Raw genomic sequence first — 143,350 nt, 5'->3', positions numbered from 1 at the left:
GGTGACAAAACATTTTAGCAAATTCTGTGTGTCAGAGCCATCTCCCATTCTCCCACTCAATGCCTAAGCCACTGTCGAACAAGATGCTGGTGTAGTTTTCATTTTATTATTATTATTATTATTATTATTACTCGTAGTTGTAGTAAATATTCAGTTATTTTGTCATTTTTGAGGAGTGTTACCAATGCAAGGAATCATTAATGTGCCCATTTACACATTTCAGCTAACTGGACTGAAATGGAGAATTTTTAGTTTTTCTTCTCTTCAACCAGCATGGAATCTCTCACGTCCTAGTCTTCAATGTGTAAATAAACCTTGAGTGTGAGAGTGTGAGTGAGATAACTAGCTAGCTAGCCAAACATGTAAAATCACATCAAAACACATTTACCCAAAGGGCTGTGTTGGAAATAAACAGATACAATGGTATATGTTTGTTGTGTATACAAATAATAATGATGTGGCCACTGGGATTGAGGAAGTGTAGGATTTGCACAAGTGCACATAAACAACTGTAGGGAATACCAAAGTTGAGGAATTGCTGGTGTGAGTTATATCTAAAATTTGAAGTATTTTGTACATTTTAAAGATTTTTCCCTTGAAAGAAATCCACAAAGGGTAACCATGAAATAAATTCTTGGATATTTAGTTATGACGCATCTCCCAGTGGATAAAGAACAGTGTATGGGTGGGAGAGAGGGGTGTCTTTGGGCTGTGGACTAGACTGACCTGTTCTGAACAGACTCAAGGGAACTGGCTGTTGTATCTACATGTATGTTGTTCTGTGATTTCCATAACAAAAAATACAGGCCTTTGGCAAACTGTTCCAGTCAGGTTCATATTTTTACATAGAAATAACTATTTGTAGTTGTATAAGACAAAATTCCCCTACAATAATATGTCTTCCTGTACCCTGATAGTTAAATTTTTGACAGTTCAGTTGACACACACTGTGGTGAGATGGAAATGGCAATATACTGAGTGTTACTACTTTCAGTGTATTCTGTGTTGTTGGCATGAAACAATATACTCAGCTCATAATGTGATGTATTTCACGAAATTGAGTTCACAATACAAAATCTTCACTAAACGATCTCCCATTCACCATTCTGCTGTCTCTCTCAGCTAACAGTGACATCATGTGGTTGGACTACTATTAAGAAATTCAATCACTACAACATGCAAATGGATTCAAGAGGAGTAATGGGCAGAATGAGTAAAGCAAGCGAAAATTATATAATTTTTGGGACAATTAGAGGATATTTTAGACAGTTTTAATTTAATTTGATCATTTGATTTCACAGCATGTTCTCAGAGCCACTAAATAGTCATTTTCTGATTTTGTGAAGTTAGTGATTGAAAAAAGCATCATAGAAACAGTTATTTCTCTAGAGGTGCATGCTGATTGCCAGTTTTGGCCATACACTCAAGCTAGTTTACATGGTAAGCATAGAGCTACAGAAAAGTTATTTCCTTCAACCCCCCACAAGGTAAACTTTCTTTGCCAACTGGAATTTCCACTTAGCATTGTGCTGGATTCACTGCCAAACCTCTGGCATCTGTGCAGAAGCAAGGTGCATAGGAGTTGTTTTTTTCTATTTAGTTTAATCCTTCAGACATGGAACAAAACATATTTGAATGTAGAAAGCCTTTATTATATGACAGACACATCAGATACAATGCTACAGTACAGTAAATTGGCTGAATGCATGGCATCCAAATTCTTAACATTTGATCTAAATACTTTTAACCGTAACCAGCGATGGACGTTAATACCAGATAGGAGGTTCACAGTCAAATTTTCACCCATTGAGATTCATTTCCATAATCATATATAAAAAAGAAAACCACATAATTTTATATTTAGAATATTTGACACAAAGACCATACTTGCCCCACATTTTAATGTTAAACATCACATAAATAGATTTAGGGTTACTTCTGTTGGTAGTGACTGATTTGAAACAGTAACTGAAACAGAAGGAAATTGTCAGTATCCTTTAACAGAGGCTTAGTTTAACTTTTTGCTGACAATGAATCAGCTGTGACACATCATCAGTGTCTCACCAGTGCAGTGGCATTCTAAGGCATGTTTGAAATGTTGAGCATAATTCATTGTTTGCATGTTTGGAAGTCAGTCCCTGTAAAAAAATGAATGAAGCATTAACTGGCAGTCTTTACCCTGCAATATACAGCTTATTGCAAAAAATAAATTAATATTCCAATAACTAGCTTATTTGATTATAGCACAGCTGTGTATCTTGCTAGATACAGGTCCCTAGATGGATAGCTATAAAAGCTATGATGACTTGCAATAAGAAGACATAAATATTGGAAAAAATGGCTGATATATTGAATGATGTACTATGCACTTCTGAATATGCATTATCAAGTATGACAATAAACTGATGAGCCAAAACATTATGACCACTCACAAGTGCACCAAATAACGTCGATCATCTCCAAACAAGGGCACATGTCAAGGTGTGGGTAGATTAGATGGTAAGAGAACAATCAGTTGGATCAACGTGTTGGATGCAGGAGAAATGGGCTGGAGTAAAGACCTGAGTGTCTATGACAAGGGCCAAATTGTTATGGCCAGATGACTGGGTCAGAGCATCTCTGAAATGGCAAGGCTTGTGGGGTGCTCCCGGTCAGCAGTGGTGAGTACCTACCGACAATGGTCCAAGGAGGGACAAACCACAAAACGGCAACAGGGTGTTGGGCGCCCAAGGCTCATCAATGCGCAAGGGCAACAAAGACGTAGCCGCAGACCGGTCAGAGTGCTAATGATGATCCCTGTTCACCATCAAAAGCGCCTACAATGGGCACGCAAGCGTCGGAACTGGACCTTGGAGCAGTGGAAGAAGGTCGCCTGGTCCGATGAATCCCGTTTTCTTTTAGATCACGTGGATGGCCGTGTACGTATGCGTCATTTACCTGGGGAACTGATGGCACCAGGATGCACTGTGGGAAGACGACAAGCCAGTGGAGGAAGCGCAATGCTCTGGGCAATGTTCTGCTGGAAAACCCTGGGTCTGGCCATTCATGTGGATGTCAATTTGACACGTGCCACCTACCTAAACATTGTTGCAGACCAGGTACACCCCTTCATGGCAATGGTATTCCCTGATGGCAGTGGCCTCTTCCAGCAGGATAATGCGCCCTGCCACACTGCACACAATGTTTGGGAATGGTTTGAGGATCTCAATTTGATTGACCATCTGTGGGATGTGCTTGACCAACAAATCCGATCCATGGCGGCTCCACCTCGCAACTTACAGGACTTGAAGGATCTGCTGCTAATGTTTTAGTGCCAGATACCACAGGGCACCTTTAGGGGTCTTGTAGAGTCCATGCCTCGGTGGGTTGGCGCTGTTTTGGCAGCACACAGAGGACCAACAGTATAGTAGGCAGGTGGTCATAATGTTTTTGATCAGTGTATTTGCCAGTGTGATAAATTGTGTTACTTGTATTTAATGGCACAGATACTTCCATTGCATTTACTTGTATGTTGTACTGGATAAACACATCTGGTGACTGGGCAATGTATGAACAAAAAGCAGTTACAAACTGAAAAAGTAAAGGCATCCTTAATTTTAGACACAATTGGCTCACTGTAGACTATCTTTGAAGCAAACAAAGGTATGAAGATTTACATTCTGCACACACATCTTTCAAACAATGATGATGGATTTCATCACTATAATGAAGTACAACTGCCACTACCCATTGAATCACTTTCATAAAATACATCCATAGTTGGCTCATTAAGGTTAGCTTCTTAGTGACTTAGTGACAAAGCAAGAACAAACCTAACTTAACAGGTTTCAATGACTGCATCATTCACATCATGCCTAAGAACACCTCCAACCCGTGCCTTATAACATAACTACACTAGCCAGTGAATACAAACCAGGGAAATAATGTCAGTAAGTGGGCAGAAGAGAGGAGAGACAGAAAGAATGGAGCAACATCTTGTCTGACCAAAATGAAATGAATGCAACATCTAGTGCGCCTATAACATAAAAACAGAGATGCACTTCCAGGACATGAACTCTTTTCTCAGTAACTAATTATGCTGTTCATAGAAATGTACAAATTAATATTTACAACAGAGCAGTACACAGGGCCATCAATTGACGCCGTAATGTTAACATGAAAAAGACAGTGGCATCTCAAATTCCAGCTTGTGAGCTAGGAAATTTATTGCATCAACAGTATCAATATTGTATAGCTAGGCAATTGCTTTTATTGCTGGAATGATATTACATGTAATTAATAAATTTGACACCTCTTACATATGTATCTGCATAGCTAAACTTAAGTTCAGCCAACTGTGGATCTATTTATAAAAGTAATATGGCAATCAAACTCATGGTCACATCATGTCTAACACCCCCTAGCTATGCCAATATTCATGACATGCCATGGCTCATCCCACATCACTTTGCTTTCCCCAGGAACTGATGAGTGAGGGATGCAAGAAAACTACTGTTGAGAAGCTGGTTCCAAAAAAGGGTTCAACCTCCATAATTTGGAACTGGTTCAGATTCAAGTGATCTGACATAAGCCACAACAAGCAGGTGTAGGAGCATGGCCCTCTAATGATCGTTGTCTTCGTATGGTTTTCACACCTCCAATTGTAGATCCTCGACCCATCTCCTGAAAGGTTCTCTGCATTCATTTATTTGTGACTGGGTACTACATTACTAGGTGGTCAGTGTCTTACACGTCTGGTCTGCAAGCTGGGCAGGATGGTGACTCACGCAGCTCCCATTAGTACAAATTTAGGCTTGTTCTAGCCTGTTTGCACGTGAGTCTGTTTTGCTAGCATCCATTGTCTGCAACTTGCATTATTGAGTCCCTGTAGTGGCTGAGTTAGGTCTGACACTATTCCTCCCCCCGCTGGTAAGTGTTCCCTCCACTACTCTCTCCATGCTGTTTTTATTTTGAAGCTATCTTCCTGGGCTTTATAAAAGGGTTTTCGAGATTTCAATCTGCAAGTATCTGGCACCCCCATTGTGATGCGTTTTAAGGGGATGTTATCATCCAAGTTTCTAATGTTTTGGTGCATTTTTGTGTCCCTTTTCTTCTGAGGAAGTGTAGAGGAATTGCACTCATAGTTGGGAGCCATGAAATTGGTGTAGATTTCAGTGTACCCAAAATTATCCTCATAGTGTTATTTAACTGGATGTCAACTTTTGAGGTGTGTGCACTTCATTCCTGTGTTGGGGCACAGTAGTCTGCTGTGCTGTAGCGCAGAGCTGATGTCCTTAGTACAGACTACTGTGCACCCCAAGTTGTTCCCACCAGTTTCCTCAAGATTGACACATTGTGGCTTTCAGTTTTTGGGCAGTATTTTCTAAATGTTTTCTGTAAGTCAATGTTCTGTCTAGTGTCACTCCAAGGTATTTTGGATGAGGTTCTGTTGCTATGGTGTCTTCATTTATTTTGATAGTCTTTTTAAGATTTGCCTGTTTATTATCCTAGTGGAAAAGGGTCGTAACTGTTTTGGTTGTATTCATTTTATGTCTATAGTTAAGGTATTTTTAGTTGTCTGATTCTGTTGGACTGATCGTCGGACACTTTTGCTATTGTGTCCTTGGCATGTCTCCTATGTATACATTAAAAGTGTTGGTGCCATGACAGATCACTGAGGTACTCATTTTTTTATCTTCATTATTTTGCTTTTTTCCTCCCCTGTAGTTGCTCAGTAATATCGTGGTCCTGTCATCATTGATTGAAGGCGCTGGAATTTTTTACAATGAATTATTTGAGCCAATTTGAACATCAAGCAGTTTTGGCATACTGTGTCATAGGTGGCCGAGAGATCAACAAATATAGCCCGTTTTCATTTTGATTTCGTATCCCACTTCAATGTGAGATGCAGGAATGAAGACTTGTTTGCTCTTTGCTTCTGTGTTCTCTGAAGCCTGCTTGTTCAGGTTGTAGGTGTCATGTTATGATAGGGAAAATATGTGTCAGCACTACTCTCTCGAAGAGTTTATAGAAACAGCTTAAGAGGGTAATGGGTCTGTAGTTTTCTGCATTGTCTGGACTTTTCCCTGGCTTTAAGATGGCTATGACTATTGCAAGTTTCCACTGGTAGTGATATTTGGTTGTCTGGATTATTTCTGTAAAGGTGTGGGCTAACCACTCCACGCCTCTGTCCTCCAGGTGTCTGATCATTTCTGGGTATATTCTATCCAGTCCTGCAAATTTTCCTGTTAGGTTTTCACTATTACTGCTCTGATTTCTGTTGGAGTAACTGGCTGTGTAAGAACTTCACTATACCTTTCCATGAGTTCTTCGCTTCTGGCTGACCAGCATGGTATGTATTGTTTGCAGTATCCTCTAGGGATGTGTTTCTTCACGCTTTTCAATATCAGTTTGCTGAAACTACTGAAATTTTTGTGTTCTCGTTTTATGCATATGCATGTAGAGTCAATTTCAGAAGCAAGATTTGACCAATTTGCTTTCCTAAAGTTCCATCTTGGTGTAGGGATGGTTTTGGTCATGGCAATATTATTTCGAGTGGTAAGGAGTATTAGTCAGTGTTGGCTGTTAGGGAAGTCCTTGAGTACCTCCTGGGTACCATCTGAGCGTTTGAGGACACAAAAGTCAGGTCAGGATTATATTCTCCTTGCCATCTCCGTGACCTGAAAGATCCATGGTCTTTTGCACTATGTAGGAGGTGGTAGCTGTTGTCAGTTGTCCATTTGCTGATTTCCTCTCCTGCGCTATCATTACTATCATATCCCCAATTGTTATGGACTGTCTCCTATGATGAACACTGGATGTTGGTATTGTGGTAGTGCAGGCACTGGCCAGTTTTTATTGGGCGGTTTGTATATGTTGACTGTTGAGACGTTTCCCTTCTTCACGCCTAATGTACACTATATGGACAAAAGTATTTGGCCACACCTGTTTTTCAGGGTTTGGGCTAGACCCTTATCTCCAGTGAAGGGCAATCTTAATGCTTCAGCATACCAAGACATTTTGGACAATGCTATGCTTCCAACTTTGTGGCAACAGTTTGGGGAAGGCCCTTTTCTATTCCAACATGACTGTGCCCCAGTGCACAAAGCAAGGGCTATAAAGACATGGTTTGATGAGTTCGGTGTGGAAGAACTTGACTGGCCCGCACAGAGCCCTGACCTCAACCCTATCAAGCACCTTTGGGATGAACTGGAACAGAGATTGCGAGCCAGGCCTTCTCGTCCAACATCAGTGCCTGACCTCATAAATGCTCTACAGAATGAATGGGCATAAATTCCCACAGAAACACTCCAAAATCTTGTGGAAAGCCTTCCAAGAAGAGTGGAAGCTGTTATAGCTGCAAAAGGGGGACCAACTCCATATTAAAGTATATGTATTTGAATACAATGTCATTACAGTCTCTGGTGGTGTAATGGTCAGGCATCTGAATACTTTTGTCCATATAGTGTATGTATATCCTCCACGCCAATCCTGGTACTCTCCTCCATCATCTTAGAGGGGTTTCTTTTGAATGTCATTATACCATATCTTTCATGGTTGACTCTAGATATGATTGTGTAGCCAGAGATTTTATGTTTTGAGGGAAGTGAATTTTCTCCCACATGGGTCTCCTGTAGGGTTACTACATCCACATCATGTTTTGTTAGTAATTGACTCAAGTATTCGCATTTTAGCATAAATAAGCCCTCTACCCCCCTTTATCTAAGGATAAAATGTTCATTACTTCTCCAAACTTGACTTTATCTGAGCCTTGCTTATTTTTCGAGTCTGCTGGGCTTCTATCAGCAGAATCATAGTCCTTTTTATCCTGTGCTATGACTGAGCCATTATGGTTAACTTTGGTGAAATCTCATGTGTTGGAGATGTGTATGGGACCGTTCAGGCACCGGGTTTGACCACTCTTTGTCTGACTCCTCCTCTTTGGCCAATTCAGTGTGGTTGGACCTGTCTGTCTTTGCCCTCAGAGTCATTGGGGTACTCAAGCCCTCGCATGTCATCAACGTGGTGGTCCAGGTCACGAGGGCCCTCTCATGGTATTCCATTAAGAGGAGAGGAAAGGAACCGAGCTATGGACAGAACATCAAGAACATCCATAACAAAGCACAATCTTTGAGCTAAAGATCACAACAGTATCCAACAACTACTCTTCATGCAGATGGATTTAATTTATTTTGAACAACTTTCAAATTAATAAATTAAATGCAAAAGATGAAAATAAGGTGGAATTTAAAATCACAAAAACACTGTCCTTTGTATGGCTGCTAATAAGTCAATCAGCTAATTCGTCAGCTTCATCATAACCCTGATGAAGTTTGTTATGGACTAGTTTTTCTGCATCTCTAATCAAAAGAAAAGGTTTTATTCTGTCAATATTTCATAGCTGAGAAAATCTTGAAATATTTTGTATGGGAGAGAGGTCTGTGTCAACTATAACCCCAATTTCTTTAGTATGTAAGTTTGGGATGAGTGAGTGACTGTCAAATTTGAGCACAAAATTCAATTCAACAAAATTCAACAGGACTGTCATTTCAGTTTTGGCAACATAGAAATTCCGCAAAAGGTTTATTCCGCGTTCACAGATGACATCTCCAAGTGGCAACATATAACGCAAAAAAAGCAAAGGCCCAAAGACAGAGCCTCATGGGATACCGTATATGTGAACAAAGTTTTTATTTTTTAGCATAGGCTGAAAAAGCACAGCCAGGGGAGCTTCCATTAGTTGATCGTTATTGGATGAAGCGAACAGGCTAATGATGTTACTGGCATGGCGTATAACAATCTGCCCAATTACCCTTGAATTTTAGCAGCGTTATAACAGCCAATAATTTGCAGGGGTTTTGTTGCTTTGTCCATACAGTATCAAAAAGTGTATCCACATAAACCTTAGTTAACACATACATCTAAATAATCCCAAGATGTATTTCATCAAATGTGTATTTCTATATAAATAACAAAAAACATTCACATTTGGCTTCCCATGAATGGTCAATGTCCAAAACAAAGAGCAATTTCCCAAATATTGCAAAGAAAAAGTCACAGTCCACCATGTCCCCAAAAATCCCAGAAAACAGGGTTTTTGGAAGCATGTGTGTTCTTGTATTGTTAGAATGAAAATAGTTTGAAAGACAGCTTCAAAGGTAGAAAATGTGGACCCAGTTTGCAGCAGTAAACCAATATCCAAGTGAAAATGTGTAGCAACACAGCTCGCACGGCCTAATACACAGGGTTGCTGGCTACTGGTGTACCCATCAGGGATGGCCTTGTTGAGAGGAATACTTTTCTATAAATTTCTATAAATTAAGGATATCCATCTTGTCAGTGATTATTTTGTTCACAAGATCAAACTTTGATGATTCAGATTTACTGGTAATAATAAGAATTAGAATATCATAGGGAATGCCCCTGTGGCATAAATGTGCATTGATAATGCAAGGAAAGGACACAATCGGGCAGGTTCTGAGAAGCTAGCAGAAATCAGTGTAGGAATGTATGCCTGACTCCTGGGCAGTCCTACAATTTGTCAACCCCAAATTGGGGAACTGTATACAACACCTTGGGTAATTTTAAATGGTTCATTTGTCATGGATTAAAATACAATGTCAGACTGTTTAATCTGAGGGTATCTGACGTAGAGAATAAAAAATATGTCTGAATAGTGCTTACTGAAAATATAGGCTTTGCATTTTCTCACACAGGTTTCTCACACAGGTTCACATATTATAGTGCATTTTGTGATGAATTATACAACAAAAAATATAAATGTAACTGTCTCCAGTCTTGTATGTCACCATAGCACTGTATCCTAAAGTGTCATAATAACTCAAAATTGCAACTAATTGCAAAAATTGACTTTATCAAGCTAGCTGTCAATTTAGCAAAACCTGAAAAACCTGTGCATTCTTTGCTGAAATTGATAACTTTGTCAACAATGAAAGACAACAATGATGAGGAAGACAGAGGAGAACAGGCAGCAGATGGGATCTTCAGCTGTAAGTGCCTTTCCTTTCTAGAATTACTCAACTGGACTGTCAGCATTATCTCTAATGTCTTCAGATATTTTGTTTATTCATTGACAAATTCCGTAATTTGTCAATGTGGGGGACCATCAGAGATAGCAACACTGAAACATATTTTGTCAGGATGTAAGGTTAGACTCTCACAAAAGCTGTATACTTGGAGGCATAACCAGGTTTTGAATTAAAAAGACCAAGGGCTAAGTCAAGTTTGCCTTATCTTTTTTTTTTTAAGGGAGATTGCATTGGTAGGTTGGGGAGGTTATATCCAGAGTGTGAATTATGCAATGACAATTGGGGAGGTCAACTTCTCCAGGGCATAAAAGGAACCCAGTACAGCGCAGGCGTGTGCTTCAGTGAACTGAAGTCTTACAATCCTTACAGTATCTTGCTTGCTTAACGTAATGTCTGCAGTCTGTAGATGATGATAAATCAAATCCATTACACCAGCTCATGGGGCACGTACCACACAACAACTTTTGTAGTCAGGGGTCACCAACAAAGTATTCTAGAGCAAAACTGGCAGCAAGTCAGACCCACACACATACAACAACAGCAGACCATCATTTCCGCTCAAACACAGACCCACACAATGCTGTCATGGGTGTCTTATCCTCAGGACACAAATGAGGATAAGACAGTCGTGATGGTGTAATGCTTTCTTTACTATCAGTAGCCAACACTTTATTAAAAGTCCTAGCATATTAGTTGAGAACAGTAGGGTGTGATTGTTGTGAATCCCATCAGTTTCTGAATGTACTATTTGCCTAAATATCTGGTATGATGGCATACATCTTTAAGTGCAGTCTCCTTTGTAACTCACCTCTTTGCTACTAGGTCCTGCCTGCTCACTGTCCCCCTAACCTCCTCCTGCCTGCTGACTGTCATTCTGACCTCCCTGTGCTTCCTTAGTACAACAGCACATAAATGTAAAACTCACCATCACCGATTAGGGTTGTGCGATATGACCAAAATCTCATATCCAGATATAGGTCATTTCATATCTCGATAATGATACATATCACAATATAGCACCTTTTCTATAAATTCAATGAATAAATAGTTTATATAAAACTTTCCCAACCCACTGATTTGACAGTATACGGTCATGGCTAACCTCCATCAAGTGTTAACCACTACATAAAAAGGAAAGCAGAAGCTAAGATGTAACAGGTATATCACAACAAGAAGTGCAATGCAAAAATCATAAGCGGTCTATATATAGCGCATGCGTAGGCATGCAAATACGGTACAGCTGACAGTACCAAATGCCCGCACATAATTTTTTGCTTCCTCTGAAGGTAGAGACGGTCTTCATAAATGTAGGCCTAGTTAAGTTTTTGGAAATGTAGCCCACTCACTCACTTGCTATTTTTAAACAATAGTTTGTTACATAGCTAGTTACTACTTTACTATCTATCTAGCTATCTAATGTTTCTCCGTCATATGTCTACACATTTGACATATTATGCGATATTTACATTTATGTGACCGTGTGGTCTAAAATTTAGTTAGCTAGCTTAGCGTTAATGACGCACAGGCTACCTTGTCAGATACGTTAGCTGATGTACCTGTGCGTATCTCATGACATGTTGCTAGCTAGCTAACGTTTTTGCACTTTGTCTTCCGTTACTGCAATGCTAGATCAAAGCGAATGAGATACCTAATGTTTTTAGCGCTATATGTCACAGTTCATTATAGCTAAAACACTGGTTGCATTTTCTGATGAGTAGGCCTATCTACACTATCGAAATATGCTACCAGTCCTTTTATGGTGGTATACTGTTCTTCTAAGGTCATTTTAGACTATTTTTGTCATTTTAGATATTTTAAATATGATAAGTATAATATCATGTTGGTAGCATTTTCCATTTGTTGCCTACTAAAAATGGTATGCAACCTGCGGTAGTATAGTTAGGATAGCAAAGATCGATGGCTGTACATAGGACATTTCAACAAGGTAGGACAAAACAATAGAACACCCAAAATTATTTATGAAAATCAAATCAAAGTTATGAAATGGTCCTACCGATCGTTACCAAGCCTTCTCTTTTTTGGGGAGGGGGGGATTTGCAAATAGGCAAATACAGTTATTTTGACAATTTACACAATTTAGTTATCTTACACTGACTTTACTAACGTTTGACTTATGAAAATGTGCTATCGCTAACATTACTGTTTCTACTACATGTCAAAATCATGTGAAAGTTGCTGCCTTCTGGTGGCATTTTTGACAAGGTAGCAATAGTTTATAGACTACGCTATAAATTCCTGCGACCGGTAGCAAAATCTGATATAAAGACGCAAAAAATGGCAGAACACTGGTCCATTTCTTTCTCTCAGAGGAACAGTATGGAAACACTCAATTGTGCATCTAGATTACTGAACAATTAAAAAAAGGATAGATTTAAATTTTTAAAACTTAATACATTCAGACAGAAAAATCATTTCGACCCCTCCCATTTTTTTGGTAACCCCCCAGTTTAAGAACCGCTGCCTTAAGTTACAGTTTCACTAACGTTAGCTAGCTAAAGCTAACGTTCATCCGTAGACACTTGACACAATCTAATTCAGAAACTCTGAAGGTAAGAAAGTAAAGTGTACTAAACAAGCTAGATAGCTAACATTAACCTACAGTGTCTTCATTGGCTTGAGCGACGCACAGGAGCATAGACTTTTTATGATGACGCAAGCCACTGCAATAATGGGAGTGAGGCAGACAGACTAGGCATTCAACTAACGTCACGTTTAAGAAATGGTAGCCTATTGTCCACTTTAGGGGTGTCTGAGATCATATTACAAGATTCTTACAGCCAGGAATATGGGAAATATATTGTAATATTTACAATTACAGGAAGAAGGATATATAAATATATATAAAGGATATATAAATGTTTCGACCCTAATTAGGCCTGTGTAATATGACGGTATATATCGTGTGACGATTGAAAAACGTCTATCATTTCATATTATGCTCTATCGTTTATTTCGTGTCAACGCTTTGCGTTCTTCCACAGGGCATGGCAGCAGGCAGGAAATTTGCATGAAAGCAGCACAAAGAAAGATGGAGGAGAATGATCGTGGCACAGAATTATAGTTGAAAAGTGTTTTCTATTTACCTTTTTATATTTTATATTTTGTTACATGCTTAACCCTTTCGCACTTAACTTATTTTTAGGCCTATGCTATATAGTGCGCGTGTTATGTTACATTGTTCATTATGTTTAAGCTTCTCATAGTTTTCAGTTAGCATTTGCTACATATATATATATATATATTTTTTTTTTTTTTTTTTACGTTAAATCGCTGTTTCCTCAAACGTAAAGTTAGCTAGAATTTTTCCAATCTAGTTTTTTAATCGCACCAGTTTTAGCATACACGCTAAACAAATCACACCAGTGTGACGGTATGTGCGACAGGGTTAATTGAAAATTTGCACAAAGATTCTAAATAAAAGGAGAAAAATAATCAAATATGAGTAAGCACCTTTTATTTGTCAAGTATATAATTCAAAATGTAATAAGAAATATGCCTTTCCGTGTGGTCATTTAAAATAAACTATTCATTTATTGAATTTACAGAAAATGTGCTATATCGTGACATGTATCGTTAACGAGATACGAAATGACATGAAATCGGGATATGAGATTTTGGTCATTTCGCACAGCTATATCACATATTCGGACGCTGCAAGTCAAGTTCCACTCTGTTACACAGTCTGTTTTTTTTGCTATAAACACCTCCTTTTTCAGGGCGAAAATATTCGGGGCTAGGCTTAAAATATTTGGGCCTATAGCTATAGGGGCTATAGAATCATCGGACCTAACGAGGCCACTGGCAGTAGTACATTTTATACAAACTGATCGTGCTGTGGGAGGGCTCAGCGGATGATGCTTACAAAAGGAAAATGCTTAGGTACGTAGATTTAGCAGCAGAGGTAGAGCAGTGTTGTTAGCGGTGTGTATTTCAGTGCAGTTGATCAAAGATGAGTATGCGGGGAGCCACTTAGGTAATTAATTGTTTTTATTGCATGGTTAGCTGTTAGCTGTGAGAGCGGGTATGGAGGGGGGTGGTTCTGGGACGCCATTAACTAACTGTTGAGCTGAGGTGTTTGTGGGCCTAACTCAACGAAACACCAATGAAGGAAGATGCCCACTTGACAACCCCAATGATATACCGGCAAATACACATCTAATTGTTTTCTCGTAGCATAATTGTACGTTACTTTGGCAGTGGGCTCAATTGTCTTTGCTGAGTGTTTATCCTGTTTTGATGGCACTTTGTGTTGTAATAACTCAGGGTAGAGTTACCAACTTCCTGAAATCGAAATAAGGAAGGGGGGGGGGGGGGCTGTTGGACTGAGGAGCTCCAACTACTGTAGACCTATAACAAATATAACGGGTCTTACACCTGCATTACCCTTCAGTAGTAGACTTACTGTATCTAAAGATATAACATAAAAATGCCCACATACTAGGTTATGAGAAGTCCTATCTATACCATACATAATCACATCAAGGAAACTGCAATGTTTCGGCTGCCGGCGAGGCTCTGCAAGGAAAGACCAGAGACTTCTTCCGAGCTCGTTCAAGTGTAGGCTGTACTGGCTAACCACAGTGGAGTGTTGCTACCGAGGCTGTTACTGTGCAGCTGCCAGGGGAAAACAACGAGGAGGAGCTGAGGACTGTGTGGCCAACAAGTCTGTACAGCTCTCTCAACTCCAGCTGAAGGAACGGTGATCCCCTTCATTCTTGTGTGGATGTTTGTCATGGCTGTGCACTGTAGCCCACTCACCTGAGTTTGTTACCAACAGCCGCAGAGTTGAAGTGGTCCGTCCTACTTCCTGGTAGTTGACATCAGGGGAGCGACCTCATCACACGATACCGGCAGCAGCGCCATTACATGTTGTTATGGCCCAGCTATGGGCCCAACATAAGGAGCCGTCTTTTCATAAAAAAAAAAAGAGCAAATGAGTCCTTTAGCCAGTAGAAAACAAACAGGGAAATTTATTAAAATGATAAATAAGGTTACAGACTTACGGGCTAGGCTGGGCTGGTCTAAATGTCTTGTGAACTCTTAGCTCTCTCCCGTTCACAAAACAGTGTCTTTTGGACCGCTTCCTGGCCTATGCTTTCTATCTACACTATGCTAGACAGAAGGATCTCTCACATCTTGCAGAGAAGCCCAAAACATAAAAAATGAAAGACAATAAACTGGGGAGAAAAACCAACAAACCGAAAACATGGACCACTTGCTGGGGAGCAACCATCTCTGTGTCTCTCCGTTGCAGGCAAAAGTTGCTCCTTTTTAAACAGAATGACACAGGTGCAACCAATTGGCTTGTTAGCGCTGATCAACAGCACATTGACTCCACCTACACTCAGGCCATCTCAAAGAGAAACAGAAAGGGGAGGGGCGTGTAACAATGTCAAAATAAAAGTATGGACAGACTTGTGTTTTCTCGAGTTGGAAAGTCACTCAGCGGCCCTGGTGGGATTGAAATTCTTTTTTTTTTTCGGTCAGGAGGGAGCCCAACTGAACAGACATTTTTTTCTTCTCTCATTACCTTTTAGTAGTTATTTGTCTATCATCCTTCCCTTGTATTGTCCTGGCCATATGCATGGCCATCCTTAGACTGGTGATTGCATATGGAGAGGCGAGATGATTGAAGTGGCTCTTGGTTGGTATAGGTTGTGGTAGTTGTGTGCTGTGTAAGGGGAATACGTGGTTTTTGTGAATAACTGCATGATTTGACCTTGGAGTGCTCTTGGAGCAATTTTGGAGTACTCCCTTTGATCTGGAGTGGTGTAGTTTGGGGTTATATTGTTTTATAGACCCTGGTCAGACCAGAGCTACTAAACTGCAGCTGCTCCCCTCCTGCTACCCTTGTCTGAGTGGTGTAAATGAATTTGTAAAAAAGATCCATTTTAACAAAATCTGTCTCTGCAGTGTGGTGTGTGCCCTGAAATTCCTGGATCGAAGGTGGATTTTGTGCTGGGGGGGTTAGCCAAAGAGGGAGATCCAGCTGCTGGATACCAGGAAGCAGACCACCCTGGATTCGCTCTTTGGAAAATTAAAATTTTCCTGGCTCAATTCAATTCAATTTTATTTGTATAGCGCTTTTTACAACACAAGTTGTCACAAAGCAGCTTAACATATTTCCCAGGCCTGAGACCCCCAGAAAGCAAGCCTAAGACAACAGTGGCAATGAAAAATTCCTAATTTACAGGAAGAGACCTTGAACAGAACCTGGCTCAGAGGGGGAGCCCATCTGCTTCTGGCCGGCACTGGGCAGATAGAAATACAAAGAATAGTTAAAGTTGTACAATGTACTTTAAGACATTTGAGTTTGATAGAGAGTAGTAATTAACAACAGTAATTATAAAATGTATCCTAGAATGTCCGGTTCTTTGCACACAGTTGGCTTGATAGGCAGGGCAGCGAGGTAGCTGGACTGGAAATCGGGATGTGACCCTTGAGCTACATCTCCAGGCAGGAGGCCGGAGCAGGGACAGGAAACAAATAGAAACAGTGATTAGTGGATGTTAATTGCAGGTATGGAAACATAAAGGCATGAAGGCAAGGGGGGAGCAGAGGGGGGAAGAGAGATGCATGTGTGACGAGAGACAAGGGGCGACCCTAAGGCAGTCAACACCTTGGTGTGAAAAACAGTTTGTCTAATGCTGTCAGAGTGAGTCTGAGAATTTAACCAACTATTTGCTGCCCATGCAGGAGTTTTTCCAGATGGATGAAGCAGGAGCCAGAAGGTTCAGAAGCAGAAAAGATGGTGTTGCGTGACCAGTTTCTGCTCAGTCTATATGCTGGGCTGCTGAAGCAGGAATTGCAGCAACAGGTGCGCTGTCAACCAGAACTGAACTTCAAAGAGGTGAGTGTTGAGGCCAGGGAGCAGGAAGCTGAATTGAGGTGTGGGGCCAGGGAGGCTGGCCATGTGTCTCTTGTTTCCTCAGTGGAAGAGGCCTGCTTAGCTCCAGTAGGAGACGAAATAGAGCAGTGGAAGGAGGAGATGCGTGAGCCGAGCTGCAGCGGGAGGTCCAGACCCAACTGGTAGCTTTGGGGAAGAGCCTAGTGGACAAACTGAGACAGCAGATGCTGCCAGGCCCTGAACCTATGCCCCCTGGGGGTGCTTTGCCACAGGGGTGAGTACAGGACTCCCTTTATGTGCGATTGGGTGGGAGGACTGTCTTACTTCAGTGGGATTCCCAGGGGCATCTCATCTGTCTGGACTGCAGGAAGGTGGAAAACGTGCAACGTAATTGTCCTCCTGCTAAAGGATAAAGCCCATCTGCAACAGGCCACATGGCCAGGATGAAAGATGATCTCCATTGTGAGGTGGCAGGGGGGTGGTGTTGCTGAAAGTCTCATGCATCCTGGATAGATGCTCATAAGTCACCATATTTAGATTATTTTTCCAGAAATGGTTCAGTGACTGGTATATGCAGGACACAGCTGTCCTTACATGACTCTCTCTCAGAGCTGATAATGGACTACAAATCACTTTCATCAGTTATGCAGTGATAGACTTCATGGTAGGGGGTCTGGGTCTACATCCTGGGATGAATATCATTACTCAGTGTTGGGTTGTTGCTTTCAAACTTGAGGCACCTTTCGTTGTGTTTGCTGTGTTTGCCACTTTTCATAGATTCTGGATTCCAAGAATGAATCAACCAAATAAGTAAATTGACACAAAAATATTTGTTTTTCACAACATCCTGAGGATAGTTCCTCACAATTAGACAACTGCAGTCACCTGAATATCACTTATCAAGAAACGAGAGTACATAGTATATCCAGCTGTATAAATGGATAACATGCAAAATGTAGAATTGCTCTGCATAAGAGCATCTGCTAAATGACAATAATGTAATCGTATTTCGGTGTGTAAGGCTGCTAAAAGGTTGAGTCAGTCTATTTTTCTCTAGTCCCACTCCAACTTTCAGTGGTGACAAGACCTACAGCAGGTTTGTATCTCTAAATCTCTGGCTGGCTGACTGGTGTGCATCAAACAATGTGGGCCTTGTAGACAATTGGAAGTCACTCTGGGGGAAGCTGGGCCTGGTGAAGAGAGATGGACTCCACCCAAGCTGGAGGGGTGTTCTTATCTAGAAATATAACAAATAGTCTTATTGGCCACAATCAACAGATCAGAGCATAAGGTCCTCCAGTCCTCCACTGATGTCTGTTAGCTTCTCAAAAACCATAAGTAATGTCCCTGTTGAGATGGTATCCTTTGTCAATACACATTTACTCCACAGGGACATCTGCTGTGATAATCAAACTCTAAATCATCAAAAGAAAAATCACATCAGTGAAAATACAGCATTTGAATGTTGGATCACTATCCTCCTAGTCTGATTTTATTGATGTTATCAATCACTGACAACAAGATATATAACCTGTATGGTTATATATAACAAGTAACAAGATACATAATCTGTAAGACCACATGAAAATACAGCTCCTTATGACACCACCATGATGTGTATACTAATAGCCAGGGGTACCAGATTGTTTTTAGAAGTGGAGGGCCAAAATGTGATGTTAGGAAAAGACCTTGAATGTGAATGGAAAGTACACGTACAGTTCAATTCAATTCAATTCAATTCATTTTTATTTGTATAGCGCTTTTTACAACACAAGTTGTCACAAAGCAGCTTTACATTGTTCCTAGGCCTGAGACCCCCTGAGAGCAAGCCAACAAGGCAACAGTGGCAAGGAAAAACTCCCTATCAGGAAGAAACCTTGAGCAGAACCGGGCTCATGGGGGGGGCCCATCTGCTTCTGGCCGGCACTGGGCAGATAGAGTTAGACACAAAATTATGCAATGTACATTTGTTATTGACAAACAATAGCAGTTAACAGTAGAGTGATTATAAGAATGTCTCCTAGGATGTCCGGGTCTTGGAATGCAGTTGGCTTTGATGGGCAGGGCAGCGAGGTAGCAGGACTGGAAAACGAGATGAGACGCTTGGGCTACAGCTCCGGACAGGAGCCCGGAGCAGGGAATAGGAAGCAAACAGAAAACAGTGGTTAGTGGATGATAAGAATGGCAGGGATGTAGAACAGAGAGGCAGGAGAGGAGGGGCAGAGAAAAAGGTGTGCAACAAGGAAAGACCCCGGCAGGCTAACATTATGGCAGCATACCTAGGGGACGGGAGGCAAGGGACCGGCATAGTCATGAGGGCGACCCTAAGACAGTCAACACCAGATCACGGCACAGGGTCCATGAAAGCAATGACCACTTAGTCCACCAGAGACTCTATGATCCAAAGGCATGGATTAGTTTTTCAGCGTCGTTAATTGATACGATTTTCCTGATTTTAGCAATATTTCTCAGATGGAAGAAGGCAGTCCTAGAGGTGTTAGTTATGTGAGTTTCAAAGGAGAGCTCGGGATCAATAACAACACCAAGGTCTTTGATGGCTGCACTCGGAGCAAGGGAGACACCATCAAGGTCCAATGTAAAATGAGTGAGTTTGCTCCTGATTGAATTTTGGCCTATGACCAATATTTCGGTTTTGTCCGGGTTGAGGAGGAGAAAGTTTCGGGCCATCCAAGTCTTTACATCTGTTAGGCAGGCCTCCATGTTTGAAATATTCAGAGGGACATCGGGTTTGACTGATATGTATAACTGAGTGTCATCTGCGTAACAGTGGAAATTAATGTCATGTTTACGGATGATATCGCAGAGAGGCAACATGTATAACGAGAAGAGCAGAGGTCCAAGCACAGATCCTTGAGGTATACCATATTTTACTCTGGAACGAGCGGAGGATTCGTTGTTGATGGAGACAAACTGATATCGTTCTGATAGATAAGATCTAAACCAAGATAGGGCATGTCCACTTATGCCAACCAGGTTTTCGAGGCGGTCAAGGAGGATACAATGATCGATGGTATCAAAGGCTGCACTTAGGTCTAGTAGCACAAGAAGAGAGATACAGCCATTGTCACAGGAGAGTAGAAGGTCGTTGAGCACTTTCAGGAGAGCGGTTTCCGTACTGTGGTGAGGTCTAAATCCGGACTGGAAAACTTCCAAAATGTTGTTAGAGTGTAAAAAGGCACAGAGTTGCTTTGATACCGCTTTTTCCAGAATTTTTGAGAGGAATGGAAGGTTCGAGATGGGCCTATAGTTTGACGTACAGTTGTTCAGTAAAAGACTTTGCAGGACATTGAATTACATAATACCTTCTCCTAACAATTCTACAGTTATATATAAATCTAATAAATAAATACTGTACGTAATGATAAAAAATAAAGGCTATTTGACATGTCTCATTTTCTTTGGGTATGTTTATTTTCATCATGTGTTTTAAACTGGATAGAATTTGATCTTTATAATCTATGAAATGGTACCAAAAGTTGGTACCATTGGTATTTTTGTTGTCATATGTGTGTATGCATTTTGCAGATAATGAGCCACTCTCTCTGCTGATACCACTGAGAGTTAAAATACCGATCTCTGGCTCCTCCACATAGAGGGCTGTACACTTACATTTATGGGTGGTAACACTGGTGCTAGAAAGCACAATCATTTAGTAAAACATGGGAAAAATAAGTGAGTCATGTTACACCAACATAGAAATGACAGATAGATAGATAGAGTACTTTATTTATCCCCAAGGGGAAATTCCAGTGTTACAGTAACAATTCACAAAATGACAAAGACACATAACTTACAGAAACACACACAATGAGGTAGATAAATAGACAGAATACAGAATTCCTATATATATACACAAAAACTATTAAACTAAATAAAAATAAGTAGAATAAAAATAGAAAGTGCAAATTAAAATATTTTGGCTAAGCAATTTCTTTGTCAAGAAGATGAACACTCTTGGTTCGTTGTTGAATAGAATACCGCACATTGTCCTTGGGAAGTTCAGATGTTAAGCAAATCAGGTAAGACGCATGGTGTGAATGAATGCCTCTACTTCTGCCGGGTGCTCAAAAAGTTTAAACTGTGCAATTGTCTGTTTGCCTTGGCTTTTCTGGAAAGATTAGCCAAAATGGAAGGTTCTGGGCCTTTAGCTGCCTTTTCACTCCATTGTAGCGTTATCTGTATTTATACACCTCCAAGATCTAGGAAGAATATCACTTGCAGGTTGTCATACATCATTCTGCCTTTGCCTATGGCCATTTAGATTTCCATCTCTTTATCTTAGAAATTCAGAAAATTCATTAGAAAGATTCTTGGAGAGATATTTTTATTCTGGCATCATCTTCTGAGCAGGCAATGGGCACACCCAATAACTACCAGAGTAGGAAAAGTTGTAAGCCCCAAAATTCTCTAGGAATGTGATACTATTGCCATTTTCCAAATTTTCTGGGAGATTGATCATCAGCAGATTAGAGCTGCAATGCTGGTTCGTGGTTATCAACGTGTGAAGTGAGCATCACTACTTGTATTTCAATGGGTGAAAGCTTACTTTGCATGCTAGTTTGTGGTCTTCAGTGCCCCTAATTGTTTGCTCAGCTTGGGAGACATTGCCTGAAAATGCATAATTGTTGTGTTTAATTCCTGGTATTGCAGAAAAAAAAAATCTCGTTGCCCATGGCTGTCATGGTTCCACTTTTCTTGTGTATATGGATGTAGTTTCAAAATCCTCAGCTAGTCTTGTGTTGTTAAAAGAGTCATTGTTATGACTGTCTGGCTTAGTCTGTCTTGTTGGTTTTAGCATATTTAATGAATACGTATCCTAAGATTTACTGTAGAAGTACTTTTTGTTCATTTTCACAAGTATTCAAGGATAAATATTAAAGAGCACATGGTTCTACATCTTCTCAGGTTACTGTTATTAACACCACATACAAGCCATATGAATTACAATATTTGATATTCTGTATGTAAATAGTAAGTTAAAAGTGAGCATGGAGCTGTGAAATCATCTGTATGTCATACTGTAGCATCCCACACAGGAACTGGTTGAAGTACCCTGATGATGGAAAGGAGGTTGTCTGTCTTCTTAGTTTGTTATTGGTTCAGACCATGAGCTAGATAGCTTGCAATGCAGCCCTAAATACTTCCCAAATGCTCTGGGTATTACATCAGAACATCAGCCATCTATGCATGCTGGCATGGCACTCCTGATCTCTGATAAACATTATGAGGAATAAGAGGGAACGACCTTTTGTTCTCCCGTGATAACGAAATAACTCCATGTGAAATGAGATTACAAATTTCGAACATCATTTGGATGTAGCCAGGGATGTTTCTAGCCATTGAAAAGATCCGGGGCTAAGTCAAGTTTGCCTGGGGCTTGTCTGTTTTTTTTTTGTTTAAGGGAGATCTGCATTGGTAGGTTGGGGAGGTTATATCTACCTTTATAATAAATAAATATTATCACATGTTCAGACGCTGCAAGTCAAGTTCCACTCTGTTACACTGTCTGTTGTTTTGCTATAAACACCTTTTTCAGGGCGAAAATATTCGGGGCTAGGTTTAAAATATTCGGGGCTATAGCCCCAAATGATTGGACCTAACAACACCACTGGATGTAGCCTTGACTGTGATGGAGCTGCCCTGAGCGGTACCATCCCCCTATATAGGTGGTCGTGGCCACAAGAAACAAGGACAGAGTGAGGGTACAAAATGGCAGGGTTTTATTAAAGCTTGTGCAAGTGATAACAAAAATTGGAAACCCAAATCAACCCAAGTAGACCAAACGATGAAAAAGGGCAAAAAATAAAGAAAAAGTTAAAAGAAGTAAAGATAACAAAAAGAAGTCAAAGTCCTTGCCAGTCAAAGCCTCCACAAAAAAGTATTATTACAGAGGCCTGAAATCATCAGTAAAGAACTCAATCAAAAGGGGGAAAAAGTCCCTTTTAACCAAATCTGTTCCTGCATCTAAAAAGACTGCACAGAGGTCTATATCACAACTCAGGACAATACACACACACCTGACTCTGAACAACACTGATCTCTATTAGACAAACACGCACTATATCAAGGTGTCCAGCACCATAAAACACACAAATATAAATATAACAAATAACACAAACACCCACAAGTCATGTCCTGGAATAACCATATACTTTGACTAATATTACCAACATGCAGAACCCATTAGTCACTACTAAACATATTCATAAAAGAAGAGAGCACATTTTAAAGAACACAGCTTGGCCGTAGTCGCTTCCATGGTCCCCGTGGTCAAAAACAGTTGGTTTGTAAATAAATTTGTCTTGTTTCCTGTCAGCACTCCTTTGACTCTGGACTCACCTGCAACAATATCACTCAATACAGGTAACAAACATTTCCTTTTACCAGTAAAATTGGAACAATTCCTATTTAGCCATTCACGTTTACTAGGCCTGTGCACTGACCCAGCAACAATGATCAAATAAATGTTCCTGAACAAACAATGGTGGAAGTATGTTCCTTGTACTAACTTATATATTGAAAGGTTTATATATATTTATGTGGGGTGAAACAGTGAGGTGAGCCTCCATGTGCTGTTGCTTTGGTGTTCTCCCTGTCTGTCAATGTGGTCCGTATGCTTTTGTTTACTGTTCCCATGTGTTCCAGCCCTGCCCTTCTCTCTGCCCTGTCCCCGCCCACCTGATTTCCTGATCACCTCCACCTGCCTGCCTGCCCACCTGCATCCCATCTCCTCGTCAGCCCAGCCCTATATTTACCCTGCTTGTCTCTGTCTTGTTGCCAGTTTGTCTCAGTGTTTTCCCTGTTGCGACTCTGCCTATTTACTTGTGTTGCTGACCTTGTTTTGACTTCTGCTTGACTGCCTACCTTGTCCCTGCCTGCCGTCCTGCCTTGGTTGCCTGATCTGCCTGCCTACCCGATTTCACCCAGCCTGTTTCTGCGTTTGATCCCTGCTTCTGTTTTGCTCTGCCTTGGACTGCCTTCCCGGTTTTTTGACCCTGCCTGTACTGCCACTACGAACTTGCCCTTCGATTCAAATAAAACCCCTTGGAATAAAACCTTGGAACCTGTACCCGCCTGGTCTGTGTTTGAGTCCGTGCCTGTGCCCTGACAACAAATTAAGATTGAACAATTGATGAAACAGCGAATGAGATTGGCTTATTTGCATATTAATGAGCAAATACCATAATTTATGTTGCAATATTTCCTTCACAAATTAGACAGAAAGTGCAGGGATTATGCATACCTACTTTTGTGCCTATCGGCCCAGCGGCTCATGAGAAGTTGACTTTTAAGCATTAAAAAGCTGATTTTGCCACCTTTGCAAATTGATTGGCATGTGGCTCTAGTGTTGTTTTATGTAGCAATATTTTCTTTGCAATTTAGATAGAAGATACCCAAAAGGGTACACATATGAAATTCCACAACAAGTGTATCAAATTTGCTGCAAATCAGTCCAATCCAGGGCTGGTGCTACGGGGGTGCTTAGGGGTGCGAATATATTCCCAGAGAGACCTCAGTGCACCCTCAGTTGTCTCCTTATATCCCAATGTCTACATAGTATTTATTACGTTTTAAGATATGTTTTGTGCCTCCCCGTGGATTGCAATTGCACCCCTCTGTATTTTCTGCAGGTGCCGAGCCTGGTCCAACCACTCATGAGAAGTCATTTTTCCTGATATTGGTATTATGCAGGTTACCTCAAAATCCAATATGGCTGACTTCATAAGTACTTGAGGCAAAGTTGTTCCTTGTGAGGAAAGGAATCTGTGTAACAAGTTAAATGGGTCTAGTGAGCTGTGCTTTTGAAAATGTTGAATTCAATACAAGATTGCCACCAGGTCAAGTGATCTATGAACACATAGTATACGAAATTTAAGATTTTATGGCCTTCTAATATCCTCCCAAATTTGATAACTTTTTCATGCAATGTTGAGGTTTCATACACAATTGAAAAAGTGTCAGAAAAAATAAATAATAATCTGAGTAAAAACAATAGGGATCCAGCACCTTTGGTGCTTGGACCCCTAATGATTACAGCTTCCCTAGTCTCAATGAGATGGGTGGGTCTACTGGCCTGAAAAAAGCTCAATGTAGTTGGGAGTAACTGTAGATATTTTTACTCTTGAAGAGTAGCATTAGTTTTTCTCTGTAGCTCTTACAATTTTATTACAATTGGCTTGTCTTTCAAGTTTTTGCATTTATTTTGTAGATGGAGGTGTAAGAAAGAGGGCTTGAGACAGCTGTTTGCTGAAATCTCACTACACAGCACATACTGTAGAGTTGGCCTTTCCGCACCACCAATCTATGCAAATCCCAGTTCGATATAACTGTTGTTACACTTGGGGCTTTTTTAACTTGACATCTTCTTAGTGCCCACTCTATCTCTTTGCCTATGGGTCTCCACGACGTTGATATAGTTGTAACTTGTTCTCTTGTCCCTGTCCCTCCAATTTACTCTGCTCCTCCATTCATACTTCTCGGTTCCTCCATTCTCTCTATTTGTCTTTGATGCTAACATCGATGCTGATGCTAGCCTTATGTGCAACAGTCACAGATTATGCTGATGCTGGTCATTCTTATTCTTATTTTAGTGTTCTTCTTTTCAGCCAGGTGTGCATTTAGCCTAGCCTATGTATCCTTCAATGCCTTGGTCAGCAAATATGCTCACCGTTGCAGCAGGAATAACACTGCGGCAACAGCACTGTAAAATATGCCAGTCACAGAGTAGGCTACTTTAACCTAATTGTGAAATATTACAAAATGGAGGGATCATTTGGAGATAGTTAATATTGACTATTTTACATTAAAATATTGCACATTAGAAATGTATATATGCACTGAGTTTTACTTTTTGAAAGGAAAAAACAGTTTCCACCATTACGAATTTATTCCCCTAAAGATCACCTTGCGCACACCTCCGTGAAGCTGGCCCCCCATGTCATCAGAAAATTAATGAAAGTATTGTGGTGAGCTGGGGTTCCATTTTGTGAAAGAAGGAGGCACACTTGAACGTTTGCTTTTTTTAGGCACTCTGTTCTGTCATTAACAAGACAGAACACAGGCAAGCATTTATTGTACAACTAACAAAGGGGAAAGGGGAAGGGAAGTCAACAAACAGCAACACAACCACTTAACGGTGGCAGTAGCGGCATTCCATGGCCTCACAGGAGCGGCGGGAGAGGGCGTCAGCGTTATTGTGGAGTCTGCCGGCTCTGTGCTGCACGTCAAAGTCATAGTCCTGGAGTGCTTCAATCCATCGAGCCACTTGACCCTTGGGCTCCTTGAAACTGAGGAGCCATGTGAAGGAGGCATGGTTCGTCCACAAGAGGAAACGCCTGCCATACAGATACAGGCGGAAGTGGCGTAGCACCTGGACCACGGCCAGGAATTTGCGCTGGGTGACGCAGTAGTTGCGCTCTGGATGACTCAGAGTACAGCTGAAGTATGCCACCACCCGCTCTCCCGTCCCTTCTTCTTGGGACAGCACCGCCCCCACCCCTACATTGCTGGCATCAGTGTCCACAATAAATGGCTGCTGAGCGTTGGGGTAGGCCAGCACAGGAGCCTTGGTGAGCACACCCCGAAGATGGTCAAAGGCGGCAGTGCAGGCATCATCCCATTTGAACGGCTGCCCCTTGTCTCTCAGTCAGTGTGTAGCCTGGTGATGGTGGTGAAGTCCTTGACGAACTGCCGATAATATGAGGCTAACCCCAGGAAGATGTGAAACTCAGTGATGTCACGGGGGGTGGGCCAGTCCTGGACAGAGGCCACTTTGGCTGGGTCAGTGGCCATTCCATTGGCACTCACCACATGGCCCAGGAACGCAGTCTCAAGCCACACTAGGCTGCACTTCTTAGGGTTGAGGGGGAGACCAGCGTGGCGGATGGCAGCGAAGACCTCCCCCAGATTGTGCAGAGCTCCTTCAAAGTCCCTGGCATGCACCAGCAGATCGTCCAGGTACACCACGCAGCGCTCCGGGGAACCACAGCCAGCACCCTCTCCTTGAGGCGTTCGAAGGTGGCGGGGGCATTGCAGAGTCCGAATGGCATCACCTGGAACTGCCAGAGTCCCTTCTAATAGTTAATGTGGTCTTGGGTTTTGCATCCGGGGCCAGTTCCACCTGCCAGTACCCGTTGTGATTGTCAAGGGAGCTGAACCAGCTGGAACCGACGATGTGGGTGGGTAGGAGTAGGAGTCCTTCCTCGTGACGGCATTGAGTCTATAGTTTACGCAGAACCAGATGGAGTCCTTTTTGCCAACAAGGACTGCTGGGGCCACCCACAGGCTGCTGGAGGGCTCGATGATGCCTGCCTCTGCCAGTTCCCTGACTTTCTGCTCAGCCGCCTGGTGCCTGGCTTTTTGCCAGTGCCAACCGGTGGGGGTGCAGGCGGATGGGCTGAGCATCGCCAATGTAGATGGTGTGCTGCACGAGTCCCGTCTGCTTGCAGTCTTCATCCTGGGCTGCGAAGATGTCGACGTACTGGTTGAGTAGTTCTCTCAACCCCTGGTGCTGATGGGGGTGGAGACTGTCGCTGCTCCGCTGCCACAGCGCTTCAATGGCCTGTGCTATATCAGTGGAAGGAGGTGGCGGTGGCGGCTTTGGGGTCTGGTTGCGTGCAGTGGTCTATGGCGAGGAAGCTGGCGTGGCCCCTGTCCTTGACATGGCAGAGATGACGGCCTCAAATTCACACTTGGTGTGTTGCACCTTCGTCCTCCCACTGCCTCGTTGAAGAGCCACAGCCGTCGTGCTGAGGTAAAGGGTGTTCCCTGACACATCAACTCACGTTCCCCAGCGGTCCAGCAGGTCTAGGCCCATGATGCATGGGTCGTCGATATCCGCCAGCCAGAACTCATGCAGCATCTCCTGGTTGCCTGTGGCCACCCGCACATCCCTCTTCCCTTTTATCCCAGCCCATTCTCCTGTCACTGTCCTTATGTTTACCGAAGTAGGCGTCCAGTCGGGTGGAAGCGGACCATTGGTGCCAGGGAATAAGCCAGGTCGAACCAGGGAATGGTTCGACCTGTGTTTACTAGTGCTTGGCAGGGGTGACCATTGAGGGTGCAGCTTATGTACGGTCCTTGCAACTGGCCTACACGGCCCACCAAACACCTGTCTTGGAGGGGAGAGTGCTCTTTGGGCGGAAGTCCCCCTACTCGGCCACAAGGAGTTCATTTCCCGGCAACTGGGGCAGGCCATGTCTTGGTGCTGGTGCTGGACAGTTGTGGGCCACTTGTCCCATCTCTCCACAGCGATAGCAGGGCTCATTTGTTCGACGTAGCCGTGGTCTAGGTGGGGGCTGTGGTCTGGTCAGCAGGGGCAGCATTGGCTGGACCTGGGAGACAGCCCCTTCATCATTTTTCTCCCCATCGTTTGCGTTGCCACCAACACCTGTCGTATGTGTGGACGTGGGGTGCGGTGTGGTGTCAGCACAGCCTCGGCCCTCTCTGCTTCAGCCAGGCCCTCATCGAGGATCCGTGGGGTGACGATGTGGACATGTTCTTGCAGCCTGTCCGGCGTGAGCACCTTCACGAAAGCATGGAGTATTAGCTCCTCCTGGACAGCTGATTCCTCATGCTGTCGGTTGAGGCCCACCACCCAAAGCGCCGCTCCAACACCGAGGTAAGGGCCAGGTATTCGTGCCACTGTTCAGGTGCAAGGTCGAGGAGAACCTGTAGTGCTTTTCCTTCCAGCGCTAGTGGTAGGTGAACTGCTGTTTCTTCAGCGCTCCATCCATTTTGCCATGCGGTCAGCAGGACCTGAGTGAGGCATGGTTCGGGTGGCTCCATTCCACCATATCTTGGCAGCTTGAGTGTGGTTCTTGGCAGTGAAGTCGCTTTGTTCTGTGCCGTGACACTTGTCTCCTCCTCTGGCAGTGATGTCATCAGAGGGGTTGCTGGATCTTCTGCTCCCCTGTAGTGGGTTTGCCCTGGCTGGCCTATACCACCTGCTTCCTCTGAGTGCCGTGAATGGCATGTGCTGCTGCCCCTTGCCCGCTCTGAGTCCTCTGGGTGGCGAGGAGGGCAGGCATTGTTCCCTGTGGCACACCCCAGGCTGGGGAGTCTTGGAGCACTAGCTCCATCAGGGAAAGCTGGGAAGGCACAATGCTCGGTTCCCAGACTTCTACCCCAGGTCTTCTGGTGCCGATCCTCCTGCAGGTTTCTCAGCAGCTCCTCCAGGTGTTCCATCATCTGTTCTGATTCTGACACCAATGTGGTGAGCTGGGGATCCATTTTGTGAAAGAAGGAGGCACACTTGAACGTTTGGTTTTTTTTAGGCACTCTGTCCTGTCTTCAACATGACAGAACACAGGCAAGCATTTATTGTACAACTAACAAAGGGGAAAGGGGAAGGGAAGTCAACAAATAGCAACACGAACCACTTAACGGTGGCACCCTACCGAAGCCAAACAAACATGGACAATGATAGCAAAGGACTTAACTAAGATAACCAACATAAACGATAATTAAACAAACATGTAATAGTTATTCAATAACAAAACTGCAAATGGTGCATTGGCCGGGAATTATGGGTAACGCTTTGAGGGTAACTCCCGCAGTATTGCTGTTCGTTTGTGCTGTGTTTGTGCTGGTTTGTGCCGTAAAAATCATCATTTGTGCTGTCAAGGGTTTTAAGTAATTTAACTTTACATTTTCTGGCCAGTGATGTCACTCAGCCCCCCATCATTGTCCAAATCGCTCCAAAGTGTGCTCAATCGTTTGTGCTGATTTGTGCTGTCAAAAGAAACATTTGTTCTACTACATTTCCTAAGTTATTAAGCTTTATTTGTTACACACGTGATGTCACTCAGCCCCCCATCATTGTCCAAATCGCTGCAAAATGGTCTCAATCGTTTGTGCTACGTTTGTGCTGATTTGTGCCATTCAAACAAACATTTGTGCTACTACGTTTCTTAAGTTATTAAGCTTTATTTGTTACATGTGTGATGTCACTCAGCCCCCCATCATTGTCTACATTGCTCCAAAATGGGTTCAATCATTTGTGCTACATTTGTGCTGGTTTGTGTCGTTAAAACAAACATTTCTGCTACTACGCTTCTGCCTATATAAAGATGTAGATAGTTTGCAGATGTGTTGATACCAGTTTGTAGATAACATGTTACCTGTAACATGTCACCTATGTCCCTATATGGCAATACGTTCATGTTGAATTGCAGATGGATAAGATAAGATCAGGCGTGAAAAGTCTTTGGGAAGAAAAAGAAATTTTACTGACAGTTTTACTAACATACACCATGTAACAACAGTACTGAGTAGATGAACTATATTTCAAGAAAAGAATTTTTCACTGGCAGTTTTACTAATGTATAACGTGTTACAACAGTATTGAGTCGATGAACCATATTGTAGAGTCTAACTGTTTACTCCTTTGAATAAAAAAAAAAAATTTTTTTTTGTTTGAAAACACAGGTTGTTTTCTTTATGGCCACAAATGAACCGTAATACAGTACAGATTGCTGAATTAAGTTTGTTTCTCTCATCTGTGGGTATGTATCACTTCATATCTGGTCCCCACAGAAACAACGACTCTCATAAAGATTCCGTTCATCCAGTCACATAAGTGCAATCATTTAATTTTATCCTGGGGTTAGATATAGCCCTAATATTGTACCCTACACCTACATATCCCTAAAAGAGTCCCCAATTATTGTTTTAATGATAATAATCATCAAAAGTATATTGTAATTATGTACATTAATTATGAATAAGTATTCATGTGGTTAAAGCCTCATATGACATCTGAACTCAGCTGGTCACATATAACAGACTCTACAAGTGACAATATTAACAGCATGTAACATAAAATACATGCTTAACTGTACAGTGAAGTAAATACAAATCAGACTGGTGAAATATGAAGTTATTTATTGTCATTTCAGTAATATGTAGAAATTGGAATGGAAAGGCAAGACACGATATGGACAAGTTGACATAAGCCATAAGAATCTTTCTTTATGTTGATGAGATGGTGAGCGCACCGGCTGTTAGGGTAATAGTTGATCAAGTTCCAATAATTAATTTGTCTTCCAACAGAGCTAACATAACTAGTTCAGTTCTGATTCAGTCTCGGCAACACAAATAAGAATTTCCTTGACTGGTGAATGAAATGCGTCCAGAAATCAAGAGCAAGCAGTCTTCACTGTAACAGGTGTTTCTAGTTAGTCCTCACCTAATCCTCTGTCCTGCCTGCCAATCTTCTACTGGGTGAAATGGTATTCGAATGAGTTAGTAATTGGAGTGGGTCACAAGAAAGGTGATAAGATAGATAGCAGCCACTTCACATAATTAATAAAAAACAGTGAGGCAGGTAAAAATGTAACTAAGTAGGCAGCAGCACAGAATATTGCTCTTGGCACAACAGACTGGTAAAAAATTTGCAACATGTTTCTGAACACATTACATGACCTAAGCATCCTCAAGAACTAGAGTATGCTCTGTCTTCCCTGTAGACAGCCTCTGTGTTGTATTTCCAGTCCAGTCTGTTGTTGAGGTGGAATCCAAGGCATATGTATCCCTCCACCATGTCCACCTCCTCTCTAAGAGATAAAAATGGTTTTAAAGTCCTGCACCTCCTAAAGTCCACAGCGGTGTTGGCCAAAGTGATACGCCAACTGCCGCAGACCTAAGCTTTGAGATGGTCCACCATCAGTCAGTCCAGGACTTTTATGTGATATGTCAGAGCAACTGGTCTATAGTTGTTGAAGATAGATGGAGATGACAACTTTGGCATTGGAAGCAACAACCGCATCATCAAGTTCGCTGATGATACTACAGTTGTGGTTTTCATCAGCAAAGGTGATGAGTCAGCATACAGGATGGAGGTAAAGCAGCTGACAGTGTGATGCAACAGACACAATCTCTCCCTGAATGTTGACAAGACCAAGGAAATGGTCATCAACTTCAGGAAGGCCTGCACAGTGCACCATCCCCTGTTGACCATAGATGGCGCGGCCATGGAGAGGGTCAGTAGCATCAAATTCCTGGGAGTGCACCTGGCGGACGATCTGTCCTCGACCGCTAACACCATGGCCATCGTCAAGAAGGCCCAGCAGCGGCTCCACCCCCTCCGGAGGCTCAGGCAGGCCAGCCTACCCATTCCGGCCCTCACCACCTTCTACAGGGGCACCCTTGAAAGTGTTCTGACCTACTGTATCACTGCCTGGTTCGGAAACTGCACAACTTCCGAATAGAAACAGCTGAACAGGATAGTGAGAACAGCTGGGAAGATCATTGGTGCCCCTCTCCCATCCCTGCTGGAGATCTTCAACCAGCGCTGTGCCCGCGGAGCCTCCGGCATCATCATGGACCCCGACCACCCCTCCCACAGCCTGTTTTCCCTCCTGCCATCGGGGAAAAGGTACAGAAGTCTCCATACCAGGACCACCAGGCTTCTAAACAGCTTTATATCCCAGGCTGTAAGGATCATGAACACTCTTGCTTCCCCCCCTCACTGAACCATTAACCCCCCCCCCCCCCCCCCCCCCCCCCATAGGACCACACAGTCACTTCTCTCCACTAGTGCAATCCTTTTCATGCTGCACCTGGCACTTTTTGTACAGATAAAAAAATTATTGACAGTACATGTTGCTCTTCCCCTCCAAATATACCATAAAGACATGCTGCTGTAAAGTCATGCTACTATTCCCCTCCAAATATTTACAAAACTGAGTGTATTGTATATAGATATATGTTGTTTTAATTCTCTTTCTAATTTATGTACACTGTTGGTATAACAGAAACGGCATTTCATTCTTGATTGTAAGCAAGTGCATGATAAAATGACAATAAAGGACATCTGAATCTGAAATCTGAAATTTCTGAGTTACATCACGCATGTAACAAATAGAGCTTGATAACTTAAGAAGCGTAGTAGCACAAATGTTTCTTTGAACGGCACAAATCAGCACAAACGATTCAGACAATTTTGTAGCGATTTGGACAATGATGGGGGGGGGGGGGGGGGTGAGAGTGACGTCACACATGTAAAAAAATTAAAACTTAAGAAACGTACTTAGCACAATTGTTTCTTTTATCCGATTTGCACAATGATGGGGGGCTGAGTGACGTCAATGGTCAGAAAATGTAAAGTTTAATTACTTAAAACCCTTAACAACATAAACGATGATTTTTACGGCATAAACGAACAGCAATACTTTAATTAATTTTCTGATGAAATGGGGGGCCAGCTTCACGGAGATCTTGCGCACCACTATTTGGGAGCCACTGATCTAAATGCTTTTCATTGGGACACAGAAAAGACTTACATCGTCTGCTTAAAAGACTGCATTTACCATCATGCCTAAATTACTTGTACCAAACGTACAGTGGTGGCTGTACGGACAACTTCTCGCGAGGATTTAGTTTGCCTGCAGTTTGTTAGCAGAAGCTTCCTCCACCATTTCGCTCCCTCTGATGTCTCCTCCCCACAGCTGTTAGAAACAGCAAATCGGCCCGCGCTGTCGTGTTTCGTACTTTCCCTGTTCCCACCGTCCCACGGGCACCTCGCTGGGTACCGAGAGGCAGTTTGGAGTATCCCCGTCACGGATTGAGTGCGATTTCAGTCGGATGGCGGCTCCTTCATCGACTTTTTAGTGAAAGAAAACGGCACGGAATTTTCAGGTAGGGGGGAAGTTAAGATGGCGGCCGCGGCAGGGGTGAGCGGGTGGGGGCAGGGGGGGTTAGAGGGGGGCCGCCGAAGAGTGGTCGGCTGGTCGCGGGGGTTTGTATTAACATTACCGAAATGTGTATTTTAGCGGACGGATTGATTATTTTCGAGTGGTTATATATCTTTGGTACATTGGGCTCAATGAGACTCGGCGGAATGCTCCAGTGATCGGTATTCACTCGTCTTTGTCTTTGTCGCTTCAATGGGAGTGAATGTTGGCGGGTCGCTCAAACCCCCTTACTGTCCCCTACTTTAAATAATTTCTAAATACTTTAAACGACTGTTTCCCCGAGTTATTTAAGATTAATGTGCGAACACGCGAATAGCTTGACTGAAGCTGGAAAATCTTGAAAACTGGTGAAGTGTATTTTAAGTTATTTGACCCTGTGTAATGACGTCACGAGGACTTGTATCGTTTTATTCAGTCAGAATATGGAAGCGGGTTTCAGAGGATATCGGCATGTTAAAGAGAAATGTGTTTTTTTTTATTATTTGTCATACAACCAACGCGCTGCATCGAAACAACAAAACAGGCCACACGAGAACATTACATAACGTAAGCATTGTGTGTAACGGCAAAGGCAATTGGCTAGCTAGCCAGCGTTAATTGTTCAGCTAGAGTAAAGAAACGACACAAGGTTTGGATAGCTATCTTATTAACGATAACTGACCGGCTGGCCATCGTAATCTGTTTGCCTCAGCAGTGAAAGCAACCATGCGAATGCATATCTAAGACTTGGCTGGCAGAATGATCACCGTAATATCCATAACTGCGTGTCTGACTTGAGGGACTGGGCTAGATCAACATGCCTCTTCAGCGTGTACTCTTAAGAAAACTGTTTAGCTGGAAAACTGTTAAATAAAAAGTTATGGCGTTGCGAGTAGCTGTACTTTTCACGATTCGGATTCTCAGCTAAGTATGTAAAATATCAGTACTGTGTTTCTGTTCAAACGCATTTTTGCGACGAAGCGCAGCGCGCTTGAACGAACAGGGAGCCAGGCCTCTCGTTTGCTTCGACAGTGTGATACACGATTATAACCAGTCTAGCTAACAAGCAAATTATGCCGTTTCATATTCACCCCTTTCAAGTAGGTTATAGTTGAGGGTTCAGGATTGGTTTGGTTATTGTCACGGTCTGTTTATCTGGCGAGCCGACTAAATTTTCACATTACGTCTGGTTGGTTAATGGTGGGTTATTTATCTCGTTGGCTGTTAGCTAGTAATCTAGCAACAGTATGCCTTGGCATACTATTTCTCAGGATCCTTTACCTATGTATACACATGGCTATTGCATGTATTCTGAATGGAATTGAACGGCTGGATGTAAATTTAAGGTTTCAGTTTAGGTTAGGAGTTTAGAATCCATTTGGGATATGTAGTTCATGTATGTTGTATCTACCTCGTGCAGTTAGCCTGGAGACTAGACTAGAAGTTTTGTACTTTGCTATAGTTGGCTGTGAATGCAACCTGGAATGCAGTGAGTTGGGTTCTTTGGTTTTAAGAGCACAGTTAAAGTTATAGCTTGTTTTTCAAGAGACATTAATATGTACATGACAAGATGAAACCCATTACCTCTGACATTGAGTTCAATTAATATCTGACCAGTGTATGGCATGATGCTTGTTTCATATGTTTTTCTCTCTTTGAGCACAGATTGAACTACATGAAAAAGGTGACAGAGAGAATCAAAAAGCAGAACTGTCCTGTGGGGTTTGTGAAGTAGGATATTTGTAACTGGAAATGAAAGTGGGGAAAGAAAGCTGAGTGTAGGGAATTCAGTATCTGAATTAACAGGTGAATTTGTAAGTGCCAAAATAGCAATAAAACAAAATTGCTGCAGAATGTGTTTACAGAATTTTATGGGGAATTTTGTTGTGGTCCAGAACATAAAATGACACATTCCTGCATGAAATTAATCTCACAATTATGATTAAGGAGCATATTTTGATGTACTGGCCCTATATTGGACATTTTCCCCCTAGAATGCGTGGTATCATTAAAAGCTAGGTTGAGAGGCAACAAAAAGAATGTAAAAGAATTTTATACAAGAATATGAAAATATAGAAATATGTAGAATTTAAATTTTGGATATTATAATATTAAAATTGATATTTTATGGCCAGTACTCAAAGCAGGGAAATGGTTTACATAATTTTTTCTTTGATCACACTTGTTCCCTTATATTTCTTAGATGTATGAAAGGTTAATGATACAATATACAGAGAATCCAAGGACCTACAGGAATCTAGCTGTAGTCAGTTACTGAATAGCCATAGGATAAGATTTTGTTTGGGGCACATGATGTCACATCCATAACCTTTTTAAGGGAGGTTTCTGTAAAAGATGTGTTTTACTTTGACTCTTAACAGAACTTCATCTACAAATTTAACATTAAACAAGGTCAGGTATGGTCTGAGTTTGGTCATTTTCTGCTCAGTATCCATGGTTTGAAATGGTCACTTTCTCTTTAGTGTGTATGTCCAGCAGGGTTTTTACAAGGTCCTTTTAAGTGCTTAAAATCTGGAACGTTCAAACAGTATCTGAATGAAGTCATTGAAGTACTGAAATTAAGACTCTTCCCTCTATTGATGAATTCTGTATGATTTTCTCCTGTGTTTAAAGACACTTTGTGTTTGTTTGAACCTTGTCCTTTAATCATTGTTAAGGACATTACTGTGACAGACGCTTCTAAACACAACCTGTTCTACCTAGTACTACCTATAATGGTTCTATGATAAAAATGTCCACGGTAATATTACCCAGTGTCTGCAATTGACACCTGGGAGCCTGCCAGTGTGGGCAGATTTTCTGTTTGCCAGGTCACAAAGTTGCAGGGTCACAGCCACATTGGTGGGCGCATTTTGTGTGAATAAAAACACATTATCATATGATATGTTCATGATATACAATGATAGAAATTTAAGAATTGTTTCATGGCATCAAGGTATTGATGAAGGCATTCATCTCCTTTGCACAGCCTGAAATGCAGCTAACATACAGTGGCAGGAGAGATTATTTGTTGGAGAGTTCTCAGTTCTTGAAGAGATCTCTTGATTTTTTTCTCATGTGTTTCACATATCTGAGGCTAGTCACTTTTGTGTGATTAGAGGAAACCCCCAAAGGCTCACCTGGTTATATACTACGTGGTCAATTACTCATGTCCTATTTTGTGTCAGATAACCCTGTTACTTGCTTGTAAACATTACAAGCTGTGCATACAAATTTAATGTTATTAGGACAGGGTGCTTAAAACTTTGACAGCGCAAGGGAAACAGCTACAGACAAACTACTCTTTCGGTTTTGGCCTTATTTATCGATTTTTTTAAGTTATTTATTTTTTACATTTGAATTGTATTTGCCAGGTAAAATTGATGCAGGCATATTGGATTCCTTTGTATTGGCTCCTGATGCAAATAAAATAATCTTTAAACCCTTACTACGAGAGCAGTCATCAGAGTTCAGTTAACAGCCACAGGTAGATTGAATCTTGTTTCTCCTGGTGTGCATGTGATGAAAGCATGATTTGTATGTTGTTGATCAAAATGTCAGAACTCAGGGCATGTTTGTTCATAGAACCTTATGAGTTAAAGCAATCTATGATCCAGCAATTATGGAATTGTTTGAAGATTGGAAATCGCCTTTTAATTTTTTTGGTAGGTATGATCCAAATTGATTAAGTGTGCTTGTGTGTCTGGGACAGAAAAAGATGAATTCCCAAATTTGTTGAGACAAATTTCCTATGCAGAATTTCCATGGATTATTTCAAAATTTAGTCAAGCCTCCAAATTTTAGTTGAGCAACAATGCAGTGTCAGTGATATTGCAGCTTTGGTCAATGTCACCCAACCCTAGTGTACAGCTTCAGCTGGTACAGTTGCTACATGTAATATATATTGCATATTTTTGTTACAGACTGACTGTGGACTGGCAGACAAATTGTCAGTTCCATGTGTCCATTGTCACTTAAACCTGTCCTTACTTGTCTGTGATGTTGCCAACGCGGAAAGCTTTTACATCCTCTAACAACCCTATCCAAGGGTGTGGTTCATCAAACATCATGCAAGTTGGAATTAAGACATTGGAAATATAAACAGTTTTGTGATATATCATGGATTATACCATGCTGTTCAGTCATGTTCAAAATTCAGTTTCAATTGAATATTCTATTTGTAACTGAAAATTACAGTGAAAGGTGCAGGTTTACAGCAGCAGTACTGAATTATTTTTATTGCATGGTGGGAGCAGAATAAAGCAACGAATATACTGTACTGTGCTCTTTTAAACGTAAACCCATTCCGGTACATTAGGTAAACAGTAACATAAGTGTTTGTACAAATAGCAACTCAGACTAGAATTTAAGATCATAGTCTAAATGTAGTAGTCAGTATACAGAGGGGAAGAGACACAAAACAATAACAATTTGAACAGATAAGTTCAAATAGTTATTGTTATCCCTGCAAAAAAGCATTTTTGCAGGCATTATCAAGCTTGCTACCTATTCTGTATTTTAGCAGACACCATTTTACGTTTATGTTTAACATTGTTATCACTGAAAATGAAAGCATATCTGGAGCAAAACGCTGGGGACCACAATTTCCCATTGTTGTGCTTGATAGGCCTACAATGCTCTCCTGAAGTTATTCAATACATGAAATAGAATACAACATATTGGATGACTACCATAGTAGGGCTGGGCGATATGGACCAATAATCATATCTCGTATTTTTAGGCTGAATGGCGATACACAATATATATCTTCGTATTTTCTACGAAGTGGGCTAGATGTTCAGTTGTAAGTCAAAGCCACATGTGAGATGTCGCAAGCACTTTTATTAAAACAGACTGATCAAAGTAAAATGTAAAGACAGGGTTTCCTTACCTGTTTGAAAATATGCAGCTGCAAAACATTTAAATGAAAAATTATATAAAATAAATAGCCTATATTAAATAAAAATAGGCGTATCTCTGAGAATCCTCCTTCAGTTGTTTTCAACAACAATAACAGACTGATTAAAATAGAGTACAATTACAGGTTTTCCACTCCTGCTTATTTGCACAGCTGTGTGTTGTAACAATAAAAATGTAAACAGAACAAAAAGAACAGGCCTACCCTGTTTGAAAATATACAGCTGCACAATATATCAACGTGTAAATGAAAAAAAATATTAAAATAAAATTTTTATTTAATATAGGCTGTGTTGGTAGCACTTTCTGATAAGGTAAGTCAGACTATCAGAACATTTTACAGTTATATCCTGGTAGTCTTTTCTGATAAGGTTTAGAGTATCAAAATATGCTACTTAAAGTTTTACATTGGTATTGATTAGAGTGTGTTGATGGACAAACTAGACTACAAATTTACATGTCAGCATGCAAACTAGACTGTCAAAGTACAATTTATCCATCACATAAACCGTATGTAAGTTATGCCTATTATTAAAATTTACGTAACAGCATTTTTGAAATTGCTGTTGGATGAATTAATGAAAACAAAAATGTAATTAGCTTAACCATTTTCTGATAAGGTTAAAAAAAAAAGAATTACCAACCTTTTTTGGCTTCTAAGGTAGCACAACCTACTTGCTGTAGTATTTTCTGTTAGGGTAACAAAGATCGATAGATATGACTATCAATCTACGCTATGGCAGGACATTTCAATAAGGTAGGGCAAATCTATAGAACACTGGTGTTCTGCCATTTTTTGCGTCCTTATCAGATTTTGCTACCAGTCACAGGAATTTATAGCGTAGTCTATAAACTATTGCTGCCTTGTCAAAAATGCTACTGGAAGGCAGCAACTTGCAAATGATTTTGACGTGTTATAGAAACGGTAACGTTAGCGATAGGAAGCACATTTTTATAAGTCAAACGTTAGTAAAGTCAATGTTAGATAGCTACTTTGACACAATTTACTCAATTTAGTTATTTGCCTGTTTGCAAATCTGCAGCCATCGATCCAACTTGAAATACTACCACAGGTAGCCTACCCTAGGTTGCGTACCATTTTTTGTAGGCAACAACTGGATCTTGTCAGAAAATTACCAACTTGATATTATACTTGTATTTAAAATATCTAAAATGACAAAAATAGTCTAAAATGACCTTAGAAGAAAATTATACCATCATAAAAGGACTGGTGGCATATTTCGATAGTGTAGACACTCATCAGAAAATGCAGCCAGTGTTTTAGCTATAACGAACTGTGACATATGGTGCTGAAAACATTAGGCATAACTTAATGACCTCATTCGCTTTGATCTAGTATTGCAGTAAATAAATTGCAGACGTATGACTGAGAAACATTAGAAAGATAATTTGTTACTACTTTACTATCTACCTATCTAACAAACTTGTTTAAAAATAGAAAGTGACTTTCTGTCAGCTGTACCGTATTTGCATGCCTGCGCATGTGCATTACCTGCTGGTTGCACGTTCTGATGGGTCGCAAAAAATTATAGGACACTGGGTTTGCGCGCAGATGCAGAGGGAGAGTGGGGGCAGGGTTGAGAGTGTGAGAGAGGAGAGATGCAATCACTGGCACAGCTTTACGGAAGAAACAGGTTATGTAACGCAACATCAAACTGTATCAATACAACCGGTGTTGTCTCATCCTATATCGCGTTTGAAAATATATTGATATACCTTAAAAAGTTGATATACCACCCAGCCCTATACCATAGTTAAGAATGCATTTAACTGCTAAATGTAATGTAACCACGTGGGAGAAAATATAAGTGAAGAACCACCTCCTTGGCATTATGTAATACAAACCCTGCCCTTTTTAGAATAATTCGTATTTACAATGGAGATGGTTAGCTAACCTGTCTGACTAAACACAACTGCCCAGTCTAGCTAGCTAGCTACTACTTTCATTGGTGGTTTGTTTAAATTGGCAGGGTCTGAAATTATCACCTGCCATGCTTCAAATGCAAGTACATTATCTGTTTGCTATTAAAGTTACAGGGTCACGAGCTGCTCTGGAAGGTGCTTTTTGTGTACCTTCTAGAAGATAAGGTAAAAAAATCACAGCCTGTTATGTTAGTCAGCCTGCCCAAATGCACTCCCCTTTTAGTCCCATTCCTATTGGTTTTATCCTGCAAGTCAATGTCAGATGTCAATTCATTCTTGAAATCTCATTGATTTCTATCTGTATAATCTCTGGTTGTCCAATCACAAGCTATGTATGACAGTACAGTGCAGATTCTCATGTGGGAAAGTTCAGCTAACTGGCTAAGAGGTGGTTACCCTCTACCATGTCAGTAACCTCAAATGTAGATGTGTGCTCTTTTGTGCAGGAAGTTGGATTGGAGTGTCTGCTGAATAAATACGTCTGAAGCAGGGGTCTCCAACACGTTGCTCGCCAAAAGGTTCAAAGATTATGTACAAAAAAAATCCAACAACAAATAAATGCACCCTGGAAACCTCTTCCCATTTCAATCAAATCAAATACGCAATGTCCTACCCCCTCCAACACAAAATGATATCAGCTGTCAATGAAATAAGTTACGCTACTGTCAAGTTTTTCAACACGTCATCACGTCAGTTACCCTGTAGGCTAGCTACTGAGGTAGCTACTGAGCTAAAGCAAGGAGTTTGGTGGTGTTAGCAAGCCAGTTTAGCTTATATAAAAGCCAGATTTATGATGAACAAAGGAAGTGGCCAGGCCAAAAAAAGCAGAAAACATACTATTTCCATGAGGAATGGGAGCGAATTTTTTTCCCCCACAAATGTAAAGGACAAGTGTGTGTGCCTCATCTGTGGTACCAGTGTTTCGGTCGGTAAAAGATGCAGTGTTCAGCGCCACTTCAGGGACAGTCTAAAGCTCTTAACACGAAAAGGCTTAGCGTGTTCCAAAACGGCGATCACTGATCACCAAATTCTATTGGACATGTTGTGTCCTAAACACCTTCACCCATCAGAAAATCAAAACCGAAATGCTATCAGTATGGACGTTATCTTACATTAACCATTTTCATCTCCATTGACGCCCATTATATGGAAAAGGCTTAACGGGGCTTAATGTTCCAAAATAGCGTCCAATGATCACCAAATTTGTCTGACATTCCACATCATAAATACATAGTAATGTTTTCTATGTTTTCTATGACTTTGATGTGCATTTAAGATGTTTTGATATATTATGTGAGCTTGAGACATTGAAACTTGAAACATATGGGTACAGAACATAGCCTACATTTGACATGCTATTGATGTGAATTTAAGATGTTTTTGATCCAAAATGTGAGCTTTGGATATTGACATGTGATACATACTTTTTGTATATGTATAAATGTATATGTATGTATGTATATACAAAATATCTTAATTTAGCTGGTTAATGTAAGTGTTTTGATGCGTTATGTGTGAATAAGTGTGAGTAATATAAGACATGAGTAGCTCTTGGCCACTTTCATTTTTTCAAAGTAGCTCTCACTGGTCAAAAAATCAAAACCGAAATCCTATCAGTATGGATGTAATCTTACATTAAGTGTTTTCCTCTCTATTGACGCCCATTATAAGGAAAAGGCTTAATGTGGCTGTGTTCAAAAATAACGACCAGTGATCACCAAATTTGTCTGACATCTCACGTCATAAACACGTAGTAATGTTTTCTGTGTTTTCTATTACTTTGATGTGAATTTAAGATGCTTTGATATATTATGTGAGCGTGACAGAGTGTTATCACTGCGGTTGAGTATGCGCTCTGACTGCCATACCAAAAAGCCTGGCTCTTTGGCGTCACAGTCAAAGCTGCAGTTTGGTATCCCGTAGACCCGGGTTCGAGGCTGGGTGGGGTAACTGCTCTCACCCTTCGCTACAGTGAAATATGAAACATGGATACAGAACATACGTCTGACATGCTATTGATGTGAATTTAAGATGCTTTTGATCCAAAATGTGAGGTTTGGATATTGACATTTGATACATGTATGTACAAAAAATAGTTTAATTCAGCTGGTTAGTGTGCGTGTTTTGATACGTTGTGTGAGTAATATAAGACATGAGTAGCTCTCCGCCACTTTCATTTTTTCAAAGTAGCTCTCAGATGAAAAAAAGTTGGAGACCCCTGTCTTACACAAACAAAACTAATTATACAAAAACAACAAAATTCAAAATAATTTAAATAGGCCTGGTTAAATTAGTTACGACCTTGTAATGGCCACCAGTTACGACTAGAGATGAAATGGTATGAAAATTTAATATCACGATTATAGTGACCAAAATCGCGGTTATCAGTATTATCGCGGTATTGTTAAAATGTGCTGAAAATGTTCAGAAAGTACTGATACACAAACTGAAATCATTTCATCAATTTTTATATTGAAAATCACAAATAAAATTAGCAGCACAATGCACTTTTTGTTTGCATAAACATTAAAATAAAAACATAGCCAATACAAACATATTTGAACATATGAAAATCATATCAAATGTGCATTAACATTAAAGGTGGCACCATGTGGCCATGAGAGATAACTGCACTTTGCAGATAAGAAAAAAGTATTTAACGCAAGTTTTTCAAAGGGCGGTAATGTTTTAATGATAATTAAAATTTGAAACGGTCATACTAACCGTTGCGGTTTACCGTGAAACTGGTAACCGTTTCATCCTGTCACAGTATTTAACGTGAGTTTTTCAAAGTGCAGTAATCAACTGCGGTTTTAGTGATAATTAAATTTTGAAATGGTAATACTAACCGCCAGGAATTTTACCGCGGTTTACCGTGAAACCGGTAACAGTTTCATCCCTAGTTACAACCTTATGACTTTGGCTGTATGATCACTTTTCATATTCAAGAGTATTTTAAAAACGTGCTTGATTATAAAGCATTCTTAGGTGTTGTACTGAATGATTTGATTTTGATTCTAAGGTAAAAGGTGAAACTATTAAAGATATTTACTATTTACTAACCTTGGCAGGGGGTCGTTTTTGTGAGGTCACATGATGTCACATGAATACTATGCAGTGTTATCAGTACTGTGTCTGTTGTTTTTGTGTATATTCTTGCAAAACCTTATAGCATATGTTGGGGTTAATTTATAGTTTTTTAAGCGTTCAAATTTTTTAAATAAATTTGCCATGGACAATTATACTGAATGCCTTCTTACATTTTAGAAATATTTAATTCCAAAAATTTATTTGCCACAAATAAATGTTAGTCAGAGAACAGTAAATTAATGTAATTTTTACTTTGTATTTATGGTTTTATGTGAATTGGATTTCATTGGGACACACTTGGCAAGTTAATGTATATGACATTTTGTCTTTATAGAAGCAGAGGAGACCTTTAACTCAGCATCCTGGAAGTGGATAGCGCAGAGGAAATTGGTCCTACACCACAGACAGGTGAGAAGTCTCATCCTGACAAGATAATGCTGTAGGTGTATATTTTATATGAATGTTGATTAACTTAAAATATTTTCATGTCAAGAATGATCTTGCGACTGGAGGGAATTGAAAAATTCACTGCTTTTCTGTCTATATGTTTAAGTGACAATATTATTATGGTGATCCTGCAATGCAGACAGTGTAACTAACCAGGTAACTGACATTGAGTGGCACATCAATGTCAGTGTTGAGAAAGGAACCAGTCTGAAATGGTCCTTGGCCCTGAATTGGTCTCTTAAGCCTCTGCTCTCACAATGTACTGTGATTGTCTTGTAAGCAAAGTAGAGCCTTTCTAGTAGTTTTGAACTTCTTGATTATGGATTCTACACTGGAAACTGACAGGATAGACTTCTTGCATGTTTGACACATACGTGTGCTCACGTGTACACACGTGAACTCAGAGTGAGTTTTTCCTCTTGCCAGCTGCGCAAACATCTTGACAGATTTGTAAAGATCTGGACACCTATTTGCTTCCTAAGACCTTTTCCTCGCAACAGTTGTAGGCTACTTGACCGTACATATTTTATCATCACCCCCCCCCCCCCCACCAATTTAAGATCCTGGAATGGATGTTTAACTGTTTGTCCCTGCTGTTCACTGTGCAGACTCCCTTTGCCTCCCTCATTTTCATATCTAACTCTTTTCCATTGTGTCCTTCTCTTAGGAGCAGTGTGTTGTGGCGGCAGGACCAAAGGAGGAAGTTTTGGGGAGGCGGCAGTGCAGCAGCCTCCCCCCACGGCTGTGGCTGTGCTGGGTGGTGACCCCCCGGTTGCCCAGAATGTGGCCGGGTCATCCCAGCATGCCCTGCAGCCGGCCACAGCTGCCCTCCCCTCACCATTGTCCGCCACCTCCTTTTCACAGCGAGAGAACTCCACAGACACACACACCAAGGGACAAACACCTACAGAGATTCACGGAAACGGCAAAACTAAGGACAACAGCACAGAAGAGCCCCTTTTGGATACTGGCACTGACAATTTTCAGAGAAGATTGGCTACCTCTTGGTTCAAGGACTCCGCTAGTCCTGCATATTCACAGTCAGGACAGTGTTTTCTGGGCAGATTTGTGGACACACAGACGTATATTGCACAGTCAACAATCGTTTTGCATAGGTCAGACACAGGTAGCTATTCTGACAGAGAAACAAGTTGGCCAGAGGAAATATCTGCTCATTCAGACAAAGATAAGAACTGGCAGGAGAGAGCTACTGGGCCAGGGGGTGATAAACAAGAAGGAAAAGGGCAGAAGCTCCCAGAAGGGGCAATACCAGGGCACAGAGGCGAGAGTGCAGATTCAGAGGCATTGGGAAGAGAGGGCACAATCAGAAAAGGTCCATCTCTTAATTTTAACCAATCTGTTTCAGTTGACTTCCCTTTGGAGATCAGCTATTGTACAGGTACAGGTATTGACTACAAGGAAGCTAAATACATGGATCATTCCCAAACTGCCCCGCTGGCTCAAACAAATGAGGCAAGCCATCACCCTCAGTCCGACTGCAAGGAAGGAGAGGTCTTTAGTCCAAATTTTGAGGGGCCACCCTCTCCATTGGCTGACACTGACATCTCACAGATTGAACGACCAGAACCCCCTGCAGAGCCCAAAATTCATACAAAGACTGTGGATGATAGTGAAAGAGAGAAAGGGCGAGTATGTAGAGAAATGGAAGAAGTGGGACCACAGTCAACAGAATCAAGAGAGGGGCAGTGTGAGCAATCCACAAATACAGCCGATGGTCAACATGTTAGCTTTGGGGAACATTCCCGTTGCCTTACGCAACCACATCAGCCCGGAGGCTCATTCACAGAAGGGTCTTCTCCAGTTTCTGAGAAAGATATGCATGAAATTCCAAAAACAAGAGACCTTCCATTCAAACCACACCACATCGTGGGGAATGGAGCATCCCTCCTCCATGATACAGCAGGCGAGGATGAATTGGAGGCTGTCCCTCAAAAAGGTTCTTTTTACTCCACTGGGCACATGGATGAGGGCAGTATTAACAAAGAAAATAATACAAATACGTCCTCCTTTTCCATTCCAAGAGGTGCTACTATGCTGCAGAGTCTCACCCCAGAGAGCAGAATTTCCCCTCAAGGTACCATCCATCAAAACCCCATGGACTTTTCAGTCCAGCTTGATGTACCACATGTGGAACCAGACCCAGAACTGCAAGACCATCTTGCTGCAGTTGAGAAATCTGATTTGAATTCTTCAAAACAGACACACTGTGATCACAACATTGTAATTTCTGAGCATGTGGAAGTAAGTGGAACCCAAGAGAATACTTTGGCAGAACGTGCTAGGAAATGTGGAGTTTGTACTCAAGTGGAGATGAATCCGAGTCTCCCTGGTGAGCAAGAATGGCGAAGTGATTTCACAAGGCAGTCACTATCATTACACCCTGCTGTAAGTGACCGATGTTTGGAGAAGGGAGAGAGCCAGAGAACAAGGTTCATAAACTCGACAGATCAGGCGCATGTTTCAGAGTTTCAGTGCCAGGAGAAGAGGGGAAAAGAGAACCTTGGCAATATGGTGCAATCATTTCTTTCCCCTCACTACAAGCAAAAGATTAGCAAGCCTCCTAAACCTTTAGAAAGTGGGCAAACCAGAGAGGGGCAACACTCTCAGCATCAGTCCCTCCCTCAAACCAGCAGCGACAGTGACTCATTGGCTCAGCCAGAGCAAAGCCCCCCTCCACCATATTGCAACTTCTTAATAATAGATGACAATCTAATGCTGACTGAAAATGACTTGCCCCATCACCTTTCTAGCCTTCATGTTTTGAAGGTTGAGGCTCAAAGCTTGCGGTCACAGGATTCAATAAATCAAAATAAAATGGAGTTGAAAGGGCACTTGAATGAGTCAAGTGTGAATACAGTTGCCCCAGAACCTGACACAATGAACCAAACAACATGTTCTTCGGAGCGGCTGACAAGAGGAGATGCCTGGGTAGCTGAAAATGAGATCAAAGAACATGTAAAAGAAACTGTCCTGGTTAACATGGAGGGAAAAGACAGCAGCCTTCAAGCATTAGTAGGGACAGCAGAACAGAAAGACCCCAGAGTACTGGACAACACAGGCACAGCATCCTGCATAGAAACTCAGGTTCCCAAAATCACTGTACAATGTAACATTACAGAGAAAAACTCCCCCTCTCTCACTGAGCAGCCCTTCAACCCTCGACCACTGTCGCCAGAAGGAGAGGTAGAAATGGCTATGGTACCCTTTCCTGCTTCAGCAGTGGGAGAGACAGCAGTTGAGGGGGATGTATGCTCATCTGACAAAATGGGGAGGAAAGACACTTATTTCCTAGATGCTTCCAGCATCTCAAAGGACAGGAAGCAGTCCTCCACCTGTCTGTCTGGGGAGTTGTCCAGAGAGCAGACACAGTTAACCATAAAAAGTGTTGAACGTGATCCCATATCTGAGCTCCCTGTTGCCTTCCAAGGAAAGAATAGAGATGTAGAGTGTTATGCTTCCCCAGTTCTCACAGACTGCTCCTTGCTCAAGCCTAAGGTTGCAGCCATGGAGAAAGAAAAGCGTCATGAACCCTTAGTCATTGAGAGAACAGTGGCTGAAAATGAGGTTATAAAATCTGATCCTTCCCTTTCATCTAGTGTTGTTGATCCCAAGCTCCTCATCTTAAATTTGGCAGATGCCCCCTTCCTCAAACAGTCGGCAACCCTTGAAGGTGGGATGTCAAGTAACCCATTGCCCCACCCAGTACCCCAGGTAACCCATTCCCCAACCACAACAAGAAGTCACTCTAGTTGTGGGTCTGGCACAGATTCTGTAGAGTGCCCTTCCAAATCTGGTGTGTTGAAAGACTCTGGGCCTGAACCCAAAGTCACCTGCAGTGATAACGTGCACGTTGGCCCTGCTAACCACAGTGAACCTGCATCTGGCTGCTTGCCCTCTGTTCAAAACGTGCTTGTCCAGGCATACTCGGCCCCTTCTCCTCTAAAACACCATAATCCCGAGGCTGTACCTGAAGTCAAAACATCCCCAGGGAGTATTTGCCGGGTATCCCAAAATCTAGACATCTCCACCATGGCCACATCGGTCTTCCCGTTGTCAATCCCTGCCTCGTCTGCATTGGTGAGGAATGTGCTGAGCAATGTCAACACTGAGCTTAGCCAGCATACCTTGCCCGAGGAAGACTTCCACTGTGGTCAGCCTTTCACAGACATTTTAAAATCAGAGAAACTGCAACAGTCGGCTCTTTCCCAATTGTCTGTGATAGATACCCACTCTCCTGCCGAAGAGAGGCACAGTACATCTAGTGGTAAAAATGCTGACAGTGAAGATGAAATTTTGGGAAACACCCAGGCCTCTAGCTCTAGCTTTGTGACTCCCAGCCCAGCACAAAACAAGGTGAGTCCAAATGCAGTCTTTGAGTACATATATAGGTACATTTTGGAAATTGTGGCAAAACTGGCATGTATCTATGTTGTGTCAGATGCCACAGGAAGCTGTATTGTTAATAGGGAAAACATGGGCCAATGTGTCAAAGGCAGGTGTTGATCAGGATTAGCTTTTTATTGTTAACTTACTGTTTTTCTTCTCTAACATATTAACTGGTGTTAGTTCATCTACAGATTTGACAGGTCCAGGGTTGTACTGGGCTCTACTATAGGCAGTTAAGAAATGAGTGGTCTAGCTAAATAAGAGAACATGACCTATGTTCTGGGGTACATTTAGATCCTCTTCAGGGTCTTTAACTACAAACTGATATTTTGAGTCGAAAATTTGCTTTCTCTCTTCTGACTGTTATACTCTCCTCATCAGTGGTACCACTCAGCAGCCTTTAGGTTTACCGTCTGTGTCAACATGTGATATATGGCGGGTAGAAATATTGTAGCATCTCTGAATTCTGGGAGCTATGGTAGCTCAGGGAAGCATTAATTATGGTGTGTTTTTTGCTATCAAAATTTTTTATGGGAAAGTATTCTTGTTTAATTTTGATTTGTGATTTTTATGAAACCTGATACAATGGGCAGCGTGACAGGTGCTTGTTTTTGATTTTTCAATCTCACACTTGGTCAGTCATGCTTATGTTTTTAACCTTTTTATAACCAACATTGAAAATGCATGTTTTTACATTGCTCTTGATAATTTGAAGATTTAGCGGGTCTGAGGTACGTGTGGTAGTGGTATATGACCAGTAAAATGTCTTTCTGGTTAATTCCTGGATCCTTAGAGCAAAGTTTAAATTCACTGCTGTTCATCTCAACACATAATGCTGTTGACATTTCTGATTGCAGGAGTCAGATTTACACCATTTACAGTTTCCTTTTCTCAGTCTTAGATGAATTGGATATGTATACAGTAGTTGCATAATATCATGTTCCTAAGCTGTAATTTGTGCTTTTCCTGTAAGTGTGTTTCTGCTCAGTATGACCACATCATCAAATATGTCCAGTCTGGCAGAACATCTTCATTGATATTGCATTTTGTTTGTTTTTCTTCAGGTGTGTCAGTGGAGAGCAGACAGGATTTTAGTAAACTCCTCACCTCCTCCTGCACCCTCTACCTCTGCTGCTCTCTCTCTACTCCCTCTGCCTTCTTCCTCACTCTGTGGTTGGTCCAGCCAGGTGGAAAGGGCTGTATTCCCCCAGCGGGGCCCTCATGGCAAATTTATCTCTCTGTCTGCCCGGGGCCAGGGAGGGACTCAGCAATCAGACTTGGCCAACGCTTACCGTCCTCGCGCAGAGAGGCACACGGACATGGCAGAGCTGGCCAAGCATGTGAGCCTTTGCATGCCCTCATTATGTGAGGTCCCATGTATTTACATGACTGCACATTAGTCTGTTTATGTGTGCATGTGCATGCGGGCATAGAAGTGTGTTTGTGTTAGTGTGACTTTCTCTCTGAATTTATCTGGTGTCAGTAAGGGAACTTTATAATGGACCTGTGACCTACTGTCTGTCTGGTGTTGTACAAGTTTCCCAAAGTTTATGAAAAGTTAGCCCAGCTGTGCAGGTTTCTGACGTAAGTATTCCAGACTGCTCAGTATCTCTGTAACTGCATTAATGTCTTCATGGTTGATTTTGTCTGCATCTGCACACACGTGCTGTCACTCTGTTTGTACATATCCTAGTTGGTACAATGTGGAGTGAGCACTTCCTGCCTTGTACAAATATTCAGTCCTCTCTCCCCATCATTAGGAAGCTGAGATCGAGCACCGCACCCTTGCACTGAAGCGAGAGGGCTTCTGGTCCCTGAAGCGCCTGTCCCGTGTGGCAGAGCCAGGACGTCCCAAAGTGCACTGGGACTACCTGTGTGAGGAGATGCAGTGGCTGTCTGCTGACTTTGCACAAGAGAGGAGATGGAAGAGAGGGGTAGCCCGGAAGGTAAGACTCCAAATGTGTGTACAGACATGCTAAAAAATAATTAAAATTCTCATTACAAGTCATGGGAACCCCGGTACTAAGCAGCCTATTATAGCCTAGACTGCGTAGTCTACTATTAGTCTTAGTCTACTATTTCAGATAATGCGTACTGAGATTGATGTGCACATATGGATCTGAGTAGTATTTTTTAAACTGCTTTCCATCTCTGCAGCCCTGTTTTAGACTCACAATCCTCCAGTACTAGCCAGCAGCTAATGGCAATTTTTTTGCACTTTGTCACTGCACCATAGTGGAGTGGCTACTAATTGGGGGATAGGTGTTACTCCTCTGAAGTCAGCCAGCTACTTCATAGGTCCCAGATAAATTGCAATGTGCTCAGGAGTGGTGAGCTGAGCAAACACTAGCCAGCCAACCTGCCCGCACCTATCCACAGCAGGACAAAGCCAATTGGTCCTACCACTGTAGGATCTCAGTCATTGTTACCAAATGACATGGCCAGATGTGAACTTGGATGGTAGGGCTGAGCCTATGCTTACAGAAAATGTTTTGCCAACTGAGCTGTTTGAGGGATGTTTGCAAGTACTATTTAAAAAAAAAAACAAAAAAAAACAAAAACAAAGAAGAATCCATTGTCAATGCAATTGTCAATTTGGCAGTCTTGAATCAGACTGGGGAAAAATCCCTAGAAATCATGTGATTCTAAACAGTTTTTTTGTAAATTGATGTTTTTTCATCTTTTTTTTCATGATCATCATCTAGCACATGTTTCTTGAAAATCGTAAAGGAAAGGAAAATATACCAGATATGGTTAGTTAGCAAGAAACATGGTTAACTGGAAAGAGCACTGTTTAAAAAAAGCAGTTGTTTGCATGATTAAAAGATCCATATATTTTCTGGGGGAAATGTGTGCAGGCAGTCTCTCACTTTAAAATAAGTATGGAAAAAAACAGAGTATGAAAGTGTTCAAATGATACAGAACCAGGTGGTGTAATGTCAAAACGAAAGGTATAATGACACCATTCAGATGCCCCCATAAATACCTGTCACCATACTCCATCTCTCATCCTTGCAAGATCGCTCTCCCTAATGAGTGAGTTATTTATGAGTTGTTTGCTACAACATTGGTTATGTTGAGATTTATACTGAGAGTTCTACACAACCTTAACATTCATGTTAATGTCGGTGTTTGTGGCTCTTACATGTATGTTTCATAGGTGTGGGTGAATACAGGGTTTTCCATTTGGACATAGAGTAATTGGCTAAATGGGAAAAGTAGCCAGCTAGGGGGTCTGGGGTGTGGTACACTGGATAAAAATTATGCCAATTTCGATGACTGTATTCTCAGATAAATTGAAGCTATAATTGTAAGGTTTGTTGAAGGTAGTTGCTCACCCATTTCCTAATGTGTGCATACTGAAGTCAGACCGATACAGGATTTCTAAGACCAATGCCGATTTCGATATTTGGCTTTGTTTGGCTACCAAGCCATGTTAGATGCATGTTCAGCTCATGTTTATTTACGTGTCCCCTCTGGTTTAACCCTTTTGCACGTAGCTTATTTTTATGCTGTGTAGTGTTACGTTTTATGTTTTCATTGGCATTATTAAGCTTTTCATAGTTTTCAGTTATCATTTGCTTTAGCTGTGAGGAAACAGCACTTTACCTCTAAAAAATAAAATTAGCTAGAATTTCTCCAATCTAGTGTTCTAATCGCACCAGTTTTAGTATACTGTAAAACGGCTAGTCACACTGTATGTACGTATGACGTACGTGTGAAAGGGAATAATTTCCAATGCACCGACTGTAACTACAGACAGGCGAGTAGCAGATATATTTACCATTGCTTCATTTAGGCAGAATAAGTTAACGTTTAACCGCTGTAAGCAATGTTGCAAGTGACGAGGAGAAATGATAGGACCATTGTTTACTCGCTAAAACTGCCACACTGTTTCAGAAATAAACCTGCAATCAAGTCTGTCAACGGCTTAGCCTGCACCACTCAACTACCATGACATCAAATGTAATTTTGATGTTTGACTGATGGTACCGGCTTTCACGTTACTTCAGAAAAACCAGTCATGGCTGACATGAACATTGTCAGGCTTATTTAGGCTAAGAGGAGAAGTGATGGGGGGTATTTATTATTATTTACGTAACGTATTTCACATAAAAATGATCAATTTACCATCAACACAGATGATCTCCGTCGTGGGCTACTCTGCTTGACTCTGCTTGGGTCAGCTGATTGTTGTGATTTGTGGCGTTTCAAACACGTGTGTTGCCAACAGTGGAGTTGGACAAACTACGCAATGACAACACTCATAACATGGTTGAAGGATCCATCTTTTGTCTCTCCGTTTTTTTTTTAATTGTCATTTATCGGCCTTTATAAATACCAGTACTGATTTATCTGCAGTTAGCTCATATTGGCATGCCGATTTATCGGTCGGGCTCTAGTGCACACCATCACACTGCTTTCTGTAAGTGAAGAGTAATGTTATTTGTAGGATTAGAATAGACTGGTGTGTGTGTTACATGATACAGATGAGTACTTTTGAACTAACACACTATCAACCCAAAATGATCTTTGGAATTTTAAATCCAAATTTGATGGGGCATTGAAGCAAAAAGGCAGGCTAAGTACAACAACAGTAATTACTTCAAATTACATTGTATACAGACTACTGTCCGTAATTCTAACTGCTAATCAATAATAACATCAAGTAAGAATGTAAAACAGTTGAGTTAATTTAAAAATGTTTTTAAAATAATCAATTCACAGTGTGTTTCTATTAGAAACACAGTTTTAACAATTTATAATATAATAATATAATTTATAAGGTGTTTATAAAACAGTGTTTAGTTTCAGTGCCACATCAAGTGGCTAAATGTGTGCTGCTATTAAAAATGTTGAGTTTCAGAAAGTTACCAGTGGTCTAGCCTATAGATTAATGGAAGGAAAACATGACCACATAAACCTTTATGTAAACAAATGCAAACTTACTGTATTGCAAAGATTGGAGAAATGGAGGGCAGTGAGAGAGAGATGGGAGCTCCCAATCCACATCCACACAACCCAGCGAGGAGGAACAGTTAGTTCCTCCATCATGTGGACAAGGTGGTGAATAACATCCTGCTGAATAACCATTTGAATTGTATCTGGTAGGGAAGGTAATAGATTGCATTGCACGCTTATTCATGCAAATTTCAAGAACTTTCATTCAGATCTTCACAAATTGTAGGCTCCATATATCATTGTTTACAAATTAGATATAAAGAGTTACAGATATAACTCATTGTTGTACAGGTATGGGGCTGCAACTGAGTATCACTGCCTATTTCTATAAAGTCATGCATATTTGGTTTTCTTTCATGTAAAGGATTCCTTAATATCAAGAATATGAGACCTATATTTTAAATGTTGGTGTTGCTGTTGTGTCAAAGGAAACTTGTGTGTGACAGTGGTAAGGAAGGGTTTATAACCTAGATGAGAGCATCTGAGGGAAATGTAAATATATATATATATATATATATATATACATACATATATACATGTATGTGTACGTATATGTATATGTGTATATATATATAATATGTATGTATGTGTGGGTAATGTGAAATGGAAGAAGGGGCCAGAGGCTTGACCCATCAACACAATTGCTGCAATTCACTGACCTAGTTGCCTTGGGTGTGTCATTAGCATTGTGGAAATTGGAGAGGCATGTGACTGCGTGTGCATCCTTCCACTGGAAAACAAGGATATTACTTTCTGTCCTACACCACCTCATGTCCCCACGGCATAGCTTGTACTCCCGTTTCCGAATTTTTTTAAATTCTGCTGGGAAATGCGTTCTGTTAATCTCTGTGGGACATGTAGAATTAAACCCAAATTGCTGTAGTGTAGTCATGAGCGCAGTTGATGTCGAAGTTGTCAAACCAAAGATTGTGCCCCTAATCTGTATTAAGGCCTCGAACTTTTGTGACTAAATTTGTGAAGTGACCATCATGGCTAACTGCGTAAAGTCTAAGGTGTACCCAGAATCCATTGTTTTAGATGATCCATTACATAATGTATCTTTCTCAGGTGATCCTGGTTATCCTCTGTGGCAGGATCTACAACATACAGAGCTGCCAGTAGAGTCTTAAAATGGTCATGCACAGCCTAGCTCATGAACCCTGGTGTGACTTGGTTCCCCAGCAGCGGTGGATGTGAGGAAGATTGAATTCCATGTAAAATGAGTAATTCCAGAATTCTGGGCTACCTCATTCCATGGTCCATCAGTGTTCGCATACAACAGGAAGTTAATCGAGCTCTCACCCTTGATGGTTTGTAAAGCTGCGAATTTCTACTACAACCTAGTTAAAGATCCAAAAGTCTATTTTGTGGCTGCCTAATAGCACTGCCTAATAGCTAACCTAACAGCTAGGTGTGAACGGGAGAGGTTTTGGTGGCTGTGTATCTAACTTAACATAAGAAGGGTAGGAGACAGAGTCAGAGAAGTATTTATGCCTTTTTTCATGAACTGAAACCTTTGCAAGAATGGCTAACCATACCCTAAATAATCACAAAAGGAACTGTTAGTATTAATGTGGATATTAGTTATATAAGTTATATATATATATATGACATTGTTACAGGAAACCCATTCCAATTTCCTTGTGTCAAGATAAAAGGCTGTCCATAACATGAATTTGTGGTGGATGATGGATAAACCATCATTGATGGTAACAAAGGCCCAAACACTAAATATGGCGTCCTACCCAGGGTTTTCCCTAGGCTTTTAGAGGGCTTAGGTGCTGTCTGGGTTCCGGGGGGGGTTGAGGGGTTTGAAATTATTCGAATTATTTTCCCTATTTTCTTCAACCATTATCCTTACCATGTTTGTGAAGGAAAGCTGGCAACACTTATTTTACTTATAGTCAAAAATCTATTAATTTCACCAAATAACGTGTTTGAGATTTAATGAAAATATATGTGGATTTCCTTAACTTGTACACATAGGAAGAAAAACATGCTGAAATACATATGTAATTATTTTGAAAATGCAACCCAAGGACACAAAGGAGACAGAGAATTTCTTGATTTATTTCAACATTTATTTCAACTGCAAATATCGCAGCCCTCTTTTGAATACTTCACTTTCCTAGCTTTGTTGGCCCTGTACAATCTTCTAATGTTCTAATTCACGTTAGGTACTAAAGTTAGTTCAGCAAGGTATCTTTATGCAACATCAACTAACTAGCTTCGCTGGCTAACATAACTTAATTCAGTACATGAATATCTATGCAAGTTAGCTAGGTTAGCAATTCCTTTAGTTGTAAAATAGGCTACATTAGTTATATCTTCTCTCTATTTGCTGTCGCTATTGTTAACATCCACAAGAACAAAACAAAAAAAAGTTTATACTTCATTTATTCTTTGTTGAGGCTTACCTTATTGATGGCTTTCTTATCCGAGTCGATGGCTGTAACTACCATCCCGAGTTGACGGTACAGAGAAACATCCAGTTCGGTGTTTGATTAGCTTGGTGATGAGCATCTGTCACACACCAATCCCACAAACATTCGTCCAAACACTGATTGTTGATTGGCAGGTCATTCCTGTTGGCAGCTTACCTTTGTGTTTAAGATCAAGCCACCTCTCCATTATTTCTTTTTTTGTTTGTTTTTTTGTCAGCGCAACTCTCACCGTTGTTTTTACGTTCATTCTGATATGTCGCCTAAATGCCTTTTTACGTTCATTCAGCTTAAGGGGCTGCGCAAAAACACTTAAGCGCAGCCTTTCTGTGGTAGGGGAACCCTGCTGTCACGCTATGGTAGAAATTTTGCTAGCAAACTAACTCAGAAAAACAACAGCACAAGTATTAGAAATTTAGTTATATCTGATACCTTCTTTGATGAAAATTGTCAGAAAACTGGATAGTTAGGAAGAATGTTGTAGTATAGGCTATTGTTCATGCTACTAAATTTAGCTAGACTAATCTTCCACATTAGATATCTGTTGTGCCTAGCTATTTGAGGATTTTTCTTCAGCTTTCACTAAAAAATCACACAGTTTCATCACTCATATGTAGAAAAATAAGATTTGAGTGAACAAATTAAGTAGCAAGTCAATCAGCAGCAACCAATGAAACTTTAACACAGAACATGAATTTTCTGTCCCCCTCCTTCCCAATCTGAGAATAGTTTGCTTGTTTGTACAGAATTTTAAAACTTGAAAAAAAAAAAAAACTTCCCTGTTGCTGAGACCAGATTGCAATAGATGAAATGTTTGTAGAAAATTTTGAAATTTATGGCAAATTCCCACCACCCCATGAGCCACACTGTTGTCTCGTTTTCTTTTACAGTGTCATGACCATATGTAAGTGATATCAACTCCTTGTGAACTGAAAGGTCACAAGTGTGCAATCCTAAACTCCATGAAAAATGCTAAGGAAAAGGTGTTACTTGGAAAAACACGGTGGCTACAAGTGCTACAAACAAGTTGTGATGTCTCTGAATCACTACACAAATGAGCTAATGTCATTCACCTTTGGATCAGTCATTCTTAAATTTTTTGTGTAATCTGTTGCAAAATTCACTGCACCAGGCCATGTGGCCACAGCTAACCAGTCATGTTGTTGCTGTTGCTGTGTGGACACTGGTATTGCTGTTTTCAGCTATATTTATTACTATCACTTATTTTTGTGCTGTTACCAAAACACATTTTACATTTTAGGTCAGTGGGATAAGTGTGCTGTGGCCTTGTTAAGAACATAAAGTTGTTCGGATGGAGACACGGTCAAATTTGTGTGGTCTTGCAGGTGGTGCGGATGGTGATGCGACACCACGAGGAACAAAGGCAGAAAGAGGAGAAAGCCAAACGAGAGGAGCAGGCCAAACTGCGCAGGGTGGCCTCTTCAATAGCAAAGGAGATCAGGGCCTTCTGGAGCAGTGTGGAAAAGGTACTTGCATTTTTAGGGTTTAAAATGATTAAAGCATCGGTAAACTTCATGTCCAAGATTCAACAATAAAAGCAATAAAAAATTCCGTTTTTTTTGGTCTCACTTTTTCTACAATTCTTGTGTGAAGATATTTTCACATGACAAATTTATAAGCCACAACTACGCCACAACTCTTGAATATTGATTTTGATGATTGTGCACACCTGTCTCTTGGAACTTGCATAAATTGCTGTGTTTTTTTATTCCACATACAATAGTGTTTTGAACTTCTGAGTCGTGTGCATGCATGCATGTGCGCGCGCATAAGCCGGTACTTATGTGACCATGTGTAGAGCAAGTCTGCAATGTACATTTCAGTGTACATTATCTTCTCAAAAGTAGCTGAATCAAAAAGTGTGGTCTGTTTACAAGGGGGCCATTTTTCCTCATTAGCTGTTTTTCCCTCCCAAGGGGTATAACAGAGGGGGTTTGACATAGGCTCTTGTTGAAGGAAATTTACGTTTTATAATAACTGTTGTAACTAAGAGGCACAGCTAAGGGAATTGTTGTACTCTTTTTCCAACATTGCAGTATAATGTTGTCATTTCCCCTCTAGGTGGTGCAGTTTAAGCAGCAGTCTCGACTGGAGGAGAAGCGGAAGAAAGCGCTAGACCTCCAGTTGGACTTTATTGTGGGCCAAACAGAGCGCTACTCTGACTTGCTTAGCCAGTCCCTGAGTGAGGCCAGTGTAGCGGTGCCCCCAACAGCCACCCTGCTTGCCATCCCAGAACCAACAGGCTCAACGCCAAAAGGACAACACCAGCAGCTAACAGATGAAGATGGTGAGTAGATAACGATCCAACAGGCACAACTCCATGAGCTTTCTGTTTCTTGTCCCTTTTTAAAAGTGAATATTTCTGGGGGGGGGCTGTCCCCTCAAAAAGTGATATGCTCATCATTGGTACATAACTTAAGAAACTTGCCAAATTTGATTTTGAATCTCTTGCTGTTTCTGCATTATAGCCATGAGGAAAAATGGTCAGTAATTCCTGGACATTGTCCAATTCTGTGCCACCAAACTTCCAAAAAACAAAACATCAGACATCTCCAATTTTATGTCCAACCAACACTTGAGCTTGGAGGCTTATGCTTAAAAAAATTCTAAACTATTAAACCCTAAATGTTATTTAAAAAGTGCCCAAAAGTTTCCATGCACAACTTCATAACGTACTTGACAAGCCTGCCAAATTTATTTAACTCATAGAATAACTGCAGTGTAATTATGGGTAGAAAAACAGAAGGAGAAAACAATGAATACAATTTTCCCAGGCCTAGGCCTTGGAATCCTAACAACAAGCAAACAGGGAAAAAGAAAAGAAACAATGGTATTAATGGTAGTGACAATGACATCACAGCAGAAAGAATGAAATGATACATAGGTAGGTTGAGTGCCTACAGTAGATACAGTAGATACAGTTCTGGTATTTTAAGTACATGGTGTACACTATCTAAAAATATCTAAAAAAGTGTGTAGTGAAACAGCTGTGGTAGATATATACATGTTTGATACAGAACAGCACATGATAAAACAATAATTTAAAAAGAAATGGTTGGATTGAAAAGAAGTAGAAGACTAGCAGTGCAGTGAAAAAAAAAGTTCTCACATGACTTGAATTAACCAATGAATGATGGCTTTAATGCTCAACAAGGCCACCTCCCTTCCCTGTTCCCTTTTCACAATGTCTGAGAGCGTCAGAAATGCTATTATCACCATACACAAGAATTCTAAAGCGTACAAGGCTATCTCCAAAGACCTTGGCGTTCCAACAGTATGCAATGTTATTAAGAAGTTTGCTGCTGATGGAACTGTCAAGAAATTCCCAGGACGAGGTGGAAAGAGGAAAATTGATCAGAGCAGTCTTTGGATTTGGTGCGAACTGTGGGGGGAAAAAACACCATGTAAAACATCCACACAGCTTAAGGCAGACCTGGAGCAGTGTGAATGGTTTCAACCCGTACCATATGCCGCACATTAAACTGAGAAGAGCTTTATGGGCGAAGACCAAAGAGGACCCCACTGCTGAAAGAAAAACATAAAAAGGCAAGACTGATCTATGCTAAGACCTACCTAGACAAACCACAATCCTTCTGGGAGAATGTTCTATGGACAGATGAAACCAAAGTAGAGCTCTTTGGCAATGCAGACCAGCGATTTGTTTATAGGCAATGAAATAAAGCTTATAAGGAAAAGAACACCCTACCTACAGTTAAATATGGTGGAGGATCTGTAATGTCGTGGGGCTGTTTTGCTGCCTCTTGTACTGGAGGCCTTGAACATGTTAAAGGAACCATGAAATCAGAGGATTACCAAGGCATTCTAGAGCGAAATGTGTTACCCAGTGTCAGAAAACTAGATATACGTCGAAGATCATGGGTCCTCCAGCAAGACAATGACCCAAAACACACATCCAGAAGCACAAAAGAATGGTTGAAAAGGGGGAAAAAAATGGACTGTTTTAAACTGGTCAGCAGTGAGTCCTGATATCAGTCAGATCTTTGGAAAGAGCTGAAATCTGCTATTGGGAAAAGGAATCCTGCAAACATTCAAGAGCATGAACAAATATTGAGAAATTGAATAGTGGGAGAACATTTACATTTACGTGTATTCATCTGGCAGACGTAGCACTGCATTACCAGGTTTCAAAGGTTGGCCAGGCAAGGTACAAACTAGCAGGCAAAGCTAACGAGTGTGTTAAACCATTAGATTACATCCTGTTAAATATAAATTTATTTTAGTTTAATTTAGTAGTAGAGACTGAGACATGAGAAGTGTGTTTAGCGGGTAGTGTTTCAGGTGTTCAGGTGAGTGCGGAAGAGCTGTGTCTTCAGATGTTTCTTAAAAATAGTGAGGGACTCAGCAAAATGAATGAGGTGTGGAAGTTCATTCCACCATTGGGGGACAATGGCAGATAAAATCCTGGATGGTGATTTTTAAGCCGCGATGTGACAGGACCAACAGCTGCCGTTCAGTGGCCGGGAGGGAACATAGTGTTGCAGCAGTGAGATCACGTAGGTAAGTGCAGTTTTGTTGGTTGCCCTGTACGCAAGCATCAAGGCCTTGAACGTGGTATAGGCAGCTACTGGGTGCAAGAAGCTTATAGATGGCTACAAGAAACATTTGGACGCTGTCATAGTCCCAAGGGATGTGCAGCCAAGTATTAGGGTGACTGTAGCGAAAGGCGAGAGCAGTCACCCCACCTGGCCTTGAACTCAGATCTACGGGGTACCAACCATGCCACTTTGACCGCGACGCCAAAGAGCCAGGCTCTTTGGTATGATAGTCAGAGCACATACTCAACCGTAGTGACGGTACTCTGTCACAGTGACTAATGCTGTCATGGTCACATTTTATGTTTATTCTGTGAAATCACTACATGTAAGTTGAAAAGGCATCTTTTTTGTTGAATGACTTTTGTCCTATTACTTAAAACTTAAAATACTGGGGTGCTGATAATGTTGGCCAGAGCTGTAATCCTATGATAGACTGTATGTGCGTACGTATTTCTTTTTTCCATTCTGTGTACTATGTGCGATTTGACAAGCAGGGCATGAACCAATCTAGGATAGCATTGTACAAAAATATGGGAAATACCCATAGGGGTTTTTTGAACTGTAAATTCAGGCTCAGCATCCCCATACTAGTAAATGACTTACATTTTTTGGATTGTGTAAAGGGCTAATTTGGTGGTGCTGAAATTTTCTCAGTAAGATATTGTAAACTCAGACAACACAGCAGCTTAAATCAGTGAAGCGCCCCCTTTACAAGCCATGTTAATAGTCTAAAGATGCACCTACTGAGTGTATGTCTTCAGTGTTCAGAGTGGGAACCTGCTCAGGATGGTCAGTGTTGTAAGATGACAAAAACTGTTTCTGACTTCCTTTTCCCATGTGTCAAGCTTTGAATTTCAGTATCTAACATGCGTTAAAGATCTTGGGCACCATGCCTTAAATCCAGTGTGCAGAGATTTTAGATCAGGCAATAAATTACTACTAGCGTATACGGGCTCTGATATTACCAGACCATAAGGCAATTGTATTAAAAACAATCACTGACGTGGTGTTTTTTTGGATGAGTTTTAACCAATGGTAGCCTGTTTAGGCAACATACTGGCACGAGAGCACTGTTCTTGTCCAATCGGCAACTAGTTTCAACTTACTTCCTGGCACCGCCTCACAGAATTTGCGGGGACTGTATCAGTTGATTACTGCATAGTAGGCTAGCATGCATTGAAATAGATGGAGCATAGAAGCGAAACTTGTGAAGGTTGGCACAGACACAAGCTCAATAGAACGGGGATTGAAAAATAAATGGCGATAGCCTTGGTTAGATGAAAACGGTAATGACGGACAAACGTTCGGCGTATGTTGTCACAAATTAAACGAGCCCGGGAGCTGCTTTGCACCGCGTGTTCGAAAAAAAATACAGTAGCCTAGGGGACAAGCAGCAAAAGGTATTTTCTCGGCATGATCCAGATCCCTCACACAAAGCAGCTCTTCGTTATACGTCAGCGTTGCCGGGAGCTGTGGCCACTGTAGCTGCTGCTGCTTCTTCCATCCAAGACCACGTGTGCAATCATGAAGTCCGCATTTATAGCGGAACATGTCTTTCAGGATAGCGTCAACGCTAGCTGACCTGTGCAAAACATCACAGGACAGAACTGCACTCTCCAAAATTAGCGTGTAAAATCCACTCACAACATTGCTTGTCACATTAGGCAATGTTTAGCTCACAAGCTGTCAAAACAGATGTTTTCACAGAACGTTGACAAGTCCACAAACTACAACATGGACAGAATTTTCAATGTATTGGTCCGATTCTATGATGATGACTTGGACAAAGTTGTAGCACAGCATTTTGCTACTCGACCAACTTTTATTGAAGTTGCACTTTTCATCTTTAATAGCATTTAAGGAAAAAAGGACGTACTTTTAATTTGAGCGTGGTAATACAAAATTGTATTTTTAATTGTATTTTTTCTTTTTTGTTTTACAATTCTGAATGAAAGCTGTTGTGGTAACACTAAATGTACGGGCATCCCATTTTATTAAGCCCTGGTCTAAAATGTACTTGTATCTGACAGATGGAGACTTTGAACCTCTGTGTGAGGAAGAAGATGATGAGGAGACAATTGAGGTGGAAGAGCAGCAAGAGGGAAATGATGCTGAAACACAGAAGAGAGAGATTGAGTTGCTGAGGCATGAAGGCACCCTACCACTGGATCAACTGCTGCACACCCTGACATTCACACAGGTACACACGTGGATACACACCAGTATTCAGGGTTCTCATGCTCCTGGAAAATTGAGTTCTCAATATTAAGTACTTAAACGTTACTGGAAAATAACAGAACATTGTTACATGCTTTGTCATTTAAATTTGAGAGATTTTGGTGATCTTGTAAGGCTTCATAGCAGCTTAATTTATTCCCCCCAGGAAACAGATCACAATTCACTTTCTGTTTGAATTAGGGGTTACCATCCATTATTGTAGTTTTGTAAAGGGAGGGCCAAGAATGATTCACGGTAGGTGTTTCTGCTAGCAGGAAGACCATTAGGTCGACACCAGACACTTCATTTTAATCTTAAGTGTTGGTGGTCCTTACGTTTACTTTAAATCCTGCCATTAACCATGCCTGTTCTTCAAAAGTTTAATTAAATCTGAGTAGTACAAAAAAGGCAGAGATTGTTTTTCATGCATTGGGTAAATGCATGAAAAATTTGAATTTTAAATAATTGAAAAACCATTTAATGTCTTTAACAATATTTTTTCTCAAACAGCTACAGTGAACTTGAACTATAGTGGGGGAAAAAAGGTTTAGATTGGATTAAATTAAATTTCTAATTAACTTGAACTAGGTGTTAAGATTTTTCATAATCACATTCACAGTAATTGTGTGTTCCATAGTAGGTTTAATTCATTCACTACATTTTTATATGTATATATTTTTTGAAGAAATTAACACATACACATCAACTTCCCTTTTTTATATTTGGCTAAGAAACAAATTTAAAGCATTAAAGTATAAGGTAATGTTTTACATTACCTTAATCAGGTGTGTCCCAACTACTGACTAGTACTGTATGCTGTCACTATTGAATATTTTGCTCAAAAGTAACCCAAAAAAATTTTCAATTGCATACACCAGCACTAATGTAGCACAGAAAAACAGTAAATGATTCTTTTTGCAATATATGTTCTGCCAAATTCAGTTTTTATTTTTTCCTTTCCTTCTGGCCATGGGTCTCTTCTCACAAACAATTCTCAGGCCCTCTCCACTAACAGTCTACAGTCATTACCAAGAAGTACATTGTGCCATCTGAATCCAAGATATTTTGTATGATTTATGATACATTAAATGTTTGTGATTTTACAACTGAAGAAGTTATTGCTTGATAACTGGAATAATATTTAATGAAAATGCAAACCTGTGCACTGGATCCTCTACATTAAAAGAACAGCAGATGTTAGTGTCATCACTGCAGCTCTCCTCTCTGCCTGAAACTGCTGGCATCATATCTTTCTGATGAAATAAGTTACTGATGGTGGGAATTTCTTTCAAAAGAAATGTTTTCTCTCAGCATATCTACTCTGATTGTTCGTTTTCCCAAGGCAAAACATATTGTTTGCTGCATACATGTCATGACTTGACACAGAAGTCCGTGCATATGCGTGAAACATTATTGCTCCAGGGTAAGAGAGTTGTAGCTCAGTGGTTATGGCACTGGTCTTGAGTTTCGATCCCAGCCGTGTCATCAACTAACGATGACCAGGAGCCCAAAATGCAGGAACGAATTGGTGGTGGGTAGGTAGGCCAGGGTTGGGTGCATTGTGAGGCTATGGTTATCATGGGTATCAGGGTGAGGTTGTCATGGTGAGACAAGCCTGTGCAATTGTTGACTCTGTGTTACTTTGCTTAAAGGGGGAAAAAGAATTAAACCTTTGATAGGTTTTTCCATGATATTTCTTGAGTACCTTCATTTTTTTAAGCGTAACATGGTTATTTTTCTTGATTTATTGACAGGTTTGTTAACCGTAATTTAACATGCCTTACAGTATCCTTGTTTCCCAGAGAATGGGGCCTTTGAGTTGGTTATAAGCTGGGGAACCCTGAGTACTGTACACGCTATATGTGTCAAGTTGTCATGGATTGACAGTGGTACTTCAAACACTTTCTGACAATACTGACATAGAGCACACTGATATTCTTAAAGGCAACAATTACCCTCTCCCACTCTCCCATTTCAGGACACTCCATCAGATGATGAATGCTCAGAAGGCTCGTCCTCTGTCATTGAGGAAGAGGATGACGAATTCACTGCTAATGAAGATGATGGTGTGTACAGCATCAGTCACTCTGGTACTTTGTGTCCTGTCTGCATATATAGCACTACTGTTAAAGTTTTGTTTAAAAGGTACAAGTGTACGATGGCAAAAGTAAAAAAAAAAGAAAAAAAAAAAAAAAAGGAAAGAGGTACAGTATGTGAGTGTGATTAGTCGCACTTCTGAATGGGTATGTGTGTATGTATGAGATCCCAGTGGCTATTTAGTTAGTAAACCTAATTATGAGGTTCTTCACATTGTCAGTGATGAAGAGCCAGATTATAGGATTATTAAAGTGAGCTGTGCTTAGGATACCTTAGTATAGTTTTTCAAGCAGAAGGCACATCATATACTCTTTTGACCACTGTAGAGGAGGGCAGTTTGATTTCCAGTTAGTAGAATAAAGGTAGTTGTCAGACAAGTGCTATTGCGTCTACTTGATTGGTGGTGATGTTGTTGACTGTCAAGGGCATACCATAAATAAAAGTTTAAAATTGGGTTAGGGAAAATGCTTCAAAGAGGACCAAAAATCACCCAGAAACAGGTGTGACTAGCATGTGTCCCAGTGTTGGAGGGGATAAACAGTAACCTGTGTTAGTATAGAATTTGGCCAGCCTGTCCCTGGAAATGTGAAGACTGTAAAGGAATTTAAATTGGAGAAGTCCATGCCTTATGCAGATGAAAGAAGAATGGATCTGTTCTATACCAATGTAGTGTGGAATAATTGTACCATGGTCCTGCTCCGTGTTATGAATAATGCTGAAAAATGTTGTGTAATTGAGAAATCTGGTAATGGTTGTCATCCAGATATTCCTCAATTGGGCCTTTTAGAGGGAGGAGTAGAAATGAAATAAAATTGCACTCGCAAAACTGCAGGCCTGTAAGTATTTTTAAAAAAGTGCAACTTAAGTTAAATTGGTATTAAGAACATCAAATAGCAGAAACATACAGTGCACAAAAACATCCTTAAAAATCAGGCCATTGCTTTTTTAAACGTGTTATCGATCTGAGATGTCAAAAGAGAGTTAAATAATAAGGGGGGGGGGGGGCGAAAGAAACTGAATTTTCAGGGTATCCTGGACTACAGGATGTACTGGATGGATGGAGGCGTAATGGTAAAGCAGAGCTGAGGCTTCAGTGTAATTCCATGGAGGACCAGGAGTTACAATCCAGGAACCATTTCTATCATGAAATGATGATACCCAGTATGCTAATCTAACAGTTTTAAATGATTTGGCTAGATGAATTGGTATTATTTGGAATAAACATAGAAACTTTGGTAACACGTTTGTCTGTAGAGAATCAATCTGACCTAGTCAGTCTCCCATCATTTGAGATCCTGCCTGGTCTGCTCAAGCAGGGATTTAAAGTTATGCTTAAATAATGACATAAAGGTGTGTACAGCTTGCACCCTCATGTAAGTAAAGCACTGCTTCCACTTCAAAGGGAAAATTGTATGAAGTCAGTTTTTGCATATCTGTGCTGATAGGTTCATTGGGAAAAAGACTTTTGTGAAATTTAGTATGTAACCAGAAAAAGCCAAATGTTTGTAAGATTTGTAAGATTAGGTGTAGATTTGTCTGCTTCCAAGATATAAAAGAGATTGTAATTTGCATACAGGGATAATTTATGAGCCATGCCACCTGTCCCACTGTCCCCTCCTCCATTCTCAAAACAACACCACGGGGTCAATAGATAAATCACACAGAAGGGGGTTGAGAGGACACCCATGCCTAGTTACTCTGTAAAGGAGTAACAGCATATACTGTGTCAGGAATGTTTTAGGTGATGCAGGCATGTTCAAAGCTGACACGTGACTACTTTACCATGTGTACCTTGCCACTTAAAGGGATCATTCTTTGACCTCCAAAGTAAAGATGGGCCGCCAGGATTTGGGACATGGAAGTGTATGGGATTGCAGTTGACCCCCACTTTGTGTTTTGTTAAAGTACCTACTTGTGTGTTTTCCCTCTCTCTGCCTCTCTCAGCTGAGGATGAAGAGGAGACAATTGCAGCTCAGGAGGTGGTGGAAGGAGAGGCTGATCACTCAGAAGAGCTTGGTGATCTGGCCAGAGAAGGTACACTTGCTTCCTTACTGTGAGACATCAGTTTGGTAACCCCCTTGGGAATATTTCCATGAATTTATCAACACACAAAACATTTCTCAATGATTGCACAGGTGAGACTGACGTTAGACACAATTAAACAGTGACAGGTACAGCAATTAACCTTGAAATGAAATGAAGCTGATGAAGTGAGATCTGTTACCAGCAGGTTTTGAATAGATTTATATAGGGGTCCCTTAGCATTCATATAAACATTTAATTACAAATAAGATGTTGACACAAATCATTAGTTTTGCGGACAGGTGAAGGATCTCCTTACCGTTTCCTTCCCCCTTTCCCAATCTGACATGAAATTGGTGTAGCTGTGGCTCATGAGTTGTCAGAGTCCAGTAAATGTCCATGAGCCACAACTCCTTCCTAGGCATTAGCAGCTCCACTGTGGGTCCCACCAAGCACACAACCAGTGGACATCAGGAAATCATCCCTCGTGCCATACAAACCACTAACATCCTAGAATGAAGGGGGAAGTGGAAAGAGGTGGTTGTTTTTTTTTCACAGTATAAAAAAACACTTTAATCTATGGCATTTACCAAATGCCATAGATTAAAGTGAAAAAAAATTAGATGATGAAAAAATTAGATGTTTGATGAAACTAGAAGCCGGCTACTCGACTGTAAAAATGCTAATTTAATTCTAAAATTAATAGTTATTAATTTCAGTAATGTCAGCAGCTAACCTCTGAGGACACCCCCTTAGCTTACATAGGCACTGAAGAAGTCAGGCTGGTTCTGAATATAAATTATGTAACTAGCTAACTTAAACTTAAACTTTAAAAAGTCCCATTTTACTGCTGTACACAACAGGGCTGATTTTTGTTTTATGGAGTAGCTGACATGTCATTTAGCCATAGCTGCGGCCACCTACTGCTAATTTCTTGGCATTGCATGCCCTGTATTACATGAACAATGAAAATCAGGGTCCAGCTAACCAATTTAGCATTTACAGTAATCTGAAATTTTTGGCTTGGCTACCAAACCCAATGATGCCTGAAGCCCAGTTTTTTTGATGAGTTGCCAGTCTGTGGGTCTTCAAGCACTTAGATGGGAGAATGAGGGTAAAGATATGCTCGCATTAACAGTCATGGTGCATCAGTTTCTTTCAGCAATTAAATTGAAGATTTCAGGAAAAACAAAACTAACAAATGAAAATATTATAGGGCTCAGAACCTCTACAAACTCACTGTGGCCCTGAGCATAATTTGAAGACACCACACTCAGTGATGGCAAACACTGTTTCCTTAGATAACTGCTTGCCTGTAACTTTGCAGTGATGGCAAACACTGTTTCCTTAGATAACTGCTTGCCTGTAACTTTGCAGTGATGGCAAACACTGTTTCCTTAGATAACTGCTTGCCTGTAACTTTGCAGTGATGGCAAACACTGTTTCCTTAGATAACTGCTTGCCTGTAACTTTGCAGTGATGGCAAACACTGTTTCCTTAGATAACTGCTTGCCTGTAACTTTGCAGTGATGGCAAACACTGTTTCCTTAGATAACTGCTTGCCTGTAACTTTGCAGTGATGGCAAACACTGTTTCCTTAGATAACTGCTTGCCTGTAACTTTGCATAACTCCCTGCCCACCTTCTTCTGTCAGTGACTGCTAGCCTCTCTCCTCAGTTGCTGTGTGAGACTCCCCTTCATCACACTCCTGGATGTCATTCTGTTCATTTTAATCTCCCAGTCCTCCAGGTTATTAGGGGTACAGTGTGTGTTCATATTCTTGTCCTAGCAGGTGGTGAAAGGGGTGGCATCCTCAGTGACCCTGTTGTTTTCTGCACAAAATACATGTAAATGTGTAAATACAGCTAATATTCCAACACTTAGTGGGGAGACAGGAAGTTTGGTTTCTCTCAGATGTTTGCCTTGCTGTATTCCTGTGTGTTTTCCTCACTGAATGTGACAAGGCTGAGATATAGGGATAACAGTCAGACATAGTGAGTGTGTTTCATGGCTCAGTCTATATGTATAATTTCAAAAGACTATTCAAAAACAAGAGGAGACCTGTTCCTTTTAAGAGGATACTCATCCTTTTGAAGATGATACATTGTTTCTCTCTTTGTTTTTCAGGTGAAATGACTCTGGAGGAGCTTTTGGAGAAGTACAGAGGAGCATACGCTGAAGATTTTGAAATGCCTTCAGCATCAGTTTCACCCACCAGCTCTGAGGAGGAGTCGGTCTGCTCTGGTGACAGGGACGAGGAGAGTGAGGGAGAGGACAGTGGTGGAGAAGGTAGCAGCTGTTCAGGTATCCCTTTGGTTCCAGGGCACATTTATTTACTTTACAGTAATAATTGTAAGTGCTTACTTTGTTCAGACTTGCACTCTCACTTGTTTTATTTTGTCATACAAACCTAGATTGTTGACAGTAATTTGGCAATTTTAATGAGTGAACATTTCTTACTCATTATTTATATGATGGTTTTCTCTGTCCTTCGGTGACTTTACCCATCCCTTCTCGCATGCTCTTCTTAGGCTCTTCAGCAAATTTAGAAAGTGATGATGAAGGGGGAGAAGGGATGGAGATCCTCCTGAAGGGGGAAGACCGCAGTCCCCCTTGCCCTGCTACCCCACGGCCTAAGAAGGAAATCAGCCACATTGCTGCCACTGCTGAGAGCTTACAGCCCAAGGGCTATACACTGGCCACCACACAGGTAAATTATTGTCAAGGAACTCTGAGTCATGCACCAGGCTTGGACAAACGCTGTAATTTTTTTGTTACACTGATGGCAGTACTATGTCCTGGTAGGTGGCTCCTTACAAGTTTTTCCACTTATTGTGGGGGGTGCTTGAAACGTACTTTCAATGATTGGTCACAGTCAGTCAGTTTCCAGCTGCTATTGGTGATTTATTTTAGAAGCCTCTGGACTGTAACAAGTTACAAAGTGTACTTTTTATTGTTATACTTCTTGTTTTATAAAACTCTTGGTTGTCCGGTTGGTGATGTTCTTTAGAAATGTTGGTTTTTTTCAGGAATGAGGTCATTTTCAGGAATGAGCTACTGTGATGCAAGAAAAATTTCAGACTTGTCTGACAAAGTATCATCATCATCGTCATCATCATTTTTATGTGGGGAAAGGTTAAAAGGAAGGTTAAAGTAGCAGAACAAAAAAAATGCTGTCTGCATATCCTATCGCAGAGCACTACAGGGAAGCAAACTGCAACAGTGAAAGTTTCCTTCTAGTGACAGGCACTGAATTCATACCTAATTAAATCAGAGGAGGGATTAAAACAAATTAAAACTTTTATGACAGAGAGACATATTTGATGCCTACGCTCCAAGCTAGCATTACTCCAGGCGTGAATGAGTAGGTATCTTGTTTAATTGTAATTTTTTAATTTATTGTAAAATTGGCATAGTTTATGTATATTGTTGAAAATTAGAGAAATTGTACATTGTTGTGTTCGATTCCCCCTGCTGCTGTTCATTTTCTTACCTGTTTGTATGGCTGGCATTAAGGCCATCAGCTAATTAGGCAGTAGATGTCTTGTCTATCTAGCCACTCCTTTATGTGTATCTGTCTGCTGCACACAATAACCCTGATGAAGGTTGTTGAGCTGCAATGCGTTGGTCACCAACAATTTATTTTTGAATGTTCTCCCTCTTAAGAAAATTGGTTTCTCAATCCACATGAGTGCCTTGGAACTTTTCTTCTTTGTCACTGCGTCAGTGACCATGTTTGAGTTTTTTTTTTTTTTTTTTAGAATGGAAGCTGTTGACCTAGACCTCTGCTTCATTGTCACAACAAATCTGTCGTTCACCCTCTCTGTCTGTATTTCCATTTTGATTAAATGAAATCCTGTTCCCTTAAAAATAACATTGGTCTTGGTCTATGTACTTATACAGAAAGTTATACACTTGTGTAAGGACCTCCAGGTTTTCATACAGTACCATGATCCCTTCCTTTCTTTCTGCAACCACAATTTTCTAAATCATTAATGTATTCCATCAGTCACTTGTTTCTTGGTCTTGACCAAGCATGTGTACATAGAAGAGGGATTTTCAATGGCAAGAACTCTCTCCTCACTGTCCTCAGTTTGCTCAACGGAGTAAACTTTGGGTGATGAGCAGTTTTTGCAACTGCAGGGTTAGATTTTTCATTTAATTTTTACACCTGCAACAAAAGAACTGAGCCACACAGTTAAGTGCACATATTGGAGTGCTTCAGCATGCTTAGAACTCCTCAGAATGAGCTGTGACACATCTGTCCTGATCCTTTGATGTGCTGCAACAGGTGAAGACACCGATTCCCTTCCTTCTGCATGGCACGCTGCGGGAGTATCAGCACATAGGCCTGGATTGGCTGGTCACAATGTATGAGAAGAAGCTTAATGGCATCCTAGCTGATGAGATGGGGTTGGGAAAAACTATCCAGACCATAGCCCTACTGGCGCACCTTGCCTGTGAGAAAGGTAAGAGGATTTTACACACTGTAAACTCAACAAATGTAGACACACTGAACTGGTATCTGAACAATTCAATAAATGATACTGTGACATGGATAAAGTGCTAGAAGCAAGCTACATGGTTGTTGTGCAGACAGCAGTAGTCTTCCTTTCAGATGTGTTAAAAATTGGAAAGGTTCCTTTTTCAGACAGCACAATAGTACTAACTAAAGGTATGTGTGTTGTTGGAATGTTGTACAAATGACTCCTTCCTGAAGTGATGCCACACTGTCTGCTCTCTTCAGGACACAAGCCCAGATGTGTACTCACACTGGGATATGCAGAGGGTGGGGAAGGGTTTGTTTAAAAAGTTGTTTCTTGTTATTGGTTTATGATTGTTGGTGTCTTTGTTCTCTGTATTTATGGAGAAGACCTCCTAATTTTCCACTGTGTTAAAATACCAGTTTACCAACCTCAGTTTACAAGAAATTGCTGGAACTGATTCCCAAAATCCTAGCAATGATATTTGGGCTAAATTAATGGGAAAAAACATCTCCATGTAGAAGTACAATTGTTCACAGGGATCAGATCATAACACAAAGAGGGATTAATGGTTAACATCTATTAACTGGAAGAATATGTTAGGATGTGGACATGGACAACGTGGATATGAAATATTTACCAGAATGTGTAGGGGAAGCAGATATGTGGAGACCTTTAGTGTTCAAGACCAGACTTGACACCTAGATATGCTCTACAGGCAAAATGAAAAACCTCCTTGGGCTGAATGGCCTGTTCAAGTCATTATGTTCTTGCTGCTTACGGTAGAACTGTTAAACGTAACAAAAGCCAGAGTCTGTGAAATGCCGTCATGGGTGGAACTTTCTTCAGTTATTAAACCTTGAATGTAAGACTTACATGATGGAAATTCGTTGTGGCTTTTGTGCTGCCAAAGCCTATTTTTGTGACCTGTGTACTGTGCGCTACCCTATCCCTAGATAATGGTTTGTTGCTTTGTATGTACACATGCATATGCACCAGTTTAATTGCCTGTGTCTCCTGCCCCTGTCACTGCATTGGTATGTAGATGAGCTAATGAATATTGATTATGTTGAGAAAATGTATAGAGAACCCAGTAGCTTCTCGATCCAAGTGAGCGAAAGACCAAGTCTATTCATCATTCATCTATTCATCATGATGCAAATGCTGTGCTCTAGCGTTTCCCAAACCGCTCCTGGAGGACCCCCTGCCCTGCATGTTTCAGATCTCTCCCTGCTCCAACACAGCTGATTCAAATGATCAAGTCGTTATGAACTCCTGAAGCTGCTTAATAACAAACTGACCATTTAGATCAGCTGTGTTGGAGCAGGGAGAGATCTGAAACATGCAGGACAAGGGGTCCTCCAGGAGAGGTTTGGGAAACGCTGGTGTACTGTGTATAGTTTACTGGCAGACAGGAGGGAAGGGTGTTTCGGTAGCACACTTTGTACTCATTTACTCACTGCCTTTTATTTTGTACGGTCCCTTTGAGTTGAGATAAATATCTGTATACATTTGTTCAGAGAGGGACAAAAAATGCATAGAGTGCTGGGCAACTTTTTTTTTTTCCCCATCCCTGCATGAACAAAACCACGGCAATCTATAAAGCTATTTCAGAAAACTTGGTTCATTTGGTTAGGCTACAGGGCAATGTAGAAGTGGTTTTCATTTTTATTGAGAGAGCAGAGCCTGGATACACAATACATAAGTGTTATGCTGGATTGGCTAGTTAGCTAGCGTAACAAACGGGCTCTTTGACACATTATTGTTTTCTCATGTTAACGCCATAAAGTAGTATTCAAATGCAGGCTCCTTATGTACTTACTACTATTTGTAGTAACCATTAATTTATACATGTACATTCACAGTATAATAACAGTAACTTTGGAAAGTATTCAGACTCCTTCACTTTTTGCGCACTTTGTTGTGTTGTAGACTTAATCTAAAATAGATTAAATGTATTCTTTTGGCCGTTACTCTACACACAATAAGACAGAATGACAAAGCAAAAACATTTTAGAAATTTTTGCAAATTTTTATATACGCAAGAATTCAGACCTTTCATTCAGTACTTTTGTAGAAGCATTTTGGCAGCAATCACAGCTTAGAGCCTTCTTGGATAAGTCTCTACAAACTTTGTGCTCCTGGATTTGGGCAGTTTCAGCTTTAGGAAGTGTCCTGGTGGTTACAAACTTCCATCTCACAATTTTGGGGTCCACTGTGTTTCTGGGAACATTCAAAGCATTAGAAATGGTTATATGCCATCACCCTGATCTATGCCTTGACACAGTTTGATTGCGGAAGTCTATGGAGAGTTTCTTGGACTTCATGGCTTGGTTAATGGTATGGCATGCACTGTGACCTTATATATGCACATGCGTGCCTTTCTCAAACATGTCCAGTCAATGCAGTTTGACACAGGTGGACTCCGGTCAAGTTCTAGAGGCATCTCAAAGATAATCAAAGCAAACAGGATGCATCGGTCTGAATACTTATGTAGAAGAAGTGTTACAGAATCCAGCCAACCAACCACCCAACTTTCCATACAATGCATAGTTCAGAGTAGGCAGTGACAATGAACAAGCTTGCCATTTTGGCAGCAGTAAACACCCCCCCCCCCCCCAAACACTCCAGGTTTAGCATTAATGCTGTGGGGTCCATAAGTTTTGCAAGACATAAGTTAATGAACATCTTGGGTGAAACAGGCTCTCCCTTACATCTGCAGTTAAACATCCCTGCTGGGAAATATGCAGTAAGCTACTCCTGTCCAAAAACCTGATCAACTTTGAAAGACAGTTGTAAATTGGGATCGCTCAAGGGACAAGAAGGGATTACCTGCAAATTTTATGAGTCATGATGCAAAAGGTTGCAGTCATCAAACATGCAAACAGTGTGAAAGGCAGAGTGAATGAGTTGACTGAAGTCCTTGGGAATCATTTAAATTTTATACGGCATGCTCTAAAAAATAACTCTCCTTGTTTTAAATTTGACTGTGTTCTCAATTTCTTTAATTGTTCTTGCGCAGTCCTAATTGTACATCTATTAAATGTCTTTGTTGAATGTCAAGGTACAGTACTTACATAAACATTATTCCTGTTTACATGAAATGTTGAAATGTTTTCTTAAAATTTTCATTAGGAAGAAACTCTCAGAGGGTGAATAAAACGGCATACAACAGAGAATCCCTGATTGAATCCCTGAATGAATTTATATCCTACATTTTTGAATCTAATAATGGCATAGGTTGTTGAGCCAAGCAAAAATTGGTTGTGTGAACATTCCTGCTAACCTTCATGCTGCTGTTCTGAACACAGCAGAAAAAGCAACTGTTTTCAAGATGTAAGCCCCTGCGAATATGTCAGGTGTCTACTTTATTTCATTTTGATATGTTTTTTTCCTTTTAAAACATGAGGGCAGTGTTGCAGTAGCTTATGAGTTTACAGATGCCACCTGGTGGTCATTTTGTACAATGACAACAGTTCACAAGGAAATTCATTACCATATTACCAAATACCAAATTTATCATGGCATGATGCTGTTGCTGTTGCAAGAAACACAAGTTAAACTGGTGCATCTGCATAATTGTTTTAGACAATAAATGAAAAATATAAAGAAGTGCTTGATTTTTAAAAGTGGAGTTTCAAATGAAATGGTAAAATGTTTTCATGCAGTCTTTTATTAAGTCAAAGACAAATAATGTTGTGTAAATGTGAACATGAAATAACTTGAATTACATTCATTATTTTTGAGTGTCTTCATCATTATTGATGGGGTGGTGTCCTACCAGATTGTAGTAGATCATCTTAGAGTAACTGTGACTTCTAGGCCTCTTTCAATTGCTAGTGTGTGGTTATTGAGTCTACGTAGGTCTGTTTTTGCTTTGTCACTTGGATGGTGAAGTGATACTTCTTCAGTATATTTTCTCTGTTATGGCCCGATATCAGTTACGTTTACTTTGACATTTAGTTTCCTTGTTTTAGGATATGAGATGTATTTGAGGGTATGGTATGAAGGCTTGTTATGAGTTAGTTTTAGCCTAGTTTAACGCAGTGATTAAGGACATGCTAAAGACATCCCCTCTTTGAAGAGAGAGATCCAAAAGGAATCTTCACTCGTTAAATAGACATAGACTTTTAATTGTTCTCTTGTATCTGCTTTTGATTGAACAGGGAGTTCTGTGGGCTATTGCTGTTCATCACTGATTCCCCCCCCCCCCCGTGTCTCTCTCAGGTAATTGGGGACCTCATCTGATCATCGTACCCACTAGTGTGATGCTCAACTGGGAGATGGAGTTAAAGCGCTGGTGTCCTAGTTTCAAGATTCTCACTTACTATGGCAGCCAAAAGGAGCGTAAACTCAAGAGACAGGTATTTGTCATTTAGTTTTTAAACCAGTATAGTGATAAAATCGACAAATACAGTAACATGCCAGTGATTACAATATTTAAATTAAGTGATGTCAGCCTGCTGAATCTTGATGTTTCTAATACATTGTGAGACATACCTCTTCAGAAGTATCCAGAACATTGCTTCATCAATTACCAAATCAGATTCCTGTATGTTCTGTAGATATGTCTGTTTCGTCATATCTGAATAATGAAAAATTTAAATCATTTGCCTTTATCATTTTGAATTGTCTGAAACTAATGCAGATGAATTTGATGCAGTTATGATGTCATTCCTACAAGGCTCCTTAAAGATGTTGCTGTTTTGAGTGATATTCTCAAAAAAGCTGGAATTGTATCACCATACTCAAGACAAAACTGAAGTATTAATCTTAGGCCGCAAACATGTACAGTATTACAGCTGCTTCAGTCTAAACCCAGGAACACAAATCGCCACAAAAACAATGGTGTTTTCTTTGATAGTTTATTTGGGATGTTATATGATGTTAAAGCACTATATGACACCCACTGAATGCAGAATTGAATTATTGGTTCCCTATTAACCAGAACGAGCTCATTTAAACCCTGATTAGCCAATAAGGGTCTTATTGCTATCCCTTCTACCCAGCTCAGAATAAAAGGGGAATTCTGCTCTGCCTAGGCATCTAAGCCATGGAACTATGGAACACTCTGTCTGAAATGTTAGAAATGTATAGTCAATCTTTTAAATCTGCAACTTTCTAGTCTGGTTTTTATTTTAATCTCATATAATGTTTCCTGTATTTTCATTACTTATTGTTTTTATCTTGTTTTTATATTTTGCTCTGCACATTTGCACAATCTACATTTGTTTTAGCTTTGATTTTGCAGTCTTAATTCCAGCTTTGTATCTTCATGTGTTTGTGCCTACAACGCCTATTTTTTTTAAGTTATGCTGTGTGAATTTGCTCTAAGACATGTTTGAAAAGTGATGTATTAATACATAATGTTGGTAGTAATTGTAAATCCAAATTAAGGGGGATTAAATTAGGGATACAGAGAGGATGTAGACATTTGCATGATGTGTCAAATTTGCTATCTGTTTCAAATAATTTATTTGCCAACAGGAAATGGTTATTGCAAATGTTGTGCCTCAGATTGTTATGGGCATTAGAAGAAGCAGTAGTTACATTGCAGCCCAAATGAACTCTCTGCCCAAGCAGTCTTCAAAACTGACCTCCAAGCCTTCCCAAACACCAGTCGCCAAACATGCTTTCATCAATCAGTGTTGTCATCTTGTCTTCCTGGATCTTGCTGGGTCTTTAAAAAAAAGTTATCAGTCACCAGTCCGTAATTCACTGTAGTTCAAAAGCATATCCTCAGTTGCTTCCTATCCAGCTGTAAAAATGGATAAAAAATAAGATATGCTAGTCCTTCAGGATACAGGCAACTACTAAACAAATTCCGTAATTATGCCTGAGCACCTAAAACATTTGTGTTTAGATAGTGGGCAACTTGCAACTTCAAAGAGAGTCCATGAAAGCTGGACTCTGGAGGGTTATTATATCAGGTTCAAATGAAGTTTTCCACTTCTCTTCTATAGAGGGTGTGTGCGTGTGGCTTGTGCTCTCTTTCTCCCATTTATTTTTGTGCCAACTTTTCAGGACGTCCGCTTGTCTTGTCATTTTGGTCAGGGAAGCATCTGTGAAACAGTGCTTTTCTTGTCTTTTTCAAACACTCTGTCCCTAAACTCAGATGCTGGTATGGTGGATGTGTGCATTTGCAAGCAGCCTCTTGTGTGTTTGAAGTGTTACCCTCAATTATGAAACCAGAGGAGGGTGGAGAGGCATGCTTGTTACTAGTGTGCACTTACTAGTCTACATTCAGCCTCCACACCTGTGATACACAGAACTTTTTGTTTTACATGCCTTGGGTTGATCCAGGCCAGTTTAGAATGTTCAGATTTTGAGTGACTTTGAGTGTCTCTGAAGGAAGGAAATGGGTAGGCACTTGTAGGTCTTTGAATTGTGCAATAAACATGGATTGATATGGTGGTGTGCAAATGCATTGAAATGTGAGTTAGTGTGACAGAATGTGAGAATGTGTGAAAACTGAGCTAGTCCAGAGGGTTTACAAATGGCACACAAAATGCTCCTTCCATCCTCTTTGGGTACCTTGTACTCACTGTTGGTGCCCCAGGAGTGTTGTTTAACCGTAATTAAGTTTCTAGATGAGTGTTACACCTGTAAATACCTGTATTGTTTGTCTGAAAATGGCAGGTAGTGTCTGTGAGTGAGAGGGTATGCCTGTATGCAATAAGGAAAACCCTGACAGCATAACGCTATGACAGCATAACTAAGAACTGGGAGGCAGAGAGTCGTCATAGTCATGAGGCTGTCATCACAGCTGGAATGACTAAGTATGGAGTTACCATGCTGTGGTATAGAACGGCATCTGTGGCTTATGTCAGTCCTTCAAGTCACACCCCTCAACTAAAGGATATGCTGAAAAGGTAAGTTTTAATCCCTGATGAAAGACTGAGTGTCTGAGTGAACATAAGCAAGTAGACTTTCATAAGAGAAGAGCTATATAGTAGAAGGATGGACCACCTGCAGTGCTTTGTGCTGCTCTTGGAATAACTAGATAACCAGCGTTTTGTGTGTAGTGGGTAATACGAAATACATATATTTCGTATAACCCATCATATACGAGATAGAGGGCAAGCCCAGTTAAGTCCTTAAAACTAAGGAAATATATCTGCTAGTCAGTTAAGAATTTAATAGATGGCCAGTGAAGGGAAGCTAACAAGACATAAGAGAGCTTTATTGTCATTGTTCAGGACAACGAAATTAGTTATTCCCTGGTGTCAGTGCTGTGACAACGTATAATACGAATTAAAAACAATAAATATAAAAAATGCAAGATGTGTGATGTATAGAATATGAAGAGTACTATGGAACATAAATAAATAGTAACAGTATTAAAGTGTACTTTAAAAGAGAAGTACTTCTAGCTGTTACGTGTGAAACGGAGATTTACAGTATGTTGTTGCACGTGCCCACATTATTGTATAACATTGTACTGTATTAAGGTGCAATGTACATGGTCCATAGTATTGCACAAGAGGAAGGTTTGCATTGAATCGCATATAATACTGACATTTTTGCACATGTACATCGTTGCTGTCACTTCTATAGGAGGTGGAGTGGGGGGGGTGTGTTGAGCTGCATCACAGCTCTGGGGAAAAAGCTGTTCTTCAGTCTGGTTGTGCCAGCTGAAATACTTGTGAATCTCTTGCCAGATGGGAGGAGATTGAACAGGTGGTTGCCTGGGGTGAGTCAAGTCCCTGATAATGTTGTGTGCCCACCGCAGACAGCGTAAGCTGTAGATGGTCTCAATGTCTAGGACTTGTGTCCCTATGATGTCCTGTGCAGTCCTAATTACTTGTTGTAGTGTTCTCTGGTAGTTTCTGTTGGAACTGGCATACCATACAGTTACACAGTATGTCAGTGTGCTTTCTGTGGCACACCTGTAAAAGTTCACCAGTAGCTTCTGGGGCAGATTTGCTCTCTCCAGTTTCCTGAGGTAGTACAGGCGCTGCTGTGTTTTCCTTACTGTTGCAGAGGTGTTGGTGGTCCAAGAGAGGTCCTCTGTTATGCTTACTCCCAAGAACTTAAAACTGGAGACTCTTTCCACAGCTTCTCCATTTATGGTTAGTGGTGCCTGTTCATTCCTCCAGTTTTCCTGAAATCGATGATCAATTCTTTGGTCGTCTTGACATTGAGTGAGAGGGTGGTTTTGTTGCACCACCCCACCAGGTTCTGCACCTCCTCTCTGCAAGCCGATTCATTGTTGTTTGAGGTTAACCCAATCACTGTGGTGTCATCTGCAAACTTGATGATGGTGTTGGATGCATGAGCAGGTGTGCAGTCATGGGTGAAGAGGGCATAGAGGAGTGGGCTCAGTAAATATCCTTGGGGTACTCCGGTGTTCAGGATCAGGGTGGATGATGAGCATTTGCCTAGTCTGACTGTCTGGGGGCGGTCTGTTAGGAAGTCCCAGATCCAGTTGCAAACTGGTGTATTGAGACCCAGATTGTGTAGTTTGGAATGCAGTTTATTGGGAATTATGGTGTTGAATGCAGAACTGCAGTCGGTAAAAAGCAGTCTGGTGTAGATGTCCTTGTGTTCCAGGTGGTCCAGCACGGTGTGGATGGTAATGGAGATGGCATCCTCAGTTGACCTGTTTGCCTTGTTGGCAAACTGGTGCTGGTCCAGCGTAGCGGGGATGACACTCCTGATGTGGGTCATCACAAGTCTGTCCAGGCACTTTGCGACTACAGGGGTGAGTGCGACAGGCCTGTAGTCGTTCAGGTTTGTCTCTGCTGACTGCTTGGGTTTTGGGATTATGGTGGATGTTTTGAAGCATTTGGGGACCACAGCAAGGGACAGAGAGAGGTTAAAGATGTCAGCAAGGACCTCTGCCAGCTGACAGGCGCAGTCTCTGAGGACCCTCCCAGCAATGCCGTCTGGTCCAGCTGCTCTGCGTGCATTGACACTGGGGAGGGTCCACCTCACTACTTGTGTGCTCAGCGTCGGTGCTATTTCTACATTGGTAGGGTCTTCACCACTGGTGCTTTGTTGTCTCTGTCAAACCGAGTGAAGAAGCTATTAAGCTTCTGTGCCAGTGCAGCGTCGCTGGATGAAGGGCAGGTGTTCTTCCCTTTGTAGTCTGTGATGGACCGGATTCCTTCCCATATGTATCGGGGGTTGGTGGTGTTACTGAAATGTTCCTCAATCTGTTGTCTGTATCTGTGCTTGACAGTCTTGATGGCCCTCTTGAGGTTTGACCTAGCTTCACTATATGCTGCAGTGTCACCGGATCTAAATGTGGCATCCCGTGCTTTTAGCAGGTTTCGGGCCTCGTTGTCCACAGCTTCTGGTTTGGGAATACTCTGATGTTGTTAGTGATGGTGACCTGGTCTACGCAGTATTTTATGTAAGACATCACCGTGAAGGCATATTCCTCTAAGTCAAATCCTGAGCCACACCTAGCTTGGTGTGCAAACTGGCTCCAGTCTGTACACTCGAAATAGTCCTGCAATTGTGAGACAGATCCCTCAGGCCATACCTGTATTGATCTGAAGGCTGGCTTTGTCTTCTTTATTAATAGCCTGTAAGCTGGGGTCAGGAACAGAGACAGATGGTCAGATAGTCCCAGGTGGGGGCACGGTTGTGCCCTGCATGCGCCTGTGATGTTGGTATAAACCTGGTCCAATGTGTTACTGCCCCTGGTGGGGCATTTCACATTTTGCCTGAATTTTGGGAGGACTGACTTTAGATTGGCGTGGTTGAAGTCTCCAGCAACAATGAATACCCCATCGGAGTGATCCGATAACTGTTTACCGATGACGTCACACAGTTGTGCTAGCACTTGTTTAGCGTGGAGGAATGTAGACTGCCAGGATGTAGACAATGGTGAATTCCCTCTGTAGATGAAAAGGCCTGCACTTCAGCATTAGATATTCTACCTCGGGAGAGCAGTGTCTGTCAGTAATGGCAGTGTTCATGCACCAAGAATTGTTCACGAAAATGCAAAGGCCACCGCCTAGTTTCTTACCGGAATCCTCTGTTCTGTTGGCCCAGTAGACTGTGCAATCTGCTAGCTCAGCATAACAGTGGGGTTATGTGCTCAGGTTTTATTGTTCCGGTTAGAATGTTAGCAGTTGCATTTTGAACCAGATGGAGACCTTTTAGAGATGTTTGCACAACCAGATCAGAGTAAGGAAAATATTAACTATAATACTGACAGCCATTTTCCACAGCTAATGAGAAGCAACCCTGGAGATGTTTGTTTATAAAGATTCCAAGTGAGAGGCCTGGGTCAATTGTTGAAACTAGATCTTTTATGATAGTAATGTAAACCAGTTAGATACCATCTAGATTTAAGACACATTTAACTTGGACAATTTTCTTCTCAGGGACTTTGGGCCAACTACCTCATTCCTACCTCATTCTTGTGCAAGTTTTGGAGGCGCTTGTTAATTGTGCAGGTCTCTAAGATTGACTGTCTGACAGTTGAGCATTGTCTGGGTAGCAGTGGAAGTTAATGCCATGTTTACAAATAACTTTATCAGGAGGTAGTATATATAAGGAGAAAAGCAGGGGTCCAACCACTGAGGGCTTGAGGGGTCCTTTTGTGAAGAAATGGTCCTAGGAGCTCCTCAATACAGTCATTTATAGCATTCAAAGAATAATAATATAGTATTTCGTAATAATAGTATTTCGTATCTGGTATCAGAGAACAGACTTGATAAGGGGAAGGTAATGAGAGGTCAGGTTTATGAGGCACGATAAAATATGGCAGATAAAAGCTAGAAATATACAGGGGTAAGACCAGGCAAAGTGTAAGACTGTGGTAGTGCATGGGTCCATTTATATTTTGAGCAAAGCCAATGAAGGTATAAAAGGTCTAGTCTAAGAATCGCTCTTGTTATCCATGTGAATATTGAAATCCCCTCTCACTGTCATATCTGACAATGGGGCGGTAGGGTAGCATAGTGGTTAAGGAGCAAGACTCTGAACTGAAAGGTTCCCGGTTCAGTTCCCTGCTGGGGCACTGCTGCTGTACCCTTGGGCAAGGTACTTAACCTACAATTGCCTTAGTAAATATCTGGCTGTAGATATGGATACAGGATAGCACTGCTGGATAACATAATGGATAACCTTGCGAAAAACTGTAACGGATGTAAGTCGCTTTGGATAAGTGAACAATAGGGAGGATAAACTGTTGCACAGCTGTTTATCAGGATGTGCAAACATTAGTAGAAGTGCTTCAAGTGAAATAAAAATTTATCCGGATTTTAAGGTAGTGCTCAGGCTATAGCAGAGGTTTTCAACCTTTTTGGGGCTAAGACGCATCAAAGGTCAAACCAGAACATCAAGGCACACCAGCTTAAAGTTGGTTATCAATTATGAAGAGTGTCACACATATTATGATAGGCTATAATATCATTAGTGAGATTTGACCCCTATTGCACTTCAGCAGACTGTCAAATAATTATCAGACAGATAGTTAAATCAGACAGGCAATTGTATAATTTATTAAAAATGCATTGAAGTGCATCGGACACAGTTAGGCATCATGAACAGCAACACACTAAACTAAAATAAAACAAAGCATTACTCCATTAACCCTTTCGCACATACGATCACACCAGTGTGATTTGCCATTTAGCGTGTATGCTAAAACCGGTGCGATTAGAACACTAGATTGGAAAAATTCTAGCTAATTTTAGCTTTGAGGAAACGGCGATTTAACGCCAAAAAATATAGCAAATGCTAACTGAAAACTATGAGAAGCTTAATAACGCTAATGAAACGTAATGTAACATGTAACACGCACGCTATATAGCATAAAAGTTACGTGCGAAATGGTTAATAGCACAATATAAAACATCAGTCCTTTCACAGAGTATAAGTGCACACACACACCTATATAAAAACGCATCCTCAAAATTCCACTTCACACTTCACTTTGCCTCACGGCACACCGGTTGAGAATCACTGGTCTATAGTCATGTATAGCAACAACACCACCTCTTCAACCAGTCCAAATAGTGGATGAATAGGTCGTTACAGGACAATTTGAAACAAAAAAGGAAATTATTTAGAAAGTACAAGTTGGAGAGCTCTGAGAGTAATAAGGTTGAATGCAGTAATATGCAAGCTCAAAAGCTCAAAGCTCAAGCTCATCGAACAAGGATAGTTAAGGATGAGAAGAGGTAGAGGTAAGGATGGAGTTATGGTTTATGATAACAAAGCTATTGGTCATACCCTAAACAGTTACTTTGTGGAGAGTTTCACTAGTGAAGTGTTTTCACATATGCCTTCAGGTGCAATCAGTTCTCAGAGACTTACGGAGAAAATTGATTTAAATGATGCAGAAGTACTAGATAAACTCCAAAACATAAAACAAATAAGGCAGCAGGCCCCGATGGAATATATCTAAGAGTTCTCAGGGAACTAGCGAAAGTGGTTTGCAAGCCTCTGACAGTTATTTTTAAGCAATCTCTTAACACTGGAGAAATGCCAGATGACTGGAAACATGGCAGTGTAGTGTCTATCTAAAGGAAAGGAGACCGGACTGATCCAGGAAACAGTAGGCTAGTAATGTTACTTAGCATTAGCAGCTAGGTAGCAGTTTAGGCACATATCAACGGATCCCCAGTAACAGTAATAGCGAAGAGTTTTACCTCGAAACTAGCCAAGACGGTCGGTGACTGTTATAGTGCTGGATGACACGTGCAATAATAACATTGAGAAAGTCGTGAATTTTGCATGTAAGTCTACGGGAACCAAAGCTACTTTCTGCCACCAGCCCCCTGTGTGACGACACGGAAGTATTGGTCTATTGTGTGAGACTTCAGGAAACAAGCATCCGGTTGTTGTTCTTTGTTTACTGTAGTGTGTGTTCATGTGTTCATGTGCTTTTATCATTCTCGAAATGAATAGCACGTAATAAATTTTGAACCAAGGTTTTTTTAATAATCCGTATGATTTTATGTATACGTTTGTAAGCAATTTAAATAGGGCAAATCCGTATAATTTATGGACATTCCATATAGGTTTTTTTCACTGAAAGGGTTGGACATACCGGCGATTATATGAGACCTGCGGGGTAAACGTCAGGGAAAATTATATTTATTTTTTGTGGCTAAAAAACGAAATGACACAAACAAATAAATTGTTTACATTAGGCTAAATGAGGTTGTTATAGTCAATTCAAATGCGTGTTCATCTGTTCACTAATTAGGTTAAACATTAACGAACAAAACAAGCTGTCTTCCGGATCATGGTAGCCTAAATTCACAGTGATGCTGCTATTTTTGTAGAGTGTGCTCTCCCATTATAGGTTGCAATGACAATGTTTAACTAATTTTATTAGTGATTCCTGTTTGAGTTGCTACCAAAGCATTGTATAATGTTTGTTAAGTAGGCTACTTAGAGGGAAAAAACATAGTGAATTTTCCTGGCCAGTTCAGCTACCAATAACTTGCAGAAGCCTGAGGGCTTTAGGTGAAATAAACGCAGGTCTCTTATTGCCGAGTCTCCAGTAAACGCCGATAAAGTTAAGTAATTAAAGCAAATAAACGCCTCAGCGTTTATTGGAAGTTTTATGGTATATATACAGAGGGGTCCGAAAGTCTGAGACCACTAGTCAAAATACTTCTATTTTGCATTTGTTTTTAATGTAATAATTTTTTCATTACAAATGGTAATGTCAGCTTAACAATTTTGACAACAACTTTAACAAAGTTGAATCTTTGAAAAATGTACATGAATTTCAGAATATCTTAGTATTTGGTATAGCATGTCTCTGAAGAATGGAGTGGTACTTCGCCTTGGTCAGGGTATAGTCAATTCGGTGCAGGTGTCCAACTCCAGAGTAGGCAAAACGCCCCCAGACTTGAATATTCCCACCACCATGTTTCACTATCAGTTCGGTACACTGCGGTATCATTCTCTCTCCTGTTTGTCTCCTTACATACACCCTTCTGTTACTGCCATAAATCTCAAATTTGGATTCATCAGTAAATAGGACTTTTTCCAGTCATCCACTGTGAAATGCTGGCATTTCTTAGCCCACCCCAAGCGTTTGGCCTTGTTTCCCCTCCTGAGAAGTGGTTTAGAAACTGCTACTCGTCCTCTTTGAGACCACTACAAGACAGCTTTCTTTTGACAATACTTTTGCTGATTGGAGTCTTGCATTCTTTATTTAACAAATTCTGTATCTGTGATGAAGTTGCTTTTCTATCTCTCAGGGAACTAAGCTTGATATATTGTTCTTCTGATGGTGTGGTCACTTTTGGCTTGCCTGATCATGCTTTGGATACAACTGATCCAGTTTCTGCAAAGCCTTTTAGAGTTCCATGCACTGCCCCCTTAGAAACCTTTAGTCTAGCTATGATTTGATGCTGAGAAAGCCCCTCTTTGCTTAGAATAACAATTTGACTTGACACTTTCACTTAGCTCTGATGCCATTTTTCCCGCTATCACAATGCTACTTAGTAAGCAATGATCTGCTGGAATCTTGAGGCACAGCCATACTTATAACAGGTGAACACTGGCTGCAAGTTGAGTTACTTGAACGAGCCGCTGATGAGTAGATCAAATCCACTTCAGTGTCATCTGAACGCATGCTTCAATGGAAAAGATACAACTCAAGGAAATCTGACCTTTTGTTCAAAGGAGTTAAGTTGGTCAATGCCCCAAATTTGCTTAAATTTGATTGCTGACCTAGAAATAGTGCAGAATCTTAAATATTTCTTCTTTATTTTACATGACGTCACTTGTGTTTTTAAATGTTTCTGAATCCTCAAAATATCAGCATATCGAACATCGGCAAAAATCCAGTATGGTGCATCCCTAGTAACAGTGATGAGTTTGAGTGATGAGCAATCTTTTTTCAACAGGATCATGATGCTCTCCTTCCTATGTATTGAGAAAAACAACAACAAGCATTTTAGTCTCTTCTCTAAGTATGTTTTGTGTAATATTCCGTCAGTGATGCTCTGAAATATTTTTCTCTCTCAATTCTTCTGTCTTCTCTCTTAACTGTTGGCAGGGTTGGACCAAGCCCAATGCCTTCCATGTGTGCATCACCTCCTATAAGCTGGTATTGCAAGACCATCAGGCCTTCCGACGCAAGTCATGGCGCTACCTTATTCTGGATGAGGCCCAAAACATCAAGAACTTCAAGTCACAGCGCTGGCAGAGCTTACTGAACTTCAACAGGTACTTAGGGGAAGAAAACTGATCATTTAAGAATTTGTCACTCTCCATTGTGCAGTGTTTATTCTGTTCAGGAATAATAAATAAATAACAACTGTAAACATCTGTATATGAAAAAAGTTAATGCCTCGCTGAAGTTTTTGCTCGTTCTGGTCTTGGGGAAGTGTCTGCTGCTCCTCACATCAACATGGCTCACTTGAAGTTTGTGCTAAATGCTAATCTCTTGAAAAAATGATCTCGTCATTTGTTTGCAGAGCAGTACATATCCACACAGATAGCAGGCTGTATTTTGCATTCTGGCATTCTGTATCTTGCACCTCTCAGTTGGGGTATGTTGAAATCTTTCATCAGTGGTGGGGCTCAGCTGTCTCTCTTCTTTAATGTCACTAGCATCCAAATTGCTACCCCCTCTTCCTCATATTTTCTGGCTGATCCCATATTTCCCAGTAAATTGTGCATTTCCAAGTAATCTGCACCTGGTATTACCACAGCTTGTGACTTAATAAATGTTTCATGAAAAACTTGAAAACACCTCATTTAATTCTGGGAGCTTTGGCCTTTCAGAGTACCTTCAACAATGTATTTGATTTTAAAATAATTTTTGCTAACTTCTAGCAAAATATCTTAAAGTATTGTTAGCCCCATTTGTGACGGCCATAGTGAGAAATTTGCCATACAAGTGGTCCCACTGAGGAAGTACATCTAATGCTTTCCTGAGCCAATAAGAGACATTTTTAGAAGCTCATAAAAAACCAGCTTAAGTTACCTTATGTGAAAACATTTATGCAAAATTCATTTGGTTTCTCATTCGTTATATACTATATACTTGCTGCCCTAGAGACAAGGCTGCAGAACAATCAGAATCGAGGGCATAGGTGATATTTCAAGGTAAATGACATCCTGAAAGTAAAGTATTGTTTTCATCGCACAGAGTGCATGACATAGAATACTCTTCCAGAATTTGTATTGCAAGCAGAGATACTTCCTGTGTTCAAGACGAGGCCACTTGATGCGCGCAAGATCAGAGGTCGGCATCCTATGGCGTTCTGACTTCCTCCTCATGCGTCTGAAGCAATCTATAAAAATGAGCAATTAGCAGTCCTTCAAACTTGCTTGTCATCACACTTTTCAAATAGGCATTGGCTCCATGTCTGTACATCTGGACATTTAGCCCACAAACTAAACATTCCAAAAGTAACATAAGATTAGCATTAGAACAGGATTTCATTTGTTCACAGACATGTAGTCAAAACATTAGTGACTTGAAGTTGTAAGTTACTGTGCAGTTATGATTTCACGTTAATTTCACATGTTAATTTAAGTAATGAAGTCAAATTTTAGTCCATCATATTACTGGTGTGTGATGTTTAGAGTCCGTGTTATGGTTTTGTTAAACTCACTGTTAATTAGGTAGATATAAAGTTAGGCAGTCTGGTAAGTTAGCAAACATTAAAGGTAACATTAATAACTGATCTGTATGGATACAGAAATGTGCTGCGCTGAAGGATTGTGATGTAAGTAAATTTAGCTTGCTGTAATCAATGAATAGGCTAACTATTGTATTTGAGCTATGGCAACTGTGCCAGCTGAGCACAACGCATGTTACTAGCTAAACTGTATCGAACAAATTGGTTATTTGACGCAGTGCATTAATAGAGCCCTGCAGAATTTAAGGCAGTATAGTATGTACTTTTCAGTTACATATTCATGCAATGTACCAGTTTCCCAGCTGTTGCTGCCGTTGAAGCAAACAGTTTCAGTCAATTCTGTCAGTTAATTTCTCTATTAAAAAATTGAGCAGTTTATTTTTTTATTTTTTTTTATTTTTTTGCAAAGTACTTTCATAACTCACTGGTTTCAAGATGGGTAAGCATTTCATGAGCACTTTTTCGGTTGTCCCTGTATACACATGCAGGACCGGTTGCTTGAGTGGAGGTCACGGACTGCAAATACGATTAAGATTTAAAAGCTGTTTACTAAATTGCCTGTAAAAATTTAGCTTGTTACTGTTGTATTTCATTTTTGGATAATGAGACCCCCATGGATATGAAGAGGAGTGTGTTTGTAATAGAGCAACATCTTTACATTGGTGTATAGCTGTATGTTGCAACAGAATACTACCAGAATCAACTCTGCCAGAGCTTTCTGGAACACTGATCTTTAACAGTGCCAAACCAGTATAGCTTCCAACATTTTAAACGTCAAAATTCAGCTTGTGACTATGAAAAAGTCTGATAAAACACTACTTTATTTTTAGCAGAATGAACATATGAAACATATGAAACAGCTATAAAAGGCATGTGCCTCTTATTATAGCAACAATATAACATTAAAAAAAACAGTATGAAACGGAGGGGTTTGTGAAAAGCATTTCCCTTGTTATCGGTAAAACACAGTGAAATAACATTATTTGTAACACAAATCATTTATTTTTAGTTCTTTCAATTAAATTGAACGAGAATGTGTTTGCATTGGTAATATCTGACATGATCTCTTGTGAGACCGAAAATGTACAACTTGACAATTTTGGCTGTGAAAAATGAACAGTGAAAAATAAAGAACAAACAATATACACTCTGCTTTGGTGTAGATTTAGGGAAAAAATCTCTTTTGCAGAGATTAAAACAAACAGGAAAAGATCCCAAATGTAGATAGTAATACACACAAATGCACACATGGATTCATGTCTGTTATTAAACAAATTTGGAAGACAGTATCCACTCAGGAAAGATGCATATGTTTGGACAATAAATAGTATACAGTATTCTCTCTGAATTGTTAGGTTTGCAAGGCAAAGGATATAAACTCCAGATGTATACATTCCAAAGGAAACAACCAGTGTTCATCAGTAATTATCAAGTAAGAGCAAAAATGGCATAGTAAAGCAGTTTCATCAGGGTAGGCAGTGTACAGTCATTTGTACAACTAATATAACCTAGGTTCATTTGTATAGATTTGTAATTAAAAAAACTAGAAGAAACAATAATGATAACCTCTGGTTATTTTTATAGATTTGCAAAAATGAACAAAGTGTATTGCTGAAAAAATTCTCATTAGGTGATTTAAAAATATCAAAGCCTTAAAATCTCAAAAAGCAATATAATATGGATCGTAAACACTTTGGGTTTAGTAAAGAGATAATCCAAGATTATAAAATATCAATCACAGAAATGGCATGAGATGTATGTGTGCTTGCACTCGTACTTCTGGCAGTCCCCATCTTTTGAAATACCCTTGCAGTGGAGCGCATGAAAGACAGACACAGACAAAAGCTCGAATACTGCCACAAAACATGATCAATTACGATGGCATTCTTACTGTAAAGATTATTGCTACGCTAAAATTGTCATCAGTAACCATTACCAGTATCTTAGCAGCAGCAGCACCATCATCATTATTATCATCCAGTCCCTTAGGTGTTACCTGAACAAGGCTCTTGAAAGACATTTTAGCAGCAGTTACTCTTAATTTAGTCTCAGATATAAATAGCTTACTCATGACAAGATATGTTCCTACCTGTTTTAAATGTGCGGTAGTCCAGCCTTTTATTTCAAAAATCTTGGAAAAAATGGTCTCTGGGCAACTTTTACCTGTGATGAATAGTAATGTATGTATATATATATATATATATATATATTTATTTTTTTTTGGAGAAATTCCATTCTGGCTTTCAGTCATATCATAGAGACACCCCTTCTAAAGGTAGTAAACAAGCTACAGCTGAGTGCTGACTGGTGAATGTTTCATCCTCATCCTATTTGACCTCAGTGTGGCATTTGACACAATTGATCATTCTGTTTTAATTGACAAACTTCAAAATTGGATTGGCATCTCTGGAACTGCACTGAATTGTTTTTTTTTTCCTTACTCGTCAAATAGAAAATTGATTGTCTTAATGGGTGATTTTGTGGCATCATCAGCAGTGATAGAATATGGTGCTCCTTCAAGGATCTATTTTTCAACCAATTTTGTTCTCAATTTATATGATATGACTTTGCCACATTTGTAAGCATAACATATCCTTTTCACGTTTATGCTGATGAAACAGTTATACCTGTCAGACTTAAGTTAAACAAATTGACTGTTTTGCATAAATGTCTGACTGGCGTTCGAAAGTGGATGTCTCAAAACCTCCTCCAGCTTAAAGCATGTTTTTGATCAAATTAAGTTGAATCTGGGTTAACTTGCCCCTAAGTAATTCTGACATCTTTTAAGCACTTTGCACTATCCTGCTCAGGTGCTATATAAACAAGTAAGGAGGCAAAGTAGCATTCCAAAAGGTAAATGTAAAAGGTGGTTGAAGTGGTGCAATTTCCTCCCTGAAACCTGCAGTATATAGTGAGGAAGTGATACATGCCACTCTGTATTGCATTTAAATTGTGACGCAGTGAACACACATGTACTCTCTACACTGCTATGGAGCCTCTCAAACTTCCTCCTCTCCCCCTTCTTGCAGTCAGAGGAGACTATTGCTGACTGGTACACCCTTACAGAACAGTCTGATGGAGCTGTGGTCCCTCATGCACTTCCTCATGCCCCACGTCTTCCAGTCACATCGTGAGTTCAAGGAGTGGTTCTCCAACCCCCTCACTGGCATGATTGAAGGCAGCCAAGAGTACAACGAGGGCCTAGTTAAGAGGCTGCATAAGGTAGGGCTCAGTCATGCTGCTTCACAGTTCTAGTGTGTAAGTGTTTAAAATATTTTCTAAACAATGTGATTGATGCAAAATGTATCTCCTTCCAGGTCCTGCGGCCTTTTCTCCTCAGAAGAATCAAGGCAGACGTGGAGAAGCAAATGCCCAAGAAGTATGAGCATGTAGTGCGTTGCCGCCTCTCCAAAAGACAGCGCTTCCTTTATGACGACTTCATGGCACAAGCTTCGTGAGTGACCAGTGACAAAGCTGATCACATTCAGTGATTCAGTACTCATCGCTGTGGGGAAAAAGTTCAGATAAAATTTCATATGGCAAAATTTGATATTCATAACATCTTCAAAAAATATCACTTTTGTAACTTTAAAGTTGAATTTCAAATGATTCAAACTGTCTTCAATATGGCTTCAAAGTAGCAGTGCGATCGCATCAGAATAGCACTGTTTGTATTAAAAACAAAAGCAGGGATCCCAACAAAGACATATGTAACCCAAGTTTTAACCCCAGTATCCCAGCTGTATTCCGTAACTCCCAGTCACCCAGTCCTCTCTGTGGTTAATGGTTTGCATAGTCCCCTCGACACTCTTGTTTTCACTATGGGAAAACATGGGGGGGAAATGGATAACATACGATTCAGCCCTGTCTGGAACAACACAGTAGGCATTTCAGAAGGTCTGTCAATTAATTTAAAGACTTTTCTTTCTTAGAAGTTTGTTTATTTGTTCTTTTTTTACTCTGCAATCACCGGAGGTGCCTTAGACTTGCCTCAATCCAGGCATTTGAAGTATGCACACTTGTGATACACTCTCCAGCAACCAGCATTTTTCACACTGCAAGTTTTACAGTACATTACACGAGAGTGAACACCAATTAGAGGCGTTACTTACTCTCACTTACCTTCAGAGGTGCCTGGCGAATCACCAGACAGTCTGATGGGTGGCAGGACAAGGGTGACCCTAACTCAGAGGAACAAAGGCGATTATGTTCTGCGCTGCAGGCTAGTGGTCACTGTTGGCCAGTGACAGACCACCCTCAACCTTGCAGTATCTTGTGCTATAGAGCTCAGCCTCTGCTCAGAATAAGTGCCTTGAGTGACTGAAGCACATGCATAACCAACAGTGTACTGAATTGTCTCAGGCAAGTATGAAACACAGATATTGTGGGAATCTTCACAAGTAGCCATTCTGTAGCTTCTAAATCCTTGTGATGATGGTCCTGATAATTTTTGTGCTTGCACAGCAGCGGTGCCATCATTATGCGGAAGCATTCATATTACGCTCTATGATAATATGATAATGAGTTTTTCCAGTGAGCTGTCATTGTATAAAATGATTGGCAGGTGGCATCTGTAAACACACACACACAATTTAGATGAATAATAATGAAGATAATTCAGGAAAACTGGAGCCAGTTCTTTGTTACTGTAAAACTTTTTTGTGCAGTTGTCAGTGTTACTTTTGTTGTTAAGACCGTGCTACATAGCACAGATTGTATATGCTTGCACACAAAGGGGAAGGATTTTGATAATGAATTTTGGACACCATTGTCATTTCATTGTCATAATTTGGCAGAAGGCATTTCAGTGACTTGGCCTCTGAAAAACGTGTAAGATAATAAAGTTATTAAAGTGAGTAGGTTTTTAACACTACACATTTTATAATTGCAACATTTCCCCACAAGAGTGTTTTCCATTAGTGTCAAGCACTGCTTGAAATGGAGATGCAAGACATGCATAGGAATGGAGTAACAAAAAATCTACATTATACAGTAGTATAATACAAAGCCGATCCAATCCCTATAAGCTATCTACTGTAGGTAACACACTGCAAACAATAATCTCACCAACACTTGGTTTGGTTGAACACCACAGCCAAATTCTGTAGAGCCAGAACCATGCCCATTTACATTCCTCTTGAATTAATGTTTATGTTAACTGAACATTGACGTATTTGACAGTCATATTGTTTGTGTGGCTGTAAGGCTAGTGTAGAAATGGTTTTCTGTTTTCTTAAGGGAACTGACTCTGGATACCCGAACATATTAAAGTGTTAACATTATGCTGCTGGACTAGGTAGCTAGCTAGTGAATGAGATAGCTGACATAACAAGCAGGCTTTTGAGACATTGGTTTTTCATGTACAGAGAGGTGTTCAAATTGGGCCTCCTTACAGACTCCTTACTTCTCTTTATTGTAACCATTAATTTGTACCTGTCCATTCATAGTACAGTTGACAGTTGGTCTGTTTTTGCACCCATAATTGTGAGCGACATCAAAACTCACAGCAGTAGCCTACACAATCCAGTCATTTTGCAAGCTATCCACACAGCACTCCTTGCAACATGTAGTTCAGAGAGGATAGTGACAATGACCAAGCTTTTTTCCCCTCCCACCATACAGATGTTGTCTGTGTTCATTACTCTAGACTGTGAACTGAAAATGACTGACTTGTCCCAGCTTTATTGACTTTAAACAATTCCTATTAGAATGCATTTCTTCTAGACAGTCTATCATTTCTTGTTTGTTTTAATTTATGCACAGTAATTGCATTTGTGTATTACCAGGTTGTTTTGATCATTAGGCTGCTGTAGCCTAGTTGTGAGTCTGCATCTGAAAAAGTGTTTTTCAACATCTTGTATAGCAAAAGGAACAGTGACAAGAAGGATGTTGCAAGATGGAAACCTATTTTTATCAGTCGTATTATTTCAATCCTTAATCCTGCGGGGTCTGCGAGAGTGTGTTTTAAGCCTGGGATAAAACAATGCTGTATCCTTCTTGAATTCCTCCTGTTTTAACCATTATCTTATGGTAAAATTGTAGTCTCATTTCCCAAAACAAAATAAGGTTTGAACTCAAGACTTAGTAAATATGTCAAACCAACTTAAAGAAACACTTTCCGTACTTCCGTACTTCTCATACTGTCATGTGGTTAGCTAGCTATTTTACAAGTGTAAAAATGATCATCTCTTACGTTTCTCTGTCTATGTATCACTTTTATTAGGACTCGGGAGACTCTGGCCAGCGGACACTTCATGTCAGTGATAAATATCCTGATGCAGCTGCGCAAAGTGTGTAACCATCCTAATCTGTTTGACCCCCGGCCTATCCACTCGCCCTTCATTACCCCTCCTATTCTCTTTTCCACCGCCTCCCTTGTGCAACAGGCTCTTGACACATCTCCTTTCAAGGTGAGCATAAAAGCTGAAATCCAAACAGAGTTTGGTTGCTCCTTCAGTAGTGCTGTATTTTTTCCAAGTACATTTCCAAATACTGTCACCTGTGCAGTGTGAGTATAGTATCCTGACTCCCTAATCTCCCCTCTCCTCCAGTGCTGTGACCTGTCCATGTTTGACTTGGTGGGCCTGGAGGGACGTGTTTCCAGGTATCAGGCAGACGTTTTTCTACCTCGTAGGAAGGTAACGCCTAGGCTGGTACATGAGATCATGGACTCCCCTGACCCACCACCGCGACCTAAACCCGTTCGCATGAAGGTTAACAGGTATTGATGCAATCAAATTACGCAGTTGTTTGCACTTAAACTGGCACATATTGCAGCACACATAATGTATACAAAATGGTAAGCTTAATTTTTAAAATAATTTTGAATTCTATTTTTTTTTTTGTTCAGAACTGGCCAGACCTCATTTCCTTCACGTTAACACTGTAGTCATGGAAAGATGAGTCAAGAATGCTTAGGTACACACACATATGGATGCATGCACGCACACACAAATATATGTATATGTGTGTGTGTGTGTGTGTGTATACAGGGAGTAGACAGAATAATGGAAACACCAAATGATACAGGATTCAAATGTAAAAAGTAAATAACATGCAATTTAAAAGTAGTATACAAGTTTGGCACTACTATCAATAGTAAAAACCATTACGTTTCTGGTATGAAAGATGGTTTAAAATCAATGTATGCGATTAACATGCAAGTGTCAGAGACAAAAAGAGGGATCTATCAGATTTTAAGAGGTCAAATAGTTACTGGCCAAATTGTATTTGAATTAGTCACAGAATCAGCAAAATTATTTAATGTCTCTAGGGGCACAGTGTGAAATCTTGACCGCATATGCCAAAAAAGGAAAAGCTGCGTTAGGAGAGAGGACCAGTGGTCCCCACTGCAAAGATTACCAGCAAGGATAGATGGCCAACTCAACAACAGCCTCAAAAATTGCAACAGAACTGAATCTACATCTCTGTGATCCAGTGTCAGCATCAACTGTATGTCCTAAGGTTCATAAAGCTAATATTTGTAGTAGGGCTTTCATTCTGATGCCGATTGTAACAAAGGCTAGTGTGCAACAATGCATAACCTGGTGTGATGAGCACAAAATGTGGACCTCTGAACAGTGAAAGAGAGCAGTATGGTCTGCTGAGTCATCGGTTTCTCTTTTTCCTACCTCTGCACAATTATGTTTGGAGAAAGCCAAAAGAAGGTGGCGACGGTGGTTAATCTGTTATGGTATGGGCAGTTATCTCACAGGAGTTATGTTGCTTAATGGAATTATGGAATAATGATGCTTAAAGAGTGCTTAATGGAATCAGGAGTGATGTCCTGAACAATAGGAATAAGTCAGACTCCTTCAGTGGCCTCCCAAATCACTGGATCTACACATCATTGAACCTTTGTGGGTACTTCTGGAATGTAGAGTGTGGAGTAAATTTCCACCTCCTCCATCTTCATGGAAGAACTGAAGCTCTTCTGAAGGCAAAGGGCAGTCCAACTGCTTATTAGATGATAAATATGCATATGTTGTTTGGTGTCTCCATTGTTGAATCTAAATGTTGTGTAAGTAGATGGACGGATAGGTAAGTGAAAGAGAGGTTGTACACTAGTATTCTGTCAAACATTTCTACATTCTGCATGTGTCTCAGGATGTTCCAGCCTTTACCCAAGACAGATGGACGTGCAGTGTTGCTTGTTAACAGCCCCAGACCCCCCTGTCCTGATCACAGTGCTTCTCCTGCCCTTCGATCTACATTGGTCATGGACACAGCTCCACCAGCCACACCTATTCAACCAGTTCCACAGGGTTAGTACTCAGAATGAAAAAAAAAATGCATATCCTGAACAGAACTTTTGAGTTCACACAGCTGACTGAACTGTTGCCTGCCGGTCAGTTAAATTGATTAATAGCAGTTCTCTTGGATATCAGTTGCATCCCCTATCTAGAGTTGACTCAGCTGCTACACACATGTACAGGGCTGGCAAACTGGAGATGATGAAGGGGTGTATGGCTGTTTATCTCATTTGCTGCCCAAATGTTATACAATGCTGACCTCCTAGCCTGTCCTGACAATCTTGCAACCAGAGGAATACATATTGAGAATGAAACACCCTCCCAATTGATGTGATTGAGCAAAGGAGTCCAAACTTCACTTGATATAGAACAAATACAGTACTGTATATTGTTGCAGACAGAAGGAAAGGGTGTTTTTGGTATACACCCCACTGTCCATTTTGGACACCCCCTACTCTGTCGTATTTTCAGTGACTTGGCAGAAGCAGTTGCCTAGGGAAATCAAAATCATGATGCTCACGGTTGGTTGGTACAGCTAAAAAGTCTTGAAGTGAGTCGGGTTTTAACACTACACATTTCTAAATCACACACTTTACTACTTTGGTCTTTCACTGTTGAGACAGCAAAGAGGGAACTTAACATAATCATCCTAGCACCTTTAATTAGTAATTGGTATAAGCGGTTTTCATTTTCTAACATGGCCTGTAGATTGGATGTCCAATATTTATTGATGACTGTAATAACAATTACAGTGTTTAATTGCATAGTGTTGTTCAAGCATTTTGCGATGTGTTTGAGAATTTTTTGAACAATACCATTATGATATTATACCATTATGTGAATTAAGCAGCCTAAAAGGAAATGAGGTGCACTAAATCAAGAAAAATGTGACCACGAAGGCAGAGAAATAGAGTGAAAAGAAATATATAGAATATATGTACTGTTGTAGCCTGTAGTAGGCAACAATACAAAGCCCATCGTATCCATTTAGACTACCTACCTAGGTAAGATACTGCAGAGAATATTGATATTTAAAAGAAAATTGATATTTAAATGACCATGACACATTTCAGTCTCAGCCAGCAGTGATATGGGGGCAGCTACTTCATAGCTAGGCTGTTTCAGGAAACTCATGGTTCATGTGGGTATAGGGCCAGTGTAGAAAGGGTTTTCAGTTTTCTTAAGAGAACAGAATCTGGATACATAATACATTAAGGCGTTAACATTAGGCTGCTGATTTACTAGCTCATTCATTAGTTAATGTAACAAGCAGGCTTTCTGAGACGTCTTTGTTTTGTCATACTAACATCATAGAGTGGCCTAGTATTGAAATGAGGGCTCCTTAATTCTGGTGGTTTTAACCATTAATTCATAAATGGCCATTCACAGTAAAAATAACGTCAATGAGAAAAGTGTGCTGTAAGTTAGTCTGTTTTTGCAGCCCTAATTGTGAGCAACATGAAAACTCTCAGCAGTAGCCTACATAATCCAGTCATCTTGTGAGCTATCCACCCAGCAGTACTTGCAACATGTAGTGCAGAGACAGTTACAGTGGGCAAGCATGCATTCTTTCCACCAGCATCCAGATGTTGCCTACGTGTGATGCATCCTAATTTGACACAGAAAACAATTTGCTGACCCATCCACGATAAATTGGTTGCATTTGTCGTTGATGAGCGGACAGGCTCAAAAATAATACTGACTACTGCTACTGATTGTGATTACAGGCACAATAATTATATTATAAAGTCTGTCGTGTGTGAAGGCACAGCGCAATCACTGTTGATGGTATGTCATTTGCAGCTGCCTAGTTGGGGAAAGTTAGCATTGTTTTCTAAGCTTTCTCAGATGGGCAGCTCACTTTGTGTATCCTTATTTTTGTGTGCATGCCTAGTAATGACCAATAAAGTGCTCAAATTATGAAGCTGGGGGAGTCATAGCCTGAATGAGACCTTGCCACACATTGTGTTGTTGTAAAAGTGCAAGCATGAGCTCAGCTTTTCGTAGCATTTTCTCAGCTTTATTTTGGAGAGGTTCAGAGTCCTGCTAGTTAGTGTTCCTCCTGGCTTGATGGATATTTTCATGTAAAAAAGAAGGAACAAAGGAAAAAGAAATAGACTAAAAGAAGTGGACAATAAATGTCTATTTTATTCCTTTCTACTTCAGTCTGTTTTGACTGTTAAATGGCAACTGTGTCTTGCTGCATTCTGGTAATTGGTAACGAAAATGTACCAAAGTATTACTTGAAAAATTTCTTTCAGCCTCAGTTAATTTAGCATTTCTATAAGACACATTTTAAAAGGAAACATGGTAGTAAAATAAGACCAATACAATCAAGTCAAGCAGCACTGTTATGTAGTGGTAAGGAGCAGGGCTTGTAAAAAGTTCATGATTCGATTCCCTTCTTGGGGCACTGCTGCAAGCTTGGGCAAGTTACTTAACAGTTGCCTCAATAAATATCCAGGTGTATAAATGGATAAAATTTTAACCTACATGTTCTTATCCAGAGCGACTTGCATACATCTGCTAAATGACAATAAAATGATGTAATACAGTCAGTAGCAAGCAACAGAAAAAACAGATTATATACACAGTCAGAAATTCAACATAGTTTTCTATTGTATAATTTTGTCCTGACCATTACTATGTACCATTGTACCATTGTATCTTGGATTGTTTTTCCAACATGTATATGGGGTTCTCCACATGTTAATCAAAACCCAACCACCACCAACATCACAGAGATTTCTAACGGGGGATAACATTTCAAACAGTCTCAGCGGCATTTCCCATCCTATCTCTAGTGTTGTAGGTGCATGTGTCTACCATCACACCCTTATATCTACTGTAGTAACTGTCTCTCTCTTCCACAGTTTCTGTATCCAGCATTCCTGCTGCAGTTACAGTTGCTGGATCAGGAACAGCAGTGCGGCAAGGAGCACCTGTACCTGTTATGAGTGTGCGCCCCCCTTCTGCCTCCAGCGCTGCCCCTCTGCCAGCCTTTACCCCTCCACCCAGCAGCACCATGACCCAGAGGGTTCTGCTGAGCCCAGACATGCAAGCCCGTTTGCCCTGTGAGTAACATAGAATAACAGTTTTTAAGATCAAATACAGTGAAAGGTGGTATAAATTTTGTTCATTTCAGAATACAAATGCAGCATACCATGAACATGGTTTTGTTGGATCTATGTCCTCTTCACAGATCTTCACAAATTGTATTCAAAGAGTTCATGATATGTCCTAAAGGAATTTCTTGCATATTAGAATGACAGTTATGCTATGGAACATAAGTTTATCATGAATCTTCCAGTACCCATAATTGCACTTCTCACCATTGGTCCACTGAGTAGAGGTCGACTAAGTATTATTCATGGCTACTGTAGGTATGGTCTGAAGCACAAAATACAGCATCCACAATACCAACAAAACTTTAGTTTATTGATGGTAAAGGGTGCCAAATGCAAAACCAAAAGTCCACAAGGTCCGATACAGAAACATGAAGACACTTTTGTAACATTTATGAATCTATTTATGAATTTATGAATTCTCCAGCATTCCTTAGCCTGAGTTGATGTTTCATCATTCAACGACAAATTTACGAAGTTTGAGCTTCGTATCATTTTTAGACATGACTGAAAGATTGGATTGTACTAATGTAAACTTCTTTCTGTCTGTCCACACACAGCTGGGGAGGTGGTCAGTATTGCTCAGCTGGCATCCCTAGCAGGCCGCCCTGTGTCGTCCTGCCAAGGCAGTAAGCCTGTCACCTTCCAGCTGCAGGGCAACAAGCTAACACTTTCTGGTGCCCAGCTCCACCAGGTCACCATGGCCCAATCCCGTCCTATTCAGGGTCAGTGTGTCGTCTTAAACTGTTGTGCTTGTATTTTCTCATATTTTATGAATATTGTTGTACTGTGTACTGTGTGTACTGTAAATATTGTTTGTCTGTCCTTCTGCATGTGTGTCGTTATTACTTCACTACAGTAGCTAAGATCTACTGTTTTACACAGAGCATGGCATGATCAGAGAGTGCTGTGAACTTCAGTTCTAAAACTTAGAAAAGGCTTAAACTGCCATGTCTTCAACGTGGTCTTGGTACATTTGACTGGGGAACTCAGCTCCCTTGGAAAAAGTTTTTGTTCAAACACCTCTTCTGTGAAGTTAATGAGTCATTTACAAATGAATGCCTTTTGTAAGACATTATTGAGACATTAGACAAGTTGTTGTGATCCCTCCACTGTGTAGGAAATCTTGTGCATCTGTTGTCCAGTGGAGGACAGCACCACCTGATCAGCCAACCAACACAGGTAGCAGTGATTCAGACAGTCAGTCAAGGAGGGGGTAGCACAGTCAACACTCATCCCACCACAGCACCCCCCGGGCCCCCTGGATTAACGCTGCCTCTCAACCCTACACAAGGTAGTTTGCTGTTTTCCATTCAAGTGTTATGCAAACACTGTCATTTTCTTCTTTCATTTTATAGTGGTTAATTGCAAAAGGGGTACAAATACAGCTGTCAGCGTAGACCTTCTGGAGAAAGTGGAGCCCTCTGTGTCTGTGGTACAGCCTGCATGCAAATGAAAGTATTAGTGCACATCAGTTTCTACCTCTATCTTTCTTGTTCCTTTAGTGCCGTCCTCCATGGTGCCCAGTCCTGGGATTGTAAAGATAGTTGTGCGCCAGTCAACTGGGAAGGAAGGAGGGGCAGTCCCCACAGTGGCTGTGCCACCATCTCCCCGTGTGCCCTCTGTGTCCTCCTCTGCCTTTCCTCCTCACGCCAACACAACCTCCTCTCTCCGACCTCCTGTTCCTATACAGTGTCCTGCCAGCCACACTGCTCCTCCTCAGACTGAGCTTCCCCGTCCAGTGCTAAGGGTAGTGCAAGGGTCAGGACTTAGCTCTGACCAAGGTGAGTAAGAGGATGAAAGAGAGGGGTTTATTGAGTCCTTTTTGAATATCATGTTATATTTAATATACAAACCTGTTTAAATTGAACATTCTATTAAATACAGAGAATCATGGCAAAAATTAACAGCAGCACTGCTGATAATTTCTGTTACAAGTAAGTTATGCCGGGTTCAGACTACACAATTTCAGCCCAATTTTGATCTTCACTTTACAGTGGTGTTGGATACCTAACCTGTCTGACACATCTTTCCAATCTGGTTAAGGCAGACCACAGACAGCCCAGTGGAGATGAGGCATAAGAGCCAATGATATGTACAACTGCCAACAACTGTGGTTAACCAGGTTTCATCTACTTAAATAGAAAGATGAGCATTTAAGTTATTTCAAGTTCAAGTTATTTAGCACTTATCCACAGTGACTTACAGTATGGGAGAACATTAGAACACCTGATTAATATGAGTAAAAGTGCCACACCTGGCAAAAGAAATGCCCAGATCATCATGCAAATTAATACTTATCAGAACTTATCAGAGTATAAACTGTGACATCCATAATAAGCTCCAATAAGAGAAATGTAAAACCAAGTATCATAACAAAAACCATAAAATACTACAACCAAAACAGTTTGTACAAAAGATGGGATCATTAAGGGATGGACATGGGGAGGGAAACAAGATGCAGTCTGAAGAGGTGAGTCTTCTGTCTTGGTCTGAAAATGGCCAATGATTCTGCTATCCTGATCACAGTGGGAAGTTTGTTCCAACTATGGAGCGGGGGGCGGCAGTACTGGTAGGTATCATGACCACACAAGGAGGGGGCAGTGAGTCATCTTGATGGTGAGGTCTGACCGGGGTTTGTGGTGTGATGACTGATGGGAGGGGGGAGGTATGGTGGAAATATTCCATTCACTACCCTGTAGGCTAGCACCAAAGTTTTAAAATTTATGCGAGCTGTAATGAGTAGCCAGTGAAATGAGGAGAAGAGGAAGGGTGTGACATGAGCACGCTTGAGAAGATTGAAAACAAGTCGTGTGGCAGCATTAGCCTCAGGGGTTTAGTGGCACAGGCAGGGAGCATGACACTACCACAGCCTGGACGAGAAGCTGTGTAGTTTAGGTACTGAGGAAGTGTCGGATTCTTTGGATGTTGTATAGATGTGGGCAATGTTTTTAGAATGGCACATTCAGGATGCTGTGAATGTGGTTTGTTCACATTGACTAGGTTCACACCTCCCAACAGTTTTTCAGGTCACTAGCTGACTTGGCTCGCTGAGTTAGCAAAATTTTTGTGTACAATGATAGTGACATAAAATGGGCAGTTCAGGTCCTGGTTGCTGATTGCTATTCTCACATTCTAAACATTTTTATATTCTTGTATCAAAGTCCCAAAGAATTTTTAGTGTACAGGGAACATTGGTCTACCCTGCCATATTTTTATTTTGAGGCTTTGAATTCCATTCAGTTTCAGGGAAATTCCATATCTCATCTGTAGTAGCTATCCTTGCATGCCGTATATCATTTTGTTCAACTATACTTTGTCTAATGGAAAATCAGGAGCCCTGGTCATGACATAAAGAATTTAATTTGCCCGTTTATAATTTTGTTTGTTGAAAAAAATGCTTGAAAAAATGAGTTCAGCTCTGGCCATCCTCTGTCGCAGAATAGAGACCCACCCCTTGAGAGTGCATATTGACTCCTCTGCCCAATTATAATTTCAATCATCCCCTCATTTGTGAGGTCTTTGCATTACTCCAGGTATGTTTGATGACCTTTTTTTGTCTTTTACTTTTCTTCTTCAGCCCGACTGAGTGCAGCTCCTGGGCGTGAAGATAGCAGTGATGTTGTCACCCTGCGTATGGCAGCACCTCCCAACTTGGGTTCCCTCACTGGAGGGCTTGCTTCTCCCAGAGCTCGAACGCAGCCTCCCCCACCTCCACGCTCTCCCTTCTATATGGTGTGCTCACTGTACCTGATATGTTTATCACAATCTTACTGTGAAAAATTAGTGCTCCTGTCAAGTTCAAAATCTGTGTTATTTAATGCCTAAATAATTGTGGCATACTCTCTATTATCTATATCAGTTTCAAGCATATGTCACATTTCATCTACCTTGTGACATCCATACTCATTGCCAAGATAATTGACAGGTGTCTTATTTGAATGAGGATAGCCTATCATAACTAATTGCATGATCCTGTGAAGCTGTAATATCAAGTCAGGGTAACCAGATAGCTGTTTATGTGTATCTACCTCAGTCAGATTGCTGTCTTGATTTCCTACAAAATGTTTTGGAGTTCCTTAAGCAATTTGTAAAATTTCCTTTCTGAAATTCCTTTTTTCAGGTAACCTGGGCACTTGTTCCTTTGTACTTATAAATGGGCATTATACTTATAGTTGGGCTTTAGTATGCTAGTAAATATTGCTCATTAATGCAATTTAACTTCTTGATGGTGCGTTCTGTAAACACACGTTGTCATTGTGACATGAAATTTCCTTCAACAAGCTTTCCTTCAAAAAACAGAAAGCAGTATTATTTAGCTTTAATCAATTAATAATGAAATAATTTGTTGATTCCTTTGGTTGGAATCAACAGATGCTGCAGTTGTCTATCTCTGTTGTAGTTACACTTACATTCCATTACAGCACTCATGTAGTGTTCTGCTCCTCTCATAGACATGGCTGGCAGACCGGCGCAAGTTACAGCGTGAATGGCGCCTTGCCCGGATCCTGCGAATCAATGAGCAGCATTGCAGTGCCAAGCCTGTGTATGGCCGTGAGGTCCTGGACTTCCTCACTTTTCTCCCTGGCACTTCCCCATCTCCTGCTCCTAAAAACTGGGCCAATTCAGGACACACCCACTGCTTGTCTGCTCAATCACATGTCCATGGGGCCTTTTGGGTACAGAGTGAGGTGCTTAGAAAGGCTATTTACTCAACAGAGGAAAGGTTACAGCAGCTGAGTGGTGTCATAGACAGGTACATTGCTGTTTCATATTGTCTTCTTTTGTGCATAGTCATTCATAAGGCAGACTTGAAAGTCTGCATCAGTCAATATTCCATTAAACAAAATAGAAATACTCATTTGCATGACAGTATTGCTCTCTTAATTATATTTGAGGCTTTTTACTTCTTCCTTTTATAGCTGCCCTTTTTCAGTTGTTAGAGCACATTATTTCAGTTAGAGGGTAAGTGCACAGCCATGTGGCATAGTGGTAAGGAGCAGGGCCGACTTGATTCCCAGGTGTGGCGCTGCTGTTGCACTATTTGGCAAGGTGCCTAACCTGAATTACCAGATGTATAAATTAATAATGTGAAAATCTATGCTGGTTGCTCTGGTTAACATCTGCTAAGCAAATATAATGTAATTAACATGTTTTAGACCCCCAGCTGATGTAAGCTGTACCACCTTCTCTATTAGATACATCTTTGTTATCCCACCTGTGGAGGCACCACCCATTACCATGCACAGCTGTCATCCACCTCCCTGGCTGAGCCACCAGCAAGCTGTTTTCTCCTCAGCCCTCACCTCCAAATTGTCAAGCCTTACAGGATGCTTGCACCGGATCCAGTGCAACATGAGGACCCACTTCCCTGACCTCAGACTAATCCAGTATGACTGTGGTGAGTCTATGATTGCCTCTTACTGCAAATGTGTATATTGTAAACTCTCTTTCTCTATATATAAAATTCCTCACAAACTGCACATGAAGTACATACAGTACCATTGCAAGTAGTGCTGTATAGATAGGGAGGAGATGGGGAGGGAAGGGGGACCTTGTGTGAGGGAAAGCAGGGGTTTTAATTTGCTTTTTGACTATTTGCATGGCCTGAAAACAAAAGCATCTCTAAGTGGTCAACTCGGTGTTGCGATTCTGAAGTGATCTTGAATATTAGCAGTCCTACTAAATTGTCTTTTGTAAATTAAATTCTTAAATATGACTAAATTTAACAGAACAACAGTAATAAAATCATTCAAAGTTGGCTACATATCCCTTGTTTAGTTATTCCTTGCATATTTTAACTTCAATTTGTGACTCCAGCCATGTGACATCTTTTCCATCCTGTATGTCCAAGTTGCTTGGTTGCAGACAGAGGGGCTCTAGCTACTGTCAATTAGTGGCATTGCTAGGATTTGAATACGTTTGGCTTCACAAAATAAACAATGCCATGCTGGATAATTAGTGGCAGTATTTAAAAATGCCTATACTTGCATGTTTTTTTGGTTCCTTTTTTATTCACCCCAGATGTAAACACCTCAAAATGTCTGGTACTTTTACTAAGGGGAAATGGTTCTTATAAAAATACATTTTAATAATATTCCACCAGGTAAGGTGGAATTCTTCATATTCATATTTTGTGAAGACAGAGAGGAATCATTTGTAGTATTCCCACCGATTCCTAAACTTAACCTAAAAATCACACAAAAACTTCATCTAATTTAGAAACAGAAAATATGCACTGTGCGCACATCACCAGTTGTAATGCTCAGTAAGCAGGGGTCTCAATTACAAATTACATTTTACTGGTGCAGTACAGGTTACTAAGGGGGAAAAAGGTTGTGATTTCATGCAGTTATCATGAAACATTTTGGTTTTCTAACTATTGACAATTGTTGCTTGTTACGGTGATTCAAAATGAGCCTTGAAATCCAGACACATAAATTGCTCTGGGTTATTGTGCTAGGAAAATGAGTACATGTGCAAAGTTGTTTGTCACAGTTTCTGTTCACTTTTAATTAAAATGCACTGCGATTGTTCGGTCAGTCACTCTTGCCTACGTGACATGCACCATTTTGAAGGGCAGTGCTTACAGTCAGTGAACAAAAGTGCAAATTGGGACATGGCCCTATCCTGAGAGAACTCTGTCCAGTCAGCACCTGCCCACTTCTACCAAGTAGGAGAGATTCAGGCATAATTAAGGATAAGGGGAATATAGATGTTTAGAATGTACTTCTGTACACCCTCTAAGTTTCATAGAATTCAATAGGCTGCTTCTTTTGTGAAACTTTGCGCTGTAAGACCTTATACATCTTGGTGTAAGAGTAGGGCTGTAGAGATTACATGTACTAATGAATAAATTAACGATGACTCGTTCTTTGATCAACACGTACCAGGTTTAAGAAAAAAAAATGAGATATTCTTGTGTCCTGTGCACATGCTGCCCAAATAAGATAAGGCAATGTACCTGGTTAAGCACTTTGTCCATTATACCTTCTGTATTGTTGTGTCCTGCGCATTTATAGATGTGGCGGGGAGGAACAGGGTGGTGTTATCAAGGAACCTGAAGTTACTAATATTTTTTTAATCTGTTTGTACAATTTACATTGTCAATAATATATTCTAATGCAAACTCCAAAGCTTTCCTGCAAGTTTCCAGTGTCAACTTGAATTAAACTAACTATGTATTCTGTGAATTAGGAGGCATCTTTTTAAAAGGAACTGTCTCCTGAACCGGTACTGTTTTACACTAAAGGAAGCCAATATGAATGCATGATGATATCGGCACAACATCGGTACCGGCTGATAAAAACTTTAAACAAAAAGTTAATTATCGCCATCCACAGATATGAAAATTTCTGCCGATGTGCCTAGCTGATAAGATGAGGCATTACCTGTGCACACATGATGACGCCAAATATTTATTATGAGTGCCAGCAAGAAGCTTCAACATGTCAGCTGTGTGGAAGTATTTCGAAGTATCTGAAACAGAAAACAAAATTGCTATTTGCAATGGTTGTAAAGCACCAGTGATGTGAGGAGGGGTAAAATATATAGCTAAGTTTCTCACCCTGTGAGGACGCTGGTTGTGTGCTGCTAAGCTGTCCTCTGCTTCCGGAGGGGAGTGAGACCATTTTTTAAATTACACGGCATCTATACACACACACATTATATATATATATATATATATATATATGTACACACGCACACAGAATATCGGTATCGGCATCGACAATGGGCCAAAATGAGTTTGAAAATATCAGCATATCTAATATCGGCAAAAATCTAATATCGTGCATGCCTAGAAGCCAATCATCAATTAAGCAAATGTTTTTATTGTAGCATATTCTTAGAGATAGAGCTGGTCACAAAGCCCTATGCTTACAGTGTAGTGCATTTTCCAGAGGGGATCAAAAAAGAATACTGTAGCGGTTGTTGCTCCGATAAGAAGAGGGACAGAAAGGGGATGAGAGAAAGGGGACGAGGAAGAAGGAAAGAGGAAGAAAATGTGGTCAGAATGGGATGACCAGGGAGTTTGCGTGCAATAATTTATGAGGCAGTGCAACCTAAGCATAGATTAACTGTGCCAGCATACAAAGGGGTGGTGAGCAGGAAGGTTAGGACCCATGGCCACAAAGGTGATCCTAGACTGTCCTACCCTAAAGGTATAGGACTCTGTTCACAAGGAACAAACTTTCAGAAGGCTCAGATCATAATTTGTTCACAGACTTCACTTCACAGGCACTGCACAGATGAATTGGAACTTTCTGGATTAATTGTGCATGCTGACTGCTAGATTGAAGCATTTATGTTAAATGAAGATTATTTGATCTCCACCTGCTCAACTGATGTCCATGAATAATCACATTATTTCTGCAGTGGACAAAGACAGAACAAAGCTCAGACCCAAAATATATGTATATATATGTATATATATATCTGGATTAGAAAGCAAGATCATCTTGAAGGCAAATACAGATGACACTAAGAAAATGATTGGCCTTTCTATACTACACTATCCTTGTACATATTAAACACCCCGCTCTCACCCTTTGAAGGTAAGCTGCAGACGCTGCACTCCCTGCTGCGGAGGCTGAAAGCTGAGGGCCATCGTGTGCTGATCTTCACCCAGATGACCCGAATGCTTGATGTGCTGGAGCAGTTCCTAAATTATCATGGACATATCTATTTGAGGTTGGATGGCAGCACCAGAGTGGAGCAGAGACAGGTAAGGACATAGTAGATGAAATGTTGGAATCTTAGTAAGGAGTGCTTTATCTCATTCAAATTAACTTTAATGCCATACAGGTGACCATGCCTGTATTTCTTCTGTTCAGAGCAAAAGTAAGGCAGAAATTTTATAGCACATTTTTACAGTTGATTGTCACTATACATGTAGCATGTTGGATTTCGTAGAGGGAATAAAAAAGGGAAAATAGCAGAAAAAACTAGGGCCAACTGGGAAGAAGCTGGAAAATTATTCCTTGACCCATGGAAAAGGCAGTTGAGAGGCTAATGTAATATAGCAGAAATGTTAACATTGGGATATATTGCATAAAAGTTCATTTAAACCAGTGGTTCTCAACCTTTTTTGAACAAACGCCCCCTGATCTCATCATGATCCTCTTGCCCCAACCCCCCGCCCCCACCACACAGACACAGACACAGACAGACTCATTTTATTACACTCATTCATGGAGAACTGTTTGGTCAAAATTAATGTCAAAATGTTGAAAACACTAGTCACCTTGGAGTGATGTATTCAGGTTTTGAAAAGGCCTCGAATGGTTGGGAAATATTGTCTTTTGGGGAAAAAAACAATAACAACAGCAACTACCCTTTGGGAATTGATTGAAAAAATATTGTAAAGATATGTATTTGAAAATTCAAACAAATTCAGGACAACACAGCAAAACTTTATTTTCAAGATCACGAACAAAAAACGGGAATAACAGAAGAAACTACTTGGGCAAACACACAAAAGCTTTTTTCCAAGACTACGAATCAAACACGTGAACAACAGAAACTAATTGCCTGGCCAATGAAAAAGCAGCGGTCCCTCGTGCTGTCTTTAACTTACATCGTAAACTTACATCCAAATTTCTAACGGTCATTTTATTGAAGACTGAAGACCAGTTCACTGAACCTAACGAATGACAAAAGTAGGCTGAAATTAACTGAATTAGAAAAACTGAATTGAGAACTGAACTGAACTGAATTAAGAAGAAAGCGGAGGCTTTTAGTGTGAGCCCTGGGCTAGGTGGCAGACAGACGTCAGGTTCAGCAGCTGAGTGCCCGGGAACTAACCAAATTGAGACGGTTGTGGTATTTGGTCTGCATGTGCAGAGCTTGGCTGAATCCCTGCTCACCCAGGTATGATGTGGGGAAAGCAAGGAGCAGATGCTATGAAGATGGAGATCATTTGCCGGTAGTGTATGAGAAGTCAGAGCACCGGCAGCATCAAAATATTATAATTGTAACCGAGTGTTCTGTTGTAAGCCTATACTTTTAATAGTAATTAATTAAACAAGGAGACGGGGGGCTCCGAACCGATCAACAAGCTTTATTAACTTCTTCATTCATAAGTCAAAACCGCGTAACTCATCACCATCACTTCCAGTGTGACCTTTCAAAATAAAAGCACTGAAAAATCGCTTACATAGCCTAATCATTCGCACAAAGACATCAGAATATCTTTTATTTCAAATTCAAATGAACACTGTTTGTACTGACAGAAGCTCAAAAGTTGTGATGAACTGTCACTAACGCCCCCCATTTATGCCTGAGCGCCCCCTTTTCAGCTACCTCATTCACAACGGCCCCCAGCATTGTCCGAACACCCCCTGGGGGGTGGTACCGCCCCCGTTGAGAAACTGTAATGTAAACAATTATATTCTATACCCAGTGAGGTGGACAACGGATGGCATAGTGGCCTCAAGCAAGCTATGACTGGGGACCCTCCATCTGACAGTAGACACTGCAGTGATGGTCAGGGCATCTTGTTCATTGCAGCCATTAGATCAGCTGGTAGCAGTGCCATGGAAGGAATCAGAAACTCCAGCAGGTGCAGTGAAGCGGGAAGAGAAGCCATTGTGAGGGAGTGGTAGATGGATGGAGAGAGGATTGACTAGATGAGCAAGAGAATAGACAAGACTAGCCTGTACGTATTAAGGAAAAGCCAGACAGAATAATAAGTTATGGCAGCATAACTAAGGGATGGTAGGCAGAAGGCCAACAGAGCCACAAGGCTGTCACCACTATGGTTGGAGCTGATAAATACAGAGTTACCATGCTATGACATAGTGACTCCATGGCTTGTATCAGTCGTATTGTTTGATGACCTCCTAACAAGCTGAATATGTGCCCGACATAACTGTGACAGCAAGAAGGGAGTGTTTGGTTTTTAGTTTTATGTTATGCTATATTAGTCTACAGTGTGAAAATAATCCCATAGTCAGGGGAATGACTGACGAAGCTTGATAGCTGAAAAAACTGAAGCATTCATAACAATACAGCACTGACAGCCCCAAATTGAAAGTAGGCATATAATGCCGAAAGCCAGTCTGCTAGCTTTAGGGTGGATCATCATTGCCTTGGGAACACAATGTTCCTGTTTTCTGAAAGACTGAAAAGAGAACAAGATAGTTATTTCTGCATGTTTGTGCTTAATTTCTGCAGTTTGTTTGCTAGCTATTATCAGCATGTGAATACTGGTCAAAACACTCTGCTGTGCAACCTATGTAAATTATACAGATATGTTTAACATCTAATATCTAATTGGTACACAATTATGCAAGTTATAATTATAATAATTACATATTGCATTACATGTTAATTTATGTAGCACTTTTTAAGCATACAGCAAGAAATGCTTCATTAAAATTGAGGGACATAAATGGTTAAAAGAAGAAATGTGAAATGTAAAAAATAGAGTATTGTAGAATGACAAATTGGACCAAAATAATAAGTAATACAACTATATATTGTAATAAAAGTAATAAAACAGAAAAATATTACTAATATTAAATTTATTAGAAATAGTAAAATCAAACATAGGATTGCAAAAATCAAAGCAATCCTATGCATCTTAAGGCTTAAAAATTCGAAAGAGCACACTGACCCAGCAGTACTATCTTGAGCTGGAGTCTAGAGGCCAAACCCAAGACAGAGTGATCCCCTTTTGTCTTCAGCCTTGACTCTGGAACAGCCAGCAGGGCCTTTTCTGCAGACCTAAGTGGCTTCAGAGAACTGTGTAGGGTGTTAAAAGCTCCATTGTGTGTGTGTGTGTGTGTGTGTGTATGTGTATATATATATATATATATATATATATATATATATATATATATATATATATATATATATATATATATATATATATATATATATATATATATATAAAATATGAGACAGACCATGTATTGCCTTGTAAGTAATTAGTAAGATTTTAAAATCTTACTAATTACTCTAAAAATCACAGGAAATCAGTGCAAAGAGATTAAAACTGGGGTAGGACGTGACTTCAGATTTGTCCTCGTCAGTAGTCTTGCTGTTGAATTTTAAACCGTTTGAAATTGGGCCAAGGCTTAAGGATTAAAACAGCTATAGAGGGCATTAAAATAACTGTCAGATTACTCAAAATTGTCCTTTAAAGTCACTCATCCCCAGTACGGATTTATTGAAATGTAATTAGAGGGTTTAAACCTAAACAGAGAGGGAAGAATTATCTGGCACCAGGTAACTAGCTTGCATCACATCAGTCAACTCAGGCACCATCATGGCACAGTTCAGTTTTCTGTCCCTATTGACAAAGTTATCCATTTTAACAAGCTATTCGCGCACTCACGGTTTATGGAATATTGAGTTATGGCAGTTGCCTTTCAGATACAGCACTGCAGTGACATACAGAAAAATACCTAGCCTAAATGTTTTTCAGTGGACATTGTTCATGTTTTTTTTTTTTTTTTTTAATGTGTCATTTCATATATGATGCTACTCCGAATTATGTTCCCCACAGTCTCGTGACTCCCGGTTTAAGAAGCCTTAGTTTACTTGGTTGAATGGAATCATGAGAGATTGTGAGAATGGTATCTGATCTTAGTCAGTGACTGTATCTGCATAGGAGGATTGCTTTACTGATGTCCTTCCTCACCATAATTTTAAGTATAGTCACAACCAACAGTAGACAAATGTGGGTGCAAAAGCAAGGAGTGCAAATGCAAAGTCCCAGAAAAAGAAAAATACCAATACCAAGCTAGATGCATGGCATTCTAGATCAATATCAGTATCATCTTTCTGCTATAACACCAATTTGATGTATAATCAAGGTAATGTTTTAGTTTTAGATGCAGATGGCACTGTATTACCTCACCATTTAAAAATGCAAGAAAGTCAGCTTTTCCTTTTCCTTTGGAGAAGTGTGCTGTATTTTGTGAATGTTCTGTTCTTCCTTTATTTTCTTTCCTATAGACCATTTGGTCCACAGAGGAAAGTTTGTCTGTACTGTGTACACAGTGTACTGTTTTTACTTATGAATTTTGATGTAACTGGAAACATGTATATGAGTGTAACCCTTTTCCCTTGTGTAACTTTTTCCAGGCTCTAATGGAGCGTTTCAATGCTGACCGGCGGATCTTCTGCTTCATCTTATCAACGCGTAGCGGTGGGGTGGGGGTCAATTTGACAGGAGCCGACACTGTGGTTTTTTATGACAGTGACTGGAATCCTACTATGGACGCCCAAGCCCAGGACCGCTGCCATCGCATTGGACAGACCAGAGATGTTCACATTTACAGGTAGTGCTACCTATCACTGCACTCTCTCTCTCACACGCGCACACAGACACGCGCACACAGACACGCGCACACACACACACACCTCTGACTCAGGAGCACTGAGCAAACCAGATGCAGTCGTCCAATAAAGTGTACAGTCTTCCAATATGGTGTACAACAGTGGTGACTGTACGCAGCCATCATTTAGATTATGTGCAAAAGTTGCCTTACTCTTATGCTACTCTTTGGTACTCTTACAGAGAAGCGTTTACATATCCGGATAGCAAAGCATTACAGTAGTCTCATAAGTAACAAAAGGGTAAGATTTGCTACTTGTGAGAGATCTCTCAGTTTAGTCAGGTGTAGCGGCGGAAAGCAGCTGGCCTTGTACATTGTCAAATTAACAGGCAGGGGGCTTAAATGTTATATAACATTCTCAAGTATTACAATCATTGCTACCAATAGGCAGCAAATGAAAGATAATGAACAAAAACAACCTGGGTTAGTTCTCCCTATAATTACTGTAACATTGTTTCATGCAGGCAGCTTATCGCAGTGCTCAGTATGAAGGGAATAGGCAAGGTGTTATCAATCATAGTCTTTTAAGGGAAGCACACTTCTTGGGGAAGAGGTATATGAATATTGCCAAGATACCGTTATTGGGCCATGGTCCATGGTCAACATGTACATAGACCTGCTGAGCAAAGATATTATATTTACTGGATATATTTGCTGATATTTACTTACTCTTGGATTTTGCAGCTGCATTAATCCCTCTTGAGGGATTTTACAAGGATAAGATGTCAACAAGTTAACTAGCTAATGCTACTTAAGTAGCCCTAGATAAAATACAAGCAATCAGCTAGCTAGCTACATCTGTACCAGTATAGCTAGCAAGTTAACTAGCTCACAACTTCTAATGGAGCTGGCTAGGTAGCCAAAGTTAAGGCTGAGTGAAAAGGGAGAAGACATAAAAGAAGGAAAAAAGCAGCTGAAACTACATAAACATGTTTTTTTGAAGTATTTCAGAGCCTATTTGCTGGTTCTAAAGCACACCAGCAACAGTTGCAGAGGTCTGATGAAAAAACTTGAGTGTTTTCATTGTCACTTTTCAGGTTATTGTGTTTTTACACATGCATATTATCATCAGTACTGATGAGAGTTGATTTATTCCTTTGAGTGTTGTGAAAAATAGAAGCTATAGAAGCTGGCATCTCAGCTAAAATGATGTGTGTTCAAGTTGTCTCTTGTACCAGAGCAAGTGAGAAAACGACTTATTTTGCATTCATTCATACCCATATAATAATGGATTTGGTCTTGTATGGACATTATGGCTGTATTTCCTGCCCACTCTCAGGCTGATTAGTGAGCGCACAGTGGAGGAGAACATCCTGAAAAAAGCCAACCAGAAGAGGATGCTTGGAGACATGGCCATTGAGGGAGGCAACTTCACCACCGCCTTCTTCAAACAGGTCTGCCTTTTATGTGTGTGTGGAAACCCAGAGGAATGCCATTACGTAGGTGAAGGGTGTGCCACTCTACTTACCCACCTGTTTTACTTTCAGCAAACAATCAGAGAGCTGTTCGATGTGTCAGAGGTGGAAAGAAAGGATGTGGAACTGAGCCTGCCTTCCCGGCCAGAGGAAGAGGAAACATTCAGTAAACAGCACACCACCATTCTGGAGCAGGTAACACACAACACCAATATGCAGGTTTGGATTATACATTGTCCAAAGCAAATAAACATGCAAACAAACTTCACAAGTACTAGTCTCAGACGCAGTACAGTAGAGTTGGAGTTTTGAAATGGAGTTGTCACTGTGCTAGAAAATCACTGTTTAAACACGCACACACAACTGTATTTGCTTCCTATAAATTATCAAAGATTAGTGATCAAGTGAAAATACCAGCAGAAATAACTGTAGATTGTAATAGTATACACATTATACTATTGTATGTATGCTTTCGTGTGCCTGCTCGCTCACACACTCGCACACTGGCAACACAGCCTGTTACTGTTTGCTAGTAGGCTAGCTAGTAGATGTTGTTTAACAGATGCTCAGTGATGCTAATATGTGAACCAAAATTCTGCCTGTATTTCATTAAGAATGGTGAGTACAACAGCAAGCCAAAGGCGAAGTAAATAAACAGCAAAGAACCCTATGTATCCGATGACTGCATCTGTGTAGCCTCAGCACTACTGTCGGAGCTCAGAGGCTGTTGCAGTCTGACAAGCTTTGTATATACAATTAAGAGATTCCAGAATAGGGTTGGCTGTAAACAACCTCACGCAAGAAAATGCATTGTACCATCTGAATTAAATGCTGTGCAATCCAATCCAGATCCCTGTTTATGTCTCCTTTATGTTGACTATTCTTTTAACTTCACACTAATTCAACTAAGGCACTGCTTTTAGAAGGCTTTACAGATGCTAAATTCTTTTGCCACAGTGATTAACTCCAGATCTTATGGTAAAAAGTTATTAGATGAAGATCTTCCAAATAATTGTCAATTTAGAACACATCACAGCAAGACTGAATAGAGCTTGGCCTCTGCAGTACAGGGATGAGCAGGGATACCTACCATTATAAAATGGTATCTTTTTAATGAGTCTTTATGTATGGCAGAGCAATAACCTGGGAGCTTGAATGTTTGTTTTTGTAGGTATGTGTGTGTGTGTGGGGTTTGATAATTTTTAGGAAATAGTGTGAGCTTTGCAACATTTACATTTATTTGTTTAGCACACGCTTTTATCCAAAGCGACTTACAAAAGTGCATGCAATTGTGTGCTGGGTCAGTCCAGGTAGAGTCTGAAGAGGTGCGTCTTCAGGCCTTGTCTGAAGGAATGGGGTGAAGGAGCTGTCCGTAGCGGGACAGGGAGTTCGTTCCACCACTGGGGAGCGATGTAGGTGAAACGCCGATGTCTGGCAGAACGAGCACCTCCTGCCTTGACCATGCAAGGAGTGAGGCGTCCAGTTGCCGCTGAGCGCAGGGTTCGGGCTGGTGTGTAGGGCTTCCTGGCAGTGACAGGAAACCAGTGGAGGGATTTAAGCAGGGGAGTAACATGGGAGAATTTGGGGAGGTTGAAGGTTAGTCGGGCAGCTGCGTTCTGGATGAGCTGGAGAGGCTGGGTGGTACAGGCTGGGAGGCCTGCGAGGAGAGCGTTGCAGTATTCCAGGCGAGGGAGAAACATGGTATGAAATTTGTGGTGGTGCTGTTATGTTCTGTTTTTAGTTCTGTTTCTTCTGTTTTTGTAACTTTGTGTTATGTTCAAAATATAAAAAATTTTGATCGCAAAAGATAAAACGGCAATAATGGTAATGTGCATCTTCTTTTAACTGACATTTTTTTGTTTCAGATCACCCATTGTAGCATGCACAGAGAATATGCTATGCACATATTATTGTAACTAACTGTAATTACTGTACTGTCACTGTACTTCAGTTACTTACTATAACTGAAGATAAGTTGTACAAATATTTTTATTTTTCTCATCAGGCGCTATGTCGTGCTGAGGATGAGGAGGATATTGTGGCTGCTTCCCAGGCTAAAGCAGAGCAGGTGGCTGAACTGGCTGAATTCAATGAAAGCATCCCATTTGAGGAGGCTGGTGAAGGGATGGTACGAGAGCAGGAGGAGGAGGAGCTGTCCAAGGCTGAGCAAGAAATAGCTGCCCTTGTTGAGCAGGTGATTTTAATAATGCATTTTATATGTAAGCATATATCCAGAAGTCTTCTGTTTGCAAGTTGTTTCTACACTTGCAGTAGAGAAATTGCTGTGAAAGTGAAAACCTACAAATACTGCTGATGTGCTAGTAGAAGCATTTATCAGCACAAACGAGTACAAAGCTACACAATGAAGGTTGTTGCTTTTAGTGCAACGGTGGATGCATGAACTGTGATTTTCATATTACCATGACAAGGAGTAAGGAGTGCTACTAAGCACAAAGAATTAAAATTAATAGGTAAAATGGATGTTTTAATGTGGGTTTTCTCTTGAGAAATGTTCTAAGTTACATTTTTCAAACCTGGAATAACAAATGTCAATTTTTATAGTATTTGTATTCAGTAGCCCTATATTCAGTATTCAGGGCTATGAATGCTGTGATGTCATAGCACATTCAATGTAGATAATAAAACTTTAAAACATTCAGTAATAATTTGACTCACATTTATTTGTTTTTAGTTCCTTTGGCAGAGTAGCACAGTCATTGTTTATTCACAAGGTTGTCCAGTGTTGTCATTTTGCATGTTATTTAATTTCAGATACAATATTTGCTGTAAAAATCAAATTTTAGTTTAACTTAATGTCTTATTTTTCTTTTCTGTAGCTTATTATGCGTTAATGTGATCAGTATCATGCTGTTGGTGAACCAAGTATGATTTCACAAGATTCTTATGAGAAGAGTATTTACAGTATCCCAGTGTTTTATATCTCTCCTGTATGCAGTTGATTCTGTCAGTAATTCTTACAAACAGTTCATGGTAACAAGGGATTACTATCTGTGAGTGTAGTTGTATATGTATTGTGTTTTTCATTCTACCTTTAGTGTAAATTATGAAAGGAGTGCATTGACACCTTTCCACAGAGGAGAGGATTCTAATTATGGGAAGTATAGATAATTCATTTTTGTAAAAAGTTAAGCCTCTACCTTTCCTCTCTTGCAGCTTACTCCTATAGAACGCTATGCCATGAATTTCTTGGAGGCATCACTGGAAGATGTTTGCAAGGAGGAGTTGAAACAGGCAGAGGTAATGCTACTCCCCTTGACACAATGCTGCTGATAACCTATAATGCACTTCATTATCTGCCAGTCACAGTCAACTAATTGTCAGGGTCTAGGACCAGAATATAGCAAAGACTTAATGGAACACCCTTGATCTGTCTTCATAAAAGAATGCTGCCAATGGAAAACATTTACGCAAATATTTCAGTTTGTCTCACAATCCAACTAGAATGAATAAAATTCATTTGATGCACCAGTTTAATTTGTCACTTCTCCTGCTGCTATCACCATGGCGGCATGTACATTTCAGAAGGGGGAGTAAATACCCATTTTCCACAAAGCAGATGAGTGCATATTGAGAATGAAGCAGCTTTCCAATCCAACTGAGCATGATGCAAAAACAGTACTGTATATACAGTACTGTATATGCAGACAGAGGGGGAGGCTGTTTTTGGTACCGCTTTTTGGATACATTCCGCTGTCATCATTTTGGTGACTTGGCAGACGCAGTGGCTTCTGAAAATTACTTTGAAATCATCATGTTGACAGTGTTGGTTGATAGTTCAAAAATCTTAGTGTCAAGCACTGTTTGAAATGTAAAGACAACATAGAGAACTTATATCAACCAAGTAGCCTACTTTTGATTAATACTTGGTGTAAATGATTTTCTAACTAGGCCTACATATGGTAGTTTGAATGTCAGTATTTATTGATAGCTGTAATAATAAGAACAAGTTTTATATGTGTAATCCCATTCATAAATTTTGTACTGTGTTGGAGAATTTGTAGGCTTTTTGCTGATACCATTTACATATGAACAAATCGGCCTTATAGAAAACAAGGTGTGCATTAAATGAAGAAAAGTATAACCTAGAAATATATGTACTGTTTTAACCTGGAGCTGGAAAATATTCAGTATTTGTGTATTTTTTTAACATTTAGTAACAGAAAAGTAACACAAACAACTGTACAAAAAAACTTTCTGTCGTCATAAAACCTACAGTAGCCTGCAGTATTAGCAGAGTTCAAGATGATTTTGATGCCAGCACTAGCTAACTCAAACTAACAAGTCTTGCCTTTGAGTTTCAAAACAAAACTAAATCACAGCATGTGATTCCTCAAAACAACCTTATTTGGTTTTGGGAGATCTTTGTCAGTTTTTACAATGACAGCAGCTCACTGGGAAAACTACTACTAACTACCATATAGCTAAATGTGAATGCCACTGCAGTGCAGTGGTGGTGCCATTGTGTGTGACACAGCAAATTAAACTGGGGTATTTGTAAGCTAAAGCTTCTTTCTGACACTTATTACCTATAGGAAATAGTCATGTAACATTAGTGTGCAAGTGTTCCAGCTTGTTATCAGTTTTCATTTATTTTGATGTTTACATTTACATTTACATTTAATCATGTGGCAGATACTTTTATTCGAAGCGACTTATAAGTGAGATACAATACAACACAAGCGAAAAACCATACAGTCAACAATATTAGAAGTACTGACAAAGTTCCAAAGGTTGGGCAGGCAAGGTACCAACTAGCAGGTAAAGCTAGCGAGTATGTTAAAGCATTACAACCAAATCATTACGTTAATCCATTACAACCAAACTATTACAACGAAACCATTATGTTGAACTATTACAGCCAAACAACAGCATGTTTAAGTCATTTGGACAAGATTCGATAGAGGTACCGCAGACTCCCGCGTGTTGATGCGGAGTGGGCACGAAAAATGCACTACTTGAACTCGGCAGTTAATGCGAAGGTGCCGGACCCAGTGCCTTTGATTCTGGAGCAGCCACCGCTGCATTAGCATAAAGTTGTTTATTAGGAACCAGAAATTGCTGCACGGTTGTTCAACTGTAACTATGCAGGATATCAGAAGTCCTCTATGTAATTTAGCCAGGTAAGAAATTATTTAATTCAGATCTATAAATCTTCTGTTTCCTAAAGCTACCACTCTTTCAAGCTAGCAGTAGCTAACTAGCTAGAGGAACTGGCTAGCTAGCTAAGTAGCCTATTCTAAACCCCACCAGAAACGCTCCTTATGCTGCACAACACAAAACCAGTAATAGTAAAACTGTCAAAATAAATGCACAATGATTTTTTTAATATTTCAAGTTTATATATTTAGAAAAATGTTGCTGTCATCTAGTTTTCAAGCAAGAACCATGCACTGTAGAACTGTCAGCTAATTTTTTCGTTTCCAAGTTTTGTAGTGTCCAGCCAACCAATCATAAATCTGAACAGTTTGAAATCATTGAGCTAGCCAATGATATTGACACTAGGGGGGCAGAAAATAGTGATTTGCCTACAGGATTCCAAACGGGCGTCTGGCCAGAACAACGATCAGTCATTTGCGTGGGCAATGCCCACCCCTGCCCACCTCTAGGTCCGGCCATGAGAATGACTAGCATTAGCATCAAAATAAAGAAAATAGCTGCTATTCACATTAGAACTGCATATTTATATATAAAAACTGACTTATTGTTATTATGATTTCCATCTCGCCCACTCCAGTTGACTTTTTTTCCTGTCCTGTCCCAGTCACGTGATGAATAGTGAAATTGAGTCCCATCCTGCGGGAATCCCACAGGAATTCCCGAAAAAATGTCAGCCTCTAATATATAGGGCCTAGAGTTTTGCTCCAATTGTTTTATTGTATGTGATTCATTAACAGGATGACATAGCTTCAATTTCAAGCCATATATTAATCTGTCATCCCATTACAGTACCACAATCATATCAATTAATCATTTAACTAAACACAAAAGTATGAAGATTGTTCATTGTTTTCTTTACCAGTGCAGACAATGCAGCAATAAATTAAAATCTTCACTGTTACTGTATACGCAGGTTTTTTTTTTGTGGGGGTGGGGAAATTTTGACTTCAGAAATTTAGTGTAGGAAAGTGTTAACCTGCCCTAGCATGTGTAAGGGCCCCTGAGTAGCTTAGTGGTCAGTGTTGACAAGCTAAGGTCTGCAGCCCAGGTTCGACCATCCGACGATGACCGGGAGCTAAGCCTGCACGATATGAGGAAAATCTGTGATGTGCAATAACATTGTTCAGTATTGCAATGACAGTATGACTTGCGATAAATAAATACTGAAGTGTGCATATTAGCTATACAGTTCCTGTCTTTCTGCTTTAATAGGTACACTGCTAACATAGACAGCAAACATTGAATAGCCTATGCCCACTGAATAAAGAAATGAAATATATTATTTTGAGCATGCTTTTATTGAACAAATTGCACGTGAATACCCAATCAATTAAACGGACCAAAAATAAATGTCGATGTTATGTGAAATTAATTATATTAAATTGTAATATATTTTATAGAAAATTAACACTCTAAATCTAAAATAAAATGTCAAAATAATAAAAACACTACTCTTTAATCTTCTTAACAGTAATTTTATTAATTTGCAGAGATGATTATTAAAAACATAAAACATCCATATGCTGCTTTTGGGAGCATAAACATATTTGAAAGAAAAGACCTTTCTGACAGAAAGTGCATGCAGCTTAAGGTGCTTTAGAAAATTAAGTTGAAAACAGCTGTATTGTCTGCTTTTGTAATCAAGTGGAAATTTGACTTCCGCTTGAAAAATTGACAAAAATATAAAGTTAAACATTGTAGTGACAACACTGAATAACAAATCAATATTGGATATTAAGTTTACATTGAAGTTACACATCATCACAAAATGCCCCCATATGGTTGCTAATGAGTCACAATATCAAAATGTATTAACGAAAATTAGCTTCTCATTCACAGGGTCACTCGGAACGATTTGGTAATTTCGCTTTATAGTAACGTTGGCTAACTAATAACACCAACATCAGATTATTGGTCGGAAATACAATAAAATCCGCTAACCCGGGCTGCCAGGTTTGGCATAATTTTTTTTCGTAATTGGCAGTGATTTTGCACTGACTTGTGGCGGCAATAGTTTGGTTTCCTTACTGAGATCGCGTCAACTTAAAATAAAACATGCATCTTAGCCATCAATTTCAACACTTGTTCCTGTGCAGAAATAGCCGCGATTTGTTTCCACAGTTAGTAGTTTATTGTAAGTAAAAACTTGGCAGAGTGGTGTTTTAGTGCTTTTTCCAAAGCAAACCTTGACGAGAATCGGTTTTGATAGCGTGTAACATGATTTCAGCTTTTTATGTGACGTCACTTGAAATCAGACTGCCTACCCTGCCAAAAAGGCCGACTGTACTTTATCACAAAGACACACTTTAGGTGCATTTTATTTCCTATTCAACTAGCGCTCGCTACGCTCCTGTCCCTTTCCGCTCGTTGGTGGAACATCAGTTTTAGGGAGAGCGTCATCTTGTCCGGAAGAACGTGGCGCCGGGAACTCATAGTGAGCCAAAACAAAGGGTGGGCCCCAACAAAGGGTGGGCGGCTCTGTGATGGGTCAAATGTTCACATGCTGAGTGTGAATGCATGGCGCATGTAAATAAAATGATATTTCTTATTCATCGCATTTCAGGCAGTCTTTTGCAATGTGTTTATCGTGCATGTTCATATCACGATGACGAAAATGCGATTTATCGGTCAGCACTACTGGGAGCACAAAGTGGTGGAAGAAAATGGTTTTGTTCATATGGAGATAGGAGTGGGTAAGTCAGTCAGGGTTTGTCTGTCTCATCACACACTAGTCAGCGCTGCTGATCAATCAGGTTTGGTCCCTTGGTCTCTCTGTATAAAGCTGCACATGGAGTCTTCTCCTCCAACTGTGGTGTGATACAAGCAGTACTTTTGAATTTTTTGTCTCAGAGGAAAACACGTGTTTGTCTGCAGTCTGCCAGATTGTTAGTGAGGGTTGTGGCAATGAGTAATATATCTGTGACTCCTTATGGTTTTCTGATTCTGATTGTACACTACCTCACTTGCAAGTTGCTTTGGATAAAAGCATCTGCCAAATGAAGAAATGTAACTAAATTTATCAAAAACATGAATAAAACATGGCAAAATGGCAAAATGTACATTGTTAATTCTAATACTTTGATACAGAAAAGGCCAGGCTTTTAAATAGGCATATTCATTTTGTGGAAACACCTACTCTGATTAAATAAATGCAGTGGTGCTATGGTGGAGTGAATTTGCAAAAATAAATGCCTTATCTAGTTTAATGAAAAAGAAACTGAACTAATTTATCTTTTGAAACCAGTCAGACGACATCTCAAGCTGTGGCTTGCTGTGATTGAACCATGCTGACAGAACTTGTGCGCACCTGTGAACTGTGCAAAGAATCGTAAAATTATAGTTATGGGAAAAACAATATCAAGCAGGCAAGCTGTTTGGTTATCTGGATCTGTCTTTTGATTGAAGTGATTGGTGAAATTTTTCACCAGGTAAATCCAGTGAAACCCACCAGCGTCCAGGCAGCTTAATTATTAAATATATGGAACAGTTTTTTTTTTTTTTTTTTTTTTTTAATTCTTCATTCATCCTAATTGCTCATGCCTGTTGTTACCTACCTGATATTTTTAATGCACCTGTACTACAAATTTTGATTTTGGAATTTTTTTTTAATTTGTGTGCCAGATTTGTTTGTATGTCAGATCCCATGAGCTATACAGATTTAATTATTTTGTTGCAGGACTGAATAAGAAGCAGCATAATCATACTGATGTTTCTTATTTATCTGATGTGACCACTTTCTTTCGTTTCACCACCAGCTATGTATTTTTTCAGCATTAGTTCTAGGTGTGGTGGTGTCATTAGAATAGTGATATACCAAAAGCCTGCGTGAATCAGTGTTGTGACTCTCCATTTTTCCTTGGTGTGCAGGAGCAGGTTGAAGCAGCCAGGAAGGGTCTTGACCAGGCAAAGGAAGAGGTTCTCAAATTGCCAGCAACTTCGGATAATGATGATGAGTCTTGTCTGCTTCCTCCTTCTGAGGAACCCCTACATCCCACGCCCAACCGTCGGCCCCGAAAACACAAGGAAAAGGGGGCACCCTCCACTCGGGCTAGTGGGAGGCTCAGAGGAGTGACAGTGACACCTGGTGGAGAACCTCATTTAACCCTAACTTTTGCACCAGTTGAGCAGGATAAGGAAAAAGGAGCAGTGCTGGCCAACCTGGAACAAGATTTGCCTACTGTTCCCCTCTCCCCTTCTGCACATGTTCCTCAGCATCACCTTTGTCATGCTGCTCCTGGCTCTATCAAGGCCAAGCAGGACATCCTCCTGCCGCAACTGTTCACAGTGAGAGAAGTGCCTGAAAGTGTCAGCTGTGCTCTGCAAGGTGAAGAAACAACCAAAGATTTCTGTGCATCAACCAAACCCTCTCCTGCCCTAATAGAGCAAGCTAAATTAACATCCCGTTTTCCAAGGGTTGTGGAACCAGCAAAGCCTATCTTGGTTTGCCCTTCCTCCAGTTCAGATGTAACCTTGGAATCCCATTTAGCACCTTTTCCTACATCATCCCTGCCTCCTTCCAGTTTAGTGCCTTTCACTGCCACTACTCCCATGACTGAAAATGCTATACAAACCCCTTTAGCCTCCTCCTCTTATCATTCTCTAAGTGGAGAGGGCCAGATAGGAGAGACTCAGTCAGATTCTCCTAAAGCCCCAAAGGACACTTTTCCTGAGACTTCCTTTGTGGGAAATGAGCAGGGAGATTTCAGAGGTGTTCTATCTACAGAAAGTGGCTTGATTGTTTGTGCTCCTAAACTTCAGTGTGATTCTACCTTCACCCAACATTATGATGACACACCACACACCCCCAACCCAGGCCAAGAGCAGCAGACTGGGCAGTCTTTCATGCATTCCTCTCACCCACTGATTCTCTGTAACCTTTCCCGTTCTCCTCGCAAGCGTCAGTCTGCTGATGGGGAAGTCCTGAGTGGCCTTCCTGAAGACTCCCCCTCTGCCAAAGTCCTCCGCAAACTGCCAGGCCGCCTCGTCACGGTGGTTGAAGACAAGGAGCCAAGGAAAAGAAAAAGGGGTTCAAGCGGAGGAGGGTCATCAGGCAGTGGGCAGCCAGATGTAGGAGTTGAAATGACAAGTTCAGCAGATGAACCCAGCAGAAGATCAGTGCCTCAGACTCCAGGCAAAGCCAGCATTGCTCAAAAGGAGAAAACAGTCTCTCAAATCTCACTTTCAACAACATCACCTCTACGTCAGATAGCCCAAGATCAAAACTCCCCCTCAACTTCCCCTAGTAGGGCTGCAGGTGTTTCCCCCTATTCCCCCTCTCATCACACTCCAGACATGCCTGTCTTGAGGAACTTGCCTGTGCGACGACGTTTGGAGACTGAGTCGCGCATGGCAGCGCAACTGGGAGAGCAGCTACAAGGAAGGGGGAAAACTAGAGGAGGGGAGAGGAGGGCCAGTTTGTCCCCGAGCTTCCCCCAGAAATTGGACACCAAACTGGAAGGAAGCGGGGGTCCTTTAGCCTCTGCTCACACTTACACTTATGCCATATCTAATATGAATACAACTCCTCCAGGGAAGCGCAAGAGAGGCCGTCCACCCAAAACTCCCCCCAGAGTACCAGATTCTCCCACAGAGCAGATGTCCCCTCCTCTGTCCATGGAGGAAAGAACTGGCAGTATAGAGGAGAGCCCCTCCTCATCACCCAAACGCAAGAGGGGTCGCCCTCGCAAAGACTCTGCAAAAGCACATGAGCCCATTTGGGTGGGACAAGTTGATATGGACCCCCCTATCTCCTCACCCCCTGCTAGTCCATTGAGTTCACATTCAGACAGAGCTACTCCAAAAACAGATGTGCACAGTGGTAGCACAGGGCCTGTTTTTCTGTCCTCCCTCCTGAACAGTGATTACCCCAAACAAAGTGGAACTCTTATAGAAGCCAGTCCAAACTCTGTGTCTAACCAAGCTGTAGATCCCACTTTTCAGTCAAGTCTAACCTCTAGCCCAGCTCTCACCTCCACTCACTTCACATCCTGTACTCTTCAGGCTGGTAGGTTGGAAATTGAAGCAGGTGTTATACAGCCAGAAGAGAACAGTCAAGTAATCAAAGATGGGGAAACTGCAACAGATGGGGAGATACCAAGAGGAGGTGAGCCCACAAAGCAAAGAAATACTGAAGATCATGAGCAGAGGAGAAAGGAGGTCGAGGGTGGAGATGAACAAGATCGTCCATCTCAGCCTAAAAAGAGGAAAATTGTCACATGCACATCCACATCTGTGAACCAAATCGATGCCTCTCCAGCTACATGTAAGGTGAACCACACCACTCTTCAACATGAGGGGGCTGACAGGCAAGTGAGAGAGGATGTGGACACTGATGGGGAGAGCAGGCGCTCTACCCAGAGGAGAACCAGCATTCGACAGAGCAGCCAAGATTCTACTCACTCTTCCTCCCTCTCCTCAGTTTCCTCACATTCCACCTCATCTTTTGCCAGAAAGGCTGGAGCAAGTATGGTAAGTGTAAAGACAAAACAAGAGAAAGTAAATTCCAATACAGAGGAGGAGGGGGAGAATGCTGACGAGGTGTCTAATTTACCTCACTTGAGGTGTTCAGAGTCAGCTGGTTCCCCTCCACTGTTTTCAGCACCTCCACAATGCTCCACCTCTTCCTCAGACTCTGATGAATCTGGTGGTAAAAGGGAGAGGCGTCTCACCCGAGCTGCCCAGAGGAAGCTAGAAGGAGCAGGAGAGACTGAAGAACCTGAAGGGGCATGGGCTAAAGATAACAACAAAAGGAAGCGAACGTCAGCAAGGAGTTCAACTATAACAGATCATTTGACACATAACACCATCACAGTAACCGGAGCAGAGTCTGGCATTGATGTGTCTGTAAGGATCGCCAGAAAATCTTCAAGTCCTCAGTCAGCCCCTGAATGCAGACCACAATCTAGCACCACCACTTTCCACTGTCCATCATCTGCTGTTTCAGAAGTTCTGGGGAAAAGATGTTCAGCCCTTAATGCTGCTGCCAAACTTCTAGCCATGCGGGGCAGACGAGTGGATAGGAGAGGAAGGGGAGGGGGGCTAGGTAGTGCTCCATCCTCCATGGTTGAAAGGAGTAAGACAGGAGGGAGACTGGTACGGGATTCCTCTCATCTGAACTCTAGCACTAGTAGAGCAGAGAGCAGCAGACAGGTGCCCACACGGTCCCACCTCACTGCCTCTCGTTCTACCCGCCAGCGGCCAGGCTGCTTAGTTCCCCCCTTAGAAACCGAGACTAAGAGAAGCAAGAAAGCAATGAAAAAGGCTGCACGGAAAGAAGGGGAGGGGAGGACCAGTGGTTCTCCCAGGGGCTACAGTGCAAGCAGCAGCGTGAGTAGTGAAGCTGGGGAGGGTAGCAGTAGGAGCCGGAGTAGCAGCATCAGCAGCCAGCATACCCACAGTCTCAGTTCCCAAAGCACTGGCCCCCCCTGCTCCCACTCCCGTGCCCCATCATCTTGTAGTGACCAGGAGAGGAGCCGGGAAAGTGGAGACAGAGTTGGGGAGAAGATGGATCAGAGGGAAAGAGTAGAGAGGGGGAGAAAAAGTCGGAAAGAGAGGTGGAGGCACCAGGACTCTGCTACTGTGTCACAAATCCGGGGACCAGAGTTAAGTACTGGTTTTAATGAAGGGACACCTGACAGAGTGCTGCGTAGTGTGGCGGCTCTGGCAGCTGCTCAAGCCCGAACCCCAGCCAGCAACACTCGCTCCTCTTCCACTTGTCACCATCAGCAACACCCCCATGCTCGTCGCACCAAGACCTGAAGAGCAAAGAAGAGGGAGAGAAGGTAGCTAACAGATAAGAAGAGGTAGACAGGAATTCAGGTCAGAAGCTTTCAAAGAAGGGAAATGAGACCACTAACCATTCACTCTGTGAACTCTGACACAGGCTTAAATAAGGACAGGAAGGTAGATTGGTCATGCAGGATTCTGAAAACTAATCTCACCTCCCTCTGAAATGGTGTGCATCTCCCTCTCCTGTGCTGCTTCAGCATGAGTACTTCTGTGCAAGCACGAAACCAGGAACATAAAATGGTGAGTTAAGAGGAACTGTTCTCTGGACAGCTGACGCAGAGAGAGGAACTTGAGGATATTGTTATTGTCCGCATTCAGTAGAGAGACTTTGAGCTCTATGAGCCACTGGAGCTTTCAGTTTATACAGGACAGTGTTGACTGTGCTGAAAGGATACACAAACTGAGATGAGACAGTGGGTTGGAGGTGTTACTTTAGACAATGTACTGTAAACCAATAAAAGAAGACTGAAGAGTATATGTTTTTGACCCATAAAGTCAAATTGTATCCTTAATATTGTGATCACCTGTGCAGAAGTTATTGATGAAAGTTTGATTGTTATGCACAAGTCATAAAACGATTGTGAGTTGGGGGGGCGGGGGGAGGGGTTATGTAAGTTTAAGGTTTTAGTCAGGTTTTTGACTTTTTGTCAGATGTAATGTTTTTTTTTTGTGCTTCAGATCTGCTAATTCAGTTTATACCTTGGAAAAAGGAAGAGAGTGAGTCTGTGAATTTATTCTTTACTGCACTATGCTGGAGTTACTTACTATGCTTGGACCTCCCAGTCTTGTCATTTTCTGTCTTTTTGACACTAGCATTATACATGTGCACAACTGACAAATTGTCCTCACCATTTGCTTCTATTTTTCTCTGTCAAATACTTTTATCATAGTGCACTTTTTTCTTCAGGGTTAAGTGTATGCACATACATTTGCATCTTTTCCAAAGCACCAGCCAATTTATTCTAAAATGTCTGAATGAAACTGAATTAAACTGATGACTGTTTTCTGGATGTTTGTAAAGTTTAAGAAAATGCCTATTGGGCTGTGAGAGTCGTCTCAGTTAAATGATCAGTAAATTCCTACAGTCCCACAGTGTTTCAAAATTCCAAACAGTTGTAAGTTAGAACTTCACTCTACCATACTCTGGCATTTCCCTCATTTTAATCAATGCAAGGGCTTGGGCAAGAGGTCATGGAGTGAATTTGATAAATGAAAGGTCAGTTTGCTTTTGGGGCATGCCTTGCTTCTGTGAATGTTTTTGAAGAAGGCTCATTTTTGATGGAAAGGGTGAAGTGGTGGGGGTCTTATTTTACTTATACTTTTCAGTTGCTACATTCCTGTGTTCTCTTGTAATTCCACATTATTTTACTTGAACAATTAAAAATATAAAGGCAGTTGAATAAAAAGGCCAAAAAAGAGATTTTTTCCATGTGTATAGAGCTTATTTCATGGGTTTAAATGTTAATGTCTATTAATTTTATGTATTTTTCCTTATTCTGCCAAAATATCCTTATGGTACATTGAATGAAAACAAGTCGTCTTGTCTCCTTAACTCTAAGTGGTTGGAATGTGCTCTAAAATTGTATTTGAAAAGCTGTCATAAAATGCTAGAATTCAATTCACTCTGTAGATCGACTTTATTAAGCAGGCATTCTTTCAAATTGACTTGCTCAGTGTAAATCAATTCAATGGTCCAGTGAAACCTTTTTATCTTGTCTCACCTGGCCATTCACAAAAAATGCAAGAACATTTTTAATTTCAAACACTATATTTAAGAACAATTTATTGAATATATTCCCTGACAGCAGTCAGTTTTTTCCTTAAACCATTCAGTCAACTTGAAATAATCATCAGTATGTGTTTTTGCATTAAAGGTAACCATAAAATACTAAGGTATGATGGAGTACATTATCTGCATTTGACATGTAGTGCTGGTTTTACTGTCATTCCAGGGGTGACTGATCTGACATGTAATACAATCTTCCCAACACCTTTATCCACTCAACATAATGTTCTCAGTTGGCTGAGATATGAAGCTGATGCTGATGCTGTGTCATTTATCCTAGTGATTTGAAATCTTGTAGGCCATCGAGCTGTTTTGATTACATTGGAAGCTGACGGTCTTGTCCACTCTTGTCTTGAGGACTTTTGCTGTGTCCCATTGTTTTCATGTGATGAAGGTAGAACTATGGCTGGTTCTTCCTCTGAATCATAAGATGAAAAATCACATTTTCACATTTCAAAAAATTCTTGTCCAGAACCTGTGATAGAATTGTGTTGACTGTCTTCAGTGCTTTGGCCACACTGAGAGGGAGAAAGCATTTATTCACATTCAGTTACTCAGAAAAATGCAATTATCTTGTCTCTCTTTAAATATCTACACACAAAAGGCTGAAGGTTGGAATGACTTGCAACAAATCATTAAGTATGCACAGATATTCCACAACACATCTGTGGGTCAAAATACTATATATCAGTTCATGAAGTAAGTCAGAAATGTCAGTAAAAACAGGAAAAAGAACAGTTTTTATTGTACATAAAAAACTGGCCTGTAACAGGATTAATAGTAACAGTGGTATTGACAGAGGTCAACAGATTTTTGAAGGAGAAAGGACTGGAAAATCAGGCCTTGGCAATTTCAGTTGATAGCATAGTATATTGACAATGATCTGTACTTAATTAGTGGCAATTCATTATATAGATGATTGGAGAGCTCCATGAAAGTGACAGTGAACATGGTAATCAATTACAGAATCCGGACTGAGTAGTCAATTCTTTCAGTCGAAACTAGATTTTATCAATAGCACCACATATTCGGCCTTAGATAAAGCTTCTAATCTAGTATGAGGTGCTCCTAGAGGCTGCAGGTTCAGAATAATTCTGCTGAATTTAGAATGTGATTCCCATATTTCTGCTATTCCTGTAAATAATTCTTTCCACTAAGGATGGAGCCATGCTTCTTTGCATCACCAGATACTGGTGATGTCTATTGTTCAACCTCATTCCATTCCAAACAGTGGTAAAAATAGCATTTTTGAGGCTTTGACAGTATAATGTCACTTGATTCCCAGTCAGAAAATGTGAAATTCATTAAATGAATATGGACAAAGCAAGAATTGTGGTGAAGATCATAACATTTTAGGTTCAGATATTTTGAAAAAAATGTGGCTACGTTATTGATGGTATGGTAACAATTGCGTTAAATTGTTAGAATAGTTAGAAAACCATAGCATACAAATGTACTTGCAAAGGTGAAAAATGCTTGGATCTATCCTCTCAAAATCATTATGGAGGTTGTAACCCCCCTCAAACACACACACACACACCCATGTGGGAACTCGTAATGTGTAATAAAATTTTTAAAAATTGGATACATAACATTTTCACATAAGTTATACCCCTTTGTTGGATGTACACCAATCACAGTCACACTAGGATTATGGTCTGTACTGTTACATATGGAATAATAAAATGAAAGAAGTAGGCTACCTTAAACTGTGAAGAAGAGTATATTCATCACTGTGTTCTTAGAGGCACATGTGTATTTGGTTGCCTTTTGTGCAGATTCATTTAACAAATATTTTTATTTCCAACGTGCTGACAGCGTTGTGAATCAATAATATGTTTGAGCTCGACACGACTGATGTCAAAAGATATGTAATTTCCAGGGCAAATAGACATATATTTCTAGTTCCAATCTACCAAGTACATGGTCATGAATATAATTCCTTACATCGAGCAAAAAAAAAAAACTTAAATGTTGACGCGTTTAGGCAAAATGTGTATGGCTGTGAGACAATTCATGAATTTCAACACTAACTCACATAATCAGTTGCAGTTATAACAATGGTGATGTGTATTTTACATCAAATAATGTGCCATGGGGGAGGGGGGGGGTAGGGGAGTAGTGCATGCATCCTCTGGGTTATTTTACCAGAACATTAACTGAAACTCCTCAGTTTTTTTGCGCCCCGAGAGGCATCCGTGGTTGCTTGGTGTCTGTGGTTGTTTTGTTCACTAAACTTATGCATAGCGTCACAATTTGGATTACTTTCAACTGATAAGAGCTCTTATGTTAGGAGCTTACTACCACAAGATATTATACTGGAATTTCTGTGCACACCTGAGGAAATCCTACGAAAGAACTCCCCAACGGATTACCAAACTTTGTCCCGGAAAAAAGATACGACAAAGTGGCAAGCATGGGGAAGACGAGGTGGTCCCCCCGCCCCCCTCTTCACAAACGCGGTTTTTGATCGGCACTGTCTGGTATATTTCTTTCTAATGTTCGCTCTCTATGCAACAAATCCAACAAACTGTGACTGCTGGTAAGCACGATGAAGGACTTTTATACTACAGCTGCTTCGCTGAAATGTGGTTACATGAAAACATTCCTGACACATCGGTAGATATGCCTGGTTTTTTCACTGTTCAGAGCAGATCGCGATCCCACACTTTGCCAGAAATCTAGAGGCGGAGGAATATGTTTTCACTTTAACCAATGATGTCTGTTTTGGGCAAAATGTGCTCTCCTGAGTTGGAAAGTTTTGTCAATTGCAAGCAATTCTACTCCCACAGGAATCCACCCCTGGAATATTGGTTGGGATGTACATTCTACCCCAAGCAAATCAGGACTTCAAACCCAAATATCCCCAAAATTCAAAATTCAAAACGTTCTGTTCAGAGCGGAAACAGTATTTTAACGTTTATGTTATTGTGTTCCCCAAACATAATGTTTGAACCAGTTCGAACCAAATAAAAACCGGCTAATAATGTTACTTTTCCATAAATGTATGCAGTGTAATTTTATGATAATTTAAGTGACCTATTGAGGGCATACTCATTGATTGTTCTGTTATACAGACGTGGACAAATTTGTTGGTACCCTTCCACAAAAAAAGAAGAACCCACAATTTTCTCTGAAATGACTTGAAACTGACAAAAGTAATTGTCATAAAGCATTGTTTATTCCATATTTAATAAAAATCAGACTTTGCTTTTGATTTTTTATTCAACAGAATATTTTAAATAAAACAAATGAAAATGGCACACAAAAATGATGGGACCCTTAACCTAATATTTTGTTGCACAACCTTTAGAGGCAATCACTGCAAACAAGCGATTTCTGTAGCTCTCAATGAGACTTCTGCACCTGTCAACAGGTATTTTGGCCCACTCTTCCTTAGCAAACTGCTCCAGCTGTCTCAGGTTTGAAGGGTGCCTTCCAGACTGCATGTTTCAGCTCTTTCCATAGATGTTCAATAGGATTCAGATCAGGGCTCACAGAAGGCCACTTCAGAATAGTCCAATGTTTTGTTCTTAGCCATTCTTGTGTGCTTTTAGCTGTGTGTTTTGGGTCATTATCCTGTTAGAGGACCCATGACCTGCGACTGAGACAGAGCTTTTTGACACTGGGCAGTACATTTTGCTCCAGAATGCCTTGACAGTCTTGAGATTTCATTGTGCCCTGCACAGTCTCAAGGCACCCCGTGCCAGACGCAGCAAAGCAACCCCAAAACATAACCGAGCCTCCTCCATGTTTCACAGTAGGTATGGTGTTCTTTTCTTTGAAAGCTTCATTTTTTCATCTGTGAACATAGAGCTGCTGTGACTTACCAAAAAGCTCCAATTTTGTCTCATCTGTCCAAAGGACATTCTCCCAGAAGCATTGTGGCTTGTCAATATGCATTTTAGCAAATTCCAGTCTGGCTTTTTTATGTTTTTCTTTCAACAGTGGAGTCCTCCTGGGTCTTCTTCCATTGAGCCCACTGTTGCTCAGAAAACGACGGATGGTGCGATCAGACATTGATGTACCTTGACCTTGGAGTTCAGCTTGTATCTCTTTGGAAGTTTTCCTTGGATCTTTGTCTACCATTCACACTATCCTTCTGTTCAATCTGGGGTCGATTTTCCTCTTGCGACTGCGTCCAAGGAGGTTGGCTACAGTCCCATGGACCTTAATAATATTTGCAACTGTAGTCACAGGAACATCAAGCTGCTTGGAGATGGCCTTATAGCCCTTACCTTTAACATGCTTGTCTATTATTTTCTTTCTGATCTCCTCAGACAACTCTCTCCTTTGCTTTCTCTGGTCCATGTTCAGTGTGGTGCACACAATGATACCAAACAGCAGAGTGACTACTTCTCTCCATTTAAATAAGCTGAATGACTGACTACAAGATTGAAGACGTGTGATACTAATTAAAGAAAATAGTTTGAAGTATCACTATAATCCAATTATTTATAGTTTTTTCTAGGGGTACCAACAAATCTGTCCAGGCCATTTTAGAATATCTTTGTAGAATAAGCAATAATTTGTCTCTTTTCACACTTTCTTTGCTTTACTCTATGACATACCAAAGGCATGCAGGTATACATAAGACAATTGCTTTTAATTGAATCACTTTTCAGGAGGAATGAAGCATTGTTTCAATGAGCTGTAAGGCACCCACAAATTTGTCCACGTCTGTACTTGTAGATGGATGCTTCCATAAAGTGTCCCGTGTTGATACTACTATTACTGTTATTGATGTTATGATTATGGAGATGGTTAAATCTACACTATGAAATTGCCATCTGTTGTCTAGTCCAGCGTTGTTTTCAGTGACATGCAATGAGAACTGACAGTTCACTCAGCTGGCTGATAAATCCTCTGCTACAAACTACTCTAACAGTTCCTTTGTGGTATTGTCTGCAAGTGCTCATAATTGTAAAATGTTAATGTCAGTATGTTCGTAATATATGTATGACTACTGTACATATTCAGATGTCAATTCAAGATCGGTATTTCATATTCAATTAACTTAGCCTTGCTACGGCTAGCTTAGGCTAACCTATTTGCTAGTCTCTTTGGTTACGGCCATACCACCCTGAACACGCCTGATCTTGGAAGCTAAGCAGGGCCGGGCTTGGTTAGTACTTGGATGGGAGACCGCCTGGGAATACCAGGTGCTGTAAGCTAGTTGCTCAACTGCTCTAGCCTGACAAGTTTGAGCTGTGTTTGTGGAGTGGTCTTTCTGCTCCTACATCCAAACGGATAAAAATAAAAATTGGGGCTATTCACCAAGCTGTTAAATAAGGGTGGGTCTGATCTGCTCCTAAAGTTGAATCTTTTGTTGCCATTAGGGGACAGAGAGGGAATTTTCCACTTTTTTCCTCCGTTGAAAACGTTGGCCAACAAGTTAGCTCGTTAGCAAACATAGGTAACTCAGCACATATTCTAGCTGATGAGAGGTTTTTTTGTGCCTTTTCGCCCTCTCAGGAGCAAATCTTTAAATCTCTAGCTAGCTAGTCGGGTAGTTTAGCTAGCCAGCCACTTTACTTTGTTTTTAACGTTCTTCTGCATTTGCTTTTAGGATATCCTGATTCTGGTTGTGTTAGCGTGTCTGCTTTGCTGTAACTGTAGGTGTAGTTTATTGTATCTAGACTGTGTGGCATTCCTTGTGTTTAACTTCTGCCTTTGACTGTTCTGATCCACCTCAGTGCTTTTACTGGATGATCAGATTTATGGAAGGAGACCTCCAGGATGAGTTCATCTGCGACCGTGGCTGACTCGTTGAGCACTTGGAGAACAAGATTCTTGATCTTGAGGCCCAACTAGCTGGACTCCACAGTAATCCTGAATTGTTAGAGTTCTAGGAACTGAGTAGTACGCCCTATAGGGAGATGGTGTGCTCACCAAAGCCGGGCAGCGGGGAAGATACAGAACAGATAGGACGAGAGAGCTGTGTTACAGTAGGGTGTAGGCGTAGAAAGGGGTGCACAATTCCAAGAGGGGCAGCATCTCCGGAGATCGGGGTGACCAACCGTTTCATGCCACTGCAGGATGAGTTGGCCCATGATCCTGAGAGTGGGAGGACTGAAGAGCCCCAGGGTACCCAGGCAGCCCCATCCTCCAAGAAAAGGGAGCTAGTGATAGTGGGGGACTCAATCATTAGAGGGGTAGCATCGATAGCATAGTGTGTTTGCACGACAAGGAGTCTCGCATGGTGTGTTGCCTGGCTTGTGCCCAGGTTGAAGACCTCCTGGAGCATGCGGACAAGCTCCTGGTCAGAGCGGGGGAGGATCCAGTGGTCATGGTCCATGTTGGAGCCAATGACATAGGAAGGGGTAGGTTCGGGGTTCGGCAGAACAAATTTATTGAGCTAGTGGGGAAGATTAGGAGCAGAACCTCCACGGTAGTCTTCTCTGGAATTCTACCGGTACCACGTGCAACCAAAGGGAAGCAAGCCTTTATATGGAGGTTTAACACGTGGCTACAAACCTAATGTAGGAAAGAGGGGTACATGTTTATGGAGCACTGGGACTCCTTTTGGAACAGTGGTGAACTCCAAGCGGGACGGGTTACACCTGAACCGGAGGGGTACAGCTGCATTGCCTCAGTAAATATCCAGCTGTATAAATGGATAACATTGTAAAGAACAGTAACCTATGTAAGTCGCTTTGGATAAAAGCGTCTGCTAAATGAATAAATGTAAATGTAAATATGGATTAAAATATTGGGGGGAAATGTAAAGGGTTTAAAATGTCGGAGTGTGTTATAGGTCACCAGTCTCAGACAGCAGTGTTAACAGTATGCTCTTTGATAATATTAAACTAGCATGTCAGGAGGGTGAGACAATAGTAATGGGGGACTTCAATTACCCTTCAATTAATTGGGAAGCTGTGTCAGGTCAAGGTAAATGTGAGGAAGAGTTTTTGGATGTTGTAAATGACTGTTTTTTGATACAGTCTGTTATTGAACCTACAAGAGAGAACACAATTCTAGATCTGGTTCTGTGTAATAATCCTGATAGAATCGGCAGTATTGAGGTAGGGGAGCCACTCAGAACAAGTGACCATAGTGCAGTTACATTTGAAGTTTTTTGGCAAGTTGAGTCTGCATTCTCCAATGCTAAGGTTTTCAACTTTAGATGTGTGATTAGATAAGGAATGTAAACTGGGTACCTCTTCTAGATGGCAAAACTGAAAGAAATGTAGTGCATATTTAAAACAATTATTTTGGATGTACAGTGTAAATTCATTCCGCAAGTGAGAAAACAGAAGCGTCCACAGTGGATGAATAAGTTGTTAGGGTACAGTTTGAAACAAAAAAGGAAATTATTTCGAAAATACAGGGTGGACAGCTCAGAGAGTAATAAGATTGAATACAGTAATATGTGAGGCCAAGTTAAGAAAAAAAATAAGGGAAGCTAAAAGGCGTTTTGAAAGACAGATTGCACTAGATGCAAAAAGCAACTCTAAACGCTTTTTTCAATACTACAGTCGTAAAAAGGTAGTAAAGGATGAGATAAGAGGTAGAGGTCAGGATGGAGTTATGGTTTATGATAACAAAACTATTGCTGATACCCTAAACAGTTCCTTTGTGGAGAGTTTCACTTGTGAAGTGTTTTCACATATGCCTTCAGGTGCATTCAATTCTCAGAGTCTTATGGAGAAAATTGATTTAAATGATGCAGAAGTACTAGATAAACTCCAAAACATAAAACAAATAAGGCAGCAGGCCCCGATGGAATATATCTAAGAGTTCTCAGGGAACTAGCGAAAGTGGTTTGCAAGCCTCTGACAGTTATTTTTAAGCAATCTCTTAACACTGGAGAAATACCAGATGACTGGAAATATGGCAGTGTAGTGCCTATCTACAAGAAAGGTGACCAGACTGAAATTATAGGCACGTCAGCTTAACTTGTATCTCATGTACACTATATGGACAAAAGTATTTGGCCACACCTGTTTTTCAGGGTTTGGGCTAGGCACCTTATCTCCAGTGAAGGGCAATCTTAATGCTTCAGCATACCAAGACATTTTGGACAATGCTATGCTTCCAACTTTGTGGCAACAGTTTTGTTTCTATTCCAACATGACTGTGCCCCAGTGCACAAAGCAAGGACTATAAAGACATGGTTTGATGAGTTCGGTGTGGAAGAACTTGACTGGCCCGCACAGAGCCCTGACCTCAACCCCATCGAGCACCTTTGGGATGAACTGGAACGGAGATTGCGAGCCAGGCCTTCTCGTCCAACATCAGTGCCTGGCCTCATAAATGCTCTACAGAATGAATGGGCACAAATTCCCACAGAAACACTCCAAAATCTTGTGGAAAGCCTTCCAAGAAGAGTGGAAGCTGTTATAGCTGCAAAAGGGGGACCAACTTCATATTAAAGTATATGTATTTGAATACAATGTCATTACAGTCCCTTTTGGTGCAATGGTCAGGCGTCCGAATACTTTTGTCCATATAGTGTATTTTGAATTCTGTATTCTAGTGCCTGATGTATCATAGGTAGGGTGACCAGATTCCCTGGAGGCAAATAAGGGATGGTAGGCCCCACTTCAGCCACCTCCCCCCCAAAAAAAATTAATTAAAAAATATGTGCACACACACTCACAAGGGTACTGCATTAGACAGCGCTATTCAAACACACACCGGTAGACTGCAGTAATAAAACACACAAGTTACTGTAATTCAAACACGTCACCAGCACAAAAATGTTACATGGTGCAACTCAGGCACATTAACTTTATTAATGATATTAAGATAGTGGTCAAAGAAAAATAAAACAATGGGTATTACTTACAATTGAGTTTCTAGCTGGAAGTACTTGGTTTCTCCTCATGCGTTGTATTGTCCTGTGACCTGTACTTGACCTGATTTGAGGTCTCATTTGATCTTTCTAAGGGTTTGTTTGTCATAAAATGCCAAACATTCCAATCCAAAATTCACTCACACAAACAGCATTGCCTTCATTGTTGACACACTCAGTTGTGATTTTTCTGGTGACCATGTGGCGTTCATGAATAAAAATACGCGCTCAACAGCGGCTGATGTTCCTGGCAGCCATAGAACAAACTCCACAGCCTTGGCTAGTGCTTGGTAACTTACAGTCTTGCTCTCTAACTCCTGGAAAATTTCTTTCCATCTGTCAGAAAGGGCTGTCATCTTTATGTTCCAGTCAGGGATGCGGCGGGTGATTACTTCTTTTGTATTTGTCCATTCATCAAACAGTGTTCTCATCAATCAGGCTGAGAGTGGGAATGCTCGAGTGGAAAGTAGCTAGGTTGCTCTGAATATCACTCCACACTGGAACACTTCTAAGCAGGGTCCACTCCAGTTGTTCCATACCCTTAAAATGCAGCAGTCCAATGCTGCAGGTAGTCGAGAGAGGTCAAATAACAGATAGTATAGTGCGAACAGCACTATAAAAATCCCCAGCCCTAATATTACCTGCTTCAACTAGTTCAGCGAACTGAGCCTTGATGTCTGTGGTGACAAATGTTTCCCTGACCCTGGCCCGTAGCAGGTCTTTTAAATTACAAATGTGCAGTGCAACCTCAGTGACAGATATTTTTATTTTATTCTTTTTTTTGTCTCACAAAAAACTCTGTGACACTTGGGGTAGCACACTTATTCTTCTCAGCTTCCTTATGTTTCTTGGTGTGGATATGCTGGGTGATATCATTCCGGCCTCAGTGTGCAATGGGAAAATGAGTCCCACGAGTAACACAGATAATTGGCTTCCATTGCCTAGTCAGGTTGCACAAGTTAACTTGTGGTAGGGATGAATGGTGTTATGCTCACACTTACTGCTCTATGAGCATTGTTACATTAGACTGACACTGTTGCTTATTTAACTTGAACCGATACACTTATGTGCTATTGTGCTGGAAATCACTCTGAATAAGAGCGCCTGCTAAATATATGTAATGTAAACAAATGCGTACAAGCATTACAATATCACGGATGTGGCAGACTAACATGTCAGTGGTGTATTCCTAAGGCACACAAAATAACATAATAGAATGCTGTGTCTTCATCTAGTATGATGACATATCCTCTGAAGCAGGGCAATCATTTTGAAACTGAGCTCTGGCTCAAAGGCACCCTGAAGGGGAGGGAGGGGGGACAGTTTCACCCGTGAACTAGGTTCAGGCTAAGGTCAATGTCGCAGTGAAGTGTCAGTCAGGACACAGGAGTCAGGTTTCAGGTTCAGAATTTTATTGAGGGATGTGTGTGGTGTGGAGCAGGTGTGGATTCACCCTACAGAGTGTTTGGTTGTATTTGGTTGTGCGTGTGTAGTTTCCTGCAAGGGAATGAGCAGGAACAATGCATTAGGACAGTACAGTCACAAATGTGGACAATTCCCACTGCATTAAATACCACAACTACATGGATATCTCAATGGAATGGGAGCCGTCTACATGAAAACAAATGTGACTTAACTAAACCTACAGACTGCGTACAGCTATATATTCATGAATTTTCTCTACATGCAGTTGGTACATCATTCTTGGTTAAGCAGCGTAGCGCTTCTCTCACAGCTGCGGTACGCGCAATCTGGCTGTCAGCTAATAGCGGCAAGGTTGCCTACTGCTTAGGAGGCTGCCCCTTACACTACTGTAAGGGTCTGTGAGAGGTGGGGGTTGTGTGCACAAACAGGGAATAAGGAATGTGGCCCTTTTCTACACATTGGTTTCAAGACATATTTGTGTCTTGTAACCTAATTTAATTTGTGTCTTGTAACCTAATTTTATACAAAGCCCGGTCCAACAATGACACCAGCCAAATTCAAACACATCATATTTACACCACAGCTGAATGTTTCCATGCATGAGTCTGGGCTACTGTAATTGTTAGCAGTTTTTAAGGATGTAATGGCTGGTGGTATGAGTTACAACATCTGTGAACATTCCAACAATATGAATTACCTTGAGGTGTCTTACCCTGTCTTTATGTATGTGGAATGTTTTCTCTATGGATGCAGCATGGGTGGAAGCACAAACCAAATTTCCTACAGTGTGGGACAATAAAGTGAAACTTGATCTTGATCTTGAGGTTTTAATGTGTAATTCGCACACATGATGAGACACCAGCCACGCCACGTTTCTGGTCAAATGTAAATCTCATACGTGTTTCCAGTGTTTGGTAATGGCACATACTAATGATTGAGTTGTCCCAGTTGATATGGAATGTGAGGGAGTGCACTTTCTCATCCAAGAAGATTTGTAATGATCGCAGAATGTAGTGTGGCCAGTACAATCGACCTCCAATTATATGAACCTCTTAGTGGGACGTAATCCGCTCATTAAGGAATTCAAGAAGGAGAACAATAAATGTTTCGAAGACCTTGAATGTTTCGAAGACCTTGAATCTTTGGCCTCCTTGCAAGAAGAGTTGTGCTGGTACAGCAATTGCCCCATCTTTTAACAAGTAGATACACACAAGCAAGACAATGTAATGGAAGTGGGGCCAACTAACACATCTCTTACCTTTTTCTGAATGCAAGTATAACATAGCACTACGTGTTCATCTTGTAGTATAATGACATTCTCTAAAGGGAACTCGTTAGCCCGCCGATATGCTTGTGTACCTATATTCCTTCTTGTAATCTACTGTGACTGTCCTACAATGGCAAAAGCGTAATTCAAGAAGAAATCATGTTTACACCACAACGGAATGTTTCCATGCATGAGACTGGGGTACTGTAAAGATTAGCAGTCTTTAAGCAAATAAAGCAGCGGTGCTACGAGTAGCAACATTTGTCACATTCTATCAACAAGGATTCACTTGAGGTTTTAATATGTAATTTGCAGTACATACCACAAAACATCACCGTTTCTGTTTATCTAATGTTCTAATGTAAGCTCTAATGTAAATCTCTTACCTGTTGCCAGTGTTTGGTCATAGTAAACGCTGGTCACTGGGTTTCCCTATTTAAAATGGAATATAAGCGATTGCATCTTCTTACCTATGAACATATGTTAAGATCGTAGAATGTTGTATGTGCAACACATCCTCCCTTCAATTACATGAACCTGTCACTGGGAAATCATACATTCATTAAGGAATTCAAGAAGGAGCACAATCAATGTTTGTAAAAACTTTCCAAGTAGAACTTTCCAACTTTCCAAGAAGAGGTGTGCTGGTAGAGCATTCACCCCAGCTTTTAACAATTACATACACACAAGCAAACAATGTAATGGAAGTGGGGTCAACAAGCGCGTCTCTTTCATTTTGGTAAATGCATACAGTATAACAGATAATATATCACTGCGTCTTCATCATGTAGTATAACAACATTCTCTGAAGCAGACACTTGTTGGCCCCCTGATACCTGTGTATGAATACTCCCCCTTGTACCCCAATGTAATGCATGCACATGAGTTTGGGGTAATGTAAATGTTACAGCTTTTAAGTAAACAAGGGTTAGTGGTATGAGTTACAACATTTGTCAACATTCCATGAACAAGTATTCACTTAAGGTTTAAAAAACATTTAGCAGTACATATGATGAGAAACCACAGATTCTGCAACGTTAAGGTTCCAATTTAAATCTCATACGGATTCACAGTCAGTGTTTGGTCTTTGCACATGCTGGTGACTGATTTGTCCCATTTGATATCGAATGGTTAAGGAGCAGGACTTCTCAGCAAAAGGTTGCTGGTTCGATTCCCCACTGGGGCACTCCTGCTGGAGCCCTGGGTCCTTAACCAAAATTGCTCCAGTAAATATCCAGCCATGTAAATGGATAACATTGTTGTTAAAAAAAACAAACAAAAAAAAAAAACTGTAACCTATGTAAGTCGCTCTGGATAAGAGTGTCTGCTAAATGCCAATTATAATAATAATAGTTCTGAACACAATACAAATCATTTGAATTCTCAGAGTTAACGGTTAGGTTTTTCAGATTTTGCGCTGGCGAAAACGACTGCATGGATTTTTGCAACCATGGTCGCAGTTTGTTGCTTGTCATGGTTGGAGTTGGTGTTCAAAATCTCACCAAATTCATGACGAGACTGAGGCTAAGACATTTAATGTTGAATTTTGTCAGTTTTAATGCAACACAGCATTGAAAAATTAAACTATAGCACCACAACTATGGCTGTCAGGGAAAATAAGTAGTCTGATAGCAGAAATTTGTTGGATTTACAGACTGAAACACCAATACCGCTCATGGTTTTACTCCTTCCATTATAACTCTTTGAAAATCGACCTATTCCTTTTGTCTGCATAAAACGGATATTTAAAGTCTTACGTGCAGGTACCAAGCAAAATCTAATGCAGAGGGGTACTGTTTTTTACATATTTGTATCGGTCACAACCAACTAAAAGATAGAGATGTAGGGCTTAACAGCCCTCATTTTATTGAAATGTAACTGATAAATACCAACTCAGCATCAAGAGTCATTAATGGCAATGTGGGAAATAATTCAATTTACTCTTCGTATGCATGACTATTAACAACTGATGCTTTTACAGAAAGATGGACACTGGGAAGAAGCTTAAAATTTTTGTCTGTATTTTCCTGGTTTATGTAAAGATAAGAGCTGTGTACAAAATGATGAGAAATGGAAAGCACTCTCTTCCAGTGGAAAGAAATCCTTGCTTTAACTTTTCTTGTAAAGAAAATTCTTGTCTTTCAAACTTTTCTGCATATTTAATAAGAGATATCTCCCCATATGCCCAAAGAAAAAAGCTTTTATGATCTGCTTGAACATCTCTCCAACAGGAATATCAGGCATGTCAAGCATAACCGATTTAAAGAAGGAGGCACTCATTATATTCAAAACTAAATTGGTGGGAACTGAGCCAAATGTAGAGTGCATCATCCATTGCCCATCCAAACTAATTTTAAAAGGTTTTACAAACTGTTTCGGCACGATCGCAAAAAAATGTGTTGTAATCTGACAAATCCATTGTATCTTCTGACAATGTGCAGGCAAGGCTGGATTATGGACCGGGCCAGTGGGGCCAGTGCCCCAGGGCCTCGTACTGCCAGGGGGCCTCCAAGCATCTGGCCGCGCGTGGTGCGTGGCCCAAGACTTCCAAAGGAAGTTGAATGCCAGGGCCCTCAGTGCACACAGCACAAGCAGTCCATTAGCCAGGTCCCTGGGTGTTTAAAATGTGAGCTCACCACTAGGGCCCCCTGACCCCTCACTGCTTACAATGTGAGGGCCCCCAGACCCCATGGTGTTTAAAACATAAGCTGACCACTAGGGCCCCAGGGCCCCTCAGGTCTTACAGTGTGAGGGCCCTTGGCTTTTAAAGAGTGAGGTGACCACTAGGGCCCCTAGGCCCCTGGGGCTTAAAGTATGATCTGATCACTAGGGGCACCTACAGTGTGAGGGTCCCCTGGTCCCTCCGCACCTAAAGCATGAGCTGACCACTAGGGCCCCTGGGCTGACTCCAATATAGGAAAGCTGTTTTCCCCACACGGATCCGGGCTCCTGCCTGGAGCTGTAACTCAAGCACCAAGCCAAAAGACATGTGCCCAGGGGCCTCACGGGGCCATGATGTGCAGGATGTTAACCCTTCCAATCAATTTTGTGTTAAACCAGCTTTACTTTATCCTCTGATGTTGATGTAATTACGGATGCTTAGGAAAAAGCCTTTGATTCAATTCAATTTCTTCAAAAAGCAAACAAAACCCAGAGAACTGACAAATAAGTTTTATTATTGTGTCACTCTACCAGG

The 143,350-nt window shown here is 40.7% G+C and overlaps 1 protein-coding gene and 1 pseudogene across 1 annotated transcript; both read left to right on the top strand.

Moving 5' to 3' along the window:
- Positions 1-33,313: 33,313 nt before the first annotated feature.
- Positions 33,314-128,284, top strand: LOC118782870 (Snf2-related CREBBP activator protein). The gene is made up of 34 exons (XM_036536479.1): positions 33,314-33,555; positions 43,876-43,949; positions 44,656-48,362; positions 49,460-49,735; positions 50,156-50,341; positions 57,145-57,285; positions 57,881-58,106; positions 62,406-62,575; positions 64,571-64,658; positions 66,634-66,723; positions 68,839-69,015; positions 69,243-69,421; positions 71,003-71,180; positions 75,423-75,559; positions 86,182-86,351; positions 90,805-90,997; positions 91,093-91,229; positions 93,999-94,185; positions 94,327-94,496; positions 95,882-96,039; positions 98,901-99,101; positions 99,713-99,877; positions 100,273-100,446; positions 100,658-100,936; positions 102,733-102,887; positions 103,607-103,908; positions 104,351-104,553; positions 107,708-107,877; positions 112,245-112,441; positions 113,778-113,892; positions 113,986-114,108; positions 115,919-116,107; positions 117,088-117,171; positions 122,959-128,284. The coding sequence occupies exons 3-34, from the start codon at positions 45,420-45,422 to the stop codon at positions 126,847-126,849; spliced, it is 12,054 nt and encodes a 4,017-aa protein (XP_036392372.1). The 5' UTR covers positions 33,314-33,555; positions 43,876-43,949; positions 44,656-45,419; the 3' UTR covers positions 126,850-128,284.
- A 5,446-nt stretch (positions 128,285-133,730) lies between these two features.
- LOC118794170 lies at positions 133,731-133,839 on the top strand (annotated as a pseudogene).
- The last annotated feature ends 9,511 nt before the right edge of the window (positions 133,840-143,350 follow it).

This window comes from Megalops cyprinoides, chromosome 1, assembly GCF_013368585.1.
Source record: "Megalops cyprinoides isolate fMegCyp1 chromosome 1, fMegCyp1.pri, whole genome shotgun sequence".
In the NCBI taxonomy this organism is placed as follows: domain Eukaryota; kingdom Metazoa; phylum Chordata; class Actinopteri; order Elopiformes; family Megalopidae; genus Megalops; species Megalops cyprinoides.
Note: the sequence above shows the minus strand (reverse complement) of the source record. Positions and strands in the feature narration are given on the sequence as shown.

What these genes read in the sequence shown, in the direction of transcription:
- LOC118782870 (XM_036536479.1), top strand. Translation starts at nt 45,420, where the DNA reads ATGGATCATTCCCAAACTGCCCCGCTGGCTCAAACAAATGAGGCAAGC. An exon ending in ACACCCTGACATTCACACAG is followed by an intron (nt 62,576 to 64,570) that starts GTACACACGTGG and finishes CTCCCATTTCAG; the next exon opens with GACACTCCATCAGATGATGA. An exon ending in AGCGTAAACTCAAGAGACAG is followed by an intron (nt 75,560 to 86,181) that starts GTATTTGTCATT and finishes AACTGTTGGCAG; the next exon opens with GGTTGGACCAAGCCCAATGC.